This window comes from Armigeres subalbatus, chromosome 1, assembly GCF_024139115.2.
Source record: "Armigeres subalbatus isolate Guangzhou_Male chromosome 1, GZ_Asu_2, whole genome shotgun sequence".
In the NCBI taxonomy this organism is placed as follows: Eukaryota; Metazoa; Arthropoda; class Insecta; order Diptera; family Culicidae; genus Armigeres; species Armigeres subalbatus.
This window is the reverse complement of record NC_085139.1, coordinates 212,794,966-212,916,861: the sequence shown is the minus strand read 5'-3', so window position 1 is coordinate 212,916,861 and position 121,896 is coordinate 212,794,966. Positions and strand designations below refer to the sequence as shown.

At 42.0% G+C, this 121,896-nt stretch overlaps 1 protein-coding gene across 1 annotated transcript; it reads right to left on the bottom strand.

The window, feature by feature from the left end:
• Positions 1–982: 982 nt before the first annotated feature.
• On the bottom strand, positions 983–101,531 carry LOC134205748 (uncharacterized). The gene is made up of 8 exons (XM_062681312.1): positions 101,476–101,531; positions 56,568–57,021; positions 22,114–22,576; positions 21,605–21,818; positions 20,709–21,541; positions 20,178–20,647; positions 2,378–2,503; positions 983–2,319 (listed from the first exon to the last, which is right to left on the bottom strand). Exons 2-8 carry the CDS (start codon positions 56,832–56,834, stop codon positions 1,510–1,512), a joined length of 3,183 nt encoding a protein of 1,060 aa, XP_062537296.1. The 5' UTR covers positions 56,835–57,021; positions 101,476–101,531; the 3' UTR covers positions 983–1,509.
• Between the last annotated feature and the right edge of the window lie 20,365 nt (positions 101,532–121,896).

Genomic DNA, 121,896 nt, shown 5'->3' with positions numbered 1-121,896 from the left:
GCCTGCAGCCTGCCCAGCTCAGCCTGCCTGGGCTCGTGCCCGCTCAAAGCCTGCTCAGCTGCTTCAGCCTGCAGCTCGCTCAAAGCCTGCCTCAGCCTGCCAGCTGTCAGCTAAAGCTCAGCTGCCTTGTTAAGCCTTGCTCAAAGCCTGCTCAGCTAAGCTAAAGCCTGTTAAAGCCTGTTTAAAGCTAAGCTAAAGCCTGCTTAAGCCAAGCTCAGCTAAAGCCTAAGCTCAGTTGTTAAAGCCTGCTTAAGCCAAAGCTAAGCTAAAGCTAAGCCAGTTAAGCTAAAGTTAAGTTGCTTAAAGTTGCCTGCTTAAAGCTGCTTAAAGCTAAGCTAAGCTGTTAAAGCTAAGCTAAAGCTTAAGCTAAAGTTGTTTAAAGCTAAAGCTAAGCTAAAGTTGTTAAAGCTGTTAAAGCTAAGCTAAAGCTAAGCTAAAGCTAAGCTAAAGCTAAGCTAAAGCTAAGCTAAAGCTAAGCTAAAGCTAAGCTAAAGCTCGGCCAAGGAAAGCTAAAACTATGCTTAGCTAATTCTTGAAGCTTAGACGAAGTAAAACTATGAAATATAAAAGCTGCCTGAAAATTTTGATCAATTTACAATTTTCTTCATTAATATCTAACGCAACCTAGCATTCAAAGTGTCACCAGGTGGCTTGAACAACTTTCTCGCTATCAACCACCACTTGTTAGATTTCTATTTCGCTCATTCTTCAATAAACCGGCGCAACGAGCAACGTTTTTTTTTTATTATCGGCTTGTGTGTGCCATAATTTGGCTCCCATTTCTAACACAGCTGTGTGATCATCCAACGTGAACGATAGCAAATAGAGTTTCCTTATCATTCTTATTGGATTGTTCGGAAGATAAAAAAAAACATAGTCGATAAATAAACCTATCAGATTATTCCTGAAGGTATGCAATCTAAGCCACTTTAAAACTTGCGATGTTCTTTCCAATGACGGGGAAACGGGACCAATGTGAGGGTAATTTAATTTTTTACAATGTGTTTATTTGCATAGCGTTTCGGATTGTTGCACGATTCTCTACACTTAGGGTATAAATTTTAGTTACGTGTCTATATAAAAGTAATACAACAGTGTAATTCGTATATTAAAATAGGATTAAAATAACATCGCTTTTTGCTTTATACACACTTATTTGAGCTGTTTATAAAAGCGGGGATTCGTTGTCTCACAGGTGATTAGATCGTTAGATAATTAGCGTGAGAAGAAAAATAGTTTCTTCGCAACATATTTCTACATAACTTTTTCAATATAAAACATTCAAGTTTCAGACTTTTTCCTAAACACATACACAAAAAAGGCAATCAGATCATATCAAGGTAATCGAATGGCATTGATAGATATTTTAGTCGTTTCGCTGTATCCTTTGGAAGGTTCTTATCGCACGCACTTGCTCTCACTCACTCACAGCTCCACTCTACTCCACACTAAGCTTAATATTTGCACATCAAATTGATCACTGCTCTTCCCAAACATCCCAGTCCACCTCTACACAGTGGCGGCGATCGTTTCCCGAATCCACTGCGTGTTGGACGTGATCTTGTCGTACATTCGCGGCCGCTCGATGCCGTTCGGGGCGCAAGCGATTCTCCACGAGGCGACGCCCACCAGGGCCCACTTCCGCTCCGTCGGCAGAAGACACACTACGGGACTTCCGGCAAACTCCTCCTCGCTGCAGTCCTGCTTGTGGTAGGCCGCCTCCGTGCACATGCTGTTGACGGTGGCGATGGAGACGTTCTCGCACGGTTTCATGTCGCTGATCTTGAGCTGCACCCGCTGCAGGTGATCCCGCTGTCGACTCCACCCGAGCGTGTTGCAGTTCGTCCAAAGGGTTTGTTTGGACTTCGGCGCTTGGAACCCGTTGCCGATATAGTTCAGCGTGGAGATGTAGTTGTTGGTTTGTGGGGAATTTTCGGGGAGCGGGTATGGGTTTTTGGTGCCGGTGACCTGTACGGCTTCGGCTTTAGGGACCTGGGAACCCTCGTCGGCGAATTCTACGCTGAATTCGTTGGCGGAGAGACGGGAGGATTCGGTGATTTCCGTGTAGTCATCAGCGGTGTCATCATCTCCGGGCGTTTCGAAGTACTGTCGGTACTCTTTGATGCGTTTCTTCGGGAGTAGTTTGGAGAATTTTTCAGCGTGTGGAGTAGGGGTTACGATGTCACCTCGATCGATGGTTTCCTTCAGTGGGATGTCCGGCAGGCAGATCGGGCGGACAAAATCTGAGTAGATGACAGGATTTTCCAAGCGCACCAGCGCAGCGGTACTGCCTTCAACGGGTGATTTCACCATGCCGATCTAAAATATTTGATTTATATTTTTATTTAAAAAAGGGAAGGGATTCATAAATACTAACGATTCGTCTGCGTTGCATCCAAGGAGCGTTGGAAGTCAAGCGAACAGCTCCAAATATCGCCATCCAAGTTGCTTTTGCTTGACCTTGGAAGCATGACTCCGTAGTTAGAACCCAGTCTGATGATACCTATGATGTAAGGATGATTAAAATCTTGCATTTCTAAAATCTTTTAAGGTCCAGTAGATCGAATTTCGAAAAACAAATGTAGTGGACCGTTCAGGTATACGTATACGTGCGGTATCCCCCAACGAATCAGTTACAACGATATTACTGCCGAAACTGCGAATTTGTTCTCGACTTTCTTTCAAAGCGTGCTAAATAATAACCGATCACCTTCGTCTGAAGAGTACTTGAGCAGTTTGCCTCTATACGAATTGAGTAACGCGTTTCAACTTTTTTCCGAAGAACATGACGACTCAATTTTGCTCAGCACATTGCAGCAACTGCGCGCTTGTACGAAGCATTCTCGAATATGGTGTGCTAGTTTGGACACCATACCACACCGTTCGCACTAACCGGATTGAACGAATTGTTAATGTTTAGAAATAGGACTAGTGAATAATTTTATCTGTCTGTGCGACCAGTTCGAAGACCAGTAGAAATAGAAATAAATCAAAATGAATAAAACCAAAATCTGAATATCGACAGAAAATTTCACATGACTGTTACTGACCTGCCGTAATCTGAAGTGACATATGCGCCATTTTACAACATAAATGTTTTCCATGTTTCTGTTACAGAGTACGATGAATACTACTCGTTAACACCATTTTTGGAAAATGTCGTATTTTTTTTTTGTTGGGGCGTATAACCACTGCGTGTAACTTTTGTGGTAATAAATATATAATAAATAAAAAAGCGTATACGTCACTTTGCCATATTACGGCAGTGACCACTCGATTACTTGCTGCTGAAATGGGATAGACCATGGGATAGACTTTATCAGCGCTTCCACTGTTTCTGACGCCAGTCGATTATGATTTGTAATTTGAAGAAAATGCCTTTACCCTGGTTTTGCACGGGGACACTGGTAACGAACAATATGCGAAGCCAACGGTACCGGCCACCAAGGGGACGAGGTCTTGTACTTAATTGTAATCGGATACTGGCAAGCTGAGGTCCGGGTGTCGCGACAGATCGGCTTAACTACCGGAACAAAGCAGCGTACAGCGAAAAAGCAGTGTCGATTGCTGCAACGAGCAGCGACAGCAAGGCTCAGAACAACATCATCGAAGACTGCAAACAACCGAAGCGGAAGCCACGGGAAAGAAAAGCTATTACATCTTTATAAGGTGTTGAAGCAGGTTCGCCAAGAAACTGGCGTCTCGTCAAAGGCAATTAGCGTCATAAATACAGTCAAATCTCCATGAGTCGATATTGAAGGGACCATCGACTCATGGAAATATCGAGATGTGGAATAGAAAATCCTTGGGAAGCTGTTTCAAGGGACCATCACAGTAACCCAGAAAATATTTTTCAATATAGCATAATTTGCTTCCATGAGTCGATATCGAGTCATAGAACATCGACTCATGGAGGTTTGACTGTAGCTTCGCAAACAACATCTTAGCGTATCGGTATCCGTATGACGTACTACAACAAACGCTCAACAATCGAATGCCACGCGATACAGACTGCCGTCCGCCTCCTGCTGCCGGGCGAGCTCATTAACCAGAAAACCAGAACTTTGAAGTCAGCCATTCGATGATTTACCGCGGAAACACGATAGACGTCACCCATGCGAATATATTTTTGCAGCATCTCCCGAGCGATTATGATTTGCACTTTGAACAATATTTATCTTGGCTCAACCCTCCATGGAAGATTCATGGCGAACGAACTTTCTTTGGACAAATTCTTAGCTTGTGATCCAACTGTCATGGAAAGGTCATCATTCTACAGTGAGTTTCCGAGAAAGGATTCGACGATCAACGCAGTCGAAGGCAGCTTTTAAGTCTAGATAAACTGGGTCCACTTGCTTATCGGCATCAATAGCACGAATACAAGAAAACTCCACAAGCATGGTAGCAACAGACCATTTAGGGAAAAACCCATGCTGGTCACTAGATATGTACTGCTTACAGGTATTCAACAATGAGGCATTGTTAATAATTTGACAAATCTTCAAATAAACGCTTAATGAAATGAAGCCACGATAGTTGCTAATAGATCGCTTATCACCTTCACTGTATATCGGGAATGAATACGAATTTTTCCAGCTTATAGGGAACACACATTGACGAAGTGAATGATGGAAAAGTCTCTGCCTGTTCTAATATGTGTATCATTTCAAAATTGAATTGCCCTGTACATATTGTTCGAGTGCTATTTAATGAGAAATGTTTTCGTTGAAAGCACGTTTATGCTGCATTGCAAAAACTTCGCGTTTGTCACCGGCGAAATCGGCCGATATTTCGTCGAGATACATGAATGTTGGATGAATGTTCCGGGCAGCTGGGACTATGTCCAAGGGCTTGACGATCCCTCCCCAGGCCATCTGCGAGTTGTGGGGCTTGCCTAGGATGTGGTGGGGTTTGACAGTGGGCCCTGTTAAACCTCTATAAAAAGCTGCATGTATCCGCAAGTAGGCCCCACCAAAGCGACCGTGTGCCGCTCAAAGCGCACAAGCCCAAGTCCTGGTGTTAGGTGGGACGCTATACAGCCCTGACACGACGGCCCTCCGACCAATCATTACGAACAATATAAGAGATAATGCGACTCGATATAATCGGCAAAGACTTAGGCGACGAATAAAGGATCACGATTGGAAGCTTGGAACATGGAACTGCAAGTCGCTAGGCTTCGCAGGTTGCGACAGGGTGATCTACGATGAATTACATCCCCGCAACTTCGACGTCGTCGCGCTGCAGGAGATTTGCTGGACAGGACAGAAAGTGTGGAAAAGCGGACATCGAGCGGCTACCTTCTACCAAAGCTGTGGCACCACCAACGAGCTGGGAACCGGCTTCATAGTGCTGGGTAAGATGCGCCAACGCGTGATTGGGTGGCAGCCAATCAACGCAAGGATGTGCAAACTGAGGATTAAAGGCCGTTTCTTCAACTATAGCATCATCAACGTGCACTGCCCACACGAAGGGAGACCCGACGACGAGAAAGAAGCGTTCTACGCACAGCTGGAGCAGACATACGATGGATGCCCACTGCGGGACGTCAAAATCGTCATCGGTGACATGAACGCTCAGGTAGGAAGGAGGAAATGTATAGACCGGTCATCGGACCGGATAGTCTGCACACCGTATCGAATGACAACGGCCAACGATGCATAAACTTCGCAGCCTCCCGCGGAATGGTAGTCCGAAGCACCTTCTTTCCCCGCAAAAATATCCACAAGGCCACATGGAGATCACCTAACCAAGAAACGGAAAACCAAATCGACCACGTTCTAATCGACGGTAAATTCTTCTCCGACATCACGAATGTTCGCACTTACCGCAGTGCGAATATTGAATCCGACCACTATCTCGTTGCAGTATGCCTGCGCTCAAAACTCTCGACGGTGTACAACACGCGTCGAAGTCGGACGCCGCGGCTTAACATTGGGCGGCTACAAGACGGTAGACTAACCCAAGAATACGCGCAGCACCTGGAAGTGGCACTCCCAACGGAAGAGCAGCTAGGCGCAGCGTCTCTTGAAGATGACTGGAGAGATATTCGATCCGCCATTGGTAGCACCGCAACCGCTGCACTTGGCACGGTGCCCCCGGATCAGAGAAATGACTGGTATGACGGCGAATGTGAGCAGTTAGTAGAAGAAAAGAATGCAGCATGGGCGAGATTGCTGCAACACCGCACGAGGGCGAACGAGGCACGATAAAAACAGGCGCGGAACAGACAAAACTCGATTTTCCGGAGGAAAAAGCGTCAGCAGGAAGATCGAGACCGTGAAGAGACGGAGCAACTGTACCGCGCTAATAACACACGAAAGTTCTATGAGAAGTTGAACCGTTCACGTAAGGGCCACGTGCCACAGCCCGATATGTGTAAGGACATAAACGGGAACCTTCTTATGAACGAGCTTGAGGTGATCTAAAGGTGGCGGCAGCACTACGAAGAGCACCTGAATGGCGATGTAGCAGACGAAGATGGCGGTATGGTGATGGACCTGGGGGAACGCGCGCAGGATATAATTCTACCGGCTCCGGATCTTCAGGAAATCCAGGAGGAGATTGGCCGGCTGAAGAACAACAAAGCCCCTGGAGTTGACCAACTACCAGGAGAGCTATTTAAACACGGTGGTGAGGCACTGGCTAGAGCGCTGCACTGGGTCATTACCAAGATTTGGGAGCAGGAAGTTTTGCCGCAGGAGTGGATGGAAGGTGTCGTGTGTCCCATCTACAAAAAGGGCGATAAGCTGGATTGTAGCAACTACCGCGCAATCACATTGCTGAACGCTTTTATGGGCGAACGCTCCACCACGGACCAGGTGTTTGCCATTCGCCAAGTACTGCAGAAATGCCGCAAATACAACGTGCCCACACATCATCTATTCATCGACTTCAATGCCGCATATGATACAATCGATCGGGACCAGCTATGGCAGCTAATGCACGAACACGGTTTTCCGGATAAACTGACACGGTTGATCAAAGCGACGATGGATCGGGTGATGTGCGTAGTTCGAGTTTCAGGGGCATTCTCGAGTCCCTTCGAAACCCGCAGAGGGTTACGGCAAGGTGATGGTCTTTCGTGTCTGCTATTCAACATCGCTTTGGAAGGGGTAATACGAAGAGTAGGGATTAACACGAGTGGTACAATTTTCAATAAGTCCGTCCAGCTATTTAGCTTCGCCGACGACATAGATATTATGGCACGTAACTATTATGGCACGAGAAGATGGAGGAAGCCTACATCAGACTGAAGAGGGAAGCCAAGCGGATCGGACTAGTCATCAACACGTCGAAGACGAAGTACATGATAGGAAGAGGTTCAAGAGAAGACAATGTGAGCCACCCACCGCGAGTTTGCATCGGTGGTGACGAAATCGAGGTGGTAGAAGAATTTGTGTACTTGGGCTCACTGGTGACTGCCGAAAATGATACCAGCAGAGAAATTCGGAGACGCATAGTGGCTGGAAATCGTACATACTTCGGACTCCGCAAGACGCTCCGATCGAATAGAGTTCGCCGCCGTACCAAACTGACAATCTACTCATTAGACCGGTAGTCCTCTACGGACACGAGACCTGGACGATGCTCGTGGAGGATTAACGCGCACTTGGAGTTTTCGAAAGGAAAGTGCTGCGTACCATCTATGGTGGGGTGCAGATGGTGGACGGTACGTGGAGGAGGCGAATGAACCACGAGTTGCATTAGGTGTTGGGAGAACCATCCATCGTTCACACCGCGAAAATCGGACGACTGCGGTGGGCCGGGCACGTAGCCAGAATGTCGGACAGTAACCCGGTGAAAATGGTTCTCGACAACGATCCGACGGGCACAAGAAGGCGAGGTGCGCAGCGTGCAAGGTGGATCGATCAGGTGGAAGATGACTTGCGGACCCTCTGTAGACTGCGTGGATGGCGACGTGTAGCCATGGACCGAGCCGAATGGAGAAGACTCTTATATACCGTACAGGCCACTTCGGCCTTAGTCTGAATAAATAAATAATAATAATAAATAACACATGAATGTTGGAAGAGTGTAGACGATGACAACTGACGATGAATAGAAACCACCGCACCGGTAGTCTGGCTAGTCTCAAAGTGGAGTAAACGGTGGTGTCGTTTGGTTGATTTCAAAAACCTCCCCTTTGCAAAGCCATCGTGCGTGTGATGGCATGCATGAGGCAACGTGCATATAATTTATTTGCTTTCACTGCCTGCCTTCTGCCATCCAAATCCAATCCTTTGAACGGCTGGCAGCTCTCGATTCGATGACTGTCGACGTTACAAACACCGCACAACTTTGTATTGTTCGCTCTAGTATCCAATTCTTTCAATTTTCCACCCTGTACCACCCTGGATTTCTCCGCCTCATCACGATGGTTAGTTTTTGGCTTGTCCGCAGTCACGTCCGTGTTTACATCCGTGTTAGATCCACCTCTGCACCTTGTTCCTGGTAGATTGCCTAACTAAACTTCACTATCGCTGGCAGCTTATCCACCAGCTCTTGGAGCAAAATCGGATTGGCGAGGTATCTTTCCAATCCAACTGCTTTCAGGTGTTCGCAAAGATTCTGCAGGTGGAGGAGGTGGAGGAGGAAAGTTGAGTTCCAACCAAGATGCTGGCGGAGGTTAGCGGAGGAGAGCACTCACCATCTGCTGGCCGGTTTTGATTACGGTTGATTATTTGTTGCACTACGTCGTGCAAATCCCAATAATTAGACACCGCTTCATTCCGCAGACGAGCTGCCTCTATCTGGGTTTTAACTGCACTTTCTTCCCCCGCAGACACTGAATTTCATTCTCAAGTTCTCCAAGTTGCAATTGAAGCGTTTCACAATCCTTGTTCTGTCGCCTGAATTGGTCACGCATATCTGCTTCCAAAGCTCTCCGCTGCTCCTTCTCTTCGATGAGTAGTTGTTCCAGGGCTACAACCCGTGCATGCAAAGTACATTTTTTTCAATTATTTTTATTAAGGAGATTTTCAGCCCTAGACTGGCTCGTCTCCGGAAGTTTTACTCTTTCACACTCTCAAACCTGTTTCGGGTTCCCGAATCTCTAGCTCGTAGGCGTGATGCATCTTTAAACTTTTAATCTGGTGCACCAAATCCACTTCACGTTGTCGTCTTTGTCGACATCCAACTTGTGCTTCGCCACAACCCTAGCAGCACAATTCGGTCCGATTTGGTTGATGCAACTCAAATGTGACCAAATTCAGTTGCATATAGGTTACACAAACTTGTATGTCCCATGTGTGTTGCTCGGGAAATTCCTGGACGACCCGGTGTTCCGCTTCCGTTTGTTGCTGAAGCTGTAAAACATTCTGCTTCTGGAGCTCACCACTTTCGACACTCCATCGCTTGTAACAGTGCGCACCAAAGCGACTGATTTTTGGTCTGGTTCCAGTTTTTGAAACGTTCTCAAGCTTTAGTAGATTCGAAGAATGTTGGAGATCAACGAAAGATCGATTGGCACTTTGTCCTTATCAGCTTCATTCGCGTCTACTCCTACTGCGCCTTCCACCGCAGCTTCAGATTCTTCTCCGATCGTGATGTTTCCCAAGGTTTGAGGGATCGATTTCGCCTCTAGTTCTGTATCGACTTGCTCGGCACTAGCGGGTGGAGGAGCTACAATACCAACAGTCTTCAGCGGTGTCGTTATCAACCATAGAGGGAATAAACGAATCTTCTGATGATAAGCTTGACACCTTACCATCGTCTCCCGGGCTGTATCCCGGGACATATCCAGTGTTTACTCACAATTTAGTCTTCGTTTTATACTACAGCTCACAACAGAACTTATCTCAAACGCAAAAAAAAAAGCGTTCACGAATTCGTGAGCTAACGAGTTCACGGTGTATTTTTTCGGGAACAACAGTCATGGATTTGGGAATACAGTCACGTTTTTTGGAACGTTCTGGAAAACGTGACTGGTGTTCCAGAATCCATTAATAAAATCACGGTGTATTTTTGCTAGTTCACGAATTCAGGAGCGCTTTTTTGCGTGTATAAAAACATGAATGTTTATCCTGCAAACAGCTTATAAGTTTCAACTAGTTTTTGCCTTTCTCGTACAACTAAGTTGTACCGAAAGGCTATCATTTCACTCCAAAATCGAACTTTTGATAGAAGTCCCGGAGACCCATAGTGTTATATACCATTCGACTCAGCTCGATGAGCTGAACAAATGTCTGTCTGTCCGTGTGTGCGTGTGTGTGTGTATGTGTGTGCGTGTGTGTGTGCACAAAATGCCATAAAAAACATTAGCCAAATTTTCACATAGAAACTCTTAACCGATTTTCTTGCAACAAGTTGCATTCGACAGAGACTAAAACGCTGTTGATCACTATTGAATTTCATAATAATTGCAAATTGCAAAAAATAGGTAATATTAAAATAGTGATGAGACATAGTCACATAGAACAATAATGTGTTATGAAAAATGCCTTGCATCTATGAATATTTTATCCGTGGCTTCCCAATAAGAATTTCATCGTACTATAAAGATGCTCGTGTTGCACGCATTTAGGCGTAAGTATGCTCTTCGTTCAGTTTCATAGTACTATGAAATTGTCCGAAAGTCAAAATTCGAACATAGGAAATTCGAGAAACTTTTGGCAGCGCCATCTGTCGTCTACTAGTGTAAATTTTCTATCATAACATTAGACGGTGTAACTGTTTTGCCTTTCTTGTACATCATCGAGGTGTAAGCGTAAAGGCTACATTTATTACCTTTTGCGCGAGAAAGGCGCCATCACCGCTAGGTGGATTAATCTGGGTTTTTTTTAATAATATTTAGTTAACTAGTCGAGCTGAAAACCTTCTCTAGCGCTACTCGCTAGATTATTTCACTGGTGGAATCCGATACCCTACGATTTGACCTTCTTATCACCCGTCAAAACGTCGTTCATGTAGACGTCTTCTATGACCGCTTAGCCGCTATGCCGAATGATTGAGCTTGCTCATCGAGTCTTTCCGCCGCAATATATTATGCAACGACAATCTTTCTGGTCTTCCCAGATTAACGGAACATTTTTCTCCTGCCATAAGAAGGATTGCTTGATTCGCGACCGTAGGAACGCAAATCTTCCTGGATTTCTGGCCCTACCAGTGCATAGTTAACTGACACGCCTGTACTTGTCATATGTACAATACGCTTTGAAATCCACCATACCTTGGTGGTTGTACCTGCATGCTTCTTTTGTTGACACATTCACGCGCCGTGAGCATGAGCCCTATCTCCAGGTATTTCGCCTTAAACCGCTTGTGTTACTCTCGCAGTCGTGTTTTCAAAAGCAATCATCTTTCAATTCCCTGAAGGAGTCAGAAGGCATTATCCCTTGGCCTTGTATCCGTTGGAGGTGACACCATGTACCGTCCTTCCTCGCCTCGCTTGATCGTCCTACTGTAGTGCAGCGCACTCTGCTTCGGTAATTGCCATGCTGCTGGAAACATTCGGATTTGGAGCTTCAGTAATCACCTGATCGAACACCAACCAGCCGAATATTGACTCCGTTAACATGGGTAGACCGTTCCCAGGATCTATTTCGTTGTCGGTCTTGAAGAACGCAAAAAAAATGCAGAATTTCGAGGACCAATTCCACCGCTTTAGAATTAGCTGCACGCCTTGCGGATTCTCCCAGCATGCTTTGGGTGTTTGTCGCTGGAAGATTCGAAGAATTCCATTTCACAAAAAAAAAGTCGGAGACGCGTGATTTGATTGTTGCCACTGCTTTGTGTTTAATCCCCATATTGGATTTTCCATTACCCAGGATGGATACATCTGAACGCCTTCTTTGGATATCCAAGTGTTGGCACAGCTACTCCGTCATGAAATTGTATTTGGACTCACAGTCCAACAAGGCCCGTGCAGAAATACTGATTCCGATGTCATCTTCAACTGAAACCACTGCTGTCGCTAGTAGTACTAACGAATAACGTTGGAACGTCGTATTGGATGAGACGGAATCCCGAACTGCGGAGGGAATTGGACTGGGATTTCCATGCGCCCTACTTGGGGTGTTTGATCTAGCCTTTGCCGGTGTCTGCGATGGGCAACCCTCAGCTCCATCGGCTCAGTCCGAACGAAAGCAAAACATTGGTGCTTCGCCTTGCATTTCCTACAACTGAAGTGGTAGAAGTGCTCGGAACATTGTCGTCTACGGCAATCATGGCATACCGAATGATTGCGAATGAGTTTGTATGGACCCAACACAAAGAGACGATGGATTGATAGATAGCTCATTGATACAGCAGATGGGGTTCTGAACAAGTCACGCATCGACCACCAGATGCTTGAACCGCACTATGGCTTATTCGTGGGACTACGAACTTCTTACTCGGCATGCCAGCCGACTTGCTGCCACCTGGTAGTTCGCCTTAGTGATGGACAGTGGATGTATGAGAGCCTAGGTATCACCTAAGAGCAGGAATTGAATCCTAAAGAGAAAGAGTAAGTCTCTCACTTATCATCTCTGTATACATATACGATATGTAGCATAGCGCGAGAAACTTTTTTCGCAAGCTGTCATGATAGAGGACTGATTCGGGCTGTTATACCCTATGATAAATTTCTTTTTGAAAGCTCCAAATGTGGGGAGCACTGGCTCTGATGATGCATTTCAACTTGTTCTACACAGCTGTGCAGTAACCAACACGAAAGAAGCGAAAATCACTATTTTTCTGTGGAGGCTGCCTATTCGATTATGTGTTTTCGCACTTGTATACTGCAGTTATACGCATAACTGTCCCATGTACATAGGAAATCCCAGCAAACATGGGACAAATATGCGTATAACGGCAGTATACAAGTTTGATAAATTTGTTATCATGGCTTGTTATGATTCGGAACAGCTTTTGCCTCTCTTTTATCGTTGTTCGTTATCTATTGAGAGCGATTTCTGGAAACCCTGCCTGAGAGACATCCCTTCAGGCAAAATAATGTTCTCGACGTCCGTGAAATCGGTCTTCCCGTGAATCAACAAGCTGTACAAATTGCGGAAACTTCACTACTCGTCGATATTGCCATTGTAAGATTGTATGTAGCCGAATTTGTGGAAGGCTAACATGTTCCAATATTAGTTGCGACTGGGGCGAATAAAATCACGCGACAATGTGGCGTCTACCTTCTTCTTAGCCCCCTCCATGCGATTCTTCTCATGCGATTCCCATTCCGTTTCGGACCTGCTTCAAATATGGTATACTACCATGTTACACAACTTGTTAATTCTTCAATAACTTCTTGCGTTAGGGAGTTTGATCTGCAAATCTTGATTTTATGGAGTTCGTGGACTCCCTTGAATCCAAAACAATTATAAAACTCACTTGAAATGCTTGAACAACTGAATAATTTTTCAATATCTGCCTCCGTTACGGGAGTCTGTTTATAGGATAGACACCCAGATTACAAGGTTTCAGGTCAACCCATTTGGCACTGTCTTGAATTTTGGTCCGCCATCTTGGATTACAAAATAGTGTCGAACATCGATTTTTGAGTTCTATTAATTTTACTCATGTTGGTCAAATAATTTGTCACAATGGGACAAGTGGGACTGCTTAGAATTAATCGAATTAGTTTTTTTTAGTTTTTTTTTTTCTAATTTGCTATTAGTTCTAAGTTAGTATAAGCAAAATTATCCTTCCACCTTGCGGGGTAAGAATGGAGGAGGAGACTGGAGAAGGCAATGTGCCTGCTAAAGATGGAGGGCGCACTCGATTGTACCATGCGGCTTCGCCTAAGCCTTGGGTTGTTTACTTTCGGCAGAAAGTGAAAAGCCTAGATTTTCTCGGCTTTAAACGAGATTTGACGCGTCGTTATCCGAAGCTTGATTTTAATCAGATCAACAGGAACAAGCTACGCATCACCGCACCTACATATCAGGTAGCTAACGAAATTGCTAGAGACAAGACGTACAATGTTGAATATTTGGTTTATGCCCCATTGCGGGAGGTCGAAATAGAAGGTGTGATCATCGCAGCGAGCCTGACTTGCAAGGATGTTGCAGGAAAAGGCCGCCTAAAGAATGCAATGGAGTCTACCGTGGATATTCTGGACTGCAAGGAATTGCATTCAGCAGCCACGGTAGATGGAAAAAAGGTATATTCCAAGTCAGGTTCGCTTCGGGTGACGTTCGCCGGTTCGATGCTCCCAAAATATGTTTATATTGAAAACATGCTATTTCCGGTGCGTCTTTTCGTGTCAAGGGTATTTAATTGTACCAACTGCAAACAACTTGGTAACACTGCCGAGTTTTGTGACAACAAACCACGTGGTGGCAGATGTTCTGAAAAGCATCGGGAGGAATCCTGCCAGCAACAAGCAACAAAATGTGCTTATTGTGGTTTGAATCCTCCCCATGGTTTGCAAGAATACCCGGTGTTCAAAAAGCGCACCCAAAAAGTGAAGCGCTCGTTGGTACAGCGCTCCAAGCAGTCGTATGCGGAAATGGTTAAGTCGCAAGACACATCCGCCACAGCCACTGCATCGACTGCTATTTCAGCCACCGTTCGTGTAAGTGATTATTATGATTCCATATCCATTGATGAATTGGACTCTGACGCAGCCGATATGGATGATCCTGCGGAGGTACACGTGCCCGAAAAGAGGAAGCAACCGTCTTCCCCGGGATCGCGCCGCAAGAGAACAAAAATCATTCATAAAAGCTTGGCAAAATCTGAAGGTAATGGGGGTTTATTTAAAATCCCGAAGCAACCTGTCCCTACTGCTTCTTTTGATCCTAGTTGCAGTAAGGCATTCCCGCCATTGCCAAAATCCGATGTTTCGAAGAAACAGCCGGCTAGGAGAATCAACGAAAGAAAAAAAGTAATTCGCACTTCTAGTAAAAGTATTCCGTCCAAGCGAGGATTGATCTCCTTTAAGGACCTTGTGGACCGTTTTTTGAATTTATTCAATATTCCGAATTCATTGAGGCCTATCATTGACCTTTTTATACCAACAGTGGAAAGTTATCTGAAGCAATTGACTGTTTCATGGCCCCTTCTTGCAGGAATTGTATCTTTCGATGGATAATACGGCCAATACCCAAGATACAATCACTGTGCTGCAGTGGAACTGTCATAGTCTGAAAAATAAATTGTTAATAAAAGTTTTTGATTCGCAATTCCGATTGCGATATATTTTGTACTCTGTGAAACATGGCTTTCTTCTGAAGATGAAATCAACTTCCACGATTTCAATATTATTCGCCAAGATCGGGATGATCATTATGGTGGCGATCTTTTGGGGATCATAAAAAGGGTACTCCTTCTACAAAATTCCCATTCCGACTGTTCCTGGCTTAGAAATCGTCGCATGCCAAGTAAATGTGAAGAATAAAGATCTTGCATAGCTTCAGTGTACATTCCTCCAAATGCCTCTATTAATCGTCGACATTTTTGGAGCGCAGTCTCCTCCTATCATCTCCAGTATTGATATTGGGTGATATGAACGCACATGGTATTGGATGGGGCGAAACGTATGACGATTATAGAGCGCCTATTTTCTATGATTTGTGTGACGATTTCAATTTGAATATTTTGAACACTGGTGAAGTAACTCCAATAGGACCAAATGGTCAACAAAGCCGTATTGATCTGTCTTTATGTTCAAATTCAGTATCATTAGATTGCACGTGGAAGGTAATTCAAGATCCCCATGGTAGTGACCATATGCCGATAGTCACCACAATTAAGAGTGGCTATCAACAATCTGAGCCAGTGAATGTTCCTTTCGATCTCACGAAGAACATTGACTGGCAAAAATTTGCATCGGCGGTAAAAATTGGTATTGACTCAACTGATACTCTTCCACCTTTGGAAGAATATCGATTCCTTATTGAGTTGATTCAAAAAAGCGCACTAGAAGCTCAGAAACGACGCGTTCCAAGTACATCTGTCATCAGAAGACCAGCCACTCCTGGATGGGATGATGAATGTACTAAGTTGTATTCTGAGAAATCTGATGCCTTCAAGGCCTTCCGTAAACACGGAAGGTCAGAGCTTTGAAGAGTATTTGAGGCTCGAAAGAAAACTCAAAATCTTCTCAAGGCTAAAAACGTAGCTACTGGCGACGTTTTGTCGAGGGACTATCACGAGAAACCTCAATGACAACACTTTGGAAAACGGCTCGCAACATGCGGAACCGCATTTCCACCAATGAGAGTGAAGAATACTCCAATCGATGGATATTTAACTTCGCAAAAAAGGTCTGCCCAGATTCCGTACCAGCAGAACCGCTATTTCGAGAATCAGTCACTGATCCCGGTTCTTTGGGTGGACCATTCACAATGCTGGAACTTTCTATGTCTCTTCTTTCATCGAATAACTCTGCTCCGGGATGCGATAACATCAAATTCAATCTTCTTAAAAACCTCCCAGATATCGCAAAAAGACGATTACTTGACCTGTACAACTGTTTCATGGAGTACAACATTGTGCCACCTGAATGGCGACAGGTCAAAGTAATAGCTATTCAAAAGCCTGGGAAACCAGCGTCTGATCACAATTCATACCGACCGATTGCCATGCTGTCGTGCATGAGAAAGTTATTGGAAAAAATGATCCTTTCAAGAGTCGACCATTGGGTCGAAGAAAATGCATTGCTTTCAAATACTCAGCTTGGATTTCGAAAAGGGAAAGGAACAAACGATTGTCTAGCGTTGCTTTCTTCAGATATACAACTGGCCTTTGCGCACAAGGAGCAATTGGCTTCAGTATTCTTGGATATTAAGGGCGCTTTTGATTCAGTTTCCATAGAAGTACTGTCAGACAATCTGCACAGTAGTGGATTACCCGTTATTTTAAACAATTTCTTGTATAATTTGTTGTCAGAAAAACAAATGAACTTTACACTCGGCACTCTGACAACTTCCAGAAATAGCTACATGGGCCTTCCCCAAGGATCATGTTTAAGTCCCTTGCTTTATAATTTCTATGTTAAAGATATTGACAATTCAAGCTCTATCTGGTAAAAGGGCGAATGTCGCAAGAGAGGATTCTCTTCGTCGACTTCCCCTCTTTTAAATAAAAGTGACAAGCAGTGGATTTCATCGCGGTTTATCACCTCAGAATGCAAGTTTTCATTGTTTTATTTCGTTCTGAGGGGAAAAACCGCAACGAAATCATCTGCTTGTCACTTTAATTTAAAAGAGGGGAAGTCGGCGAAGAGAATTCTCTCTTGCGACATTCGCCCTTATTCCAGATAGAGCTTGAATTGTTTGGAAGGACAATGCACGCTCAGACAACTTGCAGATGATGCCGTGGTCTCTCTAAGAGGTCCATGTGCAGCTGTCTTGCAAGGACCATTGCAAAGTACCCTGGATAATCTGACTGTTTGGGCCAGACATCTAGGGATCGAGTTTTCACCGCAAAAAACTCAGTTGGTTGTGTTTACTAGGAAGCGGTACCCAGCTCAACTGAAACTAAAACTGTTGAATGATGACATCAACCAATCTTTATCTTCTAAATACCTTGGGGTTGTGTTTGATTCTAAATGTACTTGGAAACTCCATTTTGAGTATTTGATACAAAAATGCCGGAAAAGGATCCATTTTCTACGTTCTATCTCCGGAACCTGGTGGTGGAACCTGGTGCTCACCCGGAAGACCTCATCAAACTCTATAGAACGACTACTCTCTCTGTTTTAGAGTATGGCTCTTTCTGCTTCCTCTCAGCAGCTGATTGCCACCTGATCAAATTGGAACGAATTCAGTATCGTTGTTTGCGTATTGCCCTTGGCTGCATGCATTCGACGCATAACATGAGCCTGGAGGTGCTTGCTGGAGTCACTCCTTTAAAGCACCGTTACTGGGAGCTCTCACTTAGAATACTCGTCAAATGTGGAACAAGTAACACACTTGTCTTAGATAACTTCGATAAAATGCTTGAACTGACTTGTCGTTCAAGATTCCTTAGAGTCTATCTCAACTACATTTTGTCAGATCTTTGTCTTCCATGTTATACTCCCCCTCGAGTTGACTTCACCAATGACAGTTTCTCAATTGAATACGATCTGTCCATGAAACATGCTATTCAAGGAATACCAGATCATCTTCGAAATCTTTCTATTCCCTCCATTTTTCTGAAAAATATGAACATGTCAATTGCAACAACAGATATTTCACTGATGGTTCTCACATTAACGGATCCACTGGCTTCGGTGTTTTCAAATTAACTTCAACCACCTTCCGAAAACTTCAGGAACCGTGTTCGGTTTATGTTGCTGAGCTGGCAGCAATTAACTTCGCTTTGGGGATAATTTCCAATCAGCCCGTAGACCATTATTTCATCTTCTCGGATAGTCTTAGTTCTATCGAGGCACTCCGGTCGATGAAACCTGTTAAGCACGCATCTTACTTTCTTTCAAACGTAAGAGAGCAGATGCGTGTTTTGGTCGAAAGATCATTCAAGATTACCTTTGTTTGGGTCCCATCTCACTGCTCAATCTACGGCAATGAGAAGGCAGACTCGCTGGCAAAGGTGGGCGCACAGGAAGGTGAAGTTTATGATAGACAATACTCGAGCAACGAGTTTTTCCCATTAGTCCGTCAGAGTACTCTTCAAAGTTGGCAAAGAAATTGGACACACAACGAACTTGGACGGTGGCTATTTTCCATAGTTCCAAAAGTTTCTGGGCGAGCGTGGTTCAGAGGTGAGGACTTAAGTCGAGGCTTCATTCGCGTGATGTCGAGACTTGTCTGTCTGTCTAATGTCTAATCACTATTCACTAAACGCACATCTGTACAGAATAAACCTTGTCGATAGCAACTTATGTAGGTGCGGAGCCGGTTACGATGACATCGATCACGTAGTTTGGTCCTGCTCGGAAAATGACGCCTCCAGAGAGCAATTATTGGATACCCTTGTGGCCCGAGGTAAACAACCCTTCAGGGAAGTTCGCGGTATTTTGGGAGATCGTGATGTTGTCTATATGCAGGCCATTTATAGTTTTCTTTGTGCTTCTGACATCAAAATCTAACATTTTGTTTTTTTTTCTTTCTTAGTTTTTTTTTTGTTCTGTCTCTGCCTTTTTGTTCCATAGAGCTCCATAGCTCTTGCCATCCGGAAGATGCTCCCAGTCGAACCATTCCTCGAGCACGACGACGCGGCACATCGTCACTGACGCCAAATGCCCGGATGAGAAGCTGAAATTTCCTGATCCCAAATCCTAAGCCCCGTCCATCCTTAAACATTGTAAACTAACCTCGAGTCACCACGAGTACGCTGGCTTCTACCCCCCTCTTACTAACCGTATAATAACATGATATTGATTGTATATATCACAAAGAACAATGGCTCCGTAAAGTGTTATACACGCCTGAGCCTACCAAATAAACTAAATTGGAAAAAAATTATGCAATTAGCTCCAGAAAACCACGGTATAGATTAAAATCGATTACTAATTATTGGGACGATTAATCAACATGCGGTTTCCGTTGGGTGAAAGCTGTTGAGTATCCCTTTTAGCTATGTAGGTTTTCTTTTAACCTGCGCTAAATGGGGAAACGTCATTAACAGTATAATGAAAAAATAAATTTCCCCATACTAATTTGCATGCAAACTTGAAACGGCTTGTGCTAAATCAGTTTTAATCCAAATGAGCTCAAATTTTCAGAGGACACTCATAACATGGTAAAGAATCATATGAGCACTGTGGAGCAAAATCGATTTTTTGAACCACCCTAATACACACACATGCACACACATACACACACACCTCAATTCGTCGAGCTGAGTCAATTGGTATATGACACTATGGGTCTCTGGGCCTCCTATAAAAAGTTCATTTTCGGAGCGAACATATAGCCTTTACGTATACTTTGTATACCGGAAAGGCAAAAATAGGAAGGATAGAGTAAAGAAGAACAGAAAAAATTAAGAAAAAGAAAGCAGAAAAATAGTAGAAAGATAGAACTTCTATCTAGAAGTAAAACAAAAAAGAAAGGGGAAAAAATTAGAATAAAGATCACAGAAAGAAAAATAAGAGTATTTAAATGAGGAAAATAAAAATAAGGAACAATTTTAAAGAATGAATAAAATAATATTCATAAAGGAGAAATAAATGTGCAAAGAAATAAAAAGGGGAATGAAATATGGACTATTTATAGACTATTTACACCATCACAAAACTTCTTCCCACACTCAGTAGTCTTGTCCCTTTCCGAGTCAGACAACCAAAAACCTACCAGTGTTCCATCGCAAACGTGCGTATCCGCCCGGAACAGCGCCACCATCCAGGGCCAATCTCCGGGTGCAGCCATCTTCGACAGCCCCACATTAGGATTGCTCGGCAGAGCGGACTGAACTCCACACTCCAACTGCCCACAGCTCACGTACAGCGATTGCTTACTCTGGCAGGTGGTTCTAACGAACGAGATCTCCGAAGCCCTCGGATCCAAAACCCTCACGTAGCTTGTGTTCGGTTCCGTATCGTTGCGAATCTGCGAGTAGTCAACCCGCTCGAAGCCAAGCGCTTTGCATAAAGATTCAGCAACCGTATTGCGCACGTAATCGTTGCTCTCCATTCCCACCGAGCACAGCTTGCCTGTGGTGCCCTTCTCGGAGAACACAGCGTAGCCTTCCGAAAAGAATCGAGGCCGATAGGGCACGATCGGTGGCGGGAACGTCAAATAGGTTACTTGAGGCGAAATGGAAACTGGAAAATAAATGCACGCTTTATATTAGATTCTGAGATATTAAACGGTTTGTCAACTTACGACAGTCCTTCTCGTCACTTCCGTCAGGACAATCCATCTTTCCATCGCATCGAGCGTTCTTCGCATAACACACTCGACCCCTTCCGCAATAGATCGCTCCGTACGGGCAGAACGTGCAAGTGTTCTCGTCGGAGAGATCCGGGCAATCGGCAACACCATCGCACAAACGCGAAGACAACGCATTCGATTGCAGTTCGCCGGCACATCCCGGTCGACTATGGCAGGACTGTATCGCTGTAGACTCTGGGAACCGCTCGCAATCCAGAAGCTTCTTGAATCGTTCCGGCAAGCGATCACCGCAACCATTCCAAAACGCCTGACAATACTGCCGACAAACCTTACCGGCGACCGGTTCCTCAATTCGTCGATACTCGCACGGTGGTTGCAGCAACCGACAGACGAAATCAAACGCCTGTCGAAAACATTCCGCATCCACCAGCTCCCTAAACGAAATCAGATCCGCCTCAACCTCCTCTATCGAACCGTGACCGAACAGGTTCGGATACGTTGTCAAGTTGTAGCCGACTGCACGGCAGTAGTTCAGTTTCAGCGGTTCACACTTTCGGGGCGGTCTCGCAGTTGTCACCACCTCGCTGACTTCGTCGTCCTTCCCACCAAGCGGAGAGGACGAGGTGCCCGGAATGTCATCAAACTGCCCCAGCACTTCCTTGATGATCAAACTGGATGGATCGATTGTTAGGTTGCGGAAATAGCGTGGATGGTCGGAGATGATCTCCTCCATTAGGATCGAGTGCAGATCGGCCGTGGAGACCAGCTCGGCGTACGGGTCGAAGTACATCGCAAAGTGTAGGGTCAGATCTTCGTCTTCATTGCTAAAAGTATCGGAAAGTTACGGTTTGTAAAAGTCACTTGTGATAATCGATCAAACAGTTTACCCATCAAGTGCCAAAATTTCGCTTCCTTCGTAGGGTTCCCTCAGATCCGATCGTCGCATGATAAGGTTTATCCGTTCCCGGTAGTCCCGCGCCCGTTGTTGAAATCGTGATGTGCTCTGATCTGCCAGTTCCGGTGTCCAGTAATCGCCTTCCACTACTCGTAACCGCGCTCGGAATATCCGATCCGGGAGTGGTTCTGGTCGTAGGTATGTGTCTAAAAGTGGCGAATGAATCATTTACTCTATCTATGAGTTACGAGCACCTGCGTGTTGAACTTCTAAAAACGACACATGTGACGCAAACAATCATATGTAGCAAGCGAAAAGCACAGACTCATAATAGACAGCGTGGGAGTTCCATGCTTCTCCTGAACAATGCTTTCGCGATCGTGAAAGTGAAAAGTGTGTAACTTCTGTGTGTCTTTCAAGAGCTGGTCATTTCGAAACACTTTTTCAACGTCTATAACATATATGTAACTGCTGTTGCAATCATTACATCACCATACTTACATCCCACATAGACGACAACCCCCGCGAACAGCAAAATCAACAGAAATCCGGCGATCAACGCACAGCCACACTTCTGGTTATCCCCGAGCTTCCTCCGGGTGAACCGAATATCCGAATCGCTGGACAGGACCGAGTCCGCCCGGCTATTCTTATTCCCGTGCCGGTGATGGTGATGATGGTGGTGGTGATGATGATGCCCATTGGAAGACTTGTGATGGAGGCCACCGTTCCGGTGATGGTGCTTGGTTTGGCTGCTATCCGAGTTGGATCGATGTTTGCGGGGTTTCTCGGGACTGGATCCACCGTGGGGGGTCGTATCCAGACTAAGGTTCAGGTGGTGGAGGTGGCCGTTGTGATGGAGCGTTGTCGGCGAGTGGTGATCGTCAAAATAGGGATCGTCCTCGGGGGGTGGCGGTGGTGGAAGCGAATCACAGTCGTCAGAGTCTGGATATTTTGTACTTTTCTGGAAGGGGATAGAAAATATACAATATGAAGTTAATTAGTATTCTCGTTATTCGTTCGTTACAGCTTTTCATTATATTCAATTCCGTGTCTCGAAATAAGTAAAAAAAAGTTTTTTGTTAAATATCTTGATTGATCACGTTATCACGCCTATATAGAGAAGAGGATGTTGAGGGTTCTGGCTCCTCCAAGACATGTGGATTCTTTTTAGTATCAATTTGTCCATCTCGAAACATGTCCTGTGCATATGCACAGTCAAGATATTTAACATTAAAATTATTTTTGTATGGTCATATGGCCAAATATTATAAAATTAATTGTAAAAAAATAAAAAAAGCTTTGCCGGCAAAAATCTGGTCTCATTCATTTTTATTTATTTTATTTACTTGTCTTCGAACTAATCGTACAGATAGATAGTACTAGCTAATAATATTACTTTTAAACACACACTTGATCATATTATTATCAAAATAAACATACTGTTTGGGTTTATACGGTTTATATTTATACGCTAAATTAAAATAATGATTAAATGATAGTTTAAGTTGAGAAATACGTAAGTTTTTTTTCAGTTAGAAGAAACTCTATATTGTGCCTTGTCCTGGGGTTTATCGTTCTTCCTTTGTCGATATGGACGAAAAGTTCTCCGTTAGTGCTTGGGCGATTATGTGATTCCTGAACAAACTTTTTGTGGAAATTGTGCATTCAAAACTGATTGTGTCCGGAACCTTTAAGCCGGCTTTTGGAGCCTAGTCGCGAGTGTAGTCCTTCTTATGACCATCGAAGGTAGGCCCCAGAGCGGACATTTGGTCCTAGCGAACCGGATTACGTCGGAACCGGACAGGATAAAAGTTTGAGCACAAGTAGGATTATCGCCATCAAACGCTCGGTTGTGCTATGACTGTTGTGATCACCAAATAATAGTGCATCGCCATTATCCTCGAATAAGAATAGCGATCACGAAAAAAGGACATATCGAGCGGGAAGGATTTTCACCATTTGCTGCATATTGTCGGTGCAAATAATAGCGAATCATGGCCGTGGAAGCATAGTGGACAAAGGACACCAAAGGATTGTCATTTTCGCGCGCAAGCAAACCCTGTTGGTTTCCTGAAGGCTACGGAATCAGGGTGGATTAGAGGCTTTGGATAGCGACGGATCGGAAGACTACACTGAGTTAGCTTTGCCTGCTGTTCTCCCAGGATTTGCCCGTTTCGAGCCATGCTGCATACCTGCTGATTTTGGATACCAATCGCATTATTCTTGGATTAAAACTGAACCCATTGGAACTATTGGTTGACTATTAGGACCCTGAGGGTGGACTCGAGCAAAGAGGTGGCGACGTGGAACTTTGTTAGTGAAAATTTGTGTATGTCTGCCGAGGCGTGGACGTCAGATACTCCACCAACTCATTAAAATTATATCCTCTATGGCTTGGTTCATATTCATCATACATTTATTTGAGGCTGCATTTTGCTGAACGGCTTATTTGGATGCGTTCAACTACATATTGATACGGGCATTGGTAGTTCCGTTGTTTTCTCGGGGTGAGTTACACGGTATATGTCCCGTCGAAGCTATTTATTTGGATACTACAGATTTTATCCCTCCTCTTCACATCATTCGGTGCAAGATTTGAACGAGTTTTTGAACGCCAGGCCGGCTAGTTTGGACGTTTGGGAATTTTATGCTAAATCGCTGCTCCTGTGATGCTGTTCACTCGGTCAGGTGAGTTGAACAGTATATGTGCATCCGAAGTGAAGACTTGTGAGATACTACAGCCTCATTTTTCATCTTTCTTCGTCCGATCAACGAATAATCAACTGTGGCCATGTCGAGGAGCCAGGCCGCGACGTATAAGGAGCTAGTAGCAAAGCTGTCCGAGGTACAGCAGTCTTTCAATGATATTTGGAGCTTCGTTGAAGATTTTCCCGAGGATGCTGCGCTTAACCAAGTCACGGTTCGTTTAGAAAGGCTAGACGAATTGCGTGAGAAGTTCTCCGAGTACCTTATCGAGGTCAAAACGCACGACAACCATGACGATAAGGCGAATCCCTTTGACAAAGGAAAGCCAGGAGTTCAGCGAACGCTTCTACCAAGTGAAAGCGTTTTTGTTGGACCAAGTCAAGCTGAAGCAGGAGTCAGTGGACTTGAATCAGACTAATGCGACTGTGGGGCAGCAGGGACAGCAGGGACAGCATGATGTCCAAGGGCTTGACGACCCCTCCCCAGCTGTCTGCGAGTCAGGGAGAACTGCCTAGGGCGTGGTGGGATTTAGCAGTGGGCTCTGCTAAAATCCCTCCCAAAAAACCACAAGTGCCCGTAAGCGGACTCTATCAAAGCGACTGTGTGCCGCTTCAAAAGCACAAGCCCAGGGAGTGCCAATTGGCATGTGGAGTGTCCCTACTTCGGTAGGGTAGTGCGTGAGCTGCTTCGGCAGGGAGTGAGTGATCTGTTTGTGCTGAGGCAGGAGTGTCATAGCGCGTCACCGCTATTGTCACCTCGAAGCGCAGCAGAAGTCTGAGTATGGACTGCACATGCTAAGGTAAGAGTGTCGTAGCGTAGTATCGTTGATTGGTCCCTACATACCGCTATCGACACCTCGAGGCATTGCAGTGGAGTGTTAGAGTGAGCACCCGAAAAAGGGTCACATGGAGCGAATGGTCTTTGGAGAAGCTGCTTCGGCGGCAGGGTAGCAGTGGGTTGTACCCACACACCTACAGTTGTGCACATGTGGTGCATGGGGAGTGTCCCTGCTTCGGCAGGGTAGCGTGTGGTCTGCTTCGGCAGTGGTGTGATTGATCTGCTCGTGCTGAGGCAGGAGTGTCGTAGCGTAATATCTGTAGGCCCAGGCAGTTACCGCTATTGACACCTCGAGGCATGGCAGCGGAGCGCCCGGGAGAGCATCCAAGTAAGACTCAAATGGAGTGAATGGTGTGCGAGCACCCAAGACAGTCTCGCGTGGGACGAGTGCCTGTGTGAGCGATAATGAGCGAGTGCGCTTAGTACTGCCAGCCCCCCGGAAGGAGTACTGCGAGGTAGTTCCTGGGAAACGATGGTGGAGCCCAAGGAGTTTAGTCGGTATTACCGGTATGGTCGAGTCCGACACTCCAGTACACTTCCGTGTGGTAGTTTGGCAACTACAATGCACGTGTACTGGGTTAGTGTGTAAATGCATTCTCCCTTGTAAAAAAAAAAAAAAAAAAAAGACTAATGCGACTGGTCTCGGGAATCTTGATCATGTCAAGTTACCGTAGATCAAGCTCCAAACTTTTGGTGGAAACGTGGAAGAGTGGCTTAGTTTCTGCGATCTCTTTTCGTCCTTGATCCATGGCAAGGTGGATCTCCCTGAGGTAGAAAAGTTCTACTACATCAAGGGGTGTCTACAAGGAAAACTGAAGAATTTGATTGATTCTCTCCCGATCACCAGTGCCAACTACAAGATGGCTTGGGATCTCCTACTCAAGCGGTATGACAATAACAAGCATCTGAAGAAGCTGCAAGTGCAAGCGCTGTTCAAACTTCCCCGTTTGACGAAGGAGTCCTCGTCTGATCTACACACACTCGTCGACGGCTTCTAGAGAATAGTTCAGACCTTGGACAATATAGTTCAACCAGCGGAATATCGGGATTTGCTGTTGGTTAATATGCTCACTACACGCTTGGATCCTGTTACGCGTCGTGGATGGGAGTAGTTTTCGTCCACAAAACAACAAGATACGGTGGAGGAGTTGAGCGATTACTTTCAGCGTCGCATTCTTATGCTGGAGTCTCTTCCAGCGAAGTCAGCGGAATCGAGAAGCACTCCCTAGTGGCAACAAGCAGGCAAATCCAAGGCAACCTCCATCAAGAGCAGCTACAGCACTACTCAGGCAGTAGGAGGACGATGCATAGTATGTGGCGCTAGTCACTTGCTGTTCCAGTGCAGCGTATTTCAAGCGATGCCACAGTTTGAAAAGGAAGGAGTCCTCAGAAGCCACTCTCTGTGCCTTGGACATCACGCGAAGGAGTGTCAGTCCAAATTCTCCTGCCGCTTCTGCCAAGGTCGCCATCATTAGCTGGTTTGCTTCAGCTACTTCGCGTGCCAGTTCAAGCGTTAACCCTAATGTACTCGATCCCCAAGTATCCAATATGGCGGCTTCAGACACGGTTGTGGGACATGGGTCTACTCAACAGGCAAAGGTATTGCTGGCGACTGCTGTCGTAATTGTTGAAGACAACAGTGGCCATCGCTATCCAGCTCGCGCTCTTCTAGACTCTGGATCGGAGAGCAATTTCGTAACAGAATGACTCAGTCAGCGGACGAAAGTCAGACGCAGCAAGGTAGACGTCAAGATATCTGGAATTGGCCAGGCAGCTGGAGGCCACCGTTCGATCGAGACTGACGGAGTACTCTTAGCGCATGAGTTTCCTCGTTCTACCGAAGGTGACCGTCAACCTGCCAACTTCATCGATCAACATCGAGGAGTGGAACGTACCAGATGGAATCGAATTGGCCAATCCATCGTTCAATGTGTGCATGGGTGTGGACATGGTTCTGAGAACTGAATCATTTTTCCATTTCTTCAGAAGCGGGCGGCAGATTTCGTTGGGAGAGCGACTGCCGACCCTTAATGAGTCCGTTTTCGGTTGGGTCGTTTGTGGAGGAGCATTGGTTTCCAACCAATCGCTGAACATTAGCTGAACATCAGCGGCTTCAAAAGACCTAGAAGAATTAGTAGCCCGATTTTGGTCCTGCGAGGAGGTCGGAGTTACCGAAAACTATTCGCCGCAAGAAGCACGTTGTGAGGAGCACTTCGTTCGAACGGTCCGACGTGGAGAGCCGAAGGATGAAGACGTGTTGAATCAAATTGGCGAGTCAAGGGGCATCGCAGTTCGTTGTCTTCAAAGCACGGAGTGCAGGTTATCGAAGGATGCAGAGCTCCGTGGCCAATACAGCTCTTTTATGGATGAGTATCTTCAACTCGGCCACATGACCAAGGTCGAGATTACGCAAATTCAACCGAAGCGCTGCTATCACACCACCCGGTAGTTAAGGAAGCCAGTACCACGACTAAGGTTCGAGTTGTGTTCAACGCTTCAAGCGAAACGTCAACTAGGGTGACGTTGAATGATGCACTGCTAGTGGGACCCATCATACAAGACGATCTTCGATCGATCATCATGCGAAGTCGAGAAAATGTTTCGACAAGTCCTGGTTTGTGAGGAAGACAGACCCTTGCAATCCATCTTGTGGCGATCCTTCAGATCAATATCCACCGATGCGTCATTATACCGAAGGCAACACAGATAGAACTTCATTGCTTTTCGGACGCTTCGAAAAAGGCATATGGTGGATGTGTCTACGTTCGGAGTGAGAATAGTGAAGGGAAAACTGCTGTCCACCTGTTTGCATCAAAATCGAGGGTAGCTCCATTAAAGTGTCAAACGATTTCGAGATTGGAGCTCTGTGGCGCGTTACTGACTGCGAAGCTGTTCGAAAAAGTAAAATCGAACTCCCAGTTCACGTACATTTCTGGACGGACTCCACGTGTGTACTGCGGTGGATAGCAGCCACTCCATCGAATTGGAGTGCATTCATAGGCAATAGGTGTGCAAAAATTTAACGTTTGACGGAGGGATTTCAATGGCAGCATGTTCCAGGCATACAAAACCCTGCGGATCTGATATCTAGAGGAATTTCGCCTCGCAATATTGCAGTAAACAGTTTCTGGTGGCATGGCCTAGATTGACTTTCAAAAGGGCCGGAGGAGTGGCCACAACCAACAGAACTACAGTCTGCAGAAAAGGCTGAGAGGGAGAAACGTCGTACTGTAACGGCCGTCACAACCTCAAGCGCGGAGGAGTTCATTGAAGAATACATTGCCAAGTTTTCATCATATGGCAATTTAACTCGCAGTACGGCTATTTGGCAACGGTTCATCAAGTTGCTTAGGATACCGAAGGAAAAACGAAGAAGTAGATTTATGCCCACAGCCGAGCTCAAGGAAGCCGAAGAGACAATCATTCGGCAAGTCCAGAAAGCCACCCTGGCCGCTGAACGGAAGGCTTTATCGAAAGGGTTTCACGGAAGTCGCAGCTACGTTGGTTTCACCCGTACATGTCGCCGAAGGGAATGATTCGCCTTGGCGGGCGCCTAACCCATTCATCAGAATCGGAGGATTTCAAACATCCTATTGTACTACCGAAAGGTCTAGACTGACTCGTTTACTTGTTGAGGACTACCACAAGCGTTTGCTCCATGCTGGACCGCAGCTACTACTGAGTACTGTCCAATTGAAATTCTGGCCGTCGTGAGGGAGGAGTATAGCGCGGCTGGTTGTTCATCGCTGCCACAAATGCTTCCGGGCAATGCCGTCTCCGGTGAAACAATTCATGGGTGAACTGCTGGCGGAACAAGTAACGGTAGCCCGTGCGTTTTCGCCAACGGGAATAGACTATTTTGGTCCGTTGTATGTTAGACCGGACCTAGGCGAACAGCGGTGAAGGCCTATGGTGCCATTTTTGTGTGCATGGTGACCGAAGCGGTGCACATAGAGTTGGTCTTAAACTCTCGATCTTTAACTGCACTCTCAACGGATCCCAACGATCTTGAGCCACTTATGCCGGCTCATTTCTTGATAGGAGCTTCACTGCACTCGCTCCCGGAGTTGGATGTTTCAACGACTCCTGTCAACTGCCTTACGCAAAACGAGGTAGTTTGTAGAAAGTTACATGATTTCTGGAACCGTTGGAGGCGAGAGTATCTTTCTCAAATCCAAAGACGGATTAAACCTTGGCGACCGCCAGTAGATGTCAAAGTTGGCAAGATGGTCGTTATCTGCGATAATAATCTACCACCCATGCACTGGAAACTAGGCAGAATTGAGAAAACGCATCCTGGTACTGATGGCATAGTGCGAGTAGTAACTCTTCGAACAACATCGGGAAGCTTAAAACGGTCGGTGGAAAAGGTTTGCTTTCTACCGGAGCCCTTCTACACACATCATTAGAACCCAATACATTAACCTTATTCCCATCCATTCCCATCCCAGTCGAAGAGGTGTTTGTTTATCTAATTTCAGAAATTAAGAAAATTTCAGGGTGGGTGAGAATAAATAAATCGACGGACGGACGGATGGGTTGGAAGAGCAGTGCTACACACTATCCATTTGACCATTGCTGCTCAGCGACGATCAGAGAAAGGTGGATGGATGGATTAATCTGATGAAGACATCGGTGGTAGTCCACTCCGAGCAAACGACGTGTGCGGTTTATACGGTTTATATATATACGCTAAATTAAAATAATGATTAAATGATAGTTTAAGTTGAGAAACAAGTAATTTTTTTCAGTTAGAAGAAACTCTATATTGTGTCTTGTCCTGGGGTTTATCGTTCTTCCTTTGTCGATATGGACGAAAAGTTCTCCGTTAGTGCTTGGGCGATTATGTGATTCATGAACAAACTTTTGTGGAAATTGTGCATTCAAAACTGATTGTGTCCGGAACCTTTAGGTCGGCTTTTGGAGCCTAGTCGCGAGTGTAGTCCTTCTTACGACCATCGAAGGTAGGCCCCGGAGCGGACACATACATTTCATTAAAACGTCGACAACAAATATCAAACAGGTTTTTTTTGTCCAAAAACGGTTGTTAAAAAATAAGAAAAATGTGGAAGCAAATAAAAAATATATCAATGTTTCTATTGATCTACATTGTCAGAGAATCGCTAGTGAGTCATGTTTACAAGCAATTCTATCAATTCAATATATTTGCTTTTACAAGCATCAAATGTCCTCCTTTTTTGTCCTTTTGCAAAAGTTTTCAATGACGTCATGAAAAGTTTCAGGTTCACCATTTCGAAACGTAAATGCAATCGCAACTTTCTCATGCAATTCCAATGAACCGGTTCCTTTCTTCCGAAATAAAACAAAGTCGCTCCCAAAATGACAAAATCTACATGGTCGCCTTTCTTCGTTAACCACTTTTTCCGCCCCAACATTTAAACCGATTTGTTTAACCCGTCCATCGTGCTGTGAGCATGGCGCCCAAGTCCGGAACTACCACCTCTGTGTTTACATAACTGCGATCCAAAACAAATGACATGTTGGCTGTGCAGTCGGCGACTGACTCAGCCGTTTAACCGTTGTCCTCCAATCTCAACCGTCTGATGCTTTTTTCCTTTGCTTGCATAGGTGGCTCGCCAACCGGCAGCAAGCTCATTTTTGCTCGTTATTCAAATTAGTAGCCGCGTCTTCATTAGTTTAATAAATCATCGCTTCATCATCACTGCCATGGTCAGTTGAGGGGTCTTGTTTGGAGAGCCAGATGGAAAATGATGATTTCCTAATTGGATATTGTTATGGTGTGAGATCAATAATAAATGGAAGTTAAAAAATAGAGTTGGAATAGACGTATTCTGATCTAATTAACATATTGCCTTTAGTTATATTGCACTTATTTGAAGATTCAAGCCCATTAGTTATGCTGGAGCCAGTTTGCACACGAAATATGATACACAATATTATGTTTCGTGTCTTATGTCTAGTTGTTAACTTTGGAGAGCAAAAAACCCCTGAGCTGTGAGTCGAGTCGAGGCTAAGGAGTCTTCTTCTTATTGGCATTACATCCCCACACTGGGACAGAGCCGCCTTGCAGCTTAGTGTTCATTAAGCACTTCCACAGTTATTAGAGCTGCGAGGTTTCCAAGCCAGGTTACCATTTTTGCATTCGTATATCATGGGGGTAGCACGATGATACTTTTATGCCCCGGGGGGTCGAGACAATTTCTAATCCGAAAACTGCCTAGACCGGCACCGGGAATCGAACCCAGCCACCCTCAGCATGGTCTTGCTTTGTAGCCGCGCGTCTTACCGCACGGCTAAGGAGGTTAAGGGGTACAAGGATAAAAGTATAGATGTAATAGGCCTTGGAAAGTCTAACGATTTTTTGAGCTGTGGTGTTCTTGTGTTTTCACTACTAGTGATCGTAGTGTAAACCAAAGTTTCTGATAGACTCTGGTGTAAACAATGCAGATATTTTAATGATTTTTATTTATTTATTATCAGATTCAGGCCGGAGTGGCCTGTAAAGTGCATAACAGCACGGCCCGTTGTTTACATTCGAATCAGGTTCCAATTAGGGCGCTAGTTTCAATCTAGCTTATCAAATTTTTAATGTAAATATTAGTGTACATAATAGTTAGGTTATCAAATTGTAAAACACACTAGCGCTTTCTAAAGGCCGTCATGATAAATTAAATTTATTAATAATAAATTGTTAATTACCATTGAAAACCTTTAAATCAAAGTTGGAAGGCCAAGCCGGCCTATCACTTTATATGTAAAATCATAATTGTAGAACAAAAATGTTTAAATAAAGAAGAATTATTCTACTACTATTCCTATTATGGACCCCAGGGGTCTACTATAGAGCAAATTCAGTTAGGCTTTGAAATATTGATTTCAACGAATAACGTCGTGTATTTGAGTGTTTTATGTATGTATCGTGAAGAGAAGATGCATAACCTGATCAGAGTCTATTATATAGAGTTACGCAAAGAGGATCTTCTTACACTTATTCTGAATGATGCTCTTGTTATTCTGTTGCCAACTTTCACTTTTGTTCAACCCTTCAAGTGACTTCACGGGAGCGTTCACTTCTAAAGCTTTTTAATTCGATAACCTAGTCACCAGCCCCCTGAAACGGCTGTCATCTGCATACAATATGATTGAAGCCGAAAACTTGGTGCTAAACTTGGTGCTAGCTGTCAAGCTGTGGCTTTAAGCACGGAACACAGTGACGCATGCGACAATATCGCTCGAGAAGGAATTTAATTCGAATAGCAGAAAAAAGAAACAGTTTTTTTTTCAAAAGCGCTGAAATATGTTTCATTAATATTTGGCATTGTGATAAAGAGTGGGCCTTTAATTTCTAATGCATCGTTCTGTTCTGAACCAAATTTTTGCAAGTAGAAAAAATAAGACTGCAAACCAATTAACTGATTTATTTTTCCTCCAAATTTAAGAACACTATTCCCGTTGGAATCTGAAGCAAAATAAAAAAAAACGCTGGTATCTCCAGCAGTTTTCTGTTCATGTTTGAATTTGGTTTAAATAAATAAAATGATAATTGTGGTCATCTACAGCACCTTACGAGCACTAACGGCCGCTTATTTTAAGCTCTTTTAGTGGAATGTCTAGAAGTAGTTTGATTTAAAACGGAAAGCAGTACGGGGTTCGACTTTTCGTATAAATACTGTGTATCAAGTGTGATATCACAAAATAAAATTTGAAATCGAAAAATTGCGTTTATTATGCAGTAGAAGGAAAGTTCAGCCCCGTACTGCTAACCGTTTTTAATCAAATTGCTCCTAAAATTTTTGAGAAGAGTTTTAAAAAACTTCGTTTCCTCGTGCATTTTTTTTTTCAAATATTATCCTTAGACTTCTTCTTCTTCTTCATGCAACCTTTATTCGCCAATAATGATAAATTCATGAGGATGATGATGATCGCTGCGATGACAAACGACACAAGACAAACGTCAAATAGATTGCACCTTACCAGAACATGTTAAATTGTGGCGGCTATCGAAATTAATTTATTGGTTTTTTTCGGTGATAATTTCGGCTTATTTTGATGATAATTATATTGTGGCAGCTATTACCGCACGTAAAATGCTGGATGAATGACGAAAACAGAACAATATAACTTATGTTATTGAAATTTAAATTTTCACGATCGAAAATCATTTTGCGATACATAATTTAATACCCGCGCGAAATGTACGGTACAATATGAACGGAGCTTTAAACTTCAACAACAGCACTAGCGCCACACCAACAAACGGTGGCTTCAAGAACTAGTGCTTGTTTCACGGGGTTGGTTTTGCTTTCTTCATTATAAATATCACGAAGTTTATGCTGAAGTCTAACTTAAACTTCCGTAAAGAATATGATTACCGAAAAAAGATCATTTTTTTTGCTTTATGCCAAACAAACTCCGTTTCCGTATTCATAACAATGCAGTTGATTTGGGAGGGAAAAGAACCGCCTTCGAGCTGGCTTGATGGCCTCATATGTCCTGTCTACAAGAAAGAGCACAGACTCGATTGTGCTAATTATCAAGGTATAACATTCCTCAATACTCCTCTGGAATTCTATTTAGCCGAGAAGGACGATCAACAATGGACCAGATGTTTTCTCTGCGATAATTCTTTGATAAACTCCGGAATTGGTGGCTGGCAGACAACGGGGTAGTCCAATCCCAACCGTGTTGGCTTCGAGATGGAAATGGATAAGATGCTGTATAGTGGATAAGATGGGCATTAGATGTTATGATAAAATTATTATATCAAAATGCTATTATCATCAATTCCTTGAAATCTGCATTTGGCATTATGTTCTTATGATATGCACTCATTTATTGAGTAACACGAATCAACGTGTTTTGTGTTAAGTTAAGCTCCATGGCAACGCAAAAATGTTTTTGGTTTTCGAGTTCGTGTCGGAACGAATCGACGACGGAAGTCAGTTTGCTGAGTATTGTTGCGGCGAACGGTCGAGCTTAGAAACCTCGCTAGTCACCCACAGAGTGCAAACACGTGAGTTTCTTGCTGCTACTTTATTGGGGAATGTATTGATGTTTTTTGAAGCTGTTTCTAGATCAAATCTAATACATTTCAATTCATGCGTTTTAATTCGCCATAATAATCATTAGGCGATAACAATACTTCCACCTCACCAACAACGATTTGTTTACTTTGCTCGATAGGTAGACGGTTTGACAGTTCAATAGGTAGATTTGGCTTCACTCTTTGCGCAACTCTATATATAATAGACTCTGAACCTGATATTAGATATCACGTGAATCTAAGTTGTTGATAATGTCCACACCTGAAGGCAGCAAAAGCAAAATTCCGCTACTAGGGGTCCACTATTGGTCATTTTACCCTTAAAATTGATCGTGCCAGTGGTTTGTGATTTTTTTAAAGATTTGCGTTGGAAGATGGATGTGCGAGATTTAACGTGGACAGGCTTTAGTTATGGCGTGTAAGTATTTCTATCATGAACGCACTCTCTGCTTGGTCATATTTTCGATTATGCTTTCGATTCGTGCCCAAAACGGGTATACAAGCTTCGGTCTGTTGAAGTCCACCATGGAAAGACGACCTTTTCTGGAATTTCATCCTCAAGCATTTAAGTTTGTTCTATTGTCGGCATAGCACCATGTTAGAATTCGGAAGTCGGGACTTCCGAAGTTTTTTTGTCAAACTAATTGATGCGTTGTTTAGCGCATCTTTAGGCGAATCCAGCGCACTACTTCCGAAGTTGGGAAAGTTGCATGTATCTGGAGAAAAATCCAACTTCGGTATAAAAAGCGGTATAAGCACAGACAAACAGACATAACACTCGTCAAATTTCCATCGTTCACTGATTTACTGATCAATTCAAATAATCATTAGTTGGCCAATCGATCACTAGTGTCGCGCGCATCGGATTTGCTCGAGTTTGACGTTTGCTCACTATCGCCATCTGGTTCGCGATTTGCCTAACTTACTGAAATCAACAGATGTCGTCAGTGTTTAAACGACGATGAATTTGATGAGTAAATGTTCAAGGTGTTATGTCTGTTTGTCTGTGGTATAAGTTTATTCCGGGTAGACAATACACAGCTGTGCGGTCACCAACACAAAATGAGCGAGAAGAGAATCATCACTTCTCTGTGGGGGCTGCCTATCCAATTCTGCTTTTTTCGCACGTGTATACAAGTTTTATAAATTTGTTGTCATGGTTTGTTATGATTCGGAAAAGTTTTTGCCTTTCTTTTATCGTTGTTCGTTATCTATTGAGAGCGATTTCTGTAAACCCTGCTTACGACCCAGTGCTTGACTACTTCCTTCCTCGTTTCCCTTCTGAGCAGCTTAGAGACTACACTACACCCTCTCCCTTGAATCACTTCATGTAGGGAAGTTTTATTTTTTTGTATGAATTGTAACGCTCGGCCTGACCCCCTCCCTCCCTACAGCTTTACATAATTTGTGAAAGGCTCCCAAGGGAACATTCCTAAAATACGTGACGCGTAGAATTCCCAAAAGGTGTTTCTAGAAACATTTCCGTAGGAATTCCTGAATTTTCTAAAAGAATTTCGTAAAAGAGCTCGTAAATGAATTTCCGAAACTTTCTTATAATTCCTTCTTTGATTTTTCGAAGGAATATCTTGAGTTATTTCTTAAGGAATTCCTGGATTTATCTCTCTCAAGAGAAATCTTTCGGAAATTGGAAATAAGATTTTTTTAAAAAGTCCAATCTTTTTCGGAAATTCCTTTCCAATTGTTTTTGAAAATCCCTTCAGAAATTCCTTCGGAAACTCCTTTATAGATTCCTTCAACCATTCCTGTACAAATTGTCTTAGGAATTTCTTCGGAAATCCTTTGCATAGTAGGGGAAATGTCCCGATCTCCATCTCACAGAACATATATTTTTCTTATTGCGAAACAAAGAAATATGGCACCAATCTCGTCGCTTCTTTTAATAAACATGCGTGCTCACTGCTGAAAAAAAAATCACAAAAATAAGAAACTAATTAAATTCCTTTCCATTCATTGCTTTGTTTTTGATAAGATGAATTTCGGAGCCACGTGATAAAATCCAGGAGCAATTCCCCTACCTACGGAAATTGTGTCAAAATCTTCCGAAATTTCCTTAGGAGAATTCCGTACATTCCTCCGGAAATTTATTCAGAAATTATTCAAGACCTCCGTTGCCGCTAACCGCAAGTCAAGCACATCTGTATATGGAGCCCCATATACAGATGTGCTCGACTTGCGGTTAGCGGCAGTCCGGATATTCCTTAAGAAATTATTCGGGAATCTCTTTAGAAATTGTTTTAGGAAGCATCCAAAAATCATTTCAAAAGTTCCTTCGGAAATTTCATCTGGAAATTCCTTTGATATTTCGGTTAGAAAGACTTCCTAAAATTCCTTCAAAATAACATATTTCATATTTTAATCAAATTCTTGAAAAAATCTTCAAACAAAATTTCCGGAATAATTCCTGCAGAAATTTCGGAAGGAATTATTTATGAATTTACTAAAAGGAAAAGAAAGTTCCAAAGGAAATTCCAGATTATTTTACAAAGGCCTTTCCAGGGGATTTTCTTAAGGGATTCCTGGAGAAATGTCATCCGGGAGAACTTTTAGGATGAATTCTCGAAGAAAGTCTGAAAGAATTTAAAAAAAATGCTAAAGGAATTTCCGAATGAATTCTTAGAAGAATTTACGAAGGAATTTCCAATAGAGTTTTTTTTCGGAGAAACATCTACTCGAATTGCTGAAGAAATTCATACATGTATCCGAAAATTCTTTTGAAAATAACTTCCTCCAGAATTAATAAAAATTGTAGGAAAATAATTTCTATTCCTCAGAACAATTTTGGCGTATGTAATTATATTTTGGAAAAACATTCGATTCGATGCCCCAGCTTTACACGTTTCGGTCCGACTCAAAAAATTTAAAATTTAAATAGCCCGTTTGGGTCCATTTTATGTCCGATTGCCATGAAATATTCATAGAAGAAGCGTCATTATGTCTATTTTTTAGTCCATGGCTTGATTTGACTATGGTGTCAATCCAGTGGGATTTATTAAGAGGCTGGTCCTGGATCAGGTCAGCAGAACATGATTCCGGAAGTTCCGTGGTTCCCTTAGAGAAAACGATAATTTTCGGTTAGTTCCGAATCCCATCTTGCGACATATCAATCTTCATGGTTTTGAAAGACTGGTATCACCCATGAATTTTTAAGATTTTTTTGGAAATATTGGCTAGGTCCGGAAGTATTCTCGAGATTCTGGATCATTCAGGCAAGAGAACAAATTTTGATTAGCTCCGGAACTTATTTTGCGACGAATCAAATTTTTCGATTTTTAAATTCAAAATCAACTGATGAACTTTTGAGAGTTTTTGGAAATATTGACCACATCCGGGAGTGTTTCCTGGAGACTGTTTCTCTATGAAAAGTAGACGAATTTGACCCCAAAATCTATCTTGCGACATATCAAAATTCATGAAAATTCATGACTCAACCAGCTGTTAGATTTTCTAACAATTCTGAATATGAACCTACCATAACCTGTATACGAAGTAAGCATATACGAAATTGTTAAATTGGGTTGTTTAGGGGTATATATGTTTTTACATATTCTGAATCTGCATTAAAAACTGAGCCAATCTCCAATTTTTCAGAATTTTTGGAGCCCCGGAACTATTTTTAATTTGCATTTTAAATTTATATGGGACTAAAAATTTGTTCTTATGCTGCATGGGCTAACTGTCATTCTATGAATGTTAGTGTCATTCTATCGATTAAAATGGCTTATTATTTGCTGTATAGAAATGTAAATAAAAGGTTTACAAACAAAATAAAAATATGTTGGAGATCAGAAAAGCATGCTCTTTATGTTAAACTGCCAAAAATTCGATATTCTTCTGAGCTAAACAACCCAATTCTTATACAAAAAATGTTAGCTCACAAATAAATATTGTAGATAGAAAAGGGGGAAGGGTCGTTTGACCGAAAGCAATTTGTCCGCATTATCAGGCCGAAACCCATCTGACCAAAAGTCATTTGGCCGAATAGAACATTTTGCCCAATGGGACATTTGGCCTAGGGCTTCCATTCCCGGAAACGATTTCCCGGGAAATCATATTTCCCGGGATTCCCGATTCCCGGGATTTATGTATCAGTTTCCCGAATTTCCCGGGAAATGAATATACTAAAATATTTTGTAATAATTGTCTTATTTTTTTCTAATTTGATGATAACGGATTTTTGGGTGTCAATTACATTTTTTTACTAGCATCATCTAACTACCTATTTATTTCATTTTTGAAGTTTAAGAATTCAAGTTATAACTGAAAATGTTACAGAATCATACGGTGCATTCCAACACGTGTTGATGAGAGGCGAGACAAAGAACCAGTTTGTATCTATCGTTCGTTTATTCAGTAGTTTCAAACGTCGGTAAGCGTTGGGAAGTCGAAATAAAAATTAAGTGTCTGTGATGAAACAGCAGAGCTACCAATGTTCGCAGATATTCAGGTAATAGCAGTGACCGCTTTGGCAGGTTTGTCCCTGAGAGTTTGTCCAATTATTGTCAAAGATTTTTAAGACCTTCAATCCTTTTTGATTCAATTGCCGAACAAACTCATATTCCGAAGACTCGTTTGTATTTTGCGATATTTCGGAAATATTTCATTTGAGTATTTTATAATATTGGTGGGCTAACAGATGTTGATGGAAAAACAGATTTTATGTCTTTAGTATGCGATCATTACAACTGTCTTACAACAAATACTCGCAAAACTTTTGCAATTTGATGCGTGCTGTTCGGCATTTCAAGCAAAGTTTGACTAAAAAAAATATAGATCAGGATCAGTACGACAATCAAGCACTCGCCTGAGAGCTCTTTTTATTTCGAATGGAAGAATTCCATTTCAAATATTTCATTCATCTGCTTTAAATACAAAATGTTTTCAAGTGGACGTACATGAATAAAAAATGGTTTATCCTTCAAAGTTGACTAGAAGATTCTATGACTAAAAAAAGTCGTCGAGTATAAGAATAGTTCATGTTAGGAATATTTTGGCGATAATAGAAGAGAATCTCTCGAAGCCGTCGTTGTCCAAAAACTGGAAAAAAAAATGCGGATACAACCTGAAAAAGTTTTTAAAAAAATTATGGAAAAGTAGCACATAGTGGAGCTCATCAGGACACTGCAGATCTTACATGGCGAACGTTTAGTAGAAGGAGTTAACGATTTTCGAACTGAACCAAAACTTTCTCAGGCTTTCAACAACTCTTTCATCATTTGAGGACAAAATAGCAAGCCTCCCTGATGTTGAATGTATATTTTCAAAACCATATTTTACGACAAAATTTAAACTACGATTTTGAATTAGTTTCGAGAGATTTTTTTATTTCCCGGGATCCCGGGAAATCCCGGGAAATTATTATTTCATTTCCCGTTTCCCGGGAAGTTGATTCCCGGGAAAAATGGAAGCCCTAATTTGGCCGAATACGACATTTGGCCAAATACGAAGCGCCAAGTGAGTAGTCAGGCGTCTCACTGTCCACTTCGCACTACTGTAAAAAGTGAGTAAGCCGAAGTGAGAAGTGAGACGTCTCATTACTCACTTTTCACTTCGTACAGTGAGCAGTGAGAAATGAGAAGTAAGTAGTGAGACGTTTCACATCTCACTGGAAAAAGTGAGAAGCGCGAAGTGAGTAATGGAACGTCTCACTACTCACTCGTGCTTCTCACTCTTTACAGTGAGAAGTAAGAAATAAGGAGTGAGAAGTCTTACTTCTTACTTCGCACTATTCACTTTTTACAGTGAGAAGCGAAAAGTGAGGAGTGTTAAGTGAGATGCCTGACTTTTCACTCCTCATTTCTCACTTATCACTGAAAAAAGGTAGAAGTGCGAAGTGAGTAGTGAGACGTCTCTTCGCGCTTTTCACTTTTTACAGTGAGAAGTGAGAATGATGAGTGAGAATTGAGACGTCTCACTACTCACTCCTCATTTTTCACTTTTCAAATGACCTATTTTCCTTTTCCAAGTCTCGGTCTAAGAAATCCAAAGAAATTCGTTAAAACAAAACAGCTTTCTGTAAAAATTTAAAAATTGAAATTTAATTATATTCTGGAAAGGTTTAGTTGAAATACCGGAAAATTCTTCGTGGAAATTTTGAAAAGTTTTCTTTACATGCAGAAGAAGTTTGTACGATTAAAACAACTGTTTCGTTTGTTGCATCAAACAACGAGGACATTGTTGTTTTAATCTTCAAATTTGAAGTTCCAATACTACATCACTGCTTTATTCAAACGAACTTCATTGTTTTTTTTTCGATCCTGCATCATATGGCTTAAGCAATAATAATTTCGTTCCTATGACTTATAAGATACAGTGGATCATGGGTAGATGACTCTCACTGTCCATGAACCTAATTCGATTCTGTTGTAGTCACTTTTTCCTCTTTTGTTGATGTCATCATATTGTCGATAAAGTAGTTTCGCAGAAATTTCGTAAGTAAAAACAACCATGAATATTGCTGTTCTGATGTATTATTTACAGGGTTCGTACTTTTGGTTTCGGCGAGACAAAAACAAGCGATTTTCGGGTCGAAGGAGAATCTTTTTTGGTAGTATGTGGCGAGAAACATCTTTTACTCGTTTTTATTCTCTAGAGCAGACCAGAAAAATGAACGAAAATCGTACCTACTTGATGTAATTCTTTGTTTGTTTCATCTACGCCTCAGTCATTTTTCGCAAACATTTTTAGTGTGCAAGTATAAAAAATATAAGACCGGAAGACCGCAATCGGATTCGAACCCAGAACACCAACAAAAATAGAACTGGGTTGCGCTCACTCTAGCCATACCTTCACGTAGACTGCTACTCTTGCTTGCATTGGCGAAGGCACGAAAAAGATAAAAAAAAGTAAGGGACAAATAGCTATCTCTCATCAGGCCTCTCATCAGGTCGAAGTAATTTTCCAATGCATTTTCACCTCGCTAATTCCATGTTGTCAGAGACAGTTACATGCACGATAAAATTAGAAGTTGGATGTGAAAGGTGATAAGCGAGAAGTGAGAAATAAGAAGTTAGAAGTGAGAAATAACAAGTAAAAATTAAAAAGTTCAGAGTGAGAAGTTAGAAATGAGTAGTACGAAGTGCGAAGTAAGAAGTGTGAATGTGACTAGTGGGAAGAGAGAAGTTAGAAATGGGAAATTCGAAATGCGAAGTGAGAAGTGAGAAGTGAAAAATAAGGAGTAAAAAGTGAAAAGTGAAAAGTAGGAATTGAAATGTCACAAAAGTAAGTGAGAAATGAGAAGTGTGATGTGCGAAGTGAGAACTGAGAAACGAATAATGAGAAGTGAGAAGTGAAAAGTTAAAAGTGAGAAGTAAGACATTCGCAGTAAGAAGTGAGAAGTGAGTCGTGGGAAGTGAGAAATGATAAGTGAGAAGCTAGAATTGAGGAATAAGAAGTCAGAAGTAAGATATAAGAAGTTATAAGCGAGAAGTGCAAAGTGAAAAAATGAAAAGTGTGAAGTGAGAAATGAGTAGTGAGAAGTGAGAAGTGTAAAATTAGAAATGAGAAGTTAGAAATTTGAAAGGAGAAGTTAAAAGTGAGTAGTAAGGGCAGTAGAAGTAGAAGGGCTTAGTAAGGAGTGAGTAGTGGGACAAAATAAATGAGAAATGAGAAGTTAGAAACGAGAAATTTGAAGACCAAAGTAAGTGAGAAGGGAGAAATGAGAAGTCAGAAGTAGGTATAAGAAGTTATAAGTGAAAAGATAAAACATGAAGTGTGAGAAGTACGAAGTGAGAAGGGAGATTTGCGAAGTTAGAAATGATAAATAAATAGTGAGAAGTGATAAGTGAGTAGTGGGAAGAGGGAGGTGAGAAGCGAGATGTGTAAAGAGAAAAGTAAGAAGTAAACAGTGAGAAGTGAGAAATGTGAAATGAGGAGTGTGAAGTGAATTGTGAGAAGGAAGTAGTAAGAAGTGAGAAGTGATGACCGAGGAACGAGGAGTAAAAAATGAGACTCTTTCTCTTTCCTTCTTTCTTTCTTCTTCTTCCTTCTTCTTTATGTCCTAGTGTAGAGATTCACTAACTTCTCACTACTCAACATCTCGCTTCTTACTTCCCAATTATCACCTCTCACTTCTCACTTCTTGCTTCTGATTATCTCACTACTCACATCCTACTTCTCATTTCGTAAATATCACATCTCACTTTTTGGTGTTGAACTTAATCTAGTATTAAAAAACCACTTTAATGAAGTTTAAAAAACATCTAACTTTTCACGACTCACTTCTCATTTCTCAATTTCCGCTATTCATATGTTGCTGCACACAGCTTACTACTCAATACTCAGGTCCGTTTTTTAGTACTCTCTTCTCACTACTCTGTACTCATTTCTCACTTCTCAGTTCACACTCTTCACTATTCATTACGAACATCTCACTTCTTACACTTGATGAGGAAACAAATTTTAACTATTCGACCAAAAGGCATTCGACCAAATATAAATATATTCCCTATTTTGATAACTCCCTAGCTCGATGGTCCCTTCAATATCGAGTAAGGAGGAGTTCACTGTATTAAAGTTTAATAGTCTTTAAATCAAATAAATACTTTCAAGTATTTATTTTTTTCGTCCAACACTTATTTCTGCTAACTGCGATAATTTTTATTTTTATTTTAATGAGTTCGTATGATCAATTGAAATTGAGTACCAGAAATGTGGTTGATTTTCAATCCAATTCAATTAGAATTTTCTCAAACTAAATAATTATTTATTTTATTTATTTATTCAGACTAAGGCCGAAGTGGCCTGTGCGGTATATAAGAGTCTTCTCCATTCGGCTCGGTCCATGGCTACACGTCGCCAACCACGCAGTCTACGGAGGGTCCGCAAGTCATCTTCCACCTGATCGATCCACCTTGCCCGCTGCGCACCTCGCCTTCTTGTGCCCGTCGGATCGTTGTCGAGAACCATTTTCACCGGGTTACTGTCCGACATTCTGGCTACGTGCCCGGCCCATCGCAGTCGTCCGATTTTCGCGGTGTGAACGATGGATGGTTCTCCCAACAGCTGATGCAATTCGTGGTTCATTCGCCTCCTCCACGTACCGTCCGCCATCTGCACCCCACCATAGATGAACTAAATAATAAGTTACTCAAATATTTTGGGTAATCTTGGCTTTGCATTAATATTTGCAGCTTTTTTCTAGTAGTCCCATTATTGGTGAAGCATCAGAGATATACATCGATAGGAACATGAATTTAAAATACAGTAACTATTAAAAGTTCAGCTGCTTATATAATATACTCTCTTAAGGTAAGTTAATTATAAAATCGATGGACCAAAAGTGCTTAAAGAAAAACCTCCGAGAATCCGAGTTAAAATCTACCCGTGTTTTCAAGGGCACACCACTCAACACGGAGGCAAGGCACAACTGTTATTTTTATCATTTCTGCTTTTTTCATTACAGCTAAATTATAGATAACTACTTGTTAGTGACAAAATAATTTTACTTCAAATTTATGAGTACTCATATGATACGAGTAGGTATCGATACTTTAAATTCGATATTTAGAGGTATCGATATTATTGTTCGATACTACTTGAAAGTAAAAGTATTAATACCTTAGTGGTATCGTTTCATCCCTACGCATGATACACCGCTGAGATGTGAAAGGCAGCCAAATATTCATGCGATTGCTAATGATGATGAGTAGTATGACATTACTCGTGGGTCATCACTAAGTTGATTACTTAATTGTGTGAAACATAATCCACAAAATACGCATCAAATATATAAAAACACATCCATCGAAATTGCCGAAAGCATGAATGGAGCCTAATAATAAAAGGTTAACAAAAACAATCTTTCGTTGCACAACAACTTATGACCAGTGCCTAGGCAGAGGGTGGCAGAGGTCTCTTTGTTGTATACTTTCCTAAACTTGTACACCAAAATGCAACGTCTAGTCCATTAGATAATTTGTTCCGTCGTGTGACCAAAACGATGACGTTTAGAAGGTAACTAAATCACTGTTTTGTAAGTGGAAAATGTGGACAAAAATCGACCACTGAACAAGTTACCGTGACCATGTCCGTAAGGAATTGCCATCGTGACGAAAATTCGTCATATAACTTAATTAGGTGGTGATCATCGAGTTTGACTGACAACCTTTATGCTCTAGATTTTGTGTTAAATTCAAAACCAAAGCTGAGAAGTTGATAAGTGCATAAAACCGATTCCATCCATATAGATCGATGATGGCGAAAGCGAATAAAACATGTCTTGAACGAAACGCACAGGTGCACTGTTGTAGCTACTAATCTGGTCGTGAATGCATAATGAGAACAATAATTGAATCGATTCAGTCAGCTGTATAATGGGGGGAAAATTGAATTTTAAAATACGGAACCGATCGGCTCACGCGAGTCAGATTGGCTGGACTGCACGTTTCTGGTTTTTGTTTCACGTTTTTATATTTTATCAACGACTGCTAATTATGCGTGAGGCAGGGTCCGGTAACTCTGAGTTTCGGCACTATACTGTATTCCTTATTGGGCAATGTGTCTATTCGTAATTCGTGATACATTTTTCGGTTTTCTTTTCAGTTTTCATTATTGCTTTTTACATAACAAGGTACAAGAAGTTCCCATACTGAATTTTATGACGACAACTCATGTTTTAAGAACGACCAATAAACCCTTTACTGATTTGTTCCGCACAAGTTGCCATAAACAACTAATTGCTCTGAGTAAATATTAGAAAACACACAAGAAAGCAACAAAATAAGCATACGATCACATACATCAGAGCTTCCTAGACCACTTTTCACAATTATTATTATTGGTTTGGATACAGTATCGTCTCTTTTGTCCGAAGGAAAGAAAGAAGATTTCACCCAGATTTTACGCGCCAGTGAACTTTCGGTGAAAAACTGCCCATTTGGAACAGCGGAAAAATATATACGTGGTCGTCTCGTCAGCTCGTACAATTATTTAAATCTAAACCAGCGTTTAACTGTTGTTTCCATTCAAACTAATTACGAACGGTTGGCAACTATTACAATATTTTCACGGCGAGCGACTGAAAGTGAGAAGATGTTCAGCACAGATGTAAACACTCCTATCAACAATGCCGATCAATGATTCGGTTGTCCAAATGCGGCACACGCCAACTTAAAAATGATACACCGGCTAGGTGGAAAATGTGAATACACGATGATCAATTCTTGTCGATTGTTGTTGGCGGTCAGCCAAGCGATTGATGATTAATGCCTGAGTTGGAAGCGATAATTGCAATGATTAAAAGTTCGAAGAACTTGCCTACTGGTTATTGATTGAATTCCTCCGCATCGTGACCATTGGCGAAATTCACTCAGTGTCCACTGACAGCGGATGCAATCGTCCCAATACAACCCTTCGGAATTCGTGTCAATAGGTAAAAAAAAACTCTGAAATACGAAGCATTACGCATTTCTTCTCTTGCTTCATGGGGCATCTCGAATTGCACTTATTTTAAACCATCCTAATCTTGGTTAAATAACGATCATTTGCATAATCGGCACTAATTATTACACAAAGGCCGTGTTCCCTGAACAACCGACAACCGACATAGCCAGCAGGCCGACAGCGATTGAACCTCACTGAAAGCGCGTATTTGTTGTGCTTTACCGATGCCCATTCCTCCTCATCTTGAACGAGCCCACTGCTACTATCGTTTGATTTATTTGCGTATCGAATGCAAACATTAACAACCGCAACAGCAACAAAAAAACAACAAAACACAGCCCCAATCTAGGTACTGTTGAATGACTATAATTAGTCGGTGCTACAAGCAACTGGGCTGCCGCCAAGTTGTGGGCCATTCATACATAAATCGGACCGACTGAGACTATGCCATCGAAGCCCGGGAGGTGGGCCACACTGTCAGTGGGGAACACCTTTAATTGTTATTGTTATTGTTAATAGGAAGAGTGCACACGGTTTTTAACACCCAATCGATGCGATGTTGGGCACCGACATCAGGGAAGCTTTGGCTAAAAAGGTAATAATTAGACGATAACCTCAGCTAAGCATTTTGTGGGTGCTTGATCGCCTTACAGTAGGTAAGTGAAACATCGATTCATGCAGTTTTATTAAGTTATACATTGTGTTACAAGATGACAAGATTATTTTGATTTCCGTTGTCTGGGCAGCAGGGACTATGCATAAAAGCCTGATAACCCCTCCCCAAAACCCATAGTTAGTAGTGGGGTTGCCTTGCATGGCAAGTAGGCCTTTCCAAAGTGATGGTGTTCCGCTCTAGCACACTAGCTCCATGTTCTGGTGTTGAGTGACCTGATACGACGACTACCCAGCTAGACAGCAGGTGCGATTCAATCCGGATTATTACTGCACTTCATTTTTAAACAATTTTTAGTTGAAACAGTTCTAAAAATGATTCAAAATATAAAAAGGTAGGGGTATGTTGAAAAATATTTTGTTTGAGATGTTCAAGAGCTTCCAATCTTTCCTTGAATGTGGATCGTGATCGTGATCAACAGAGTGTTTTTTGGGGTCCCGGCGGTAATTTGGAGTTGGAACTACTCCTTGGGATAAAATTGCATGACAATATACAAATTTCAGTATTTCCAGAGCATCAATGTTCAATAAATATTCCAAACTATCTTTTAGTTCTGATCTGGTCGTCTGTATGATCAACAGCGTGATATACAGAGATTTGGTCATATTTTTTTGAGTAAGATTAACTCCATGGGACTTCATTTTAATATTACGAATAAATCACAGTATTCCCAGCACATCCACGGTACTCCAAACTATTCTTGATCTCAGGTCTTGGTCACCTAAGCAATCTACTGGATGTTTACCTTGGATTTGAGTTGGAATAAAATTAGAAATCATTCCATTAAGAAAAGAACTTGCCACAGAGATCCCAAGACAATTGCCGTACTGCAAACTATCGTTGACTACAGATATTGAAGATCTGAATTATCAACAATGCGTTGTACAGGGTCTTGACAATACTTTTGAATTTGAATTGCTCCATTAAACATCTCTTAGCCATAATAAACATGTCACTGTAACAATATTATCAGAACTTCATAAGTACTGCAAAACCTCTTTTTGCGCCCAAAACGGGGGAGCGTAAATGGAATCAGAGCGTAAAAAGAGGGAGCGTTATTTCGAATTTAGGGCGTAAAAAGAGGGAGCGTTATTTGGAATTTTGAGCGTAAAAGGAGGGAGCGCTATTTGGAATTTGGAGCGTAAAAAAAGTTTACAATCTTTTAGGTAAGCAAAGTTTGATATTTAACGCAGTTTTAGTCTTAAGATGTGTCTTTTACCTATTTCGGTATTAGGGTCGTCCAAACTGTTTCCGTTATCATGGTCGTCCAATTGTTTGAATGCTGAGGCCTTAAGATGTTCTTGGTACGCCAAAAAATCAACAAGTCATGAGTGGTGCAGATCCTTGACAGTAAGACGTTCATCATCGTTTTCACGTATTTAAAGTTTTACAAGAACCTCCTGGAGCTTGGACCTGTGTTTTGTGATACATTGGATAGAACGCAACCATTGCATAGGTTCACGGCCATCCAAGAAAACCCTGGAATAGGCCTTAAGATCTACACGCGTAACCAGAAATCTTTCGCCTTGTTTCAAAAGTGGTACAACCCCTTTGTGGTACATAGAATAGAATGCGTCCATTGCATAGGTTCACGTTCATCCAAGAAAACTCTGGAATAGGCCTTAAGATCTACATCCGTAACCAGAAATCTTTCGCCTTGTTTCAAAAGTGGTACAACCCCTTTGTGGTACATAGAATAGAATGCGTCCATTGCATAGGTTCACGATCATCCAAGAAAACCCTGGAATAGGCCTTAAGATCTACACCCGTAACCAGAAATCTTTCGCCTTGTTTCAAAAGTGGTTCCACCCCTTTGTGGTACATAGAATAGAATGCGTCCATTGCATAGGTTCACGGTCATCCAAGAAAACCCTGGAATAGGCCTTAAGATCTTCACGCGTAACCAGAAACCAGATGTTATTCTTTTACGTGTAAAATTGAATTTCCCACCATTCAGTATTTGCTTAATATCTTTTCTTGTGAGCATCAAATCGTTTCGCAACAGAGATGGCCTATTTCCTTGCAAAATTTCCTATGTTGCCGATGTTCTTATATGTTTTTAGAGCTGGAAGGGAAGCGTTGGGGAACGGTTTTCCATGAAAGTTACTGTTTTCATTGTGATTTTCATACAAACCTCAAACCGCGCGTGCTCACTCAATTTACATCCAAATTAGCTAAAAAATTAGGAGAATTAATAAAAAGGCAAATGCAATCGTTTAAGAAACGGGGGGCAAAAAAGTCTAAATATGAATCACTCTATTGCCACACACAATACGTACTCATTAGAGTGGGGTGCAGTTGTATGAAAAAACGCAAACTTCGTCCGATCAAGTGAGATCAAGGTTTTTCTGAATCGTTTTGGGACCCCTATTGACTGTGCAAAATATGGGCTCGATTAGTTGCGACCTCGCATGCCGCATCGCGTTTTAAATTTACATGGAGATTAGTATGGGAAAACTTACTTTTTCACATTTTTGCTATTAGCGGCTTCAATTTATCATCAATCACGTGACTCATTACGTTAGCATATAGTCTGGAAGATGCCGGAAGACTTTACCGAAGAAGGAACGTAGCTGGAAGGTCTACAAAAAATGTTATCAAGTTTCGAAAATTGATTGTTCAAACCATATGCAAGTAATCAATGTTTCTGCCGGCACTACCGGACGACCTATGGTTATCGAAAGGCAAAACCCATTTTCCTTCTTGTCGGTTTCTTTCTTTGTGAAATGATTCAGAATAGCTTCCATGAGCTCTAAAACCCAATAAGAACAATTATTTTGAAATAACACTCAGTTAAATTATTGGTCTACGTAGTTCGGCAGTGCTGGCAGAATAAACGAATTTTTGCATATGGTTTGAACACTCAATCTTCGAAACGTTATAACTTTTTTCGTAGACGTTCCAACAACGTGCCTTCTTCAGCAAAGTTTTTCGGCATCCTTTGGGATATACTTTAACGCAATGTGCCACTTGGTTTACGTTGAACTGAAACCTCTAGTAGTATAAATGTAAAAATATACGTTCTCCCATACTAATTTCCATACAAACTTCAAACGCGATGCGGAAAGCGAAGAAGCAACCAATCGGTCCCAAATTCTGCACAGTTGTTCAGGACCCAGAATGGCTTCGAAAAACCATTGATTTCAAAAAATGACCATGACGCCCCACCCTAGTACTCATGCAATGGCGAGTATAGAAAAGTTTTCAATCAATAACTGAGTAAATTCTAATAGGAAAGCTGAAAAGCAAGACCATTTTCAGTTGGAATGTAGAGCCATTGAAGAAGAAGATAAGCAATACAGGACGTTTGTATCCTCTGCGTATGACCCGGTATCCAAATTCGACCAAACTTTCTCACTTGGGAATTTACACCAGGCTAGACAGTCATCACACCTGTTCACAAGCATCCAAACTTTCCATCTGCAAATAAAAAAATTAAGCCATACCGACTGTAGGTCATGGTTCAAAATCCCGCGGCGAGCCGTCAATGGATTTCGTTCATTCTCATCTTCCATCTCCAGGCCATACAAACCGAAGAAAAAACACCCCATGTGAAGCAAAAAAAGCAAACATCTATAACCACAGCACAATACCAATCGATGAAAAAGATTGGAAGTGAAATTTTCCATTTTTTTTCTCTGCAAACTCTTCTATATCGTAGAATTGGAAACAGCAGGTAAGCTGTTGGAGCACAGTACATGAATACGAAATACACCAGTGTGACAAGGAGTAAAATCTAAAATCGATCAATATTCAATTATGATCAGTGATCACCATTGCTTAAGGCGCACACAATGTATGTATCTCTTAAATAATAAACATCACTTAAACTGGTTCAACTAAACAGATTTAATGTTGTACCATGCATAGTACAAAACATGTGTAACGTGTTTCACGTTTTTCCAGAATCATTTAATCATAAATTATGGAGAGAACAATCATAAAAAATAACCCAGCTCGTCACATATGTCTACCATCGAAATTTGTACCAGCCATACATATTAGAGTGGTTCAAAAATTCGATTTTGCTCCACAGTGCTCATCTGATTCTGTATCATGTTCTGAGTGTCCTCAAAAAATTTGAGCTCATTTGGATTAAAACTGATTTAGCACAAGCTGTTTCAAGTTTGCATGCAAATTAGTATGGGGGAATTTATTTTTTCATTATACTGATATTGACGCTTCCCCACACAAACAAAACAAACAAAAAGTTAAAAAAGAAAAACTTAACCTAGTTACAAAGAAAACAGATAGTAAATCAAGATTCTGGATTTTGTTATAAATTTACCCTGGCAGAATAAGGTAAGAACGATAGGGATGTCACAGGGCTCCATGGGCGTAGCCAGGATTTCGAGAAGGAGAGGGCCAACTTTTTTGGTCTTCTAAATCGTAGTTTTACAGTAGTTTTATAAAAAAACACATGAATATTAACACATGAAACCAAATCGAAACAATAATGATTAAAACATTAATGGATTTAAAAATGCTTGATTTATTGCTCATCAGATATTTTTAAATAAAGTAAGAAAAATATTAACGAACTTAGTATTCAGAAAGAATATACAATCGGATATAACGATTATTATAAAAATCCTGCATTCTTCCACAAGTTTAAGAAAACTAGAACCATACATCTGAATTTCAAAACAAATCCTCTCTGAAATAATATTTATTATAAAATAGGCAGAAAAGTCAATATGCAAGCTTTCTCCAGGAATTCCTTCGACAATTGCTCCTGGCATTCTATCTTCGAAATCTTCGAAAAATCTTCGAATTTCTTGTGTCTTCTTCTTATTGGCATTACATCCCCACACTGGGACAGAGCCGCCTCGCAGCTTAGTGTTCATTAAGCACTTCCACAGTTATTAACTGCGAGGTTTCTAAGCCAGGTTACCATTTTTGCATTCGTATATCATGAGGCTAGCACGATGATACTTTTATGCCCAAGGAAATCGAGACAATTTCCAATCCGAAAATTGCCTAGACCGGCACCGGGAATCGAACCCAGCCACCCTCAGCATGGTCTTGCTTTGTAGCCGCGCGTCTTACCGCACGGCTAAGGAGGGCCCACACTGTGTAAATTCTTGTGTAATTTCTTGTGTAAATTCCATAAAATTTTCCGTGAATTGTTTCGAATAATTTCTTGAGAAAATTTCGAAGAATTTCTCCAGGAATTCCACCGGAAATTTATACAGAAATTATACCGAAAATGAAATCAACAATGGAATTTTCGGAGGAATTCATGGATTAATTCGCAATGAAATCCTGAAAGAATTCCGGTGGAAACTTCAAGATTTCCACTGGTAGATCCTCCAGGAGTTTCTCCGAAAAATCCTCCTGGAATTCTTCCAGGAGTTGCACCGGCATTTCCACCAAGAATTTCTTTAGGATTTCCTTCGAGAATAATTCCGGTAGTTCTATCGGCAGTTCCTCTGAAAATTCTTCCGGGAATTTCGGCAAAATTGGAATTTATTTAGGCTTCTTCAGGAATTTATATAGATTTTCCACCAGAAGCTACTCCGAGAAATTCTCTGCGAGCTCCTCAGGGAATTCTCCGGGAGGTCCTTTGATGATGATGATGGTCCAGCTACAAACCCCAACAAAGGTTTCAGCTAGACGAGATTTGTCTATAAGATGAATTCTCTTGTTTCCGAGAATGCTTCTGGTAGTTTCCCCGGGGTTCCATTGAAAATTCTCCCGGGAGTTTCTTCAGAAATTCTTCCAGAAAAATCCTTCAAGAGTTCCTCCGGGAATTCCACCAGCAATTCATCAGGGAGTTTCTCCGGAAATTCCTCCGGGAGTTCCACCAGAAGTTATTCCAGGAAATTATTCAGGCTTTTTTCAGGAAATCATTTAGGCTTTCTTCTGAAATTAAGCTGGAAATTCCTCCCGAAGTTCTTCCGATAGTTTCTGTGGGAGCTCATCCAGGAGGTCCTCTAGGAATTCTTCTAGGAGTTCCTCCTGAGATTCCTCCGGGAGTTCTTACGGGAGATCTCACAGGAGCTCCTCCGGCAGTTCCTTCGGGAATTCCTCCGGGAGATCCACCAGCAGTTTCTACGAGAATCCCTCCGGGGGTTTCACCGGCAGTTTCTCCAGGTGTTTCTCTGAAAAGGAACTCCCGGAGGAACTCCCAGAGTAATTTCCGGAGGAGCTCCCGGGGGATTTTCTATAGGAATTTCTTTAAAGATGTTCGGAAGTCTTATTTCAAGAGGCTTGGAAGCCTCCTTTCAAGTGGCTCGGAAGCCTCCTTTCAAGAGGCTCGGAAGCCTCCTTTCAAGAGGCTCGGAAGCCTCCTTTCAAGAGGCTCGGAAGCCTCCTTTCAAGAGGCTCGGAAGCCTCCTTCAAGAGGCTCGAAAGCCTCCTTCAAGAGGCTCGGAAGCCTCCTTCCAAGAGGCTCGGAAACCTCCTTTCAAGAGGCTCGGAAACCTCCTTTCAAGATGCTCAGAAACCTCCTTTCAAGAGGCTCGAAAGCCTCCTTTCAAGAGGCTCGAAAGCCTCCTTTCAAGAGCTCAGAGCCTCCTTCAAGAGGCCCGAAAGCCTCCTTTCAAGAGGCTCAGAACCCTCCTTTCAAGAGGCTCAAGCCTCCTTTCAAGAGGCCTCGGAAGCCTCCTTTCAAGAGGCTCAGCCTCCTTCAAGAGGCCCGGAAGCCTCCTTTCAAGAGGCTCGGAAGCCTCCTTCAAGAGGCTCGGAAGCCTCCTTTCAAGAGGCTCAGCCTCCTTTCAAGAGGCTCAGAAGCCTCCTTTCAAGAGGCCTGGAAGCCTCCTTTCAAGAGGCTCAGAAGCCTCCCTTTCAAGAGGCTCAGGAGCCTCCTTTCAAGAGGCCTCAGGCCTCCTTTCAAGAGGCCTGGAAGCCTCCTTTCAAGAGGCTCGGAAGCCTCCTTTCAAGAGGCCTCAGAGCCTCCTTTCAAGAGGCCTGGAAGCCTCCTTTCAAGAGGCTCAGAGCCTCCTTTCAAGAGGCTCAGAAGCCTCCTTCAAGAGGCCCGGAAGCCTCCTTTCAAGAGGCCTGGAAGCCTCCCTTCAAGAGGCCTGGAAGCCTCCTTTCAAGAGGCTCAGAAGCCTCCTTTCAAGAGGCTCAGAAGCCTCCTTTCAAGAGGCCTGGAAGCCTCCTTTCAAGAGGCTCAGGCCTCCTTTCAAGAGGCTCAAGCCTCCTTTCAAGAGGCCTGGAAGCCTCCTTTCAAGAGGCTCGGAAGCCTCCTTCAAGAGGCCTCGGAAGCCTCCTTCAAGAGGCCCGGAAGCCTCCTTTCAAGAGGCTCAGCCTCCTTTCAAGAGGCTCAGGAAGCCTCCTTTCAAGAGGCTCAGAAGCCTCCTTTCAAGAGGCTCAAGCCTCCTTCAAGAGGCTCGGAAGCCTCCTTTCAAGAGGCTCGGAAGCCTCCTTTCAAGAGGCCCGGAAGCCTCCTTTCAAGAGGCCTGGAAGCCTCCTTCAAGAGGCTCAGAAGCCTCCTTTCAAGAGGCTCGAAGCCTCCTTTCAAGAGGCTCAGAAGCCTCCTTTCAAGAGGCTCGGAAGCCTCCTTCAAGAGGCTCAGCCTCCTTTCAAGAGGCTCAAGCCTCCTTTCAAGAGGCCTGGAAGCCTCCTTTCAAGAGGCTCGGAAGCCTCCTTTCAAGAGGCCTGGAAGCCTCCTTTCAAGAGGCCTGAAGCCTCCTTCAAGAGGCCTGGAAGCCTCCTTCAAGAGGCTCAGAAGCCTCCTTTCAAGAGGCCTGGAAGCCTCCTTCAAGAGGCCTGGAAACCTCCTTTCAAGAGGCCCGGAAGCCTCCTTTCAAGAGGCCCGGAAGCCTCCTTCAAGAGGCTCGGAAGCCTCCTTTAAGAGGCTCCGGAAGCCTCCTTTCAAGAGGCCTCAAGCCTCCTTCAAGAGGCCTGGAAGCCTCCTTCAAGAGGCCTGGAAGCCTCCTTTCAAGAGGCCTCAAGCCTCCTTTCAAGAGGCCTGGAAGCCTCCTTCAAGAGGCTCAGAAGCCTCCTTCAAGAGGCCTCAAGCCTCCTTCAAGAGGCTCAAGCCTCCTTCAAGAGGCCCGGAAGCCTCCTTTCAAGAGGCCTGGAAGCCTCCTTCAAGAGGCTCAAGCCTCCTTTCAAGAGGCCTGGAAGCCTCCTTTCAAGAGGCCTGGAAGCCTCCTTCAAGAGGCTCGGAAGCCTCCCTTCAAGAGGCTCGGAAGCCTCCTTCAAGAGGCTCAGAAGCCTCCTTCAAGAGGCCTGGAAGCCTCCTTCAAGAGGCCTGGAAGCCTCCTTTCAAGAGGCTCGGAAGCCTCCTTTCAAGAGGCCTGGAAGCCTCCTTTCAAGAGGCTCAAGCCTCCTTCAAGAGGCCCAGAAGCCTCCTTTCAAGAGGCTCAGGAAGCCTCCTTTCAAGAGGCTCAAGCCTCCTTTCAAGAGGCTCAGAAGCCTCCTTTCAAGAGGCTCAGGAAGCCTCCTTTCAAGAGGCTCAGAGCCTCCTTTCAAGAGGCCTGGAAGCCTCCTTTCAAGAGGCCTGGAAGCCTCCTTTCAAGAGGCCTGGAAGCCTCCTTTCAAGAGGCCCGGAAGCCTCCTTCAAGAGGCCTGGAAGCCTCCTTCAAGAGGCTCAGAAGCCTCCTTTCAAGAGGCCCGGAAGCCTCCTTTCAAGAGGCTCAGCCTCCTTTCAAGAGGCTCGGAAGCATCCCTTCAAGAGGCTCGGAAGCCCCCTTTTAAGAGGACCGCAAGACACCTTTCAAGAGGCTCGGAAGCCTCCTTTCAAGAGGCCTGGAAGCCTCCTTTCAAGAGGCCTGGAAGCGTCGTTGCAAGAGGCGCAGAGGCCTCCTTTCAAGAGGCCTGGAAGCCTCCCTTTCAAGAGGCTCGGAAGCCTCCTTTCAAGAGGCTCGGAAGCCTCATTCAAGAGGCCTGGAAGCCTCCTTCAAGAGGCTCAAGCCTCCTTCAAGAGGCCTGGAAGTCTCCTTTCTAAAGCTCCGGAAGCCTCCTTTCAAGAGGCCCAGAGCCTCCTTTCAAGAGGCCTGGAAGCCTCCTTCAAGAGGCTCGGAAGCCTCCTTTCAAGAGGCCTGGAAGCCTCCTTTCAAGAGGCCTGGAAGCCTCCTTCAAGAGGCCCGAAGCCTCCTTCAAGAGGCTCGGAAGCCTCCTTTCAAGAGGCTCAAGCCTCCTTTCAAGAGGCTCAGAGCCTCCTTTCAAGAGGCTCGGAAGCCTCCTTTCAAGAGGCTCGGAAGCCTCCTTTCAAGAGGCCCGGAAGCCTCCTTCAAGAGGCTCAAGCCTCCTTTCAAGAGGCCTGGAAGCCTCCTTTCAAGAGGCTCGGAAGCCTCCTTCAAGAGGCTCAAGCCTCCTTTCAAGAGGCTCAAAGCCTCCTTTCAAGAGGCCTGGAAGCCTCCTTCAAGAGGCTCAGAAGCCTCCTTTCAAGAGGCCTGGAAGCCTCCTTTCAAGAGGCCCGGAAGCCTCCTTCAAGAGGCTCGGAAGCCTCCTTTCAAGAGGCCTGGAAGCCTCCTTTCAAGAGGCTCAAGCCTCCTTTCAAGAGGCTCAAGCCTCCTTTCAAGAGGCCTGGAAGCCCTTTCAAGAGGCCTCAAGCCTCCTTTCAAGAGGCCTGGAAGCCTCCTTTCAAGAGGCCTGGAAGCCTCCTTTCAAGAGGCCTCAAGCCTCCTTTCAAGAGGCTCAGAAGCCTCCTTTCAAGAGGCTGAAGCCTCCTTTCAAGAGGCCTGGAAGCCCTTCAAGAGGCCTGGAAGCCTCCTTTCAAGAGGCTCAGAAGCCTCCTTTCAAGAGAGTCGGAAGCCTCCTTTCAAGAGGCCTGGAAGCCTCCTTTCAAGAGGCCTGGAAGCCTCCTTTCAAGAGGCCTGGAAGCCTTTCAAGAGGCTCAGAAGCCTCCTTCAAGAGGCTCGAAAGCCTCCTTTCAAGAGGCTCGGAAGCCTCCTTTCAAGAGGCTCGGAAGCCTCCTTTCAAGAGGCTCGGGAGCCTCCTTTCAAGAGGCTCGGGAGCCTCCTTTCAAGAGGCTCGGGAGCCTCCTTTCAAGAGGCTCGGAAGCCTCCTTTCAAGAGACTCGGAAGCCTCCACAAGTCCTCAAAGTGTTGTAGGACCTTGATATTTGAACTTGTTAAAATTTGAATTGGACTGTTCAACGAACTAATGAAAATTTCAGACATCTTTTTGGAGAACCATTCATCTCGTTAATTTCCAGGTCCGTTTTTTAATGTATCTAATGAGTTACGCTTATTTTCAATTTTTTACGCTATCAATTACTCAACTAGGTGTCTAAATTTGTTAAATGTTATTTTTTTGGCTATTTGGTCCACCAGGCCGATATTCCTTCAATATGTTGTAAATCTAATTGAACTCAACATTGGATAAAGTTTACCATCGCCTAGAGCTAGAACTAACCTTAAAATCCCAGTCGTTCTCCTTCTCCATCCGAGGACTATTGTTGTTGTGATTGAACCCACCGTTGATGTTATTCGTACTGCCGTTGTTGTTGTTATTGTTATTATTCATATTGTTCAGGCTCACATTACTGACACGACGCCCTACAATGTTGTTCTGGCTGTTGCTGCTGCTCCGATGGTGGTGATGATGATGATGGCGCCCATTATGCCCTCCACCTCCTCCTCCTCCACCGCCACCGCCACCGATATCATTGGATGACGTCATCGTTGCTTCAAACACTTCTCACGTGGCGGCAAAGAAAACTACCCTCCGACACAGTTGGGTCAGAGAATCCGTCTGACCTAGTTCCGCAGCTGCCCGGCGATGATGATTCTAACGGCGGGCATGGCTTTCCGACGATTGGCTCGCGCCAATCGACAGCGTGAAATTATCCGAAGTTTGTAAACAGGTTCTGGAAATGAAGAAGGAAAACGGTTGATTGTTAATCAGAAACTTCGTGGTGGTTTTGGAAAGAGAGCAACAAACAAGCGTAATTGCTATCAATTGCCGAGTAGCAGTTAGGAGTTTAAAAGCGAAATTGCTCCATTATCGTCGTGGGTTACGCAATGATACCTGTAATGTTGGCTAGTAGAAAGGTGCGATCAGGTAATACCAACAGCGGCAATAATTTGAGATTGGTTGGAATTGGCACAGCTTAAATTGTAAAATTTGATGATTATTATTAATCAACGTGGGTTAGCAGAATTAGATAATTTGCTTTTGGCACAATTTACTCCGATTTACGAAAGATGATTCCATACTGTTGTGTGAAGTTATTTATTATTTGGAAATTTGGTCTAATATTTTATAGATCAGGTTCTTCCAAATAAGACTTTTAGGTTTACTTTAAAATAATTACCAATTATTGTTTTACCACTAGACTGTAATGATTTTTTATGTAACTGCTCTGTAAGTCGACATTACGTGTCCGTGATCTACCCAATCTTGGCAGACGAATCTTCTGCCAGCTTTGTTGTTTGCTACAAATATTATTATCTAGACAACATAGTTAACTTATGATTTTCGCAAAAAAAAACAACATAACCGTGTGCTAGAGCACCCGCGTATTAGTCAAGAACAGTAATTGCTTAATTTAGTTCTTAGAAAAACAAACCATCTGCATTAACTCGAGTTTATCAAACCGCACTAGCAAAGTACCTAGTTTGCATCAACGCGTTAATTTGCAATCTAAATCACACCTGCGCCCGCAGCGCATTAATCCAAGCACCGACCAGCGGCAAACAGCACCTTCAAAGATGATCGTAAACAGCTCACTGACACTCTCACGGGCACACATACTCTCCACTTCACTGCGCCATAATTACAGTCATGTAAATTGCCTTGCCGCGGGCACACATTCACCTCTCGCCCTCACAGTGAATTCGCGGGGAAAGATTTTGCAACTTTTTCCCATCTATGAACAACACGCGTCGGCAACAACGGCGGCAGCCAAAGCAATTCGCGCAACGTGCGATGATGAGTAGGAGGGTCGATAATCGAACTCTCGTGCCTTTGATGCCAATCCAATCCAACGCGAACAGCTCGTCTCATCCAACAACGGCAGAGCGAGCGCAAGGTGCTTCTACCGTTTTACTATGCGACACGATGCCTCTTCACCGCGCCGCCGCCGCCGCCGGCGTTGATTGAAAGTGAAAGAGATTCGAATGAATGTCGCGCGCAGCATCCACCACGAGGTGGTCCACGACCAAGCGCGCGAAACTTTGGCGCCATAGGGAATGAAGAATCGTTCGAAAAGTCGTTGCCAAGGATGCCAGATATGAAGATGGACCAATACAGTTTGATGGTAACTCTCATGCCTGGCAAAACGTTGGTTTCCTCAGACTGTTCACAAGGAGTCCATAGGCAAAAAAGTGATCGCATAAGCACTTGTCGTTGCACACGAAGAAATTCGATTCGACTAAATTAGCTGGCATCCCTGATCACCACGCTATTCAGTCCCACAATGCAATGACTGGTGGTTGGCATCATGATCGTGACGGAGCGAGATTGTTTTCTTCTAGCCGCAAGGTCTTCCATGTCTGTGATGGCATTCTATTGGTGGATGTTTTTTTTTGCGCAATTAGTTCCCCTGAATGCTGAATGGTTCGATGGATGCATTGAGCGGAATAGTCAGCAGAATACCACAATCCCGATAATCGAAAGCGATCATTAGATCGAAACAGGTTTACCTACCACGGCAAATAAATCTAATCCACCCAGTAGAAATGGAACAATACGCACGACGAGTCATTCCGCAACTGTCATTGTTCTACGTCTACTTTCCGCATTGGATAATCAAGTCACGCAAACGCTCAAACCACCACAATCCTCGGTATCGTCTGGTAGCTGCACCACAGCCTTCACTGAAAAAGAAAGCTTTCTTCTCACGAATGCCGACGACGACTCTTTACTCTTTAGCAGAAGGCGGAGGACGGATTGCTTTCGAACGAACAACACCTGTTGAGTCATGATGGCAGTAAAGAGTACTCAGGCGTTTAGATGCATGCCTCTACATATTTTCCTATACTCTCATACGAAACATTGATTGCAGGCTGTGCAGCGCCCGCTGCCGCCGTTCGGAACGGCTAGTTGTAATCATCTTTAATCGCTCGTTCAAGTGTTTTGCAATAACCAGTTCTTAGGTGTTACACCAGTTGGAATAATAGTAGTCCCTCGGGATGAAAGAAAGCGAACGCGACTGGCAGGAGAATTTTCGTAATAAGAAAGTACTTGACCAACGAGTCGATTGTTTCGGTGAATCGTATCTGCAAGATGTTTGTTACATCGCATCGGTGGTGTTACGACTTTGAACCGAAAACAACATATTTACAGCAACATTACTGAGCGGTCATTTACCTTTCTGAGATAGTTGATGCTGCATTCAAAACCTTTACTGCTTATGATTTGAAGCTATTTCTATAGAATCAATGTTTTGAACCAAGAAGCTGTCATGTAGATATAAATCAATGTATCGCTATTACACAGAAAATAAATTTGAATGAAAAAAAATTAGAACATAGTTCATGATTTAAGGAATTCAGTGACTTTTATTTTATACACATACACAATGAGTTTTTATTATTATTTCAGGATTTCGTAACGATGCGTTACGATTTGATGGTTAAAATTGGCCTCTTGAAAGGAGGCTTCCGGGCCTCTTGAAAGGAGGCTTCCGGGCCTCTTGAAAGGAGGCTTCCGGGCCTCTTGAAAGGAGGCTTCCGGGCCTCTTGAAAGGAGGCTTCCGGGCCTCTTGAAAGGAGGCTTCCGGGCCTCTTGAAAGGAGGCTTCCGGGCCTCTTGAAAGGAGGTTTCCGGGCCTCTTGAAAGGAGGCTTCCGGGCCTCTTGAAAGGAGGCTTCCGGGCCTCTTGAAAGGAGGCTTCTGGGCCTCTTGAAAGGAGGCTTCCGGGCCTCTGAAAGGAATTTTTCGATTCGGGCCTCTTGAAAGGAGGCTTCCGGGCCTCTTGAAAGGAGGCTTCCGGGCCTCTTGAAAGGAGGCTTCCGGGCCTCTTGAAAGGAGGCTTCCGGGCCTCTTGAAAGGAGGCTTCCGGGCCTCTTGAAAGGAGGCTTACGGGCCTCTTGAAAGGAGGCTTACGGGCCTCTTGAAAGGAGGCTTACGGGCCTCTTGAAAGGAGGCGTCGGGCCCTCTTGAAAGGAGGCTTACGGGCCTCTTGAAAGGAGGCTTCCGGGCCTCTTGAAAGGAGGCTTCCGGGCCTCTTGAAAGGAGGCTTCCGGGCCTCTTGAAAGGAGGCTTCCGGGCCTCTTGAAAGGAGGCTTCCGGGCCTCTTGAAAGGAGGCCTGGGCCTCTTGAAAGGAGGCTTCCGGGCCTCTTGAAAGGAGGCTTCCGGGCCTCTTGAAAGGAGGCCTGGGCCTCTTGAAAGGAGGCTTCCGGGCCTCTTGAGAGGCGGGTTCCGGGCGGGTTGGAAGGAGGCTTCCGGGCATCTTGGAAGGAGGCTTCCGGGCATCTTGGAAGGAGGCTTCCGGGCCTCTTGGAAGGAGGCTTCCGGGCCTCTTGGAAGGAGGCTTCCGGGCCTCTTGGAAGGAGGCTTCCGGGCCTCTTGGAAGGAGGCTTCCGGGCCTCTTGGAAGGAGGCTTCCGGGCCTCTTGGAAGGAGGCTTCTGGGCTTCTTGAAAAGGGCCTTTCGGGCCTCTTGGAAGGAGGCTTCCGGGCCTCTTGGAAGGAGGCTTCCGGGCCTCTTGGAAGGAGGCTTCCGGGCCTCTTGGAAGGAGGCTTCCGGGCCTCTTGGAAGGAGGCTTCCGGGCCTCTTGGAAGGAGGCTTCCGGGCCTCTTGGAAGGAGGCTTCCGGGCCTCTTGGAAGGAGGCCTGGGCCTCTTGGAAGGAGGCTCTGGCCTCTTGAATGGAGGCTTCCGGGCCTCTTGGAAGGATGCTTCCGGGCCTCTTGGAAGGAGGCTTCCGGGCCTCTTGGAAGGAGGCTTCCGGGCCTCTTGGAAGGAGGCTTCTGGACCTCTTGGAAGGAGGCTTCCGGGCCTCTTGGAAGGAGGCTTCCGGGCCTCTTGGAAGGAGGCTTCCGGGCCTCTTGGAAGGAGGCTTCCGGGCCTCTTGGAAGGAGGCTTCCGGGCCTCTTGAAAGGAGGCTTACGAGCCTCTTGAAAGGAGGCTTCCGGGCCTCTTGAAAGTAGGCTTACGGGCCTCTTGAAAGGAGGCTTACGGGCCTCTTGAAAGGAGGCTTACGGGCCTCTTGAAAGGAGGCTTACGGGCCTCTTGAAAGGAGGCTTCCGGGCCTCTTGAAAGAGGCTTACGGGCCTCTTGAAAGGAGGCTTACGGGCCTCTTGAAAGGAGGCTTACGGGCCTCTTGAAAGGAGGCTTCCGGGCCTCTTGAAAGGAGGCTTCCGGGCCTCTTGAAAGGAGGCTTACGGGCCTCTTGAAAGGAGGCTTACGGGCCTCTTGAAAGGAGGCTTACGGGCCTCTTGAAAGGAGGCTTCCGGGCCTCTTGAAAGGAGGCTTCCGGGCCTCTTGAAAGAAGGCTTCCGGGCCTCTTGAAAGAAGGCTTCCGGGCCTCTTGAAAGGAGGCTTCCGGGCCTCTTGAAAGGAGGCTTCCGGGCCTCTTGAAAGGAGGCTTCCGGGCCTCTTGAAAGGCCTTTTGAAAGGAGGCTTCCGGGCCTCTTGAAAAGAGGCTTCCGGGCATCTTGAAAGGGAGGCTCTGGCCTCTTGAAAGGAGGCTCTGGGCCTCTTGAAAGGAGGCTTCCGGCCTCTTGAAAGGAGGCTTCCGGGCCTCTTGAAAGGAGGCCTGGGCCTCTTGAAAGGAGGCTTCCGGGCCTCTTGAAAGGAGGCTTCCGGGCCTCTTGAAAGGAGGCTCTGGGCCTCTTGAAAGGAGGCCTGGGCCTCTTGAAAGGAGGCCTGGGCCTCTTGAAAGGAGGCCTGGCCTCTTGAAAGGAGGCCTGGGCCTCTTGAAAGGAGGCTCTGGCCTCTTGAAAGGAGGCTTGGGCCTCTTGAAAGGAGGCTTCCGGGCCTCTTGAAAGGAGGTGTCGTGCCTCTTGAAAGGAGGCTTCTGGAGCCTCTTGAAAGGGAGGCCTGAGCCTCTTTAAAGGAGGCTTCCGGCCTCTTGAAAGGAGACTTCCGGCCTCTTGAAAGGAGACTTCCGGGCCTCTTGAAAAGAGGCTTCCAGCCCTTTTGAGAAAAGGCATCTGGGCCTCTTGAAAGGAGGCTTCCGGGCCTCTTGAAAGGAGGCTTCCGGGCCTCTTGAAAGGAGGCTTCCGGGCCTCTTGAAAGGAGGCTTCCGGGCCTCTTGAAAGGAGGCTTCCGGGCCTCTTGAAAGGAGGCTTCCCGGCCTCCTAAACGGAGGCTTCCGGGCCTCTTGAAAGGAGGCTTCCGGGCCTCTTGAAAGGAGGCTTCCGGGCCTCTTGAAAGGAGGCTTCCGGGCCTCTTGAAAGGAGGCTTCCGGGCCTCTTGAAAGGAGGCTTCCGGGCCTCTTGAAAGGAGGCTTCCGGGCCTCTTGAAAGGAGGCTTCCGGGCCTCTTGAAAGGAGGCTTCCGGGCCTCTTGAAACATTGGTATCGTGATAAAGACGTCATTTGGAGGATTTCTAGAAGACGACACAATCAACCGCTGGTGGATCGATTTTCAACCCATCAAACGATCGAGTTGGACTGTCGCTTCCTCGCCATTACGCACATCAATTCGACGGAGGAGAAAGCCCTGATCATAACAGGAACAACGCCTTGCTAGATAGTGCCAGGCCATCAGTGTCAACCTTCCCGGCTGTAACGCCATTTAGGATACTGGCGTCATTTATCGAACCGGCAAAATTGTACCAACCATACAAGTGCATACTGTCGAACATGCTCTTTGAAACTACCCGTTCTACAAGACACCAAAAGTACCTACGAATTTTGTGGGAGCATTTGCAAGACACTTCGGAACGATCCTGCAAACTACCAAATCTTTTATGTTTAAACCACAGACTTCACTAAAATCATTCAAATCAGCGTGGATCGGACCTGCGTATAGTGACGGATAGATCAAATATTTTTTACTATGCCGGCTCAAAGGACCACGGGCTGGCTTCCATACCTGGATAATCAGCTTGGTTCGAACAAAAGAGTTGGATCCAACTGAAGCTTCAAAGCATCGACGACCGGAATGGGAACTGGTGAACGGCCTTGAGATCCTTCATCACTCCTCATATCGGATCACGGGATATATCGTAGGAATCTTTAAGCCAAACATAGAAGAAAGCGTAAAACTTAGAGACAGACTCAGCTGACCTATTTTCATGCGATCAGCTGATCCAAAACAAATTAAAATAAACGATCGGGCATACGAAATAATATACATACAAGAAGCAAAAACATTGCCACTGGTTAGGGACCAACGCCCGGCGATTCACATACGGAGCATCATATTTCAATTTTATTAGTGGCAATTATTGTACGCAGGGAAACGTTCATTACCTTTCCCAACGTAATGGAACGACAAGTACGTTATTAAGGGTCAATGTAGCATAAAATCACTATTGACAATATAATTCATGTTACTTTTGGACCGTTTGACCGATATATTTACTCGGATTTTCCGGCGCAAACAATTGAGCATAATCTACTATATATGCTCAACTCGATGGGATGGAAGGATATGCACAGCCTTATGTGCCGACACCTTCCTAAAAACAATTTTAAATACTGATGGCAGTGAGACATTGTAAAAACAAGGCCGAATATATTCAATTACTCAACGCAAAGTAATTTAAGCAATCAACATAAATTAAAAATTTTGCATATAGGAATTGTTGGGTTAATTTACCTTTCATCAATTTAAAAGTTATGTGAGATATCGCATACCCTTATCACGGTTTGGCGAAACCGTCGAAAACAGCTTAGTCAGATTTACTTAACTGGAGCGCGGTGGGTGACATGTTCAAACGTGCTCACATATTGGACAGTGCACGATATAGCGGTACATAACCGCGATCGTCATTGATGATGATGCATTGGCGCATATGTATAGGACACTAAGGAAAGAATTTGTTTGAGTGAGGAGCGTAGAATAATAACTTAGCCAAAATGATAGAGACAATAAGAGTCTTCATTGAATCTACATACACGTATACAGGTGTATTGATCTAAAGGGGTTTGTTGCCCAGTGTGAAAAACAGAGAGAACATGATTTTGTTCTTACCAATATAAACTTGAAAGGAAATATTGATATTGGGGTCTGAGTGGTTCGGAAAAGAAGAGCCGACCTGAAGGGTAATGATTCTTTGGGAAAGGGAATTTAATTCAAAGCCCAGTTGAAAGAAAGAGAAAATATTGATTGATTGATTTTTCAGAGTATACTTAAAATCAAAGAGTAATACAAGCGGTAGCTGTTAATAGCTCGGCGGTATGGTGCGCTGTTTTACAAAGAACCCATGCTGGGTTCGAATACTGATTTTTAAGTAAAGATTTTCACAACTCCGTTGGTTTAGTAGTATCATGCATTATGAAACATTTGGAACTTGTTGAACATTACTCTGTGAGACAGCAATGTTCAAGTTTAGGTGTAAAGAAAGGAGCAGGACTTAGAGATACTCATTTTATACAAAAAAGATATGAATTAATACATTAGTAAATTGAAGTAGCCACTTGAATGTGTGCTCGAAATAAGAGAGTTTAAGAGAGTGGAAAGAGAACAGATTTTTTCCAAGAGAATTTTAAAGGAACATCCAAAAAGGGGCAAAGTTTCGTAAAGTATGGAAGTCCAATATTAAGGCTGAATTAGCTAATTTATGACAAGAAATTAAATAACTATTGTATAAAATTTGGAAAAAAGAAGTTGTTTCGGAATTTATGGATTTTTCAAATAAGCTGATTAAGCATTTCGTGCAAGAGAACTTTAGGGAGCATCCATAAAGAATGCAAAGTTGAGTAAATGAATGGAAGCCAAAACTTGAGGATATTTACGAAGTTTAAATTAAAACCACATAGTCTGAATAGATAAATGTGGGATGAGGAAAATGGTTACGTTATTTAAGGATTCTTGGACCTTTCATGTGGTCCAAAGTCCAGTCTGATGCAATTCATGAAATCATTATGAAATTCAGAACTCGGATTGACTATATATACCCTGCGCTTTTCCAAGCTCGGGGTCAGTCCCAAATATTCAGCAGCACCTTTATTGGATTTCGGCGCTTTCTAGGTTTCCCTAGCCGGCCTACCGAATACTCCAATTGAGTCAGGGTCAGTCCCAAATATTCAGCAGCACCTTTATTGGAATTCGGCGCTTTCTAGGTTTCCCTAGCCGGCCTACCGAACACCCAATTGAATCAGGGTTGTCCTTAGACACCTCGACGCTCGTGACTAGTGCACGAATCGAGATCTAAGTTTAAATAAATTAACTTCTTGAAAAAACATAAGTGAACAGTTAAATGTCCGTCGCGGTAAAATCGAGAATCGGTGTTAGAGTCTCAGAATAAGTATCGATAAATAAAAAGTGTTAGTATCTCTGGGAAAGACATTGTCATACGGGAAATAGTGCAAAAGTTTGAAAAACGAAAATATTCGAGTTTATAATTATACGAAAGTGTTAATTGTAATGAGTGTAATGAAAGTTTATAAATGTAAAAAAAAGTTTATAAATGTACAAACAAGTGATACATAAATAATAAAGTTTTATTTTAACCGTAATTGAGTGTTTGAACTAAAAACCCGAAAAAACAGTGCCGCGCCGTCGGCTTAGAACACTTCATATATCGTGGTAGAAGCGTCTTAATATTCCGCTCGGGACATTTCCACACCGCTACACTGGATCCTGACCGGGAGCGACGGCCCTTCCACGAAAAAAAAGTTATAACTATCAGCTGGACAAAAATCACGCTTGTTAGCTATATCAGACCATAACTGCCAATGTCGACAGAACCACTTCAATCTTATCCGGACACTCCGGATAACATAACAACATAGTCAAGAGGTAAGTCCCATGGGCTGTCCAGGAAATACTCCCCGAGCTATGAGACAAACAGATACTGGTGCAAACCACTATCGGCTAAACATTGTTATCCTGATTCTGGACTAGACTCGGACCTTGTCGAGTAGAATCTTGAGTCGCTATGGTAAAAGTAAAAGGGCAACCATCTGCTGGACAGTTTGATTCATCTGGGCAATTGAAGCTCAAGCACCCCTCGACCGGCAGCCAAATAGAAACAGGAACGTGGAAACCGACTTGGACTTGGGGAATGCGGAACGTTCCTCTGGTGGTTTAAAAAAGACAATTTTTGAATTTCGTAATTAATGAATCTTCCCTCAACTGAATCTGCGTATCATGACTTCGGAAGTCAACATTGAATCAGTAAAATGATGAACTTCCCGAGCAGCACAAGTCAGACAAAAATAGTTGCAGCAACTTCAATGTGACTAAATCTTGTCACATATGAGTTGCAGTAACCCATGTGGAACATGTGTGTTACTAGGATTACCTCACCCTTCGTACAGAAGCCACCCCTTTCCACTTTACTTTTGTTCAAAGAAATCCTTAAATAAGTTTAAGTTGCCTGTACCCATATGGACTTGCAGGAGACTGGTTGTTGTTACTCGTATATTCTCGAATTGAAAGTTTCCGGTATTCGGTACCATTATTCCAAGTTTTTCAGTCATCTTGAGAATTGAAAATAGGGGAGAGAACACAGCAACCATTGCGCGCGGACGGCTGCTGTCAAATTTTCCTGTCAGGTTTTAGCGTGTGATTCCGCTGATTTTTGTTTTTTAATCTATTGACAATTGTAAAGTGTTTTATTTTTTTGAATGTTATGTGTATTAGGATAGTGATGTAGTGCCCTTGCTGGATCCAGTTTTTTTGATGTAACAGATCTGCAATTAAATTCCGGTGAGAGGTTCCAATTTTAACTCTTTTTGCTTTTCTGTTCAGTTATCTGTAGATTGTGCAACTGTGCAATTTTTAAGATCAAATAGTCTAATTGTATTATTGTGCGTTTTATATTATTGGGTTATTATTCCAAAAAGTAGTAAAATCTATCTGGCACCTGCTTTCTACCTATCCTTTTTCTAAAGCGGGGTGTCGCTTCCTATCAGATTCTATAATAATTATTGTGCTTGTTTTGGACTAAGATTGGACTTATGCAGGGGATTAGATGATATTTGTAATACAAAAATCTTTCGCTTATATTTTTTTTTGGGTATGGTTTTTGAGCCATAGTTGCCACTAGCTGTATAGAATATTCGGAATATTTCCGTCGGTCATATGTGTGATATAGAATTTTAAGAAAATTTAAATAGTTTTGACTGATAATGTGTTAAGTCAAACTTAAAGAAGGCTACGCACAGTAAGATCAAAAGAAAAGATAGGGGAAATGCCGGCTTTGGCGGGTTTGTTCTATTGTTGTCAGGGAGGTTTTTGTTGACCAAATTTAAAGAAATTTGGCCACAGTATTCTTTGATATGCAAAGATTGTTTAGGCCAAATTTGTGCATAATTAGTTAAAGAAAGCCTCCCTGACAGTAGTAGAGCGGAACCTGCCAGGGCCGTCATTTCCCCTATGAGGTTTTAGTTTCATTATTCTTACTACATATCTGAAATATATTCTTGCTACTTCCTTCCTCCACCTTTTCTTTTCGACACCTTTCATATTCTCATACACTGGGCAGTAGGTTCCCTCCAAGGATAAGCTTTTGTTTCATTCACGCAAAATATATTTGAATAATTCAAGCATAATTTTTCATAAGGACGTATGTAACAAAAGTAAACAAAACGAGGTTTTTAGGGTCTGTCTCATTTGGAGAATTAAACTCAAAAGTGACAGTTCGAAAATTAGCGAATAACCCAATCATAAGAATGGATGGTGCTGCCCAGCAATTCCAATAAGACATCGATGCAAAATGATTCGATATCTGTCAAAAGTAATCTTGCTCTGCGAGCAGGGTTATTTGATAATTATTGAAATGTCACTTTTAAGTTTAATTTCAGTTTAATTCTCCAATTGAGACAGACCCTTAATACAACATAACGATCACACGCAACTTTATATAATACGCATCGGTTTTACTGATATTAGATCTTAAAATTCTTTAATTTAATCTTTTTGCGAATCGACGTATGTAAAATTTTCGATTTTTGAAGTCTCACTGTTACTTACGTCGCTTTAACATATGGGAACTAAGAGCGACCTATGTACCAAAAAAGCAAAACAAAACAAAACTGCAGTTGCGTCAATCGTGCACTATGGAAAACCGACCAATGTACAGCATACCGGTGTATGTATAATTTTATCGTTTTTCACAGGGAATTTGAATTAACTGAGCTATGACGTGAAGCACGCTTATTAAGTACCATGTATTGATGCATGCCAGCGGAAAAAAAATATAGTTTTTAAACAGTTTTGGAAAAAGTTTTGCCAACTTTCTGCAAAGGATTTCTCGAATCATCATAATTGTTACATACGTCGTTATGAAAAATTATGCTTGAATTGTCGTATAATTCACTGAAACCCATGTTTTCATTTCATCTTTAAAATACATACAGATCATGCATAAATATAATCTCCATATTCCATGCCCAAGCCTTTAATAAAGTGCCTATCAGTTTTAGTAAAACCTAGTAAAACTATTGTTTTGTTTTTGTTCTAAATTACCTTTTTGATTTTTTGTTTAAAAATTTTCGTTGTAAATTGAGTCGCCCCTGGAGAGAGACCATGAACTATATCTCGGAGAATTATGACCTTTAAGAGTATTATTTCCTGCAAAAGTCAAGCTTTGTCATTTTATGAATTAGATCGTATATTTTTCATCGACTATATGTACGACTATATGTACTACTCCGTATATTATCTCTTCCACCTAACGTTTCCTATTCTACGATCTCTTTAATGTAGTATGATCGGTACTCGCTGTGTGAAATCCAACATCTGTTATAGCAATGCTATAACTAGAAATAAGTAAAATACTTGTTTCTACACTACATAAAGCTGTATATTATTGATTCTATCCTGTTCCAGTAGTTTATGTTATTTTAAGATCAGTACCAATTAGTACAATAGAAGTTGCATAGATCACATCACTTTCCATGGTGAATCCCGATCTATGTTCCTGATTACCCCACCCAACTAAATTCCTTCCCGTGGTAATTGTGGAGATGCAGAGGTATTCTCGGTCTCTAGTAGCAACAATTACTACACACTCACATTCCCTTCCTATCCCAACTGACTGTAAGGACTTGGCCGGCGCCGTTATTGATCAACATTTATCAACATTTTCGAGCTGCTGAAATGTGTACTTTGAGGATAATTGGTAAATCCCGACCACTATTCATTTGGATCAAAGTGCAATTTGCCCCAGTTCAGATCAATCACGGAGTAGCAACCATTGATATGTACAGTCAGTCTAAGCTAAGCTAAGCTAAGCATCTTGAGAATTGAAAATAGGGATTTCCTCTGGGCGGTAGAAATTTCCAAAAAAAAAATACATTCCTATGGATCTCCATTCGTGCCACATCATGGTCATTAAATGCTATTGCCGCCGCCCATGCCCATCCCATTTTGCAAAACAATCCTATAAATCACGAACCATATCCCGACGTAATCAATCTAGTGTAAATCGATTTATCGAGTCTACTCTTTCCGCTTGGATCGGACGGACGTCTTAGACCCACAAACCGTTTTTTTTTTAGCTTCTGTGTGCACATCACACCGCCATGAAAACTGACCCCCTTTTCAAGCTTTCAGTCAGTTACCCACAAAGAATCGGTTCAGTTCCTTCGATTCCCATATCTACGGAAAACGATGCATGTTTGTAGAGATGATAAAAGTTTCACAATCAATTCACGTTTGGAAAGATCGATCGGATTCTATAAGAGCTGTACATGAATGAGGTTCATATTGAAGATGAGTTTTAATAATAATAATATTTTAATTACAGAAAGCATTATCTTCAGTATGCAAATCCGAAAAAAAAAATCCATTAGCATATAACTTTTTATATCAAGTGAGATATGCGCTGTTTCAAACCGTTTATAAGGGATGTTAAGTCTGTTCCAAGTGATCTCACCGGATTTTTTGAAAACAAATAGAAAACCCTATATCAGTTCCAAAACGAAGACCTTCAATCCCGGCAAAACACGCATTCCTGTGCTATTTAAACTAAGCGATATGCACACCTCGCCAGACAGTTATTCTTCACCTACCCCGCCGCGAGTGGATACCGCACCGGTGCGGTCCGGTGGCAGTTCCGAAGCATCATCACCAGTCATGCGTGCAGTGCTCTGTTGTTAGCTCCCGAGCAGAAGTAAAAGTCCGCCACTTACGGAGGTGCCGCCGCGCCATGCTGTGCAGTGAATGGTAATGAAATGAAATGAGAGGAGCCTCCCGGATGGAAGATAAACAAATAAGAGCCAAAACATTTTCGTCACGAAACGAGGTGCACGTTGTTTCCCAAGGCACGAATTGGTGACTCAAAAATGGGGTGCACTATAAAAAGGTTTTAATAAGCAACAAGGAATGTGTGACATAAACACAGATTTTTTTAAATACTTCAAACTTCCATTTACTTCCGCTATATTCACTTATGCATCAACAGATACGTACATATTTCGTTTTCTACTTGAAAACTTCTTCAGTGTTTTGTTATCGAGTCGATAACAAAATACTGAAGAAGTTTTCAAGTAGAAAGCGAAATATGTACGTATCTGTTGATACATAAGTGAATATAGCGGAATTAAATGGAAGTTTGAAGTATTTTAACATTGTAACATTTTCCCCTAAGACGCTCAATATTAATTATTTCACAGATTTTTTGTTTAATTAGGAAAAAAATCAAATATGAAATGTAGGTTGGCTACCGATTTCGGCCTGTAGTGTTCATACGGTGGCTTTTTTACTTCTGCGGTCCATTACTGTCTACGACAAACTAACGACAAACTGTCTACGACAAGCATCGATCTAGATCTAGCTCATCCGCGACAACAGTCCTATCCACGATGCACAGGTGATGAATTTAACCACCTTTCTCGATCTTTGTTTTCACTGCGCCCAGATTACGCGTTTTTTTGCTTTTTACTGCAAAATCCAAGAATAAACCGGACAACGAGTTGGCGTCCAAGGTAGACGATTCGTCAAAATTACTTCCCATCCAACTAAAAGGCGGTGCTTAATGGGAATAGCGTGGCCTTCACTTCGTTACCAAACGTAGGATTTGCCATCGAATATTGGTAATTGCGAAGATTCCCCTATGAAACTGATTTGGGATGGAACTAATAAAGTATATGGAGTATGGAGTGAGTCTACGAGAAATACGATTGACAGGATTTTGATGTGAAACATAGTCTTGATTTTACTTAGAAAACAGTCTGCAGTGGATCTTCGCATCCTTTGAAAATTCCTTTCAAGAGTTCATAAAGGAAACCATAAAGTTCATAAATGAATCCAGAAGAAAAATCTTGATCCACCATCATTTGAATTTTAGAATAAATCCGTGAATACGATTCTAATGCAATCCATCTGCTGAGCAGTTTTCAACCTGGGGTACAGGTACTCCAGAGGGTACATTCACTGGCCCTAGGGGGTACCTTTGACAAAAATGCGCAATGGCGAATGTATTACAATTCCAATAAAAACTTGTTGATAAAGTTTTTATAATTGAATAACTTATGATTCAAAAACTTTGTATTATACATAATATGCATGGCGAGCAGTATAAAATGTATAAATGTTAAATTATAAAATGTTACAGCATATATCATGTAACAAAAAGGCTCCATTGGATTAAACTCATTAAACTTTATTAAACATTATTTATTGAATTATTATTAAAATTTATTAAACCTAATTAAACTTTTTCCATCACATTTTGAAATTACTGGATATCATTGTTTTTTTTATTATTTCTCAATGAATTTGTCATTTGACCTAATGGATCAAACGGCTGAAACGGCCCATTTGAACAATTAGGTTGAAATCGCCATTTGACAAAACGGGTTACCGAAAATGTAATTTGACCAAAATGTCCTTTGATAAACGGGACTAAAAAATGAGGAATGAGAAACGAGAAAGGAGAAATTGCTTTTCCTTCCTCATTCCTCACCTCAACTTATCATTGTACACAATGATAAAAGAGAAGTGGCAATGAAGCTGTAGGCGTTTTCGACGTGGTGATTTTCTATTGCGATTCATTCTTTAAGAATTTTTCGTGGTTCTTTCACAAGAATCCACAAAAACAAAGTTACCCAAGCAGCACCCGCAACATCTTTCAAATAGGTGTCTGTTCCTAATAAATTGCATTGAAGGCACTGGCAATACACCGAGTCACATTAAAGCCACTTCCCAGTTTCAGAAAATCACAATGTTTCATTTCCGTTTAAGTGGCGTCGCAATATTCTACCCATCTAACATTTTGTATGGTTTAAAATTCGATGTGTTTCATATCAGAAACAAAACAGATAAGTTGCAGAATTAATAACACTTCGGTTCATTCCTGTAACGACAATGTTTCTGATATGTTGCAAAACAGTTTGAGCTCAGCTGAGCAGTAGGGTGGGACAAAATTTTATTTTCACTTCCTGCATGGTTTTCGCACGCCTCTTGGGTTCTATAATGCTTGTGCGAAATTTCAGATCAATCGGTGAAACTATATTTTAGCGCCGGCGATTTTAATTTTCCATAGGATTTACTATGGGGAAATTTATCTTTACAAAGAAAAAATCCCCAAGGTGTCCCATTATTCTCTAACGATAAATCGATCCAACTACATGATAGGAAATTTTACCAGCAAACTTTCATTGGAAGACCACAAATTCATCCGACGCTCGTGAAAAATGTTATTTACATAAAACTAATCGCTGTATGAACGCAAGGCTCATTGTACTTTTTATTCCAGCATCACTGCCGTATGATGCTTGCTGTTGTTTGCACGAGGCACCACTTTGCGTGAAGGAATCGCTTAGCATGAATGAAAAGCGGGTTACTATGGATACGTTTATTGGCCTTGCTGTTTGAATCTTCGTCCTTCAAAGTAGAAGAAATTCAACCAAATTTCAATGAAAGTGTGATAAACAGGGAATCAATATTCGGGCAACGCCTAACAATATACTCTTTGTCATCAACAGTGTTTGTTACTGACAAACGCACCTAGCGACAAACCTTTATCCGAACCCGAACACAATATGACAAGAATCATTTGCCTTGCATGCTCTTATTTTTCCGAGAATACGATGCTAATTTTGTAATCATTGTTCGATTCTCGAATATTTCCATAAAAGCAGAAACTATGATAGCATAAAACCGAAATTTGCTCAAGAAATAATGCAAAATAACGGGTTGAAAAGCTAGCAACAAAATTGTCTTCTTTTTTGTTGCTGACAAAAATTTTCGGATCTTTGTCATTATTATCTCTGACAAAAACAAAGCTTTGTCATTGGTTCGCTTTTGTCGCTTGTTTCGCACGCGCATTCCAGAAAAATTGATTCCCTGGTGATAAACAAAAAGAGGCATGTAACGAACACTTTCACACATCATGCAACGAAGCGATAATAGATGCGAGGTATAGGTTGGAGCTCTCATTCTCGACGTCAATAGTTCGAAGCTGGTCTGATCGGGGATTCTTTTTGGTACTGGTAATCTTTTTGATATTTATATTTATATTCCCAAATTCTAATTTTCGAGAAGATTTCCAGTATTTCTAAAAGATTTAGATAAGATACACAGATACAAATATGTTGGGATTTTAAATGTATTTTGATGCACATATTTGGAGCATGCAAATAGACGCAATATCTAATCGATCTTATTGTTCCTTTAAATCGAATTAAATTCAAACTGTGCCTGCTTGTAAAACTCAGTCTAATTTAATTGAATATCAAATGTTAATTCGTTTGATGGTAATTCCAGCAATTTTACAAGTCGTTGAATTTTCAAAACTATTTGCTGTGTACTTGTGGTACTGATTTCCGAAGAGAATAATATAATGAACTTGCTCTGCTGCGTTGATACTTGATTGACATGCCGATTATTCAAATCGAAGACTTCTAAATTGTGAAATAGTTTTGGAGATTCCTAGATTTGTTTTGCCTTGAGTTAAAAATATCTTTAATACAGATTATAGAAAAAAAACCTAGATTGTATGAGAGATGATTTTCACATCAAAATTTACATCACATCCCATTTTAGATCAACGTCACATCATGGATATTCAATTAAACAAATTAAGCAAAGAAATCAATCATATAATTCTGCATCTATTACCAACATCATTGGGGCTATTTTAAGGCTGTTGATGGAAAAGAATAAATAAATAAATAAACTAAAAAATTAAATTATAACGATCTTATAGAAATGGATAATATATTTTACCATAGAAAATAATTTGAAAGCACTTAAAATGAATCTATTTGAAAGGTTGTTTTGAAATGGCTCTTCTGCCTCAAGTATATTAATAAATAAGTGATTTTTTTGAATTTTGATTTAAAGCATATTGAATCTATTTTATGTCACATTCTTTCATATGAACTCAAAATATTCGTGTACAACATCAACGGTGATACTAAGAACTATTTGTACAGTAGTTCATGATTTTAAAATATAACTATTAACTTTCAACATCATAACTGTTTAGATGTAAACTAAATCAATAAATCATCACTTCATAATTAAAAAAGCACGGCTGACAGAATGGTTTGTATGAAAGTTAAGGGAATACCCTTTGAAAAATAGAAAATTAGTTATAATTAAAGTCTTTGATTTGAATTATTGGCATATCAATCAAATATCAAAAAAGCAAAGCAAATTCATTAAATTATTCTCTTCTGAAATCAGTATCAAAAGAATCATATCTCAGTCTTTTAGAAACACCAAAAAGCTTCTCATAAGTAAGAATATAAATGAATATAAAGAATTTCCTAAAGAATATCAGTATCGAAAAAAATTCCCGCTCAGACCAGCTTCGAACTATTGACGTCGAGAATGAGAGGCCCCAACCTATACCTCGCATCTATAGTCGCTTCGTTGCGTTGTGTGTGGAAAGGGTGCGTTACATGCCTCTTTCTGTTAATCACACCTTCATTGCACGGCAAATGCTGGGTAAAGCGTACCATTGGTACTTCGCGTACCTGAAGGAATAAAATAGACCCCATCTCGCGGTCCTTAGCCTCTTACCCAGCAACTCCTATCCCTACCTCCCCGCGGTGCTGGCCGGGATACGAGCAACCTTAGGGAAGATCGGGTAACCAACCCCGGTGGGAACTATGGTCGTATGCTGACAGGGAAGGGGGGTTTGCTCCTCTCCGGAGGTGCAAATCTTATTGAGCGTCTGTTCTCCATGTCAGGATCGGCTCACAACAGCATCTGTTCTCCATGTTAGGGGCGGCTGATCATCGTCCGAGTGCCAGCGAGGGACTCTAAGTGAAACTGTGCACCATGGTCCACCGGAAATAAGGAGGAATGGTCCTCCGGAAATTCAGGGGGTTTGGTGTCAGGCCCTGCAAGCCAGCCTTTAAAAAATCATAAGCAACGAGCAATCAACAAGAGAGTACGGACCGGAACCATCGGCGAAGACCACTGCGACGAAAAGGGACTAGCGATTGGAAACTCGGTTCGTGGAACTGCAAATCTCTCAACTTCATCGGGAGCACACGCATACTCGCCGATGTGCTCAAGGACCGTGGATTCGGCATCGTAGCGCTGCAGGAGGTTTGTTGGAAGGCATCAATGGTGCGAACGTTTAGAGGTAATCATACCATCTACCAGAGCTGCGGCAGCACACACGAGCTGGGAACAGCTTTCATAGTGATGGGCGACATGCAAAGGCGCGTGATCGGGTGGTGGCCGATCAACGAGAGAATGTGCAGGTTGAGGATCAAAGGCCGGTTCTTCAACTTCAGCATAATCAACGTCCATAGCCCACACTCCGGAAGCACTGATGATGATAAGGACGCATTCTACGCGCAGCTGGAACGTGAGTACGACAGCTGCCCAAGCCACGACGTCAAAATCATCATAGGAGATTTGAACGCTCAGGTTGGCCAAGAGGAGGAGTTTAGACCGACTATTGGAAAGTTCAGCGCTCACCGGCTGACGAACGAAAACGGCCTACGACTAATTGATTTCGCCGCCTACAAGAATATGGCCATTCGCAGCACCTACTTCCAACACAGCCTCCCGTATCGGTACACCTGGAGATCGCCACTGCAGACAGAATCACAAATCGACCACGTTCTGATTGATGGACGGCACTTCTCCGACATTATCGACGTCAGGACATATCGTGGCGCTAACATCGACTCTGACCACTATCTGGTGATGGTTAAACTGCGCCCAAAACTATCCGTCATCAACAATGTTCGGTACCGACGACCGCCGCGGTACGACCTAGAGCGACTGAAGCAACCTGATGTCGCCACTGCATACGCGCAGCATCTCGAGGCAGCGTTGCCGGAGGAGGGTGAGCTCGATGGGGCCCCTCTTGAGGACTGCTGGAATACAGTCAAAGCAGCCATTAACGACGCAGCGGAGAACAACGTCGGGTATATGGGTCGAAGTCGACGGAACGATTGGTTCGACGAAGAGTGCAGACAGATTCTGGAGGAGAAGGACGCAGCGCGGGCGGTCGCGCTGCAGCAAGGTACCCGGCAGAACGTGGAACGTTATAGACGGAAGCGGAGACAGCAGACCCGCCTTTTTCAGGAGAAGAAACGTCGCCTGGAAGAAGCGGAGTGTGAGGAGATGGAACAGCTGTGCCGTTCTCAAGATACACGCAAGTTCTATCAGAAGCTCAACGCATCCCGCAAAGGCTTCGTGCCGCGAGCCGAAATGTGCCGGGAAAAGGATGGGAGCATCTTGACGGACGAACGTGTGGTGATCGAAAGGTGGAAGCAGCACTACGAGGAACATCTGAATGGCGCTGAGAGTACAGGCAATGAAAGTCAAGGCAGCGGAGGAGATGACTACGTCAGTTCAGCGGACGATGGAAGCCAACCAGCCCCCACCTTCAGGAAAGTTAAGGATGCCATTCAACAGCTAAAGACCAATAAAGCAGCTGGTAAGGATGGTATCGGAGCTGAGCTCATCAAGATGAGCCCGGAAAAGCTGGCCACTTGCCTGCACAAACTGATAGTCAGAATCTGGGAAAACGAACAGCTACCGGAGGAGTGGAAGGAAGGGATTATATGCCCCATCTACAAGAAAGGCGACAAACTGGAGTGTGAGAACTTTCGAGCGATCACCATCCTTAATGCCGCCTACAAAGTGATATCCCAGATCATCTTCCGTCGTCTGTCACCATTAGTGAACGAGTTCGTGGGAAGTTATCAAGCCGGCTTCGTTGACGGCCGCTCGACAACGGACCAGATCTTTACTGTACGGCAAATCCTTCAAAAATGCCGTGAATACCAGGTCCCAACGCACCATCTGTTCGTTGATTTCAAGGCGGCATACGACAGTATAGACCGCGTAGAGCTATGGAAAATTATGGACGAGAACAGCTTCCCTGGGAAGCTTACCAGACTGATCAAAGCAACGGTGGATGGTGTGCAAAACTGTGTGAAGATCTCGGGCGAACACTCCAGTTCGTTCGAATCGCGCCGGGGACTAAGACAAGGTGATGGACTTTCGTGCCTGTTGTTCAACATTGAGCCGGGTGTAACAGCCGGGGAACGATTTTCAACAGATCCAGTCAATTTATTTGCTTCGCGGATGACATGGACATTGTCGGCCGAACATTTGCAGAGGTGGCAGAACTGTACACCCGCCTGAAACGTGAAGCAACAAAAGTTGGACTGGTGGTGAATGCGTCTAAGACAAAGTACATGCTTGTGGGTGGAACCGAGCGCGACAGGGTCCGCCTGGGAAGCAGTGTTACGATAGACGGGGATACCTTCGAGGTGGTCGCGGAATTCGTCTACCTCGGATCCTTGCTAACGGCTGACAACAACGTTAGTCGTGAAATACGAAGGCGCATCATCTGTGGAAGCCGGGCCTACTGCGGGCTCCAGAAGAAACTGCGGTCGAAAAAGATTCGCCACCGCACCAAATGTGTCATGTACAAGACGTTAATAAGACCGGTAGTCCTCTACGGACATGAAACATGGACAATGCTCGAGGAGGACTTGCAAGCACTCGGAGTATTCGAGAGACGGGTGCTTAGGACCATCTTTGGCGGTGTACAAGAAGACGGTGTGTGGCGGCGAAGAATGAACCATGAGCTCGCCCAGCTCTACGGCGAACCCAGTATCCAGAAGGTAGCTAAAGCCGGAAGGGTACGATGGGCAGGGCATGTTGCAAGAATGCCGGACAGCAACCCTGCAAAGATGGTGTTCGCTTCCGATCCGGCAGGTACGAGACGACGTGGAGCGCAGCGAGCGAGATGGGCAGACCAGGTGCAGAACGACTTGGCGAGCGTGGGGCGTATTCGAGGATGGAGAGATGCGGCCTCGAACCGTGTATTGTGGCGTCAAATTGTTGATTCAGTGTTATCTGTATAGATGTAGACTAAATAAATGAAATGAATGAATGAAACCTTCATTGAAATTTGGTTGAATTTCTTCTACCTTGAAGGACGAAGACTCAAACAGCAAGGCCAATAAACGTATCCATAGTAACCCGATTTTCATTCATGCTAAGCGAATCCTCCACGCAAAGTGGTGCCTCGTACAAACAACAGCAAGCAGCAGACGGCAGTGATGCTGGAACAAAAAGTACAATGAGCCTTGCGTTCATACAGCGATTAGTTTTATGTAAATAACATTTTTCACGAGTGTCGGATCACTTTGCGATCTTCCAATGAAAGTTTGCTGGTATAATTTCCTATGATGTAGTTGGATCGATTTATCATTAGAGAATAATGGGATACCTTGGGGATTTTTTCTTTGTAAAGATAAATTTCCCCATAGTAAATCCTATGGAAAATTAAAATCGCCGGCGCTAAAATATAGTTTCACCGATTGATCTGAAATTTCGCACAAGCATTGTAAGACCCAAAAGGCTTCTGAAAAATATGAGGGAACGAAAATTTATTTTTTTTCATATATCCATGTCCCAGGCTACTGAGCAGTATTTAATATTTGACAGTCCCTTCCACGTTCCGTATAAGGTACAATGAAGTTACAAATGACTTTGTTGTTTATGTAGTGCACTTGTAGCAGAATCTCCAAATAGAATTGTTGGTGTGATGGTTATAGTAGAAGGTTGCAAATCTCAAGGTCCATGGTTCGATTCCCGGTTAGTTTTTGTGTTTTTATTTTCATTGTAGCCGCAATATGTTGCAAATAGGCTCCACCTCTTGCGCTTTTTGTGTCACAAAGGAGTCCCAAATACGACGCGGTGTGCATAAGTCAGACCTTTAGTAAGTCACACCACAGTTGTTGTTACTCACTGAGAAACAAGAGGTGTTGCTTGGGTTAGACCTCTCAATCTAACTCCTCAAATCTCACTACTCATTTTTCATTTCTCACTGTTAAAAGGGAGAAGGACGCAGTAAGTTGTCAAAAACGTGGAATGAGTAGTGAGTAAGGGGAAGCTAGACGACTTACTATTCGCATCCCAGTCCTCATTTTTCACTTTTCACTGTTAAAGGTGAACCTCACTCACTGTAGCATAGGTGTGTAAGTGTTAGGGCACATTTGGTTCCAATGTGACCCCTTTTGTGGACAGATGGTGCATGCGGCGTGATGTGGAAATGAGGCGTTTTCGAGGGAGTGCAATGCTCAATAGTGACACCCCTGTTGTATTGCTTAATTGCGGGCCGTGGATGTGACTGGAGTAGAAGGAGTTGGTTTTAGTGGGTCGACCCCACACTACCCGCTTTTTTATAGCTTCTTACTGTGTTTCAGGATTTCCGTAGAAAAGAACAAGCTCAATTGTCGTTTGACATTTGGTTATTTGGCCGAAATGGACATCTGGCCTAAAGTGTCGGAGTGTTTTGCAGAAAGGTAATTTCGGGCCGAATGACTCTTTCTGCAAAACGTCCAAAGAGCATTTTCGGCTAAATGATATTTTCGGCAAAGCGACATTTTCGGCCAAAGGATTATTTCAGCCAAACGGCAGTTTAAGGCTGAAGGGTTGCTAGGGCAAACAACTTTGTTGGTCGAATTATGAAAACCGCCGAATGTCCCTTTTGGATGTATTCGCTTTCCCGAATTATATTTTCGGTCAAACCATTTTCGTCCCAACGAAACAACGGACAAACGTTTAATTCCGCCAAATGGAATTCGGCTTATAATACTATTTGGCCAAGCGGCATTCGAACAAATGGCTTTTCTCCGAATTGCTTTCGACCAAACGACAAGAAAGGCCATTTGGCCGAAAATGCAATTTAGCCGAAATGGATATACGACCGAAAAAGTCGTTTGGACAAATAGGTCATTTGACCGAAAATACCGTTTGCCGAAAAGGTCCTTTGCTCGAAAAGGTCATTTGGCTGAAAAGCCATGTAGTCGTTTGATATATTCGGTCAAATGGACCTTTCTGTTAACCGATCATTACGACCAAACAGCATTTTCGGCCTGTTGACTCATTCGGCAAAACAACCATTCCGGCCAAACAACCTGTTAGAAACAACGGTTTTTCCGGCCGATTGTCGGAATGCCCATAAGATTTATTTAAATTTCCTAAAGAAATTGTTCCAAATTTGCAAGAGAAATTTAAAAAAATATCATAGGAAACCATTCTAAATTTCCACGGAAAACTTATTGGAATGTAGAATTAACATTGTCGGAATTTCAACTCGAAATTTTTCCAAATTCTGAAAAATTTTCGGTTTTCCCAATTTTGAACCGGCGTTGAGAATTATAGGTCAGATGCGTGACAGATTTTATCAGTGGAGCGCCGGTGCAAAAGTATCGGCGATGGTGGCGCACACCTCTATGAGGAATTGAATTCAACAGTAATTAAATTGATTGGCTTTGATTTCAGGAGTTATGGACAGAGGATTAAATTTGATTTCGTTTCAATATGATTTTTGTTTTGTTGGATTTTGTTCAGTTTGATTTTACGATGTTTTAAATACGAACTTTGTTGTAATGTTTACATGGAAATAAAATTGAATAGCTGAATTTCTTAAAACGTGGTTGATTTCCATATTTTTCCAATCACATATGAGGTTTTGTAAATTTTGGAAAAGTCTACGTAGACTTCATGGGGTGGGGGGAGGGGTTTCGGAAAAGTCTACGAAAGTCTACTAGGGGGGACGGGGGGGTTTGGAAAAGTGAAATTTTGATCTACGTGGTTTGTGGACAGCCCCTTTTATTATCAACAGAAATACATTAGTTTCCAAATGATATATACATAGGTTGCTTACATATCCAGTTTTCCGCGAGCGGTAATGGACATCGGCGTGCCTGTAGGCTAGTCTCTCTGTTTGAAGCCTAAACTGTTTTACAAATCGAAAACAAAAACTGAAAATATGCCACACGCGTGGAGCGGCCTGCAAAATTGGTCTGATGTTGGTTTAAACGCTCTTTTTCTTAACTATTGTGTCAATCTGAGAAACAAGGGCTTGATAGAATAACTATACCTCACACATGTTAACCCTTCTCTAAATCAGTAATTTTTTGAAGAATTCTTTATGAGCAAAACCAAGAATGTCCCGTAGAAATCCAAAGAAATTTGTTCAAAATTCCGAAAAACAAAACAATTTTTCGTAAAAATTTAAAAATTAAATATTTGAATTCTGAAAAAGTTTAGTGGAAATTTCGGAAAATACCTCGGGACTTTTTGGAGAGTTTTCTATAAATGCAGGAGAATCTTGTACGATTGAAACAACTGTTTCGTCTGGTGCATCAAACAACGAGGACATTGTTGTTTAAATATTTAAATTTGTTGTTTCAACACTGATTCAGTACTTTTTGCAGGGTTAGTATTTTTCGTTTTGGTGAGACGAAAACAATTGATTTTCAGGCCGAAGGAGAATCTTTTCTAGCAGTCTGTGACGAGAAACATGTTTCTCTCGCTCCGTTTTTCGCTAGAGCAGGCCTGAAAGAAACAAAAGTCGTGACAACTCGATGACATTTTTTTTTCGTTTTATAATTCTTAGTCTCACTCATTTTTTGCGAAAATTTTCAGTATGCCTTTATAAAAAAATAAGACCGTAACGGGGTTAAAACCCAGAACACCAACAAAAACGGCACTGGATTGCGCTCACTCTAGCCGTACCGCCACGTGACTGCTTAACCCTTATCCTCCCTTGATACTTTTTAGGCACTAAAAAATGACTTCAAAAAATCATAACTCCGTTGATTCTCAACCGATTTTGACAATTCACCTACCAAATGAACCGGTTAGGTCTCTAGTATTTAAACCTGAGAAGAGAATCGGCATTGGCCACCTGGTTCCAGAATAATTCCGGGGTCGAGTGGGGTACCTTTTTTTTTCTCAATGACCTAGCTAAAAGTCTTAAAACTAATGTTTTGATCTGTCATACTTCATGAAATCACGAGACATGTTCAATAGTGCCTCTTCCAAGGTTCTCTGGTGGGTTTGGACAGGTTCTGCGGTATTCCGTGGACCTGGTTCCCCCCGGAAGTGGCCACTTTTCGATTTGATCCGAAACCCATCTTGTCTCAAACTACATGATTTCGCGAAGCAATCTCAATAGAGTCTAATTTGAGGTATCAGGGTGGTTCTGGTCAGGTTCCGTGGCATTCCGGGGACCTGGTTCCACCGGGGAAGTGGCCACTTTTCGAAATGATCCGAAGCCCAACTTGTGACGTCTCAAACTTCATGATTTTGCGAACCGAGCTCAATAGAGTCTAATTTGAGGTACCTGGGTGGTTCTGGTCAGGTTACGTGACATTCTGGGGACCTGGCTCCAACGGGGAAGTGGCCGCTTTTTTATTTGATCCAAACCCCATCTTGCGACGTCTCAAACTTCATGATTTTGCGAAAAGAGCTCAATAGAGTCTAATTTGAGGTACCTGGGTGGTTCTGGTCCGGTTCCGTAGCATTCTGGAGACTTGGTTCCCCCAAGGAAGTGACCACTTTTTTTATTTGATCCGAAACCTATCTGGCGACGTCTCAAACTTTTTGATTTCGCGAAACGAGCTCAACAGAGTCTAATTTGAGGTACCTGAGTGGTGCTGGGCAGGTTGCGTGACATTCCGGGTACCTAGCTCCCACGGGGAAGTAGCCACAATTCAATTTGATCCGAAACCCATCTTGCGACGTCTCAAACTTCTTGATTTCGCGAAACGAGTTCAATTGAGTCTAATTCAAGGTACCGGAGTGGTGCTGATAAAGTTCCGTGGCATTCCATTATCCTGGTTCCCTTGGGGAAGTGGCCACTTTTTGTTTTGATCCGAAACCCATCTTGCGACGTCTCAAACTTCATGATTTCGCAAAACGAGCTCAGTAGAGTCTAATTTAAGGTACCTGAGTGGCGCTGGTCAGGTTAAGTGGCATTCCAGCAACCTAGTTCCCCCGGGGAAATGGCAACTTTTTTATTTGATCCTAAACCCTACTTGCGACGTCTCAAACTTCATGATTTTGCGAAACGAGCTCAACAGAGTCTAATTTGAGGTACCTGGGTGGTGCTGGTCAGGTTCCGTGGCATTCCGGGGTCCTGGATCCCCCTTGAAGTGGCCACTTTTCGATTTGATCCACAACCCATCTTGCGACGTCTCAAACTTCAAGATTTCGCGAAACGAGGTCAATAGAGTCTAATTTGAGGTACCTGAGTGGTGCTGGTCAGGTTACGTGACATCCCCGGAACCAGGTTCTACCAGGGAAATGGTCCATTTTTTAAAAGGCCTTTAGTAACCAGAGTATTTTTTTTTTGTTTCTGCTAAATGTAAAATAGTCGAGACACATTATTTTTATTATTTGTATATCGTATGGAGAATCTTTTAGTGCGCACTTATGAAATTTGTTGATTGCATCGATTTTATATATAACAAATTGTGGTAGTGTAAACTAGACAACTTTCCGAGAGGTAATCCCTGATAAAGTAAACAATCATTCCCCCAAGAGGGTATCCTTGATAGGGTCAACAATCATTCCCCCGAGAGGGTATTTTTGATGAAGAAAACAATCATTTTCCTGAGAGGATATTCCTAATAGGGTAAATAATCATTCCCCCGGTATCTATGTAGAACATGTAAGCAAAGAGTTGCATAGAATATTGTTGATATTTTTTTCCGATTTTGATTCAAGATTGATGTTCTAGAGCCTGATAGCTCTATCCATGTCTGCATTCCGAGATCAGTGGATGACTTGAGTTCAAAGAAAGAAAATGTAAACAAAGAGTGAGAATAAGTCAGGAGAGAGAGAAAATGTAAACAAAGAGTGAGAATAAGTCAGGAATTTTGTTGATGACTTAGCTTAGACGTGGCTCTATCCATGACTGCATTCCAAGATCAGTTGATGATTTGAGATCAGTGTTAGAAAACGTAAACAAAGAGTGAGAACAAGTAATTTTGTCCTGATTTTGATGCAAGATTGATGTTCTTAGGTATTATATAGTAGAGTAAAATATTAATAATAATATTGTAACATATCAGGGGGAAGATGTAGGGATTGAGATGGGTATAATCAAATATACGATTGAATCGAATAAGAGGGCTACATTAGTCATGAGTACCAGATGCTAGAGTGACAGATGAACGAAGTCAGATTTCAGTTTTCTGATGTATTTCGCGGGAAGTAGTAGTGCTTCCGAACAGCTGCGGATCGAGCAGCAGCTGGAGGCGGCTGATTCGGATACAGCCGTCTCCTCCGGACACGACACAATTTTTGATTGGAAAGGTCAATTGAATCGATTCAACGAAACTTCATCATCGTGTACTGCCCTGCACCAATGGAGCATGCTGATAACTAGATAACTAGAAAACTAGATTAACAACCTTACTACTAGCTACGGTTTTGGTATGCCATGAAACTAGCGAAGAAATTAGCTTGATTTCGTCGAATTGAAAGATTTTATTAACATCTAGCAGAACGCATTGCGTTGGGCGGATTTGTCTATTGATTTGTTTGAAACCAGACTGTCCCAGTGTATGCAGATATTGCGTAAACGTCCTTTAAATGCAGGCGAAACCGATAGAAGTGCTACCGTTGCCCGATCGATCGCAATCCTACAAAAAATCTAAGCTCATACAAAGTTATCATGCTAAATACCTACAAACTTTTTCGATTGCAGATTTGGTCCCCAGGAACCACAGTGTATCCACGCGAACGGGAGAATTCTGTCTGACCTAAACCGCAAACCGGCGAACGCTAAACAAACACGCCTCGATATTGGTGAGTGGAAGCAGGTCGCGGTTATGAACTTTTGGGGACACCCGTCTAAGCTTAATTGAAAGTCCGATCACGTGGAGATTCCACCTTGCTTGCAAAGAAAACGGAGACAGCGACGATGATGGCAATAATGGGGATGATCCCAGCTGCCTGATGTTGGTCAAAGAAAGTGCACGTAGTTGGTGGTACCCAATGACGTAGCTCGAAGAGCGCACAAAAAGCTTTCAGCTCACGGAAAACCCTGCAAACGCTCGTGGTACTGTTTGACGAATGTCTCCCTACTCAAATCAAGCGACAAACAACTCTCGAAGCTAAGTGCTTTTACCCGCTAAGTAGGTTTCGGGGGATTGATGTACTTGTCTGTTTCTTCTGAACAATCGCTGTCGGCCCGGAAGAGCCAAACTATGACAGAGGAAGCATGGTGAAGAATATATTACCATAAACAATCGTGCCATCGATGACAATTTATCTGTGTCACTCCGAGCTGGGAGTGATGAGTTCGGAGTAAAACTTTCGATTTTTTTTTTCGCTTTGCAAATTGAATTACACACACGCCTTGCAATGGGTAGTGTTGCGAAATAGAAAGTAAAGGTCAGTAACACCTGGCACAGTCGCAACGGTACCAGTTATCACAAGTTCTTGCTTGCGTGGACTTCGTCTGCTTATACTTGGCGGGTTTGCCTACATCTTTGTAGTGTGCAGTCTTGCCAGACAGTTTTGTCTACGATCGCTTTACCTAGAATGTTTGTTCCATACTCCTGAATATCAATTATCCGAGTAATCAACGAACAATGATTTTCTGATATACAAATGTCCAATACAGATATGCTATTTCTTGCGCTTAGTATCATAAAGGCGTAACTGCATTGGTCGATTTCTCTTCGTCTATGTTTTATTTTTAATAATGTGGCGAATTGCGGTAGTTTTCTGAAGATGTTATGGTTTGGTGTGATAAAGGATGGTCGCACGTTGCATCAGAATCAACAATCACGGTTGCAGCTTTTGAATCAATTGAGTTATTAGCAAAATATTGATTTAGTGAAATCGATCAATACAGTTACGCCCCTATGATTCTAAGCGCGTGATTTATATTAAAAACAAGCAACAAGATTTATCTAACAACCCGGCATGGCATCGCCTAATTCGCAAACGTAAACATGGAATTATTCACAGCAGCTAAGCCAAACCAGGAACTGCTAGAGTTAGGATGAAAGCAGGTACTAATGAAATGTTGACCTAGTCCTAGCCTTCTTTAGCTTGATCTTGCTTTGAATTTTGCTAAATATGACATGATCGCACAAATGGCAACCCTGACGTAGAGCGAGAAAACTTGAATCTACCACATTTAACCCCTAGCGCTAGGCTGAACTCCACGAATGGTCACCGGTTGCCATTTCCCGTTGCACAGAGGTAGAAAATGTTTCGTTTTCCTGTTTTTATTTTAATTATAAAAATAGCGAAACACATTTTCCCAAGCCCTTGAAATGCCATCAAGCCTCCGTAAGTAATGGATGCATGTATGTAGTAATGGAGTCATGCAAACATAGGTTCCACTCACTTTTTCCGCTAGATCGTCGCCATCGCGGCGACAGCTTCGGCAGTGACGGAGTTAGCCGTCAAGCAGCTTTTACCTTCGATGAAAACCTGGTCCGTGGATCGATGGTGCCCGTTTGGTGATGGCGACGAACATAGTTGATAATACGCAATAAGGATTTTACTACTTACCACACAAAGGTACTACAAGTACCGGTTCAGCGCAAGATCACACTGAGATGCTATATGCCAGCGGAAATTGGTGATGCCGACTACGATTGGCCATTTGGTCTTGCACTGCATGGAAAAAACTTGTTCCATTCGAAAGCGAATTGAGAGAATCGGTTGATGGGTTACGACTAGCGTAAGAGCAAGCCACATGCAGCATCATCACAATCATAATCAACATCGTCACATACTATAGTGGTGCAGTTGACCGTAATGACCATGTTGATTTGCGGATTAGCAAATGCAGATCACGGATGTCATCATGGAGCGGTGCTCGAGACGAGATTCAGTGATGCTGTCGAGAGATTTAAATGAGTATTGCTTAATTCGAGTTGTGCGCAATCTACTCTAATAGCAGCTTACAAGATTTGCTGAAGGTCTTGTAAGAAAATATCTCATTACGCGGGAGTGAAATAATAATCATGCAAGTATGCAGATTAAAAATCCGCAAAAGCAGTTTGATGATCTCTTCTGTTAGGTCACACTGGTGCCTGTCACGTCAGAATGCAGATCAATACAGGGAAGGAGAAGGAAATGATTATGCAGTCATCCCCTGCCCACTGCAAGCCGAATATATGTCTGCACATATGACACGAGTTCATATGGAGTTTCACGGAGCAAAACCAATCTAGTTGGTTGTTGGTTGACTTTCAAACTGACTGGGAGTACTTTTAGATAGCAAACTAAATTGGAACTCTCATTTAGAACACATAATCAGTAAAGCTACAAATGCTTTATGGATAAGTAAAAAAACTATTGGTAACACATGGGGACTTAACCCTAAAATGATTCACTGGATCTACATTTATAGTAAGACCTCGAATGCATCGCTAGTCTGGTAAAAAGTGAAATATATTTAGAAGAAATAAGGAAAATCTCAGAGAAATGCTACTATATCCATCACAGGAGCTAGGCGCAGTAACCTCTAATGTGCTTGATGCAATTATTTATCACCAGACTAAGGCCGGAGTGGCCTGGGCAATACATAAAAGTCTTCTCCATTCGGCTCGGTCCATGGCTTCACTTCACCAACCACGCAGTCTGCGGAGGGTCCGCAAATCGTCCTCCACCTGATCGATCCACCTTGTCCGCTGTGCACCTCGCCTTCTTGTTCCCGTCGGATCGTTGTTGAGAACCATTTTCACCGGATTACTGTCCGACATTCTGGCTTCCGATTTCGCGGTGTGAACGATGGATGGTTCTCCCAACAGCTGATGCAACTCGTGGTTCATTCGCCTCTTCCACGTACCGACCGCCATCTGCACCCCACCATAGATAGTACGCAGTACTACCGGTCTAATAAGCGTTTTGTAGATAGTCAGTTTGGTACGGCGGCGAACTCCAATATCCATTGCGCAAAGTACGTATGATTTCCTACCATGATGCGTCTCCGAATTTCTCTGCTGGTATCGTTATCGGAGGTCACCCAAGTACACGAATTATTCAACCCCCTCGATTTCGTCACTACCAATACGAACTCGTGGTGGGTGGCTTACGTTGTCCTCTCTTGAGCCTTTTCCTATCATGTGCTTCGTTTCCGACGTGTTGGTAACTAATCAAATCCGTTGAGCTTCGCTTTTCAACCTGATGTAGGCTTCCTTCATCCTCTCAATGTTTCGTGCCATAATATCAATGTCGTCGGTGAAACCAAATAACTGGACGGATTTCGTGAAGATCGTACCACCGTAACAGTTGGGCGCCGCTTAACGTTACCGGACCGACCCTCTGACTGCTGCTGAGCGCGTTTGGAGCGCGCCGCAGTCCTACCCTCGCTGACACTCGAGGTAGTGCCAATCACCTCTTGCGTCGAAACCTTCCCTCCAAGAAAGGAGAAGGGCTCTGTCGGAAGACGTGCCTCCCCCTTCTCACTTCCAACCTCCCTCCTCTTGAGCGTGCCATGTTCGCGTTTTACCGCTTGAACCGACTGTCGAAGTACCAGAAGTTTCTGTTTCAGATCCTTGCTGATATTGTTTCGACCGCTCGCGAACTCGATGATCTCATCGAGCTGCTTGGCGACTAACCGGATACCGGTTAGAGGCTCGCCTGGTGTGTTGACTGCCCGAGCATCGCTCTGGCTGTCAACCCCTTCCGCTGGGGTAGTGCTAGTCCCGTGCAAACTAGCTACCAACTCAACACCATTCTCCTCCCAGGTGGGAGGAGACCTTGCTAGACCCCTACCTACAAAGGGATCTCCCGCTGCGCCTCAGGCGCCGCTACCTCTGAAAACTGGAGTACTTGACATAGCTCATGGGTCCCCCTTGCAGCTGCCATCGAATCCTACTGAAGTAGTTGCCTCTGTGATCTCATGGTTGTCTATGCTTGCGAGCAAGCAGGGAGGCCATGCGTGGGTTGACACTCTCGTGTACAGAGCCAGATCGGCGTTAGTCAAGGAGTTCACCTGAGCCTACTTCTGCCTACTTCACCAACCAGGCAGCAATATAGGACAGCGTGCCACAAGGCCCGCCACCGATTTTCTGGGAGGAAAGGCAGCCTTGCCGGCTTTACTAAGAGAGTAGAATGACTCGGCTGTCAGCCCTTGCATTACACAATACAACAATATACCAAAACACACAACCTTTAACACGCCTACCAGAACCGTAATTTAGACTTAACTGGCAACGCGCTAACCAGCGCTCCCGACGTCGTAGTCCATTTAGCCGCCTAACCCTTCAACTTCCGTTAATACGTTATCGTTTCCAGTGAGCACCGCGCGGAGGCGAACTACACTGCCTGTCTGTATGTATGTATGTGTATGTATGTGTACAACATTTTGTAGACACACTTTTTGGAACTTTGCATTAGCCGAATTACTCGCAACAAGTTCCATTCGACTGAGAATCCTGTCCCATTATTTGCTATAGAAAGTTTTCCAGTTTGTTATATTAGATCAGAGGTTATGGCCAAAATATTATTTTCTATGCGTAAAACACGCAAAAAAAACATTCATAGAGTAGAGTAGGACAAGAGTGCGCGTGGGGTAAGAGTACGTTTTCGATTTTTTGAAGTAATAAAAATAGATAAACTAGCAGCACTGCATCAGTTTGACAGGTATTCGGGCCAACTATTATCATGTGTAATTGTGAACGATTTGAATAAACAACAAGGGAGATATGAAGTTAGATAATTTTTTGGTCACTTTGCTAAAAATAATTATGTTTTCGCAACTAGTATTTCATTACCATATATACGTTCAATCAGGTGAACATTATACCATTTCGATAACCTATTGTATAGAGTACTTTATGGTACAGAACACCAATCCGGTTGGTTTTCCAAGAAGTCGAAACCATTACTTGAATAATTTTTGGGACTGTGGGGTAAAAGTTGCATGTGAATCTTCAAGTTCTGATGTCAAATCTGTATCTTTAGCCGAAATAAGACTACTTCCGAATTGTAAAGTCCCACAACTAAGACAAAAGGGACAGAAATCGAAGTTTTGAGGATAAGTTGAAGTAATTTGGTGTTAGAAAGGACTTAGCGAACAAAGCACTGCAGCGAATTTATGAAATTGTATTAGGACTTGTTGCACATCTTAACATAGTACGAACACACAATTTCATCTAAATGATAGTTTCATTTAATCAAAAGAAACATCCATAAATTACGCAACGCTTCGCTGGGAGAGGTTGCGAGATGTATGACGATCCATATAATTTTTAGAGAATTCATACAAAAAGTGTGAGATAGGGGGGAGGGGTTGGTGGACTTTCTTTAAGGAAAATTCCTTTGCTTACGCCACGCGAAAGCTAATATATTTTTCCTCTGTAGTTTTTAAACCCTCCTTAGCCGTGAGGTAAGACGCGCGGCTACAAAGCAAGACCATGCTGAGGGTGGCTGGGTTCGATTCCCGGTGCCGGTCTAGGCAATTTTCGAATTGGAAATTATCTCGACTTCCTTGGGCATAAAAGTATCATCGTGTTAGCCTCATGATATACGAATGCAAAAATGGTAACCTGGCTTAGAAACCTCGCAGTTAACAACTGTGGAAATGCTTAATGAACACTAAGCTGCGAGGCGGCTCTGTCCCAGTGTGGGGATGTAATGCCAATAAGAAGAAGAAGAAGTTTTTAAACTATAACAAATAAACAATGGTATTTATTATGAAAGTTCACATTTCTGGGACCCCCTCCCCCTTTAAGAGTTACGTAATCTTGAAACATTCCCTGATATATGTTCATTAAACATCAATTAAATGTTATCAACTCTTATTTGTGGTTATATATACTTAAAGCACATGATTGGATAAATGCGTACTCTTACCCCACCCGATGCGCACTCTTACCCCACCGGTGGGGTGAGAGTGCGTTTGTTACGTGTCTTGCAATAAGGGTTCTACTAAAACGAATCACAATTCTTTCAATATTTTTTCCACTGGGTAACATAGAGGAAGAGTATACGAATCGACGACATTGATTTGAAATGCAGAAGCTTGCTTCATAAGGGCCACATGATCGCTTAAAAACTAAGTGCGTACTCTTGCCCCACTCTACTCTACATATTTTTTAGTGTTTTTTTTTTGTACGAGAAAGGCATTAACCCCGCTAGGTGGATAATCATGGGTTTTATAAATAATATTTAAAAAATTATCAAACAAATTAAAATGTTCCACAGTCATACAAATTTGGTTGCCCTTGTGATATTATGCTTCTCGAGATTTTATAGCATTTTGCTATTTCATCGCTCTCTCTCTCGATTGTGCGCCGCTAAGGTATTTGCCATATAGTGGTACCTCGATTACGGAAATGCAACATATTGCATCACATATTACACACGATTACCCAATGGGAATTATTACTACAGTATACTGATTCAAACGCTGTAGCAATAAATGTAAAAAAAATAAAAAGATCCCGTTTATTCCACCAAAGAATAACTATCTATCAAGGAACAATAATATGTTGCATACCTTAAAAGCGAATGTGAAAAACCGCGCCAAAAGATCATATCTGTTTGACATTGCTTTATTTACTTTTTGCATGGCACACAACTCGGCGCACAGGAGCCGGCGCGTAACTACCGCGCCAGGTTTCGGATTTAAGAAAAGAATCGCAATATGTTCTTATTTCAGAGTTTTACACAATTCTCGCTTAACTTTTCAAAAGGACCTAAGTAACATTGTTTCCATGAATTAATTTGAATAGCGCAATCAACAAAAAAACATTAAAGCTATTGATTGCTCTATTCAAATTAATTCATAAAAAAAATGTTACTTATGTCCTTTTGAAAAGTTAAGCGAGAATTAGTAGAAGTAAATAGAAAGATTAAAAATTTCGCTATTAAATACATGAGATACATTTATATGAATCTGTTTTTGCCTTTCTCGTATACAAAGTATACGTAAAGGCTATATGTTCGCTCCAAAAACAAACTTTTTATAGGAGTCCCGGAGTCCCATAGTGTTATATACCGATCGACTCAGCTCGACGAATTGAAGTGATGTCTGTGTGTATGTGTGTGTGTATGTGTGTGTGTATGTGTGTGTGTATGTGTGTGTGTGTATGTGTGTGCGCAAAATAATCTCACTCATTTTTCAGGCACTTATCATTAACCGATTTGAAAAATTTTTTTTTTTCAAAGATTGCAGCAATGCATTCAAATGATCGCAAATACATATGAATTGATGGAAAAAGTAAAATCTATCCCCCTAAAGTGCTATTTCGATCTCTCTTATGTGTTTTTCTTATTATTTTTATGCGCGAGAAAGGCACCACCAACGCTAGGTGGATTGATCTGGGTTTTTTTTTACTAAACACAGACCTGCTGCTCGTGGTATGGTACGAATACCACCAATGTGTTATTACCCATTAGAATTGAGTAGATTACGAATATCGAGGTGATTAACAAATTATTCACAATTTCCCAAATGAGTGAACAAAGTCAAAAAGTAAATTTATGATGACAGATTGAATCCCAAAAATCAGTAAAAAGAACCGCAACCAATAGAAAACAATCCCACGTTTACTGGTAAAAGCGATAGACTCACAATTTGCTTAAATATTGTCACGTTCTTCTAAGATTCCACCAGTGACATGAGCATCAGCAGAGCATGCATAAATGGCAAAACATAGCAATTGTTGCGTAATCGAGTTTAGTAATTGTTATTTAGGCATTGAAAAAAAATCATTGTTTCCGAATTTCGGTAAAATTTTTAAGAAGCTAGCAAAAAGATCCGAGAAAAATCACTTGTGGAATCATGATAAATTCTTTGCTGAGGTTGAATAATAATTGAGATGTAGAATTGAAAAACGACGTGTATTTCTGAAAAAATTAAGCTTAAAAAAAACAACCGAGAAAATTCAAGTGATGTGATGCTTCAACACGATTGCATCGGACTCTTTAAATTATTCCAACGAATTTCTGGAATTTCTACTTTTATTTACCTGACTAAAAAAACCCAATGCAAATGTTATCTGAAGTGCATCACATTACAATCATCAGAATGGCTATTTTGCATAATTTATAAAAAAAATATATATTTTCCCTCCAAATCCAGGCAATACAGATTTTTTTACGTATGCCAATACAGATTTACGAAAAAGTCATCTGGCAGCCCTGCCGAAGACCTTATACAAGGGCTTGCCCAATGACGTAAACAGCCCCAATGCCTAGGGGTGCTATAGCCCCTTCATCTATTTTCTCTATTTTGACTGTTAAGCAATCTTAGTGGTAATGAGATAAATACGGTCCAAGAATCTATGACAAAAGGTCGAAGGACAAAAGGTCGAAGGACAAAAGGTCGAAGGACAAAAGGTTGAAAGGACGCAAGGTCGAAGGGACAAAAGGTCGAAGGGACAAAAGGTCAAATGGACAAAAGGTTCCCACTCCGGTATAGGAAGTTTTTTCGATTTCACTGGGCATAAATGTATCATCGTGTTAGCCTCATGATATACGAAAGTAAAAACGGTAACTCGGATTAGAAACATCGTGATAAGCTGCTGTGGAAGTGCTAACCGGCGAGGCGGCAATTTCCCGATGGGGGATGAAATGCCAATAAGAAGAAAAAGAAGGGTTAGGATTGGGCTGTGTTTTCAACATTTTAATATGATTTTATAATGGAATTAATGTATCTAAGGACAAGCAAATTGTAATACAAAATATCTTTTTGAGCGATTTGGATATCCGATCTACAGACTGTTCGTGAGATCGACGGCCCAATCTTGATTTAAACCCACGCCCTCATATTTTAACACAAACTTCTACCATCAGTATGTAATATACATATGCACAACCACGATTATAAACCATTATGCACCATGATTATGCTGTGTGCCGTGCCGAAGTTTTTTCGTTAGTGTTCTAGTATCTCCATGCTTGACATTGGTAACGGTAATTAGGTAATTAGGATCAGTTGGAAAGGTAATGCATAGGAAGTCGCGTTGGGTAGCGGCGAAATAGTTCATTGTACGACACTGATATAAAGATACAAAAACTAACACCGAGTTTTACTCAAACATGTACTCGCACACTCCACACAATGCTCGCCGTGTTTCTGTTTATGGAGAATTTCGCTTCTTTTGACATAAGCGGCACGTGTTACAACTGCATGATCTAACGAGTACTAATTATTCAGCTTCACCGTACCGGGAACTGATAAAAATCATACAATGCCCGCCTGGTGGCTGCTGCATGCCCACCGTAAATTAATTAAAGAACTGCCCATGAAAAAAAGAAGGAGATCTCTGGAAAATATGATTGAATAATATTGAAAATCGTATATTTTGTCTCTTTCATGTGTTCAGAATTACAAATTTTTAATACAAGTATGTTCCGTTTTTATCAACACGGTCCGTGAGTTTCAGTTGATAAAATCGGAACAGTGACAAAATCGGAATAATTTTCTTTGACGATTTTTTTGAGCTGAAATTTTAGTAAACATGATTTATTGCTGGTAAAATGTGAGGTTTTCAGGTTCTAACATTTCTAAATGCTAAAGGACTGTCCATAAACCACGTGAACATGCTAGAGGGTTAGTGAAAAAAAAATAGGAAATATATATTTATCATCAATGGTGACTGGTTGAGGTTCCTGACAAGTAACATAAAGGGAACGTACAGAAATGATGTTACGAAAAATTAACCATTGTCAATCCCTCCTCCATTCATTGTCCAACTTTTTGTATGAAATTTCCAAATAAAATGATATGAGTAGTCACACTTTTAGAAACCCTCCTCTTCCCACTGAAAGCTTGACGTAATTTGTGGACGTCCCTTAAGATAAGGTGGAATCCGTTGATAACATAACAATAAATTTGAAAATATTTGACCTCCTTAACCCTTTCTGGACGGATGGGTCATATATGCCCAGCGTTTGAGATTGGCTATGAAAAACTACCGAAGAGAGCTAGGTCCCCAATTTCTTCAGCAAAAATGTTCATCAGGATGTCGGCTATTCAGGAAAAATATTGGAGGTCAAGTTTGAAGATACCCTGAAGACCTAGATATTCAAAACCTTTGAAAGATTTTGCTTCTGACAGCTTGCAGATGAATCTGATATATTTGGATCCTATACCACATTGTTTAATAAATCTGAACACTCAATCAAGTTTAGTCATCTTGATCGTTGAGACAGTGATCAGTTTTCTCGAAAACGTTTTCGAATTTAGCCCACGGTATCTACCAATTTCAATCAAGGCTTATGCAAAGTCATCATCATCGTATATACCCAATCCAGTCCAATAGACACATGCGCATCATTTAAATCCAGTTTTCTCAATGATGGTCAAGGTATTCAGAAACGTTCTTAAGTTCAACCCAAAGTATCTACCGGACAACCAAAGCTTCATGCAATGTCCTCAACATTGATATGTACCCAACATGGTTCAATAAGCACGTGCGCACCAGGCAAACTCAATTCTCTTGAATTTGAGATGTTCAAGGTACTCCAAAACATTCTCGAGTTCAACTCGAGGTATCTACCAGGACAATCAATCAAAGTTTTTGCAATGTCTTTGGCGTAAACTTAATATATCCAATAGGAATAATGTAAACACAATTTTCTAGAATACGAGGTGTTCACGGTTAGATCTTGTCCGGTCTAGAATATTGTCGTTTGGGAAACATTCTAGATTCCCTGGGCATAGCGTTCCCTTTGTACTTGACTCACAAGATACATGCAATGGCGGGCACAGAAAAGCTTTCAATTAATAACTGAGGAAATGCTAATAGAATACTAAGTTGAACAGCCGACCAAGTTTCAGTTGGAGTGTAGAGCCATAGCAAAAGAAGAAGAAGAAGATGTCCAAAGTCCTCCAAAATGATCTTGAGCTAAGATCAAGATATCTACTAGATGCACAATAACTAAGGAGGTGTATGTGTCGAGCAATTTAGCTGCGGACTGTTTTGTTCAGGCGTTTAGCGGACATGGATGACATAAAACAATACGACTTCCAGAATATTTTAGCCAACCGTAAAGGCCTGCAATGGCTAGAACAAGTGATGATTGAAGTCATATAAGCTAAATGGTTTCACTAGGGTACCATATCTAACATCATTCATAAGTTGGATCATTGGATAGGTGAAAGCCGTTTTGAAAATTCGGTAGTGAAATGATCTGAGATTCATGACGTTTTGAAGAGATGTAATAAAGTCGGTTTTGAGATGTGGAACATAAATTCTTGGAAAATTGTTCGAAAAGACTATTAAAGTATCCGTGAAAATATTTTTGTATGGCATCATTTGTTCCAACAATTCGATATCGAATCTTAGAACATCAACTCATGGAGGGTCCACTGTAGCTTGTAAAAGAATTAAGTGATATCCTACCAGCTCGATGGAACTGCTGGAATGTTTGTGATGTTATGCACGGATATATCATTTAGGACTGTGTTGAACGGATGGATCACATGTTCGGAGCTCCAGGACATTTTAGAGAACAGAAAAGACCTGTAGTAGCTTGTAAAAGTAATAAGTACCATTCTATCGGCTCGACGGACTTGCTGGGATATTTAGCGATACACAGGTACATCTTTCAGGACGTGGTTGAGCAACTAGATCACATGTTCTGAACTCAAGGACGTTTTGAACAACCGAAAAGGCCTGTAGTAGCTTGTAATAATAATGAGTGAAATACTATCTGCTAAATGGATCTGCTGGGATGTTCAACGATGCATGGATACATCGTCCAGGGCTTGGTTGATCGGATAGATCACATGTTCTGAACTGATTTGAACTCAAGGATGTTTTGGAGAAACTAAAAGCCCTATAGCTGCGTGTAAAAATAATGAGTGAAATCTTATCGGCTCAATGTACCTGCTAAGATGTTCAACGATGCACGGATACGTCGTTCAAGGCTTGGTCGATCAGTTTTATCACATGTTCTGAACTCCAGGGCGTTTTGGACACCCTGAAATAGTTTACGTTTATTTAAAACTCGATCAATTTATGTCTTATGATCACATAGATATTTTTGGACATAAATCCCAGCTTAGGAGATTTTGTTTGTAGACATATTTCCTAATGTATTCGAGGATATGTACTCCAGAACAGTTTGGACGGCCTAGAACATCCGAAAAAGTTTCTCAATGATTTTTCGGTTATATCAGAATGCCAGATAACAATGTAATCCTTCGTCCTGAAGTAATAAAGTGCAAACAAACCGCATCTTGTCTTTTTTATTTCGATGGGGAGAAGTCGGTAAAGAGAAATCTTGTCTTGTTAGTTACGGCTTTTTTACCGCTAGTGCTTGAAATACTATAAATACAACATTTGGCCAGGCACTACCACAAGTTATTTTATTTTAAAAGCTAAATCTCTAAAAAACTTATTGAATTTTCTTGTTGATAAAAACGGAATAATTTTGTTGACGAAATCGGAGCGTGACAAAATCGGAACGTGATAAAATTGGATCATATCTGTATTTTTGCATTCGACCTTTTGTCCCTTCGACTTTTTGTCCCTTCGACGTTTTGTCCCGTCGACTTTTTGTCCATTCAACCTTTTGTCCCTTCGACCTTTTGTCCGTCGACCTTTTGTCCTTCGACCCTTTGTCTTTCGACCTTCTGTTCCAAAGCCATTGCATCTAAGTGTGGTAGCGTTCAGCTTTGTCCCGCACAATGAAAGGACAATATGTGACGGATCGCCGTCAGGTTCCCACCACCGGTAGGCAATGAAAAAATGTTCTAATTTCATAAATATTCTATCTATCTCAAAAGAAAAAATAAAATGAAAATTATGCAGCATTCCTCCAGGAATTCCGACGGGAATCCTCCAAGGATTTCGATAAGAACCTTTTAGTGATTCTGACAGGAATGTCCCAGAGATTCCGACGGAAAATACTCTAGAGATTTCGAAAGGAATCCTCCTAAAACACCGAAGGGAACCTATAGGGATTCTGAAAGAAATTCTCCAGGGATTCCAACAAGAATGTTCCAGGAAGTGCGAAGAAAATGTTCTTTTTCTTCTTCTTCTTCTTCTTCTTCTTCTTCTTCTTCTTCTTCTTCTTCTTCTTCTTCTTCTTCTTCTTCTTCTTTTTATTGGCATTACATCCCCACATTGGGACAGAGCCACCTCGCAGCTTAGTGTTCATTAAGCACTTCCGCAGTTATTAACTCCGAGGTTTCTAAGCCAATTTACCATTTTTGCATTCGTATATCATGAGGCTAGCACGATGATAATTTTATGCCTCGGGAAGGCGAGATAATTTCCACTCCGAAAATTGTCTAGACCGGCACCGGGAATCGAACCCAGCCACCCTCATCATGGTCTTGCTTTGTAGCTGCGCGTCTTACCGCACGGCTAAAGAGAGAAAATGTTCTACGGATTTCAAATCCTCCTGGATCCTCCAGGGAGTTCGACGGGAATGTAACTATGGTAGATTTCACCCAGTAATACACCCGCTCGAATGTGGCCTCTTCACTTAGCGTTACGGATTTATATCCACACAAAACAAAAAGACATCGATTGTATTGCTTATAAAACGATACAATCGGTTAATTACACTGTCGAGCTGAAAACAATGAATCAAATACCCAACCAGCTCATAAAAATTTTTCATCGCCGCCTTTTTATCTCAGTGTTCTAATTTCGAATTTTTGAAAACTAATTTGCCATTTATCTTCAATCATAAAAAAAAGTCCAAAACAAGCGTCGGAAGCTGTCCAAAAAAACAAAATCTCAGCTTACACTCATTTCCCAAGCATTCCAAACCAACCAGATTCGTCAGATGCTCGAACTTGAACCCTAGGCGCCCGAAATGAATGATTTATGATTTGTGCCACCACCATATCACCATCGTCGTCCGGCAGCCCGTTTGTGTGGTGGGAAAACCTCTCTGCCAAACTGACGAAAGCAGCAAAAAATGAATCGAAAAATAAAAATAATAGGACTTTTAATGTTTCGAAAAACAAATTTCCTCAGATTCCAATTCCAACCGGGCTTTTCGTTGGTCAGCGATTCCCCAGATATTGTCATCGTTGCCGTCGTCTTCCACTTTTGGCTTTGCTTAATTGCTTCTTCTTCATTTGGCGGTTATGAGCGCCGCTGACGAAATTGCTCTTCGCGAGCCGAGTGCGCGCGCGAGTGTTGCACTTTGTTCTTCCGCGCGAATGACTTCAAGCTTGGAAAACCGACCTTATAAAGTGCTGACTGGCAAATGGTAGCAGCCTAGCCCGGTGGCCCAAGTAATAAGAAGTGTACCGTTACACTTTCCCACGCCCATGCCAGAGAGTTGACGGAATCCAACTGCTGCGGCAAAGCGCGCAATCTCGGTAACTTGTTCCACGTACCACGTACACCGTCAGCGAACGTCACTCGACGCGACGATGAAGGAAGACGCCCGTCCGGCTACGATTGTTTTGACGCGCGGTTCAGGGCTGTGTGCAGGCTAATTGATACCATTTTGGTTAAATATCTAGCTATACAATACCTTGTTGTACCTTGTACTATTTAGTCCCTTAAGTACTAAATATAAATTCATATAAAATAAATATTGCATTTTCCAGGACAATTTAATTTGCTAATTTGGCAAACAAGAATATCATTTACCGGGAGTTCCTGAAAGAAAATTCATAGAGAATTTCTTTTTAACTTTCCCAGAAATTTACTCAAAATTGTCGCCCAGAACTCCTTCAGATATTCCACCGCAAAATGATCTGGAATTTTCTTTTGGAATTCTTTAACCTTGCTGACATTAGTGTTCAAAGCGTTATGGTTTAATTTCTTTTTTAATCCTTACAGAATCTTACCCCTTGGCCCTTATCACAAATCTTATTGATACACCTCTGATAGGAGATTAACGTTATGAGTACGCTCGCTGTCTCGGATCGGATTAGAGCTCTAACCCAGAACGGTGTAAAGCTCAAATGAGAAGTATGCGAAATAATCCGCAGCCCGGTCGGAGAGCGGGAGGTCGCCGTACACAAAAGGGGCGGCATAAACAGTTTCATATTTTATTACAATTTACCATCAGCCGTGTTTTCCACACTTTTGCTTCCATTATTCGTTGTGGCGTGGCACCAGCTCAGCTCTAGTCCGATAAATGCCAAGATGACGGAACTGACTGCCAGAGCGCGCAGCCCAAGAGGACAATGACATTGTGCCAGTAGACACGGTGATGTGCAACATTGAACAACGGTCACAGGTGTTTGAAATAGCAGATAATTATCATAGAAAAGTCATCTTTTTAAGGCAGAGTTCATCATATTTTATAGAATATTTCGATAACTGAATAGACGATTTTCGACATTCAATTAAAGATCGTCCGATACAATTTCGTTCGTTTGTGTCGTGAGTTAAATCATCCGCTGAAGCTTTTGATGAAGCTGCTTACATTAATTAGTTTGAAGTTTTGTCCAAATACGAAAGTAGAACAGCTGGGAGAATTGTCCATTATTAATCCTAGAAAGGCCCTTCAATTATCTATACGCTTCAGCTCGTCTCGGTAGCTGCACACATAATACCAACTAATTACAAACCAGCTTTGAGGCTAATTTGCATTTTCTGCAGTTATAATTCGGATCCGCGGATGGCACAGAAACCCACTGGAACAGTGCCATCGGCAGTCGGTTTCCCATCTGAATCTTCCATCTAGATGAGATTGCATTGTAAGTGACGAGAGGCATGTTTCCATCGCAGTTTCGGATTTCGCCTGCATGTGTAAATATTGAATTACCAGCTGGCACTCTGTACCAAAGCCACTTGTTTTTTCCATCCTTCAATACCTGTACCAATGAAGTGCGAACTATTGTCGAACGATATCGATTACCTCGAGTACAGCAAGCCATATGTTCAGCAAGAAGTCTAAGCCATCCAGTTCTAAGCGGTGAATACGTCTATATGCCATGAAAAGCACGACATTTTTAACTCAGTTGAATGCCACTATCTAGACGTTAGTGATGAAAAAACAGGTGCAGCACTTCTAGGTGCTGGCAAAACCGGATTTCTGTGGCAGCAGAATGAAAATTCATAAGATTCCTAGGGCGCCAATACTAGCAATTGGTTTCAAACAGAGGATATGGCTTACTCAAAATAATGGTGAAGAATACTGTAGAACCAGACATATGTTGATTTCCATGGATGTTTCACTTAGTGAAATACCTGTAAGATAGAAAGCAAAAGGATGTAGATTAGGTAATGCTTTGCGATTAAACATTAAGATTTGTTATTCTAATAAATTCCTCAATTAAAACAGAACCAACCATAAGCAATTAACAAATTAATACTCGCTTCACACAAACAAGATTAACTTCAACAGTAAGGGAGTGTCTCCAGTGGTGGACAGAGTTGCGTGTTTCGCTCATAACCTTTTATCAAGTCAACATTATGCAACAGTAAAATAAACACCAATGAAAAGCTACAGCCCTTAGTAACTTTTCAAAGTAACTATATTGTTTAACACAAACTGAAAAAAATCCGGCGACGTATATGAAAGGTTGATTTTTCGCCAAAGAAAAATGTGTACCCGGATTCAGGCAATGGGAGAAGACCGTGTATTTTGAAGAGATACACTAATTCACAGAACACTCAAAACAAGCGTTCCCAAATTCGTGAACCAGCAAAAATACTTACTTACTTTGGATTTGCGGACGATATCGATATTATCGGAATTGATCGCCGTGCCGTGGAAGAGGCTTTTGCGCCTTTTAAGAGGGAGACAGCGAGGATTGGACTCACGATCAATACCAGCAAAACGAAGTACATGGTCGCTGGCGATCAACGTGGGTTCATTAGTGGTGGTGGTAGCGAAATAGTGCTGGATGGTGAAAAATTTGAAGTGGTAGAAGAATTTGTGTATCGATAATGATGTTACCCGCGAGGTGAAAAGGCGTATTGCAGCTGCAAATAGGGCTTATTACGGACTTCGTAACCAGCTAAAGTCCCGTAGTCTGCAAACGAAAACAAAACTGTATACACTCAACCCTATTTTTACGCCACTTATTGGGGGGACGTAAACCGAATGTGACGTGAAAAGAATTTTTGCTGAAATTTCTAGTATTTCACTTAATTTATTGATCGTGAGGAAATTTTCAAATACATTCACTTGCGTCTTTCATGAGGTATTGTAAGACCTCTCCAAATCCAGGCATATGAGATGTTATAAGATCTCAAAATTGTTCTGCAGTTTGAATCAAATGGTCTACCGAATCAACCAAAGTATTCATGATGTCCTAAGCCGTGGTATCTACTCAATTATGTCCTCCGAGGATTTGTCTTTCACTTGCGTCTCAAAACAAGACATATGAGGTGTTGTAAGATCTCCAAATTGTCCTGAAGTTTGAATCGAATAGTCTAATGAATCAACCAATGCTTCCATGGTGCTCCCAGCCGCGGTATCAACCCAATTACGTCCTCCGATTATTTGTCTTTCACTTACATCTCAAATCCAGGCATATGAGATGTTTTAAGATCTCCAAATTGTTCTGGAGTTTGAATCAAATGGTCTACCGAATCTACTGAGACTTGCACGATGTCCTCAGCTAAGGTATCATCCCAATCATGCCCTCCGAGTATTAAGCTTTCACTTGCGTCTCAAGTCCATGTGTATGAGATGTTTTAAGATCTGCAAATTGTCCTGAAGTTTGAATCAAATGGTCTAATGAATCAACCAAGGCTTCCATGGTGCTCCCAGCCGCGGTGTTGACTCAATTTTGTCTTCTGAGTATTAGTCTTTTACTAACGTCTCAAATACAGGTATATGAGAAGTAGTAAGATCTCCAAATTGTCCTGGAGTTCAAATCAAATGATCTATCGAATAAAAAAAACGTTCATGATGGCCTAAGCTGTGCTTTCAACTCAATTATGTTCTCTGAGTATTTGTCTTTTACTTGCGTCTCAAAACAAGACATATGAGGTGTTGTGAAATCTCCAAATTGTCCTGGAGTTTGAATCAAATAGTCTAATGAATCAACTAAGGCTTCCATCGTGTCCCATCCGTGGTCCTCCTCCCAATTATGTCCTCCGATTATTTGTCTTTCACTTACGTCTCAAATCCAGGCATATGAGATGTTTTAAGATCTCCAAATTGTCCTGGAGTTTGAATCAAATGGTCTACAGAATCAACCAAGGCTTCCACGATGTCCAGAGCCGCGATGTCAACCCAATTTTGTCTTCTGAGCATCGGTCTTTTACTAACGTCTAAAATACAGGTATATGAGATGTTCTAAGATCTCCAAATTGTCCTGGAGCTTAAATCAAATGATCTATCAAATCAACCAAAGATTTCATGATGTCCTAAGCCAAGGCTAAGCCAACTCAAATATTTTTCTTTCACTTGCGTCTCAAAACAAGACATACGAGTTGTTGTAAGATCTCCTAATTGTCCTGCAGTTTGATGATTTCGTGTGTGTTACTTCTACGTGAAGTTAAACGATTTACAATGATATGGAAATGCTAATATCATCTTCCAAACTTGGACGCACATGTTCATGATAGAATTAGAGGCGAAAGTATAGAATTGATAGTTCCGTTAGGATACGGCAGGCATGAAGAATGTTTTTTATAGAAGTCGATTTGAAAGCGAGCGGTGGGCAATATTTGTGATGGCATATATCACACGACCTTCCTTCTGCCAAGCTCCCGTATGAAGGGGGAGGGAAGAATATCAGTGTGGAAGCTGATATATCTCCACTGGCAAAAGGAAGGTGGTTTGACTTGCTCATATGCCATCGCGTGCGGGAGGATTTTTCTATCGACGAATACTGTCTCCAAATTTCTAAAATGACATCAGCATTTAGTCGAATAGGATTTTTATTGCACAGTTCTGTTTTCTCATTGCGTCCGTCTCGTCGCAACCAACTTGGCTGCCTCGGAGAGAACAAAGCAGGGAAAGGCACTGCTGCTGTACCATCGACCAATAACAGCTGAATTGATGGATGCCCCCACCAATGGTAGTACACTAAATTAATGATTTCGTGTGTGTTACTTCTACGTGAAGTTAAACGATTTACAATGATATGGAAATGCTAATATCATCTTCCAAACTTGGACGCACATGTTCATGATAGAATTAGAGGCAAAAGTATAGAATTGATAGTTCCGTTATGATACGGCAGGCATGTAAAATGTTTTTTTATAGAAGTCGATTTGAAAGCGAGCGGAGGGCTAGGGTAACCGTACCCTTAGTGGAGGTAGCACCAGTAGTGGAGGTAGTGGGGTTTTAATGAAATTTATCATATTTTTACACTTTACGATGGTTTCAGTTGATGCGTCGTGCTTTAAATATCCTGTTAAATGCAACTTATCCTAAAATTTCGCTTGGAAAACTATTGAAAACAATGATTTTCCTTAACAAAATTGACTCCCTTGCACCTATAGTGGTGCAACTGTACCAATAGTGGCGAGTCTCATAAGAAACCAATGGATAGCACCACTATGGGAACCAAAATTAATTTTTACCTCCACTAAAGGAACAGTGTACCCATAGTGGTGCAAGTAATATTTGGTAATTGTTGATGTTAAATGACATCTATCTCAATTTTATTAGCAAATTTATTAGTTTGTCTATTAGCTAAGATATTAAAGCTGTAAATTTCCCATAAGTATCAATTTTTAAAAAATATTTTCTTTTGTGGATCTACTAATACCTCCACTATTGGTACCGTTACCCTATATTACAAATACACTGAAGTTTTTTTTACGCGGTTTTTTTTGCGCGGTTTTTTTACGCGGATATTTTTACGCGGTACCGACGTAAAAAAAACGCGTTATTTAAAAAAAAACGACGTAAAAAAACCCCCAATAGGTTAGACTTAGGAATTAAAATGCAACGGCATTTTATGCCGGTGCCTACTGGGGACTTAGAAAATTTTAAATTGAGACTTATAATGGCCCCGTCCCCGTCTTCCTATTTGTTCGCTAGGTGTTGTTTGTAGGTCATAGTACGCTAGTATGGATCGTGATATGGTACATGGTTTTTGTGATATGAAACCAGGAATGTGTTCCGATCTATGCTCAAACTCATCCAAGAATCTCCTGAAATAAGGCATTGAGATCTATGAAATAAGGCCTAATAAGGATCTATAAGGGCCCTCCTTAGCCGTGCCTTAAGACGCGCAAGACCATGCTGAGGGTGGCTGGGTTCGATTCCCGATGCCGGTCTAGGCAATTTTCGGATTGGAAATTGTCTCGACTTCCTTGGGCATAAAAGTATCATCCTGCTAGCCTCATGATATACGAATGCAAAAATGGTAACCTGGCTTAGAAACCTCGCAGTTAATAACTGTGGAAGTGCTTAGTGAACACTAAGCTGCGAGGCGGCTCTGTCCCAGTGTGGGGATGTAATGCCAATAAGAAGAAGAAGTAAGAAGAAGAAGGACCTATAAAGATCTATCCTCTTGTTTCAAATATGATATATGCTCTGTGTGACTCATAGAATAGATTGTGTTTAAAGCCTAAGTTATTGGTCATCCGAAAAAATTTCCGAAGTAAGGCCTTTAGATCTATACGCGTAACCAAAGATCTATCAGCCTGTTTCAAATATGGTACATGCTCTGTGTGACTCATAGAATAAATTGTGTTCAAAGCCTAAGTTATTGGTCATACAAAAATTGCCGAAGTAAGGCCTTTAAATCTATACGCGTAACCAAAGATCTATCAGCCTGTTTCAAACATGGTACATGCTCTGTGTGATTCATAGAATAGATTGTGTTCAAAGCATAAGTTCTTGGTCATCCAGAAAATTTCCGAAGTAAGGCCTTCAGATCTACACGTGTAACCAAAGATTTGTCCACCTGTTTCAAATATGCTACATGCTCTATGTGACTTATAGGATAGATTGTAATCAAAGCCTAAGTTCTTGGTCATCCAAGAGATCCTTGAAGTAAGGCCTTTAGATCTACACGCGTAACCAAAGATCTATCAGCCTGTTTCAAATATGCTGCATGCTCTATGTGACTTATAGGATAGATTGTAATCAAAGCATAAGCTCTTGGTCATCCAAGAGATCCTTGAAGTAAGGCCTTCAGATCTACACGCGTAACCAAAGATCTATCAGCCTGTTTTATATATGGTACATGCTCTTCGTGGTTCATAGAATAGACTGTGTTCAAAACATAAGGTCTTGGTCATCCAAAAAAGTTCCAAAGTAAGCCCTTTACATCTACACGAGTAACCAACACGGATACAAATTTCATCCATTTGCTTCAAAAATATACATGTTTATTTCCAAAATGGTAATATGTTTGAATCAAACATATTTATTTTAAAACCAAATTAAATTCCTGTTTGTTTTATACATACACTAGTGGACAGCCCCTCGCTCGCTCTTGCAAAAGTAAACAAAAACTCGAGTTCGGATCGGATCCGATCGGAAGTCAGCAGAGGAGCAGGAGTAAAAGTAGAAGCATATGTTTTCTTGCTTCCAAATTGATGATAGGGATGTTTTTCAGGTACAGAAAGGTAAGTAAATAAAATATGAACGTTTGGAATTGTGAAATCTGGTAGTCAAATGCTACCGGAATATGAAAATTGGTAGAATTAATAAGAAAATATTATAAGGGGTCGAACCAAAACAATAATATCTATGTTTGCTTCAAACATTTAGCTGGTTAAAACAACTTAAAACGCACATTTGATTCAATAAAAAGTTTTTGTTCGCTTCAAATGCAACAATATGTTTGTTCCAAACAGATTTATTTTTGATGCCAGAACAAACTGAATTTATGTTTGGATTTACCTAGAATATGTTTGTTTTTAACGTAGTTTTTTCTGCGTGAAAGATCTATCGGCTTTCTTTCAAATATGATACCTGCTCTGTGTGGTTTCAAATCAATATCTGTGGTAACGGATGAATGTGAAAATGCTACTCTTATACAATAGTCCAGGCTTGTACCACCTACGAATTTGTCCGAATTGCTCAATACTAATGCTAATGCTGATAATAAAGCTAATACTGCACCACTAAGAGCATGTACCATATTTGAAACAGGCGGACAGATCTTTGGTTTCGCGTGTAGATCTAAACGCCTTGCTTCGGTATTTTTTTTTTAAGACCAAAAACTTTGGCTTACAATCTTTTCTATGAGTCACTCAGAGCATGTACCATATTTGAAACAGGCTGATAGATCTTAGCTTACGCGTATAGATCTAAAGGCCTTACTTCGGAAAATTTTTTGGATGACCCAGAACTTATGCGCTGAACACAATCTATTCTATGAGTCACACAGAGCATGTACCATATTTGAAACAGGCGGACAGATCTTTGGTTACGCGTGTAGATCTAAAGGCCTTACTTCGGGATTTTTTTGGATGACCAATAACTTAGGCTTTGAACACAATATATTCTATGAGTCACACAGTGCATGTACCATATTTGAAAAAGGCTGATAGATCTTTGGTTACGCGTATAGATCTAAAGGCCTTACTTCGGAAATTTTTTGGATGACCCAGAACTTATGCTCTAAACACAATCTATTCTATGAGTCACACAGAGCACGTGGCATATTTGAAACAGGCGGACAGATCTTTGGTTACGCGTGTTGATCTTAAGGTCTTACTTCGGAAATTTTTTGGATGACCAAGAACTTGTGCTTTGAGCACAATCTATTCTATGAGTCATACAGAGCATGTACCATGTTTAAAACAGGCTGATAGATCTTTCGTTTCGCGTATAGATCCAAAGGCCTTGCTTCGGAAATTTTTGGATGATCAAGAACTTATGCTTTGAACACATTCTATTCTATGAGTCACACAGAGCATGTACCATATTTGAGACAAGAGGACAGATCGTTATAGATCTCAAGGCCTTATTTCAGGAGATTCTTGGATGAGTTTGAGCATAGATCGGAACACATTCCTGGTTTCATATCTCAAGACTCATGTACCATAACACGATCCATACTAGCATGCTATGACCTACAAACAACACCTAGCGAACAAATAGGAAGAAGCCCCGTCCATTATAAGTCTCAATTTAAAATTTGCTAAGTCCCCAGTAGGCACCGGCATAAAAAAAAGTCCCCAGTAGGCACCAACTTATAAAATTTTCTAAGTCTCCCAATATGTTTTTTTTCACGTCGTTTTTTTTTAGATAACGCGTTTTTTTTTACGCGGTTTTTTTTACGCGGTACATGGAGCGACGTAAAAAAAAACCTTAGTGTATTGCCCTCCGCTCGCTTTCAAATCGACTTCTATAAAAAAACATTCTTCATGCCTGCCGTATCCTAACGGAACTATCAATTCTATACTTTCGCCTCTAATTCTATCATGAACATGTGCGTCCAAGTTTGGAAGATGATATTAGCATTTCCATATCATTCCTAGGGATGTTTGTCTGACTTTGCTGCTCGGGTTGCTACCGCGGCTGGGGATTGGGTGGAAAATTGGAAAATAGGGTGGTTACCGTGGCTGGAAACATCTTGGAAGACTTGGTTGCTTCGGTGGACCATTTGATTCAAACTCCAGGACGATTTGGAGATCTTAGAACAACTCATATGCCTACATTTGCGACGCAAGTGAAAGACAAATACTTGAAGGAAATAATTGGGTTGATACCGCAGCTATGGACATCATGGAAGCCTCGGTTGATTCGGCAGACCATTTGATTCAAACTCCAGGACGATTTGGAGATCTTACTACATCTCACATATCTGAATTTGAGACGCAAGTGAAAGACAAATACTCGGAAGCCATAATTGAGTTGATACTTCGACTGGGGACATCATGAAAGCCCTGGTTGATTCGGCAGAACATTTGATTCAAACTCTAGGACGATTTGGAGATCTTAGAACAACTCATATGCCTGGATTTGAGACCCGAGCGAAAGACAAATATTTGGAGGACATAACTGGGTGGTTACCGTGGCTGGATACATCATGGAAGACTTGGTTGATTTGGTAGACCATTTGATTCAAATTTGTTGTTTTAATTGGCTTTTTTCGTTACACCGAAAAAAGCCAATTAAAACAACAAATAAGTTTCCACGGTGATTAAGCCCCAGTCAGCATTTGATTCAAACTCCAGGACAAATTGGAGATTTTAGAACAATTCATATGCCTACATCTGAGACGCAAGTGAAAGACAAATACTCGGAGGACATAATTGGGTTGATACCGCAGCTGGGGACATCATGGAAGCCTCGGTTGATTCGGCAGACCATTTGATTCAAACTCCAGGACAATTTGGAGATCTTAGAACAACTCATATGCCTACATTTTAAACGTAAGTGAAAGACAAATACTCGAAGGACATATTTGGGATGAATCCGCGGCTGAGGAGTCTAGGGAATTCTTGGATAACCAGGAAAGGAGTGGCTGTCTAAGGCATATTGAGTTTGGTTTAATAGATCATATGGAGCATGAACTGTTTTAAAAAAAAGATAACAGCCCATCGGTTACGCGGGTAGACCTCAAGACCTTTATTCCAGTGAATTCTTGTATGACCTGGAACGGAATTTGGTTTAATATATCAAATAGAGTATAAACCATTTTTTACAAGAGATAACAGCTCTTTCGCTATGCTTGTAGACCTCAGGTCCATGGTTACGCGTGTAGACTACAGGAAATTCTTGGATGACCTAGAACGGAACAATTGTTGAAGGCAAATAATGAATATACAAAGCATATACTTTGTTCTATGGGTTTCTAAGAGTGCCTTCTTAAAGGCTTACTTTTGGATGTCAATAATGTTCCAAATTCTTTTTACGTCACGTGCCGTAAAAAGGAGGCCGTAAAACGAAGTGACGTATAAAAAACTGCCGTAAAAAGAGGGTTGAGTGTACTACTCTGATTCTTCCGGTAGCTTTATACGGCCATGAAACATGGACGTTAAAGGAGGCTGATCGGTGAGCTTTCGGAGTGTTTGAGCGTAAGGTGCTGCGGACAATACTCGGCGGTAAACAGGAGAACGGTATCTGGCGGCGTCGCATGAATCACGAGTTGTACCAGGTGTATAAAGGGCTGGATATTATTAAGCTTATTCAACACGGCAAACTACGGTGGGCTGGTCACGTTGTTCGTATGCCGGAAGAACGTCAAGCGAAGATAATATTTAGTAGAGAACCCGGAAGAGGCCGCAGGCTTCGTGGAAGGCCGCGTACACGATGGCTGTTTTGCTGTTGAAGAGGACCTGACGGCGCTCAATGTTCAGGGCGACTGGAAGCGATTGGCCCAGGATCGAGTCCAGTGGAGAAGGATACTCCATTCGGCGTAGGTTCATCGAAGAGCTGTAGCCCATCAAGTATCAAGTAAGTAACCCCTGAGAAAAGTTATTTTGTTGTCCAACTGAGTGTTCCAGTGCAAATTTTGCGGACAGTATGCTAGCGGCGCTCCAGAATGTTGAGGAAACTAACATTGAAAGTTACATCAAAACTGTAACTTTTTGTATTTTGCTATTATTTTCATTATGTAATACAAAAATACTTCCACCTTCACATAGTATGATGGTTTTACAAATATTTATTGGTACCAACTGATTTTGACTCTTAATTAGTTATAGTTTTCTAGAAATCAAAGAGGAGCGTTTTGGCCAAGTGGGGCACATTATACCGTCTTACCGTACAATGTAGATAATCAAAAGTCACCTTGTGCTGGGGAATTGCATCCCATATATCGTTGAATTTTTTTCGTGATTCTTCTTTTTGTTTTTTCAACTTTTCTCACCTTTTCTGACCTTTTTTTTCTAGCGTATTGTACCAAATATACTTCCTTTCTACATCTCTAGCATCCAAACTACCATGAAAGCGTTCATTTTGCTACCAAGGAACCGGCCCTCTTCGTAGCACTCATCAAGGCAAACAGTGTTCTGAACCGACCTTATTCACTTTGGCACATAGAAGGGGTTTGAAAATTTTAGCCAGATCAAATATAACACAGATATAACTCCGGAACGGAATGATATAAGCATAGGCACGTTTTGCATTCACTTTGAGGACAATTGCCACCTTTGGGATATAGTAATCCAAAGAATCGCAATCCAACTATATGGAACCTAGACACCCTTTATTTCACGGTCCCAAAAGCTACACCGTGATATTATTTGTGCTATCAAATAACTGTTTCAGCAACTCAGAAATTTGTCATGCATCCACTTTGTTTGACAAACAGCAAGAAACGGTTGATGTTTTTGTTTTCGCTGTTGTTGTCGACGGATGGTCGCCAGTAGAAGTGGACTGGGCTCCACGATTACCACAGCAGAGGTAATCAAGGTATCCAATTGCACCACGGGTATAGAGATTTGTTTTACTCCCTTCGCTGCACCAGCAGTTACACGGCCCAGCCAGATCAGCAAACAGTTGGTTACAGTGCCTGTGCCGTCAAGATTCCCAACCATTAAACCAACCAAGTGTTCCGGTGTGATGTTGGAGAAATTTGCCGGCTTTGCTTCGCTTGGATGGCGGACTGTCATTACCTTGGAATAACCGCTTCGAAGCGGGGGTGAAATTTCGTCATCCAGCTCAGTAACTCGCACAACTCCAGCGTGATCGATTAGTTCTACTCGAATTTCGAAAGTTGTCAACAAAAGCCGGTCGAGCTACGAGCAATGAACCATAGATCACACAGATCCGTTTTCAAACATGGATCGGTTTGGTTATTTGATCTGCGTGAAAGTCGCACCCGTGTAGCGGACTGACAAATTGGGAAATATGGCAGACATATGATACAATTCGGGTTTTGTAGAAGCAAACTTTAAAAGTGACAAGCTGTATATAAAGAAATCCGAAATGTTTGAAGCGCAAAGCACCCTCATTTGCATTATAAAAGTATCATCTCGGAAACAGCTGTTCGTCCGATTCCAATTGTATCGCTATCCATAAATACCATCTTCATCATCCAATTCCATAACAACACCACCGCCACCGGTCAATTGCCATTTACGGATGGTCGAGCGCGACGGGTACCCACATAACCAAAAGCGCGTTCCTCAGCGAAAGTGAAATCAACCGAACAAATCGTATAGGAGAGTTGCGCGCAGCCGTAAGCGCACCAAACGGATCGATCTCAGCAAATCCGCAAGACACATTCGCCTTTGTTCCGTTGCTGGTCGAATAGACAGTCGATGTCTCGGGCGCGCGCGCGCTCTCTGAGTCAGCATGTTTGGTGCTGCTGCCGATTCGTATAGGACTTGAATGGATAGCACCAAGAAAAGCATTAACAACAGTTCCTATTCCCTGGCTGCTCTGGTACGAAGTGGAACCGCTCTTGATCAGATTGAGCAACTGTGAAAGTCGCAATCGCGAGCGACGGTGAATCTTTGTTTAAAGATGACAAGGCTGAGATGTGGTCACAATAATATGGGGGGAAATTTAGTACACATCCTTGAACAACGTCTAAGGTTTTAATATACAAATTTGTTAAGGAAGCACAACCAGATTGATACAATATTTAGGTGTGCTTTTGAAGTTCGCTTTTTGCGTAAAGCACACACATTGTGAATGAATTGGTTCTCACATTCCAATCAACGTTACGCACCTCTCATAGGTTGAGAAGAGTACCCGTGACTTCGATCTCGAAGCTGATCAAGTGCATCATTCATTTGCAAAGCGTAGTTCGGCACACTTCAGTGTCGCTTGATTGGTAGGGTAACTTTTCGATTGTACTTTATAACATCTTATAAAGATGATCAACTGATTTGAATATCCAATAGGCGCAACCAGAGTCATATACATATATCTCCTGCTCGTTTGGAACACAATTTAGTATGGGAATGACAGATGAAGATATTTTATGGAAATCTAAATTGGAGAATTCTATAATTCTGGGATCTGTATTGTAATAACTGCCTAAGACACAAACGTAAATATTGACTTTTTCGTTGATTTATTATTTTTTGCTTCTAGGACGGTTTTCCGAGAGCGGAGCGGTTCCGATAACCGTTAGGGTCAGAGACCGTCAGAAAATGTCATAGTTTGAAAATGACTAGTTTCAATAAACTTTTTTGTCGATTCTCATTGAAATATGTTTAACATTATAAGAGCTTTTATCAGCCTATATCTTGCAGTTAAAATATTGCCAAGCCAATCGAAGCTCAACAAATTGCTATAAACAAATGATTGCTGCATTAGTAAACGGGACAGACGCAAAAAAAAAGTGTGTTCATCCATTCAATATGGCATAAAACGTGACCACACAAAAATGGAAAACATGTTCAGTGCGGACCGCACTTGTTAGGCCGATGATTCGAGCTATTTCCGATAAACTAGGTCAGCTCAATTAAGCAGTACAGCCAGAACCCGCGTTTTGATTGAACCGCACCGTACGTATTCGCATACGGCTCCGATACAATGTAAATTGGTTAAATCGATCTTCCCCATATGTGCCGAAAAATCATCCGTACGTGTAAAGCCAGGCACTTGCATGCGGCAATCCACTTATCCGCTCTGCTATTCTTCGGACATAATGGGGCATAGGCCTTCAATTTTTCGGCTGATTATTTCCGCAAGTGAGAAAATAGGTTTATATATTAGGACTTTGTTTCGTTTCCGAAGTTTTGGGATCGCCGCCAATCAGCTTAATAAAAATTATTCGGATTGAACTATTCATAAAAGGTACAAATTACTAATCATCAAAACGTTGATTACCTTTCTCGTACAAAAATTATGAACTGAACGGCTGAAGGGTCAATTAAAAATCAATTTTTAAATCCATTCGGTCTATCTGTGTGTACCTTTGTTTCTCTGAATGCGTGTATGTGCATTATTCACATTGTGTGTATTCACACTTAATTTTTTCACCGATCGCTGCTGTGCGAATCTCGGTTTAAGTTCGTTGGCTGAAATATCAACTAAATAGACGTATGATTACGGCAGCTCCTTTGATTGCCGCAGTAAACAAAATACTTATTAAGCATCCGAATTTCCAGGGGAAATTCATTCGAATTTCCAGGGGAAATTCATTCAAATTTCCAGGGGAAATTCCAGGGGAAATTCATTCAATTTCAGGAAATTCATTCAATTTCAGGGAAATTCATTCAATTTCAGGGAAATTCATTCAATTTCCAGGGAAATTCATTCAATTTCAGGGAAATTCATTCAATTTCAGGGAAATTCATTCAATTTCAGGGAAATTCATTCAATTTCCAGGGAAATTCATTCAATTTCCAGGAAATTCATTCAATTTCAGGGAAATTCATTCAATTTCCAGGGAAATTCATTCGAATTTCCAGGAAATTCATTCAATTCAGGAAATTCATTCAATTTCCAGGGAAATTCATTCAATTCAGAAATTCATTCCAATTTCAGGAAATTCATTTCAATTTCCAGGGAAATTCATTCAATTTCAGGAAATTCATTCCAATTCAGGGAAATTCATTCCAATTCAGGGAAATTCATTTCCAATTTCAGGAAATTCATTCAATTTCAGTGGAAATTCATTCAATTTCAGTGGAAATTCATTCCAATTTCAGGAAATTCATTCAATTTCAGAGGAAATTCATTCAATTTCAGAGGAAATTCATTCCAATTCAGAGGAAATTCATTCAATTTCAGAGGAAATTCATTCAATTTCAGGGAAATTCATTCCAATTTCAGGGAAAGTCATTCGAATTTCCAGGGAAAGTCATTCCAATTTCCAGGAAATTCATTCAATTTCAGGGAAATTCATTCCAATTCAGGAAATTCATTTCCAATTCAGGGAAATTCATTCCAATTTCAGGGAAATTCATTCCAATTCCAGGAAATTCATTCCAATTCCAGGGAAATTCATTTCCAATTTCAGGGAAATTCATTCAATTTCAGGAAATTCATTCAATTTCAGGAAATTCATTCAATTTCAGGAAATTCATTCCAATTTCAGGGAAATTCATTTCCAATTCAGGGAAATTCATTCAATTTCAGGGGAAATTCATTCCAATTCAGGGAAATTCATTCCAATTTCAGGAAATTCATTCAATTCAGGAAATTCATTCAATTCAGGAAATTCATTCAATTTCAGGGAAATTCATTTCAATTTCAGGGAAATTCATTCAATTCCAGGGAAATTCATTCAATTTCCAGTGGAAATTCATTCGAATTTCAGTGGAAATTCATTCCAATTTCAGTGGAAATTCATTCAATTTCAGAGGAAATTCATTCAATTTCAGAGGAAATTCATTTCCAATTTCAGAGGAAATTCATTCCAATTTCAGAGGAAATTCATTCAATTTCAGAGGAAATTCATTCCAATTCCAGAGGAAATTCATTCAATTCAGAGGAAATTCATTCCAATTCAGAGGAAATTCATTCAATTCAGAGGAAATTCATTCCAATTCAGAGGAAATTCATTCCAATTTCAGAGGAAATTCATTCAATTCAGAGGAAATTCATTCAATTTCCAGGAAATTCATTTCAATTTCAGGGAAATTCATTCAATTTCAGGGAAATTCATTCAATTTCAGGAAATTCATTTGAATTCAGGGAAATTCATTTGAATTCAGGGGAAATTCATTTGAATTTCAGGAAATTCATTTGAATTCAGGGAAATTCATTTGAATTCAGGAAATTCATTCAATTTCCAGGGAAATTAATTCAATTTCAGGGAAAGTCATTCGAATTTCCGAATTCAGGAAATTCATTCAATTTCAGAGGAAATTCATTCAATTTCCAGAAATTCATTCAATTTCAGGAAATTCATTCAATTTCAGGGAAATTCATTCAATTTCCAGGAAATTCATTCCAATTCAGAAATTCATTCGAATTTCAGGGGAAATTATTCTGAATTTCAGGGAAATTCATTCAATTTCAGAAATTCAATCAATTACAGGAAATTCATTCAATTTCAGGGGAAATTCATTCAATTTCAGGAAATTCATTCAATTTCAGGAAATTCATTTCAATTTCCAGGAAATTCATTCAATTCAGGAAATTCATTCAATTTCAGGAAATTCATTCAATTTCAGGGAAATTCATTCAATTTCAGGAAATTCATTCAATTTCAGGGAAATTCATTCCAATTCAGGAAATTCATTCAATTCAGGGAAATTCATTTGAATTCAGGGAAATTCATTTGAATTCAGGGAAATTCATTCAATTCAGGAAATTCATTCAATTCAGGGAAATTCATTTCCAATTCAGGAAATTCATTCAATTCAGGAAATTCATTCCAATTTCAGGGAAATTCATTTCAATTCAGGGAAATTCATTCAATTTCAGGAAATTCATTCCAATTCAGGGAAATTCATTCAATTCAGGAAATTCATTCAATTTCAGGAAATTCATTCAATTCAGGAAATTCATTTCCAATTCAGGGAAATTCATTCCAATTCAGGGAAATTCATTTCAATTTCAGAAATTCATTCAATTCAGGAAATTCATTCCAATTCAGGGAAATTCATTTCAATTTCAGGAAATTCATTCCAATTCAGGAAATTCATTCAATTTCAGGGAAATTCATTCAATTCAGGAAATTCATTCGAATTCAGAGGAAATTCATTCCAATTCCAGAGGAAATTCATTCAATTCAGAGGAAATTCATTCAATTCAGAGGAAATTCATTTCAATTTCAGAGAAATTCATTCCAATTCAGGGAAATTCATTCAATTTCCAGGGAAAGTCATTCAATTTCCAGGGAAATTCATTCAATTTCCAGGGAAATTCATTCAATTTCCAGAAATTCATTCAATTCAGGGAAAGTCATTCGAATTTCGAAATTCAGGAAATTCATTCGAATTTCCAGGGAAATTCATTCAATTTCAGGAAATTCATTCAATTCGAAATTTCCGAATTTCCAGGGAAATTCATTCAATTTCAGGGAAATTCATTCAATTTCAGGAAATTCATTCAATTTCCAGGAAATTCATTCCAATTTCAGGGAAATTCATTCAATTCAGGGAAATTCATTCCAATTCAGGAAATTCATTCGAATTTCAGGGAAATTCATTCAATTTCAGGAAATTCATTCAATTCAGGAAATTCATTCAATTTCAGGGAAATTCATTCCAATTTCCAGGAAATTCATTCAATTTCAGGGAAATTCATTTCAATTCTAGGAAATTCATTTCGAATATCCAGAGGAAGTTCATTCGAATATCCAGAGGAAATTCATTCGAATTTCCAGGGAAATTCATTCAATTTCCAGGAAACTCATTCGAATTTCCAAGGAAATTCATTTCAATTTCCAGGGAAATTCATTCGAATTTCAGGAAATTCATTCTAATTTCAGGGAAATTCATTTCCAATTTCAGGAAAATTCATTCAATTTCAGGGAAATTCATTCAATTTCAGGGAAATTCATTCAATTTCAGGGAAATTCATTCAATTTCAGAAATTCATTCAATTCAGGAAATTCATTCAATTTCAGGAAATTCATTCAATTTCAGGGAAATTCATTCGAATTTCCAGGGGAGATTCATTCGAATTTCCAGGGGAAATTCATTCGAATTTCCAGGGGAAAGCAGGGGGGCAGCAGGGACTATGTCCAAGGGCTTGACGATCCCTCCCCAGGCCATCAGCGAGTTGTGGCGCCTGCCTAGGATGTGGTGGGGTTTGACAGTGGGCCCTGTTAAACCTCTATAAAAAGCTGCATGTATCCGCAAGAAGGCTCCGCCAAAGCGACCGTGTGCCGCTCAAAGCGCACAAGCCCAAGTCCTGGTGTTAGGTGGGACGTTAAACAGCCCTGACACGACGGCCCTCCGACGAGACAGGAGGTTTGCGCAGGCCCAATAAGCCGCCTTTAAAAACAACTATTACGAACGACATAGAAGATAATACGACTCGATACAATCGGCAACGACCTAGGCGTCGAATAAAGGATCACGATTGGAAGCTTGGAACATGGAACTGCAAGTCGCTAGGCTTCGCAGGTTGCGACAGGATAATCTACGATGAATTACATCCCCGCAACTTCGATGTCGTAGCGCTGCAGGAAATCTGCTGGACAGGACAGAAAGTGCGGAAAAGCGGGCATCGGCAGATTGTACCTTCTACCAAAGCTGTGGCACCACCAACGAGCTGGGAACCGGCTTCATAGAGCTGGGAAAGATGCGCCAACGCGTGATTGGGTGGCATCCAATCAACGCAAGGATGTGCAAGCTGAGGATAAAAGGCCGTTTCTTCAACTATAGCATCATCAACGTGCACTGCCCACACGAAGGGAGATCTGACGACGAGAAAGAAGCGTTCTATGCGCAGCTGGACCAGACATACGATGGATGCCCACTGCGGGACGTCAAAATCGTCATCGGTGACATGAACGCTCAGGTAGGAAGGGAGGAAATGTATAGACCGGACATCGGACCGGATAGTCTGCATACCGTAACGAACGACAACGGCCAACGATGCATAAACTTTACAGCCCTCGCGGAATGGTAGATCGAAGCACTTTCTTTCCCCGCAAGAATATCCACAAGGCCACATGGAAATCACCTAACCAAGAAACGGAAAACCAAATCGACCACGTTCTAATCGACGGTAAATTCTTCTCCGACATCACGAACGTACGCACTTACCGCAGTGCGATGTTGAATTCGACACTGCACTGCACTGGGTGATTACCAAGGTTTGGGAGGATGAGGTTCTGCCGCAGGAGTGGATGGAAGGTGTCGTGTGTCCCATCTACAAAAAGGGCGATAAGCTGGATTGAAGCAACTACCGCGCAATTACATTGCTGAACGCCGCCTACAAGGTACTCTCCCAAATTTTATGCCGTCGACTAACACCAATTGCAAGGGAGTTCGTGGGGCAGTACCAGGCGGGATTTATGGGCGAACGCTCTACCACAGACCAGGTGTTCGCCATACGTCAGGTATTGCAGAAATGCCGCGAATACAACGTGCCCACACATCATCTATTTATCGACTTCAAAGCCGCATATCATACAATCGATCGGGACCAGCTATGGCAGCTAATGCACGAAAACGGATTTCCGGATAAACTGATACGGTTGATCAAGGCGACGATGGATCGGGTGATGTGCGTAGTTCGAGTTTCAGGGGCATTCTCGAGCCCCTTCGAAACCCGTAGAGGGTTACGGCAAGGTGATGGTCTTTCGTGTCTGCTATTCAACATCGCTTTGGAGGGAGTAATACGAAGGGCAGGGATTGACACGAGTGGTACGAGTTTCTCGAAGTCCGTCCAGTTATTTGGTTTCGCCGACGACATTGATATCATGCACGTAACTTTGAGAGGATGAAGGAAGCCTACATCAGACTGAAAAGCGAAGCTAAACGGATTGGAATAGTCATCAACACGTCGAAGACGAAGTACATGATAGGAAGAGGCTCAAGAGAGGTCAATGTGAGCCACCCACCACGAGTTTCTATCGGTGGTGACGAAATCGAGGTGGTTGAAGAATTCGTGTACTTGGGCTCACTGGTGACCGCCGATAACGATACCAGCAGAGAAATTCGGAGACGCATAGTGGCTGGAAATCGTACGTTCTTTGGACTCCGCAAGACGCTCCGATCGAATAGAGTTCGCCGCCGTACCAAACTGACTATCTACAAAACGCTTATAAGACCGGTAGTTCTCTACGGACACGAGACCTGGACGATGCTCGTGGAGGACCAACGCGCACTGGGAGTTTTCGAAAGGAAAGTGTTGCGTACCATCTATGGTGGGGTGCAGATGGCGGATGGTACGTGGAGGAGGCGCACACCGCGAAAATCGGAAGACTGTGGTGGGCCGGGCACGTAGCCAGAATGTCGGACAGTAATCCGGTGAAAATTATTCTCGACAACGATCCGACGGCAACAAGAAGGCGAGGTGCACAGCGGGCAAGGTGGATCGATCAGGTGGAGGACGACTTGCGGACCCTCCGCAGACTGCGTGGTTGGCGAAGTGCAGCGGTGGACCGAGCTGAATGGAGAAGTCTTTTATGTGCAGCACAGGCCACTCCGGCCTTAGTCTGATTATAAATAAATCATTTGAATTTCCAGGGGAAATTCATTTGAATTTCCAGGGGAAATTCATTCGAATTTCCAGGAGAAATTCATTCGAATTTCCTTGGGAAATTAATTCGAATTTCCTTGGGAAACTCATTCGAATTTCCTTGGGAAATTCATTCGAATTTCCAGGGGAAATTCATTCGAATTTCCAGGGGAAAAAATATAGTTCGAATTTCCAGAGAAAATCAATTCGAATTTACAGGGGAAGTTCATTCAAATTTCCTGAGGAAAACATTTGAATTTCCAGGAGTAATAAATTCGAATTTCCAGAAAAAAATTTCATTAGAATGTACAGAGGAAAAGGAGGTGTTCACTAAAGCTCCTAATGAGTTAATTTAGCTGTCGTAAAGCAATAATAGAGCAAAATAGCGGAACTGACATATGGCCGGGATTCTGCTAAATCGCACCAAGCGACAAGTAAAAACTATTCATTTTTCCGCCCGAACTTTTGGTTACCAGATTCAATTGATCTCAAGTAGTATCGGATGGGATATCCACCATATAACTGTGGGTATCCTTCAACAAATTTCCGTATGAATTCATATAAAATGATTTCCATTTTCTTTTTGTGAACAAAATACCACAAGTCAGTCAAGCGCGGTTTGGCTAAACCTCGACCATATAGAACTGACATAAGACCATGAAGCTATATTCTTCAGCTTATCCAGTTTTAATCCAACAGGTAATTTTCAACATGTCTATCATTAGTGATTTTATCAACTGTTCATCGGATACATTCTGTGAATTCCACAATTTAATTATCAAGCATTGCTGAGAATTGGACTCAGAATCATTGATTTGTAGCCGCTCATCGTACTGCCTGCGTCACCTTGAACTGTGAAAATTGCTTAACAAATAGTACATCATTTGCAGACATAGCTGAATAAAGTTTGGATAATGGCTGCAGTAAGGTTGCATTAAGGCTACACATGTATTTGAATCGCCTTCTAGTTAACCACGCGAAATAATTTGAATCTTCTAACTTATAGGTCTTAAAATAATATTTTTCGCCAGGAATATTTCTAATGAGCTAGCTGGTTTTTGAAGTATTATATAAAGATCGGAAGGAAGATCGTAATCCTGGTATTTATCTTTTAGAGCACTCAGTAGAACTTTTCTCAATCTCGCACTCGAAAGTCTGTTAACAAAAATCAACAGACGGCAGTGCGGACTTTTACTGAACGCAAGAAATTGAAAGTGAGTGTGTGGTACAATAATGCCAGAATACCTTGTTGAATTGCAATCATAACTTCTGCTTGAGTATGCGGATGTGCTAAAAACGACACCCATCAAACCAATTAATCTAACCCGGAGTAAACAACTTCTATTCCACCTTGTACCAAATTGTTCAAATTAATTACATACCTAGAGAAATTATTTCCCTTTACGTCCTTAATTGAACATCGTACCTGAAAAGAAAAAGAAACGACGCATTACCAAAAACAATTCACAATCTCTTGACTACTAAGCAAGCATCTTAGTATAAATAAATGCATCATCATCTCTTTTGGAAATAAAACCTAAAAATTTAGATCGTGCGAATCAGATTCTCTCGATCAGATAAGATCCTTCCATCTGTTGGTGAAAGGCCTCTCGCATCTTCTATACTATTCTCAACACACGGAAAAGCTATTAGCAAATAAAAGACCTAAGA

Coding starts and splice junctions, on each gene's coding strand:
- LOC134205748 (XM_062681312.1), bottom strand. CDS start 56,834: ATGACGTCATCCAATGATATCGGTGGCGGTGGCGGTGGAGGAGGAGGA. Junction 22,577..56,567: donor AGAACGACTGGGATTTTAAG/GTTAGTTCTAGC, acceptor ATCCCCTTCCAG/AAAAGTACAAAATATCCAGA. Junction 21,819..22,113: donor GGTTGTCGTCTATGTGGGAT/GTAAGTATGGTG, acceptor CGCCACTTTTAG/ACACATACCTACGACCAGAA.